Source organism: Mustela lutreola, chromosome 6, assembly GCF_030435805.1.
Source record: "Mustela lutreola isolate mMusLut2 chromosome 6, mMusLut2.pri, whole genome shotgun sequence".
Classification (NCBI taxonomy): domain Eukaryota; kingdom Metazoa; phylum Chordata; class Mammalia; order Carnivora; family Mustelidae; genus Mustela; species Mustela lutreola.
In genome coordinates, this window is record NC_081295.1 from 121,159,595 (window position 1) to 121,303,773 (window position 144,179).

Below are 144,179 nucleotides of genomic sequence, written 5' to 3' on the forward strand. Positions count from 1 at the left end.
ACCTCTGTCAGGGGAGAGTTTGGGGCGCACATCTTAGGCTTTGAAACAATGGCGTGGGTCAAAGAGCGCTGACTGGGCCTTTGTAACTCTCTCAGGGGAGCATGAGGGACATGCGTGAGTATCTCAGGCTTTGTAGTAGGGCTCGCGCGTTCTGGCTCCCATCCCCTCACAGGAGCCAGAGCCCATGCATTCTCGGGTGCACTGGCGGCTTAGGGACCAAGACCTGGTTTCTCTGCTGCACTTTCTCTGCCTCAGTGCTGGGGAGGCTGTCCTGGGACCGGGGACTTAAGCCCCTGTCCCTAGCCGCCCGGATTCCCACAATTTCCCCCCATGATCCTTTGCTCTTTTGGAGTGCTTTCAACCAGTCTCCAAGTTAATGCTGGTCCCCAGATGCAGGGCACTCTCGCTCATATTGGGGTATTACTTTCCAACCAGTCACCTCTGGTGGCTCCCTCCCCCTTTTGTTTTATCTTCTGATATCAGTCTGCCTTCCCATTCCACTTTACCTGCCCACTGGCATCTTCTGTCCCTGTAGAGATCCAGACGAGTATAATTCTGATCTCAGGATGATTTCATGGGTGAATGGAGTTCTTTGGTAGGTAATCAGCTCACTTTGGGGTACCGGCTGAAAAGGCGCCTCCTCCTACTCCCCCGCTATCTTGTCCCCACTAGGTAGAAGATATTTTTAATTATTAGGTTTCCTGGTATCACGTTTCAGACATTTCTCCCAATACTCTTCGACATATTATCTTTGGTAGGGCTGACATTTGTTAACTTACTGTGGCAAAACTGATCACCCATCTGAATTTTTCTTATCTCTTTGAAATTTATATGAGACATGATATCACTGAAATAAAAACACTCTTTTAATGAAAGCTGCAAGAAAGGTGTAAATTGCTTAGGCCAACCAAGTGGAGTACCTCAGCATCTAAGGCAATTTTACAAGATTTAGGTGCATAAGCTCTTATTAATGAGGTATTCAAACTTATTAATTCCAGAAGGAACATATGTGTCCTAGTTATAAAGTTATGAGTTCAATATTTCATTTCATTAAATCACACCAGACATTCCTAACAAAGGAAACCATCCTACACAGGTACTTATTAAGAACTTTTACTATGTTAACTAGTAGCTTGGAGCCGCTGGTTGAATGAAATGATCTACTTCTCAAGAATGGCACATCGTGCGTGATTTGACAGAAAGTCGCCAAGATTCCCATTTCTTGTGCAATACCAAACAGCAGTACTAATGGCTTAAATTCTTGGGTGATTCATTATGTATAAACAAATATCCTTCAGGGCAAAACTACAATATTCTGAATTCCTAATTATTGAAAGAGCAGTAGCCATTTCATCACTTTATAGTACTTTAGACTGAATAAAACAATAAATTCTGAGACAATCAGTTGGTGAGACAGGCATAGATCAGGATCAGTACCAAGGAAGTTGGAGATGGAAGACCCTAAGGTGTGCAAGTGGCTCACAAAGAGGTTACTTGGAGGAAAGTGAGGCTCAAGGGAGCACAGCTACATTCAGAGGAGTAATACCAGGAAGCCAAAAAAAAAAAAAAAAAAAATCCTCAAAAGAGAAAGGTGAATCATTGAAGGATTTAACTTCTACATTTTCTACTATAGGTACTTAAAAATTCATTTATCCTGAATCTCCTAATTTAAAATAATTATAGCAAGGAAGGATTTTGTTTGTTTTTAATAAATAAACCAATTTTCTCTATTTTGTTGTACATTGATATATGTATTTAAAATTATAAATTTGAAAATGAGGTTTGTCTAATTCTTTTTTTTTTTTTTTTGGATCTCAAGAAAGGATTTATTATTTTTTTATTATGTTCAATTAGCCAAAATATAATACACCATTAGTTTTTGAGGGAGTGTTAAATAATTTATCAGTTGTACATAACACCCAGTGCTAATCACCGCACATATCCTCCTTAATACCCATCACCTGGTTACCCAAACCTCCACCCCCCTCCACTCTGGAATGTTAATGTGGTTCCTAGAGTCAATAATCTCTCATGGTTCATTTCACTCTCTGATTTCTCCCCCTTCAGTTTTCCCTCCCTTCCCCTTTGGTCTTCTGTGCTATTTCTTATGTTCCATATGAGTGAAACCATTTAATAATTATCTTTCTCTAGTTATTTCACTTAACATAATCCCTTCCAGTTCCATTCATGCTGATGCAAATCGTGGTTATTCATCCTTTCTAAAAGCTGAATAATATTCTGTTGTATATATGGACCACATCTTCTTTAGCCATTCATGTGTTGAAGGACATCTCACCTCCATCCACAGTCTGGCTATTGTGAACATTGCTGCTATGAACATTGAGGTGCATGTGGCCTTTATTTTCACTACGTTTATATCTTTGTGGTAAATACCCAATAGTGCAATTACTAGGTTATAGGGTAGCTCTATTTTTAACATCTTGAGGAATGTCCATACTGTTTTCCAGAGGGACTGTACCAGCTGCATTCTCACCAACAGTGTAAGAGGGTTCCCTTTCTCCACATCCTCACCAACATTTGTTGTTTCCTGCCTTGTTAATCTTTGCAATTCTAACTGGTGAAAGGTAGTATCTCATTGTGGTTTTGATTTGTACTTACTTGATCGATAGTGATGTTGAACATTTTTTCATGTATCTGTTAGCCATTTGTACGTATTTTTGGAGAAGTGTCTCTTTATGTCTTCTGTCCATTTCTTGACTGGATTTTCCTTCTTTCTTTATTTTTTGACAGAGAAAGACATAGAGACAAAGCAAGAGAGGGAACACAAACAGGGACAGTGGGAGAGGGAGAAGCAGGCTTCCCCTAGAGCAGGGAGCCTGATGTGGGGCTTGATCCAGGATCCTGGGATCATGACCTGAGCCAAAGGCAGATGCTTAATGACTGAGCTATCCAGGTGCCCCAAGAATATTTGTTTTTTGAGTGGTGAGTTTGAGAAGTTCTTTATAGATCTTGATACCAGCCCTTTATTTATAATGTCATTTGCAAATATATTCTCCCATTGTAAGTTGCTATTTAGTTTTGTTGACTGTTTCTTTTGCTTTGGAAAAGATTTTATCTTGATCAAGTCCCAAAAGTTCATTTTTTGCTTTTGTTTCCCTTGATTTTGGAGACGTATCTTGAAAGAAGTTGCTGTGGCTGATGTCGAAGAGGTTACTGCTGATGTACTCCTCTAGGATTTTAAGGGATTTCTGTTCATCCATTTTGAGTTTATATTTGTGTATGCTGTGAGAATGATCTAGTATCATTCTTCTGCCTGTGGCTGTCCAATTTTCCCAGCACCAATTATTTGAGAGACTGTCTTTTCTCCATTGGATATTTTTTCCTTCTTTGTCATAGATTAGTTGACCATAGAGTTGAGCACCCATTTCTCATCTATCTATCTGGTTCCATTGGTCTATGTGTTTGTTTTTGTGCCAACACCATGCTCTCTCGAGCACAACTTTGTACTACAGCATTTAGTCAAGCATTGTGATGCCCTCAGCTTTTTTTTTTTTTTTTTTTATTCTTTTTTTTTTTTTAATTTTTTATTTTTTATAAACATATATTTTTATCCCCAGGGGTACAGGTCTGTGAATCACCAGGTTTACACACTTCACAGCACTCACCAAATCACATACCCTCCCCAATGTCCATAATCCCACCCCCTTCTCCCAAACCCACTCCCCCCGGCAACCCTCAGTTTGTTTTGTGAGATTAAGAGTCACTTATGGTTTGTCTCCCTCCCAATCCCATCTTGTTTCATTTATTCTTCTTCTACCCACTTAAGTCCCCATGTTGCATCTCCACTTCCTCATATCAGGGAGATCATATGATAGTTGTCTTTCTCTGCTTGACTTATTTCGCTAAGCATGATACGCTCTAGTTCCATCCACGTTGTTGCAAATGGCAAGATTTCATTTCTTTTGATGGCTGCATAGTATTCCATTGTGTATATATACCACATCTTCTTGATCCATTCATCTGTTGATGGACATCTAGGTTCTTTCCATAGTTTGGCTATTGTGGACATTGCTGCTATAAACATTCGGGTGCATGTGTCCCTTTGGATCACTACATTTGTATCTTTAGGGTAAATACCCAATAGTGCAATTGCTGGGTCATAGGGCAGTTTTATTTTCAACATTTTGAGGAACCTCCATGCTGTTTTCCAGAGTGGCTGCACCAGCTTGCATTCCCACCAACAGTGTAGGAGGGTTCCCCTTTCTCCGCATCCTCGCCAGCATGTGTCATTTCCTGACTTGTTGATTTTAGCCATTCTGACTGGTGTGAGGTGATATCTCATTGTGGTTTTGATTTGTATTTCCCTGATGCCGAGTGATATGGAGCACTTTTTCATGTGTCTGTTGGCCATCTGGATGTCTTCTTTGCAGAAATGTCTGTTCATGTCTTCTGCCCATTTCTTGATTGGATTATTTGTTCTTTGGGTGTTGAGTTTGCTAAGTTCTTTATAGATTCTGGACACTAGTCCTTTATCTGATATGTCGTTTGCAAATATCTTCTCCCATTCTGTCAGTTGTCTTTTGATTTTGTTAACTGTTTCCTTTGCTGTGCAAAAGCTTTTGATCTTGATGAAATCCCAGTAGTTCATTTTTTCCCTTGCTTCCCTTGCCTTTTGCATTGTTCCTAGGAAGATGTTGCTGCGGCAGAGGTCGAAGAGGTTGCTGCCCGTGTTCTCCTCAAGGATTTTTATGGATTCCTTTCGTACATTGAGGTCCTTCATCCATTTTGAGTCTATTTTTGTGTGTGGTGTAAGGAAATGGTCCAATTTCATTTTTCTGCATGTGGCTGTCCAATTTTCCCAGCACCATTTATTGAAAAGGCTGTCTTTTTTCCATTGGACATTCTTTCCTGCTTTGTCGAAGATTAGTTGACCATAGATTTGAGGGTCCATTTCTGGGCTCTCTATTCTGTTCCATTGATCTATGTGTCTGTTTTTGTGCCAGTACCATGCTGTCTTGATGATGACAGCTTTGTAATAGAGCTTGAAGTCCGGAATTGTGATGCCACCAACGTTGGCTTTCTTTTTCAATATCCCTTTGGCTATTCGAGGTCTTTTCTGGTTCCATATAAATTTTAGAATTATTTGTTCCATTTCTTTGAAAAAGATGGATGGTACTTTGATAGGAATTGCATTAAATGTGTAGATTGCTTTAGGTAGCATAGACATTTTCACAATATTTATTCTTCCAATCCAGGAGCATGGAACATTTTTCCATTTCTTTGTGTCTTCCTCAATTTCTTTCATGAGTACTTTATAGTTTTCTGAGTATAGATTCTGTGTCTCTTTGGTTAGGTTTATTCCTAGGTATCTTATGGTTTTGGATGCAATTGTAAATGGGATTGACTCCTTAATATCTCTTTCTTCTGTCTTGCTGTTGGTGTAGAGAAATGCAACTGATTTCTGTGCATTGATTTTATATCCTGACACTTTACTGAATTCCTGTATAAGTTCTAGCACTTTTGGAGTGGAGTCTTTTGGGTTTTCCACATATAGTATCATATCATCTGCGAAGAGTGATAATTTGACTTCTTCTTTGCCGATTTGGATGCCTTTAATTTCCTTTTGTTGTCTGATTGCTGAGGCTAGGACCTCTAGTACGATGTTGAATAGCAGTGGTGATAATGGACATCCCTGCCGTGTTCCTGACCTTAGCGGAAAAGCTTTCAGTTTTTCTCCATTGAGAATGATATTTGCGGTGGGTTTTTCATAGATGGCTTTGATGATATTGAGGTATGTGCCCTCTATCCCTACACTTTGAAGAGTTTTGATCAGGAAGGGATGTTGTACTTTGTCAAATGCTTTTTCAGCATCTATTGAGAGTATCATATGGTTCTTGTTCTTTCTTTTATTGATGTGTTGTATCACATTGACTGATTTGCGGATGTTGAACCAACCTTGCAGCCCTGGAATAAATCCCACTTGGTCGTGGTGAATAATCTTTTTAATGTACTGTTGAATCCTATTGGCTAGTATTTTGTTGAGTATTTTCGCATCTGTGTTCATCAAGGATATCGGTCTATAGCTCTCTTTTTTGGTGGGATCCTTGTCTGGTTTTGGGATCAAGGTGATGCTGGCCTCATAAAATGAGTTTGGAAGTTTTCCTTCCATTTCTATTTTTTGGAACAGTTTCAGGAGAATAGGAATTAGTTCTTCTTTAAATGTTTGGTAGAATTCCCCCGGGAAGCCGTCTGGCCCTGGGCTTTTGTTTGTTTGGAGATTTTTAATGACTGTTTCAATCTCCTTACTGGTTATGGGTCTGTTCAGGCTTTCTATTTCTTCCTGGTTCAGTTGTGGTAGTTTATATGTTTCTAGGAATGCATCCATTTCTTCCAGATTGTCAAATTTATTGCCGTAGAGTTGCTCATAGTATGTTCTTATAATAGTTTGTATTTCTTTGGTGTTAGTTGTGATCTCTCCTCTTTCATTCATGATTTTATTTATTTGGGTCCTTTCTCTTTTCTTTTTGATAAGTCGGGCCAGGGGTTTATCAATTTTATTAATTCTTTCAAAGAACCAGCTCCTAGTTTCGTTGATTTGTTCTATTGTTTTTTTGGTTTCTATTTCATTGATTTCTGCTCTGATCTTTATGATTTCTCTTCTCCTGCTGGGCTTAGGGTTTCTTTCTTGTTCTTTCTCCAGCTCCTTTAGGTGTAGGGTTAGGTTGTGTACCTGAGACCTTTCTTGTTTCTTGAGAAAGGCTTGTACCGCTATATATTTTCCTCTCAGGACTGCCTTTGTTGTGTCCCACAGATTTTGAACCGTTGTATTTTCATTATCATTTGTTTCCATGATTTTTTTCAATTCTTCTTTAATTTCCCGGTTGACCCATTCATTCTTTAGAAGGATACTGTTTAGTCTCCATGTGTTTTGGTTCTTTTCAAACTTCCTTTTGTGGTTGAGTTCTAGCTTTAGAGCATTGTGGTCTGAAAATATGCAGGGTATGATCCCAATCTTTTGATACCGGTTGAGTCCTGATTTAGGACCCAGGATGTGATCTATTCTGGAGAATGTTCCATGTGCACTAGAGAAGAATGTGTATTCTGTTGCTTTGGGATGAAATATTCTGAATATATCTGTGATGTCCATCTGGTCCAGTGTGTCATTTAAGGCCTTTATGTCCTTGCTGATCTTTTGCTTGGATGACCTGTCCATTTCAGTGAGGGGAGTGTTAAAATCCCCTACTATTATTGTATTATTGTTGATGTGTTTCTTTGATTTTGTTATTAATTGGTTTATATAGTTGGCTGCTCCCACATTGGGGGCATAGATATTTAAAATTGTTAAATCTTCTTGTTGGACAGACCCTTTGAGTATGATATAGTGTCCTTCCTCATCTCTTATTATAGTCTTTGGCTTAAAATCTAATTGATCTGATATAAGGATTGACACTCCTGCTTTCTTCTGATGTCCATTAGCATGGTAAATTCTTTTCCACCCCCTCACTTTAAATCTGGAGGTGTCTTCGGGCTTAAAATGTGTTTCTTGGAGGCAACATATAGATGGGTTTTGTTTTTTTATCCATTCTGATACCCTGTGTCTTTTGACAGGGGCATTTAGCCCATTCACATTCAGGGTAACTATTGAGAGATATGAATTTAGTGCCATTGTATTGCCTGTAAGGTGACTGTTACTGTATATGGTCTCTGTTCCTTTCTGATCTACCACTTGTAGGCTCTCTCTTTGCTTAGAGGACCCCTTTCAAGATTTCCTGTAGAGCTGGTTTGGTATTTGCAAATTCTTTCAGTTGTTGTTTGTCCTGGAAGCTTTTAATCTCTCCTTCTATTTTCAATGATAGCCTAGCTGGATATAGTATTCTTGGCTGCATGTTTTTCTCGTTTAGTGCTCTGAAAATATCATGCCAGCTCTTTCTGGCCTGCCAGGTCTCTGTGGATAAGTCAGCTGCCAATCTAATATTTTTACCATTGTATGTTACAGACTTCTTTTCCCGGGCTGCTTTCAGGATTTTCTCTTTGTCATTGAGACTTGTAAATTTTACTATTAGGTGACGGGGTGTGGGCCTATTCTTATTGATTTTGAGGGGCATTCTCTGAACCTCCTGAATTTTGATGCTCGTTCCCTTTGCCATATTGGGGAAATTCTCCCCAATAATTCTCTCCAGTATACCTTCTGCTCCCCTCTCACTTTCTTCTTCTTCTGGAATCCCAATTATTCTAATGTTGTTTCGTCTTATGGTGTCACTTATCTCTCGAATTCTCCCCTCGTGGTCCAGTAGCTGTTTGTCCCTCTTTTGCTCAGCTTCTTTATTCTCTGTCATTTGGTCTTCTATATCACTAATTCTTTCTTCTGCCTCATTTATCCTAGCAGTTAGAGCCTCCATTTTTGATTGCACCTCATTAATAGCTTTTTTGATTTCACCTTGGTTAAATTTTAGTTCTTTTATTTCTCCAGAAAGGGCTTTTATATCTCTCGAGAGGGTTTCTCTAATATCTTCCATGCCTTTTTCGAGCCCGGCTAGAACCTTGAGAATTGTCATTCTGAACTCTAGATCTGACATATTACCGATGTCTGTATTGATTAGGTCCCTAGCCTTCGGTACTGCCTCTTGTTCTTTTTTTTGTGTTGAATTTTTACGTCTTGTCATTTTGTCCAGATAAGAGTAAATGAAGGGGCAAGTAAAATACTAAAAGGGTGGCAACAACCCCAGGAAAATATGCTTTAACCTAATTAGAAGAGATCCAAAATCGTGAGTGGGGAGAAAGGGGATAAAAAGAGGTTCAAAAAGGAAAAAAGAAAAAAAAAAAAACAAAAAGAAAAGAAAAAAAAAAAAGAAAAGAAAAGAAAAGAATTTTTAAAAAAAGAAAACACCTAAGAAAAATGTAAAAAATAATATATATATATATTAGATAAACTAGTAAAAAATCGTTAAAAAAGAAAAAGGTAACAGTTAAAAAAAAAATTTTACCCGAAGGCGAGAAAAAAAAAAAATGAAAAAGAAAAAATTAAATTAACTGCAAGACTAAAAAAAATCACAGGTAAAAAGCCATGAGTTCCGTGCTTGGCTTTCTCCTCCTCTGGAATTCTGCTGCTCTCCTTGGTATTGAAACCGCACTCCTTGGTAGGTGAACTTGGTCTCAGCTGGATTTCTTGTTGATCTTCTGGGGGAGGGGCCTGTTGTAGTGATTCTCAAGTGTCTTTGCCCCAGGCGGAATTACACCGCCCTTACCCGGGGCTGGGGTGAGTAATCCGCTCGGGTTTGCTTTCAGGAGCTTTTGTTCCCTGAGCGCTTTCCGTAGAGTTCCAGAGGACGGGAATACAAATGGCGGCCTCCTGGTCTCCGGCCCGGAGGAGCCGAGAGCCCAGGGCCCCACTCCTCAGTGCGCCCTCAGAGAACAGCGCCCAGTCACTCCCGTCTGCCTGACCTCCGGCCGCGCTCCGAGCTCACCGAGCCTGCGACCAGTTCAAGGTCACCCCGAGCTGCGAGCTTACTGTCGGCTCTGTCTCTGTAGCCGGCTTTCCCGTCCCAATACCCGCAAGCTCTGCGACACTCAGACACCCCCGATCCTTCTGTGACCCTGCGGGACCTGAGGCCACGCTGACCCCGCGTGGGCTTCGCCCCGGTTTAGCCTCTGGAGCGATGTCCCTCAGCGGAACAGACTTTTAAAAGTCCTGATTTTGTGCGCGGTTGCTCCGCCGCTTGCCGGGAGCCGGCCCCTCCCCCCGGGGTCTATCTTCCCGTCGCTTTGGATTCACTTCTCCGCCGGTCCTACCTTTCAGAAAGTGGTTGTTTTTCTGTTTCCAGAATTGCTGTTCTTCTTCTCTTCGATCTGCCGATGGATTTTCAGGTGTTTGCAATCTTTAGATAAGCTATCTAGCTGATCTCCGGCTAGCTGAAGCAGTCTCAGCTTGCTACTTCTCCACCATCTTGACTCCTCCGGGCTGCCCTCAGCTTTTTTAACAATCCCCTGGGTATTCTGAATCTTTTCTGGTTCCTATACAGTTTCTATACAAACTTTAGGATTGTTTGTTCCAGCTTTGTGAAAAATGTCAACCGTATTTTGATAGGGATTGTATTGAATTTGTAGATTGCTTGGGGCAGCATAGATATTTTCACAGGGTTTATTCTTCCAATCCATGAGCATAGAATATTTTTCCATCTCTTTGTGTCTTCCTCAATTTTTTCATAAGTGTTCTGTAATTTCTAGACTAGAGATCCTTTACCTCTTTGGTTAGGTTTATTCCTAGGCACCTTGTGCTTTTAGGTGCTATTGTAAATGGAATCAGTCCTTAATTTCTCTTTCTTCAGTGAGAGTATAAAAGTGTATAAAAGTGTAGCTGATTTCTGTGCATTGATTTTGCATTTGCCACATTGTTGAATTGCCATATGAGTGCTTGTAATTTGAAGGTGCAGTCTTTTGGGTTTTCCACATACAGTATTATGTCATTTGCAAAAAGAAGAGAGTTTTACTTCTTCTTTGCCAATTTGAATGTCTTTTATTTCTTTTTGGTGTCTAATTGCTGAGGCTAGGACTTCCAGTATGTTGAACAAGAGTTGTGAGGGTGGGCATCCATGTTGTTTTCCCGACCTTTAGGGAAAAGTTCTCAGTTTTTTATATTGAGAAAGATATTCACCATTACTCTTTTCATACATGGTTTTTATGATACTGAGGTATGTTCCTTCTATCCCTGCCCTTTGACGTGTTTTAATCAAGAAAGTATACTGTACATTGTCAAATGTTTTCTCTACATCAATCGAGAAGATCATATGGTTCTTGTCTCTTCTGTTTGTAATATGATCTATCACTTTGATTGATTTCTGAATGTTGAACCACACTTGCATCTCAGGAATAAATCCCATCTTGTCAGGGTGAATAATTCTTTTAATGTACAGTTGGAGCCTATTGGGTAGGATCTTCTTGAGTATTTTGTCATCCATGTTCATCAGGGACATTGGTCTGTATTTCTCCTATTTGATGGGGTCTTTGCCTGGTTTTTAGATCAGGGTAATACTGGCCTCATAGAATGAGTTTGGAAGTTTTCCTTTCATTTCTATTTTTTTGGAACAGCTTCAGTAGACTAGGTATTAATTCTCTAAATGTTTGGTAGAATTCCCCTTGGAAGTCATTCAGCCCTGGACTCTTGTTTTTTTGGGAGTTTTTTGATTATTGTTTCGATTTTTTTTCTTTCTAAATTGTTTTTATTGCTTTTTTAAAAATTTCTTTTCAGTGTTACAGTATTCATTGTTTTTGCACCACACCCAGTGCTCCATGTACTCTGTGCCCTCTCTAATATTGGTTCCCACCTGGTTCCCCTAACCTCCCAATCACTGCCCCTTCAAAACCCACAGGTTGTTTTTCAGAGTCCATAGTCTCTCATGGTTCACCTCCTCTTCCAATTTCCCTCAACTCCCTTCTCCTCTCCATCTCCCCTTGTCCTCCATGCTATTTGTTATGCTCCACAAATAAGTGAAACCATATGATAGTTCACTCTCTCTGCTTGACTTATTTCACTCAGCATAATCTCTTCCAGTCCCATCCATGTTGCTACAAAAGTTGGGTATTCATCCTTTCTGATGGAGGCATAATACTCCATAGTGTATATGGACCACATCTTCCTTATCCATTCGTCCTTTGAAGGGCATCTTGGTTCTTCCCACAGTTTGGCGACCATGGCCATTGATGCTATAAACATTGGGGTGCAGATGGTCCTTCTTTTCACTACATATGTATCTTTGGGGAAAACACCCAGTAGTGCAATTGCAGGGTCATTGGGAATCTCTATTTTTAATTTCTTGAAGAATCTCCACACTGTTCTCCAAAGAGGCTGCACCAACTTGCATTCCCACCAACAGTGTAAGAGGGTTCCCCTTTCTCCACATCCTCTCCAACACACATTGTTTCCTGTCTTGCTAATTTTGGCCATTCTAACTGGTGCAAGGTGGTATCTCAATGTGGTTTTAATTTGAATCTCTCTGATGGCTAATGATGATGAACATTTTTTTTATGTGTCTGATAGTTATTTGTATGCCTTCATTGGAGAAGTGTCTGTTCATATCTTATGCCCATTTTTTTAACATGATTGTTTGTTTTTTGTGTGTTGAATTTGAGGAGTTCTTGATAGATCCTGGATATCAACCTTTTGTCTGTACTGTCATTTGCAAATATCTTCTCCCATTCCGTGGGTTGCCTCTTTGTTTTGTCTACTGTTTCCTTTACTGTGCAGAAACTTTTTATCTTGATGAAGCCACAGCAACTTCTTTCAAGATATGTCTCCAAAGGCAAAGGAAACAAAAGTGAAGATGAACTATTGTTTCAATTTCCTTCCTTGTTATTTGTCTATTCTGATTGTCTATTTCTTCCTGTTTCAGTCTTGGTAGGTTATAAGTATCTAGTAATACATTCATTTTTTCCAGATTGCCTAATGTTTTTGGCAGATTGTTGCTGGCAAAAAGTTATAATAGTTGTCTCTATTTTCATGGTTTTGGTAGTGATTTCCCCACTTTCATTCATGATTTTATTAATGTGGGTTTATTCTCTTTTCTTTTGGAGAAGTCAAGCCAGAGGTTCATTGATCTTATTAATTCTTTCAAAGAACCAGCTTCTATTTTTGTTAATATGTTCTACTATATTCTTCTACTTTCAATTTCATTGGTTTCTGGTCTAATCTTTATTATTTCTCTTCTGCTGTTGGGTTTAAGCTTTCTTTGCTTCTTTTTATCCAGGTCCTTTAGATGTGCATTTGGGATTTTTCTAAATTTTTTGAGAGAGGCTTGGATGGCTATGTATTTTCCTCTTAGGAATACCTTTGCAATATCCCATAGGTTTTGATTCAATGTGTTTTCATTTTCATTGGTTTGAATGAATTGTTTAATTTCCTCTTGAATTTCCTGGTTGACTCATTCATTTCTTAGCAGGATGCTTTTTGACTTCCGAGGGTTTGTGTTCCTTCCAAGTTTTCCCGTAGTTGAGTTCTAGTTTCAAAGCATTCTGGTCTGAAAAATAGACAGGGAATCATCTCAATCTTTTGGTTGAGACCTTGAATTGTGACCCAGTATGTGATCTATTCTGGAGAAAATTCCATGTGCACTTGATAAGAATGAGTAGTCTGTTGTGTTAAGAGAATGAGTAGTCTGTTGTGTTAAGATGGAATGTTTTGAATATATGTACAAAGACCATCTGGTACAATATGTCCTTCAAAGCTCTTGTTTCTTTTTTGATGTTGTACTTAGATGATCTGCATATTGCTGTTGAGTGGAATGTTGAAGTCTAGTATTAAATGTATTATCATTGATATCATCTTGTTCACGATGAGAGTAACTATTAAAAGGTATGAATTTAGTGTCATTGTATTACTTGTAAAGTCCCTGTTTCTATAGACTGTCTCTGTTAATTTCTGGTCTATATCACTCCTGGGGTTTTTCTCCTTTTATAGAAGGCCCCTTAATATTTCTTGCAGGACTGGTTGGTGATCACGTATTCCTTCATTTTCTGACAGTCCTGGAAGCTCTTTATCCCTCCATCTGGTCCGAATGAAAGCCTTGCTGGATAAAGTATTCTTGGCTGCAAGTTCTTCTCATTTACTATTCTGATTATGTTTTGCCAACCCTTTCTGGTTTGCCAGGTCTCTGTGGATATGTCTGAGGGTATTCTGATGTACCTCCCTCCATGCCTATGAAATCTCTTCCACCTACCTGCTCTCAGGTTGATTCCCTTGGCTCTAAGATTTGCAAGCTTCACTATTATATCTCAAGATGTTGATCTGTTTTTATTGATTTAGGGAAGGGTCTTCCCTGCCTCAGATAGGAATGCTCATTTCCTTTCCAAATTGAGGAATTTCTCAGCTATTATTTGCTCAAATATACCTTTTAGTCCTCCCTCTCCTTCCACTTCCTCAGGGTTTCCAATAATTCTGACATTAGAATATTTCATGGTGTCATTGATCTAAGTCTATTTTCATGTGCTACCGGCTGCCTCTCCCTATCCTCCTCAACTTCCTTCTTTTCTATCAGCTTATCTTCTAGATAACTAATTTGTTCTGCTTCGTTTGTCCTGGCTGTTAGAGTATCCAGATTAGACAGCACCTCTTTCATAGCATTTTTAAGTTTGGCCTGATTCGATTTCATTTCTGTGCTTAGAGGTTCTATATTGTCACTAATGTTTTTTTCAAGCCTAGCTATTGACTTCATAATTGCTATACTGAAATCTATATCTGACATCTTGCTTATATCCATATCCATTAATTGTGTGGCAAAGGACATTATCTCTGGTTCTTTCCATGGTGGGATTTCCTCCTCCTGGTTAAACAATTGGACAAAGTCCAAAATATCAACTACTATCCAAGCAAAATGCACCTTAGAAAAAATCCAAAGTGGTCAAAATCTACCACAAATATGCCACCAAAAGCCAAGATAGTCCAAAACAATCAAATAGAAAGGAAAAAGAGGGAGGGGAGTGTTGGTGAGAGAGATTGTAATCTCTCAGGGTGGACAAAACAGGGTGATCTGCCTGCTCCCGATTGATTTTTAGTCTGCGTGTTAGGAGACACTATAACCCAAAATTGTAAGAAAGTCAGAATATATATGTATATATACATATACATATATATGTGTGTGTGTATTTATACATATACATACATGTATATGTGTATATATATATCAAAGTAAAAGTGGATAGAGTGACAAACTTACTAGTATGGGACATAAATCTATAAAACATATATATGAAGAAAATAAAACTTGAAAAAATGACTTAAAAATATAGGTTGGGGAAAGGGAAGGGAGGGAGACAAGATGGCAGAGAAGTAAGAGGAGGCACCTTTTCAACCTATCCCTTAAAGTGAGCTGATTACCTACCAAAGAACACTGATCACCAATGAAATCATCACGAGATTAGAATTATACACTTCTGGATCTCTATAGGGGCAGAAGACGGAAGAGGGCAGGTAAAGCAGAGTGGGAACATCAGACTGATATCAGAAGATAAACAAAAGGGCAAGGGAGCCACCAGAAGTGACCCATTGGAAAGTAATACCCCAACACATGAGTGCCCTGTGATTGGGGACCAGCATTAACTTGGAGTCTGGTAGAAAGCACTCAAAAAGAGCAAAGGATTGTAGGGGGAAATTAGGGGAATCAGGTAGTTAAGGACAGGGGCTTAAGCCTGCCAACCCAGGACAGCCACAGCTGGTGCTGAGCCAGAGAGAGTGCAGGAAAGAAGCCAAGTCTTGGTCCCTGAGCCGCTGGTGCACCTGAAAGCATCTGGGTGGCAGTGCCCATGAGGGTGAGGGAGCCTCGCCAGCTGGCAGAACCACAGCCTTTTGCACTCTCCACATGCACTGCGTGACCAGAGTCTAAGTCGTGCCCACACCCTCCTCTGAGAGGTGCATGCAGGTACCATCCAGTGTTCTCTTGGACCTGGAGAATCTGAGCACTCCCAGCCCAGTCCAGCTCGAAAATCCCAATGCACTATCACTGCTTGGAACCTCTCTGGTGGTCTGGACCTGCCCAGAAAGCCATGACTAGTATTTCTCATTGTTTTGGGTACAAGTGGGAGTTCCTGTAACCCGGGAGACAAGACTGGGAACATACTCTGTCAGTGGCAGAGAGGGAATTTATGTGCTCTGGAGCACCCTGAGGGGAAGAAACTCAGGCTTCTCTCTGAAAGGGAGGTCTGGGTGCAGTTTGCTTTTCTCTAAACCTCCAAAACCATCAAAAGTCACCAAGGGGAGAAAAAACAAATGAACAAACAAACATAAAACCCTCCAGATGGGGCAGGAGGACTTAACTCTAGGGACATTGCCTGAAAACCCATGCAGGAGGCCCCTCCCCCAGAAAGCCAACCAAAAAAAAAAAAAAAAAAAAAAGACAAGAGGACAACCACCACTACTTCATAGATACAACTTTTTTTTTTTTTAAAGATTTTATTTATTTATTTGACAGAGAGAGATCACAAGTAGATGGAGAGGCAGACAGAGAGAGAGAGATAGAGGGAAGCAGGCTCCCTGCTGAGCAGAGAGCCTGATGCGGGACTCGATCCCAGGACCCTGGGATCATGACCTGAGCCGAAGGCTGTGGCTTAACCCACTGAGCCACCCAGGCGCCCCGTAGATACAACTTTTATTCTTAATCCATTCCCACTATTCTGCTTCTTCTTATTTTTTTTTAATATATAACTTTTTAACCTATTTACCATCACAGTGAGATGTTCATTACATCAAATTCCATAATAACCTTTTAACCTGAACTTTTGGAAACATATACACTGTTTTTCTTTTCCTTTTCTATTTTAAAATTTATTTTATTTTATTTTTTTAAATTTTCATATAGAGGTAAGCTTCAAGGTAATCCTGTTTTTCCAATCAATGCTATGTCTATAGATAAACCAGTTTTAATCTTCCTTTATCTTAGGAAAGTTCAGTTCTTTAACAAAGATATCAAGATACATCCAGGAAGAATGAAAATAACCTTCCTCGCCCACACAGAGAATTTATAACCATTCTCGCATCTTTTCTTCTGTCAGTGTTTCTGTGTATTTGTTTTTGTCCCGGCAGTATATAAATCTTATACTTGGGGTTCTTTTTGATTTTTTTTTTTTTTTCCTCTCTTGTCATCTACTTTTGTCAATCTTTTTGTTTGTCTGTTTCAGTTTGTATACTTCATAAATCTGACCTTGGGGCCCATTTGGGCTGGGTCTTCTACTTTACCTTTTGTTTTTTCTTTATTTAATTTCTTTTCAGTGTTTAATTTCTTTTCAGAATTCATTGTTTATGCACCACACCCACTGCTCCATGCAATACATGCCCTCCATAATACCCACCACCAGGCTCCCCAAACCTCCCACCCCCCACCCCTCCAAAACTCTCAGATTATTTTTCAGAGTCCATAGTCTCTCATGTTTCATCTCCCCTTCCAGTTTCCCTCAACTCCCTTCTCCTCTCCATCTTCCCATGTCCTCCTTGTTATTTGTTATGCTCCACAAGTAAGTGAAACCATATGATAATTGCCTCTCTCTGATTGACTTATTTCATTCAGCATAATCTCTTGCAATCCCGTCCATGTTGATACAAAAGTTGGGCATTCATCCTTTCTGATGGAGGCATTCTGATGGAGGTACTCCAAAGTGTATATGGACCACATCTTCCTTATCCATTCATCCGTTGAAGGGCATCTTGTTTCTTTCCACAGTTTGGTGACTGTGGACATTGCTGCTATAAACATTGGGGTACACCTGTATTTTGGGGGTAAATACCCAGTAGTGCAATTGCAGGGTCATAGGGGAGTTTTATTTTTAATTTCTTGAGGAACCTCCACACTGTTCTCCAAAGTGGCTGCACCAACTTGCATTCCCACCAACAGTGTAAGAGGGTTCCCCTTTCTCCACATCCTCTCCAATACTCGTTGTTTCCTGTCTTGCTAATTTTGGCCATTCTAACTGGTGTAAGGTGGTATCTCAATGTGGTTTTAATATGAATCTTCCTGATGGCTAGTGATGATGAATGTTTTTTCATATGTCTGGTAGCCATTTGTATGTCTTCATTGGAGAAGTGTCTTCATATCTTCTGCCCATTTTTTTAACATGATTATCTGTTTTTTGTGTGTTGAGTTTGAGTAGTTCTTTATAGATCCTGGATATCAGCCTTTTGTCTGTGCTGTCACTTGCAAATATCTTCTCCCATTCCATGGGTTGCCTCTTTGTTTTGTTGACTGTTTCTTTTGCTGTGCAGAAGCTTTTGATTTTGATGAAGTCCCAAAAGTTTATTTTCGCTTTTGTTTCCTTTGCCTTTGGAGACATATTTTGAAAGAAGTTGCTGTGGACTTTGTATCCTGCCACATTACTGAATTGCTGTATGAGTTCTAGTAGTTTGGGGTGGATTCTTTTGGGTTTTCCATAAAAAGTATCATGTCATCTGCGAAGAGAGAGTTTGACTTCTTCATTGCCAATTTGGATACCTTTTATTTCTCTTTGTTGTCTGATTGTTGTTGCTAGGACTTCTTTTTTTTTAATTTTTTATTTTTTATAAACATATATTTTTATCCCCAGGGGTACAGGTCTGTGAATCACCAGGTTTACACACTTCACAGCACTCACCAAAGCACATACCCTCCCCAATGTCCATAATCCCACCCCCTTCTCCCAAACCCCCTCCCCCCAGCAACCCTCAGTTTGTTTTGTGAGATTAAGAGTCACTTATGGTTTGTCTCCCTCCCAATCCCATCTTGTTTCATTGATTCTTCTCCTACCCACTTAAGCCCCCATGTTGCATCACCACTTCCTCATATCAGGGAGATCATATGATAGTTGTCTTTCTCTGCTTGACTTATTTCACTAAGCATGATGCGCTCTAGTTCCATCCATGTTGTCACAAATGGCAAGATTTCATTTCTTTTGATGGCTGCATAGTATTCCATTGTGTATATATACCACATCTTCTTGATCCATTCATCTGTGGATGGACATCTAGGTTCTTTCCATAGTTTGGCTATTGTGGACATTGCTGTTATAAACATTCGGGTGCATGTGCCCCTTTGGATCATTAAACAAGAGTGGTGAGAGTGGGCGTCCTTGTCGTGTTCCTGATCTTTCTTTCTTTCTTTCTTTCTTCTTTCTTTCTTCCTTTCTTTTCTGTCTCTCTCTTTTTCTTTTTTCTTTCTTCTTGGTGGGGACTCTCAATTGTTCAGAAGCATCCCTGGATGCACCTTGCCTGCACCATGGTTGATACATTCAGCTACACATCCATTCAGCCATCTCTCACCAAAATGACTAGGAGGAGGAATGCCCAACAGAAGAAAAATTCAGAGACTGGGCCTTCTGCATTAGAGATATTGGATATGCACATAGACAGTATGTCAGAAAGGGAATTCAGGCTAACATTATCCAGGCAGTAGCTAGGTTGGAGAAAGCCTAGGATGACAAAATGTAATTGATTAGGGCAGAAGTGAAAGCCACCAGGGATGATATTCATAATATTCTCAATGAGTTCCAATCTAATCTAAATTCTCTAAAAGCTAGGGTAACTGAGGCAGAAGATAGAATTAGTGATCTGGAGGACAAACAGATAGAGAAAAAGGATCAGGATGAAGCCTGGAACAAACAGCTTAGAAGCCACAAAAACAGAATTAGGGAAATAAATGACACCATGAAACATTCCAATGTCAGAATTATTGGAATCTGTAGGGGAGGAGAAAGAAAGAAGACTAGAAGATATAGTTGAAAAAATTCTCCATGAAAAATTTCCCAGTCTTATGAAAGGAACCAGCGTTCGAGTACTAGAGGCAGAAAGGCATCCCCCCAATATCATAGAATCTAGAAAGACCTCGAGACACCATGAAAATGATGAATCATAATTGTCTACAGGAGCTCTTGAAAGCAGCTATGCAAAGAAGTTTTTTACGTACAGAGGAAAGCCCATCAGAATAACATCAGATCTGTCCACAGAAACCTGGAAAGCCAGAAAGGGCCGGCAAGATGGATTCAGGGCAGTAAATGAGAAGAATATGCAGCCAAGAATACTTTTTCTAGCAAGACTGATGTTCAGAATGCAGGGATAGATAAAGAGCTTCCAAGACCGGAAAGGTTTAAAAGATTATGGGACCACCAAGCTGACTCTTCAGGAAATATTAAGGGAGGTTCTGTAAAAGAGGAAAAATCCTTATAATATAATTGAACAGAAATATATGGAGACAATCTATAGAAGCAAAGACTTCATAGGTAACACAATGTCAATAAAAACGTATCTCTCAATAATCACTCTTAACGTGAATGGCCTAAATTCACTGATAAAATGACAGGACCCATCCATATGTTGTCTACAAGAGACCCATTTTGAACCTAAGGATACATCCAGACTGAGATTGAAGGGATGGAGAAGCATCTTTCATGCCAATGGGCCTCAAAAGAAAGCTGGAGTAATGATTCTCATATCAGATAAATTAGATTTTAAACTAAAGACTGTAGTCAGAGATGGAGAAGGACACTACATCATTCTTAAAGGGACTATCCACCAAGAAGATCTAACAATTATAAATATGTATGCTCCCAATATGGGAGGAGCCAATTATGTAGGAAAACTGTTAATCAAGATAAAATGTCATATTGATATGAATTCAGTAATAGTAGGAAATCTTAACACACCACTCTCAGTAACAGACAGATCATCCAAGCAGAAAATCTATAAAGAAACAAGAACATTGAATGGCACATTGGGCCAGATGGACCTCATAGATATATATAGAACATTTCACCCTAAAACAACAGAATTCTCTTTCTTCTCAAGTGCACATGGAACATTCTCCAGAATAGACCACATACTGGGGTCACAAATCAGGGCTCAATTGATACCAAAAGATTGAGATTATTCCCTGCATATTCTCAGATCACAATGTTTGAAACTGGTGCTCAACCACAAGGAAAAGTTTGGAAGGAATTCAACAGCTGGAAGGTAAAGACCACCTTGCTTAAGAATGCTTGGATCAACCAGGAAATCAAAGAAGAACTTGAACAATTCATGGAAACCAATGAAAATGAAGACACTTCTGTCCAAAACCTATGGGATACAGCAAAGGCAGTCCTAAGGGGGAAACATCTAGCCCCCTAAGCCTCCCTCAAAAAAAAATTGAGAAATCCAGAATACACTAGTTGTCTCTACACCTTAAAGAACTGGAGAATCAACAACAAAATAAGCCAATGCCACACACAAGAAGGGAAATAATCAAGATTAGAGCAGAGATCAATGAGATAGAAACTAGAGATACAGTAGAATGTATCGATGAAACTAAAAGCTGGTTTTTTAAAAGAATAAATGAGATTGATAAACCATTGGCCAAACTAATCCAAAAGAAAAGAGAAAAGGCGCAAATTAATAAAAATATGAATGAAAAGGGAAAGATCACAACTAGCACCAAGGAAATAGAAACAATAATCAGAAGTTACTATCAACAGTTTTATGCCAATAAGTTAAGAAAAATAAACTTATCATTCACCTGTTCTTCCAGTCTGTTGTCTGAGGAAGACCTGTTTCTCTGCTTCTCAGGTGCCTGTGCCTGGGTGGAGTTCCACCACACTTTGTCAGGGGGATGAGCTTAATGTGAGCATGTTGGCTGTGTGGCTTTTTGTTCCCTGGCATCTTTCTGCTTTTCTTTGGAGGCTCAGTGCAAACATGGCCCTGCAGGAATCCACCGCCCAGAGCCACAACCTCGTGGTCTCCTCCCTCAACAAATCCTCCAGGTCAAACCATCTCCAACTCTGTGAGCATTAAAGTATACAAACTCAAGCATATCATGCACGCTATATCTCTTCCAGGGGAAATCAAGGAGACACATAAGCATATCTGTGCTTTGTGACTTTGCAACTGCTAGCAGCTGTGGGCTTATGCATGCACCCTCTTCCACAGCTCTTAATTAATGTTGGGTACTGCCCCAATGTCCTTTCAGGGGTCACACCACCCTGAGAGCTATACCTGTCATGAGCACAAGCTATTTTATAGCTCCCCTAGGATTTTAAACATCCTGCACCTTCTAAGTCCTTTTCAGGGTCGTCAGGCAGAGGGCAGTCTCCCTATCTGCTCAGCTAATAGTTTATGGTGACCAGAGCTGAGAATCCCTTCTGGGCTTGCTGAACATAACCTCCCCACCCCTGCTTCCCACTTGGGCACTCTATCATTTCAGAATCCCCCATTCTTTCTGAGTCTCCTGGAATCCTGAGACCACAGTGTTCCACCTAGAATTTTTCCCCATTCATATCGTGTGCTATTTTCAGAAGGGGGTCCCCTCATTAGATGAGATTTCCAAGAGTCCTGATTTTCTGCTCCATTGAATCACTTTCCAATGGCCAGCTTATGGAGGTTCTGTTCCCCCTTCATTTATCTTTGGATATTTCCCCCAAAGATTCAAGGTTCCACACCTCCTACCTTGCAAAAGTAGTCTTTTTTTTCTGCTTGTGGAAATCCAGATAAATCTTTTAACATCTCAGGTTGAATTTGTGTGTGTTCAGAATGTTTTGATAGATGTCCAGCTAAATTCAAGGGACTAGATGAAATGAGGTTCCCTACTCTGCTGCTATCTTGCCCCCACACTCTCTAATTCTTTTTATTTAAAATGTTATATGGAAAGGATAAACATGATAGGTGGAATTTGGCTTCTATCATATAAAATTTAATCAAGTTAAATAGGGAAAATTCACATTAAAGTTCATTCCCCTTAAACATGTAATTAACTGGGGTACTTGGGTGGCTCTGTTGGTTATGTAACCATCTCTTGATTTTAGCTCAGCTCATGATCTCAGGTGGTGAGATCAAGCCTCATGTCAAGCTCCCTGCTGCTCCTGCAGCCTGCTTAAGATTTTCTCTCTCCTTCTTCCTCTATTCCCCCCACACCCTTGTGGTCTTTCTCTCTCTCTCAAAAAAATAATTAATTGATGGCTTGCATTTATGGGTAAAATGTGGGGATAACAGCAGGATAACACTCTCTACCAACAACTTGAAAAATTGGCAAATTGAATGAGAATCTTATATTGAAAAATTTAAAAAGCTGCGGAGTTAATATTGACTTGCTGTACTAGATTAGTGATTCAATGACCCTTTTATTTCCAGGGACATTTGCTGATTCTGGCAAGAGGCTTGGCCCAAGCAGAGGGACTCTGCTTCTGACAGCACATTGGACAATGAGGTGGATTTGGAGAAATGAATGAGAAAGTAGAGACTCTTAAAATGAGGGTTATCATTTCCATGGGATAATTACTAGGTGCTGGAGCAGTACAGGAGGTCAGCAGAGGCAAGAGGAGAGAAGAGGGGGGCAGTGTACAATTTCCTATAATTTTGAGGTGCAAGCAGCATAAACTAGCAAAATGAGAACAAGCTGGTTATGAAAGAAATTGTTCTCTGACCATTACAAGGGACAAATTATTGTCCCCTAATTTGATATATAATTTAGTTCCATTGTTGGAAATAAATTTTGAGAGAATGCTATGTACCTGTAGAACTGCATACCATGGCATTTCCTGATCTGCCTCAGTGGAAGGTGTGATGCCTCAACTGGAGACCTGGTGCCAACAAGATAATCATGGAGTGCACATTTAAGGTAACACAAGCACAAAATCTAAAGTGTGGAAAGAAAAAAATAACACATAACTAATAGGAGTGCTAAAAACTAAAATGCAAATATAGTTATACAGAAAAGTGGTATATCTGTTTCAGGCAGTGTCTTAAATTTAAAAAGCAGAAGTACTTATGCTAAGTGAAATAAGTCAATCAGAGAAATGCAATCATCATATGGTTTCACTTCTATGTGGAGCATAAGGAATAGTGCAGAGACCAATAGGGGAAGGGATGGAAAACTGAATGGGAAGAAATCAGAGAGGGATACAAACCATATGAGACTCTGGACTCTGGGAAAGAGAGTTGCAGAAAGGGAAGTGGGTGGGGGGATTGGAATAACTAGGTGATAGGTTTCAAAAAGGGCACGTGATATGATGAGCACTGGGTGTTATATTCAGCTAATGAATCATTGAATATTATATCAAAAACTAATAATGTACTGTACCTTGGCTAATTAAATTTTAATTAAAAAATTACTTTAATACCACTGAATTGTTGAACACTACATCAAAAACAAATGATGTAATACATGCTAACTACATAATAATAATTTAAAAATACACAATTAAAGAGTAGTTGTTTTTACCAAGTAAGGTCAAGATTTAAAGTGAAAGAGCTCCAATAATGTCCTTGTTGATTTTTTCCTGGCCTTCATAAAGATTAATGATAGAGAAACCAACTCCTATGCTCCAGTCAACAGTGGCCAAAGTCTCTTACTTGAGGAGCTCAGAATTATAGTAGGTTTACTTGGTGGGAATTCCTGATAATTTTAATGGATTTTTTTGTGGTAGAAGTTGGGTATTACTTGTTGGCTTAGATTTTTCCTGTTTAACATTTTGTTTTTTACACTGACCATGGAGCTAACAATCCAACCATTAGTAAGAGAGTTATTAACAATTATTAAGTTCACAGGCTGAGACATGTGAGAAACAGTACGTTGATATCCTGATATCTGTGCAGTTGCAAGGCAATAAATTCCTTCAAATCTCTGAAATTCTCCAAAGCAAAGAAAATTTTTTTTGTGCAGTTTGCTCTTCTGATGGTTTCTTGTTCATGCAAGACCATTTATCTAAAAAAGCAGCCTCCAAACAGTACATTTTTGCATTTCTCCCCTACAAGTATTTTGTACCCACATTTTTTCAACTCTAAATGACAGGAGAAGGTAGGATGGGAATTTATCTCACTAAGTCATGCAATTTCTCATCTGAAAGGGAGGACTATGCAGAGGTTTTTCACACATGGAACAAACTACCTCAAGGCCAAAAATATCCATGATGCTGATAGTGGTGTGAGGAGATCAGAGTCAACAGGGCCAGTTGGGGGTCTTCAATCCTGGGAATAAATCCAAGAAATCAAGAGATATCTGGTAAATTCAGTTTATGATCCCTAGGATTTAGTGTGTCCTAAGGGGCGAAACAGTGCAGGTAATCCAAAAACATGGAAGGTGGATAGTTCTTGAGTTCTTACCTAGAACAACTATTATAATATAATTATAATTATAATATATAATTCTGTAGACTGACATTTATTGAATGCATGGAGCATCTTGGAGAAATCAAATGTGATGATTGTAAATATCGGCAGTAGCTTTTTGCATAGACAGGTTATATATAGTTTTGGGGCATGGGATGTAAAAGTAAAAATAAGCTACTCTCAACATCCTGGGGAGATTTTCCATAAACTGGGAGATTAATTATGCTAGACTATAAAAAATTATAGAAGTAGCAGATATACCCAATCCTTACTCTATACAAGGTATATATGTTGGTCCAGGAAGTTGGTGTTGAGAATGTTTCACTTAAATTTCTATTATATGCTGTTATTTTGAAAATAATAATATACACAATAAAAGCAGGAAAAAAAGCCATTCTTCAGAAGGTGTGTGTGTGTGTGTGTGTGTGTGTGTGTGCCTTCATTCACACTCAAAACAGCATATAAATATTTGGATTAAATATTGTCTTTATGGTCATGCGAGGTCTTTATTACCATCATATAAAAGGAGAAGGGCGAAGTACTGGTCAGAGTACACTCCCTCATATTCCACGTCCTTATGTCACTCTCACATTCCTGTTTTTTGCACCACAGAGAGGAAGACAACTGAATGTGGAGTGAAGCTTCCAAGTAATGGGTTTCAGTATTTCAGAGGGGGTTGAAGAGGGGAAGTTAGCTGTCCAGTGTTTCCCGAGAAACTAATATTTTGGGGTTGGTGATTAAGTAAGGTGAGTGAAAAGAAATTTTTACGGTGGGGGAAAAAAGTCAGAGTTGGTGTGTCTGTGTGTATTTGTGTGTGTGTGTGTGTGTGTTTATGAAGAAGCTGAGAAATGTCAATAGGGACAGGAGAAAGTGTCTCCATTTAATGTCTTTCACCCTCATGATTAGTCTATATTTGTTCTAACTAGATCCTTTCTCTAGTTAGAAAATATTAAGGATTGTTCTAAAATAAAAAGCTGTACTCCTCTCCAACCTTAGATACTAGGTGTTCATCTTATTCTCTCTGGTTCTTAGAAATTATGTAGCTTTATCCTGTTTATGATAGATCATTCCATGGTCCTTATATTTTTCCTTAGATCCCTTATTTCCCTTATCACTGCCTTTCCAGAAGAAAATTTGTTTTGTGTCAGATTAGAACATTCTGAATCTCTTTCTTCCCTGGGCCCTCTCCCCAATGTAAATCTCTCACTCAAAACCCACTCATGAATTCATTCAGGCAAATCAAGATCTTCTCTATATCTTCTAGCTTTTCACACCTCCTTCAGGAAAATGGGGGTGACAGAAGTCTTGTAATCAGGCAGGACTTCCTGAAGTCCCCTAAATTGGGGCTGATGAATGATATTCCCTTTCTCAAAGTACACATCTGATCCAGAACAAAAGCTCCTTCCAACCCCAACCTTGTCCTCGATTTACCACCATAGGCTAACCCCAGAGAGCACTTTTGCCCTGTATCCCTAGGAAATGGTAGAGGTCAGATTCCTGAGGAAAACTATCTGGGTAATGGTTTTTCTGTTTGTTTGCAGGAAAGAAGTAAAGAAAAACACTTTTAAGCATACAGGAGTCATCTTTGGTCTCTGGGATTTCATATTTCACATCTTATAATGACTAAATTGTCCAAGATGATGTTAGCTGCCCTTCTAATCATGGTGCTATTTTTTTTAAATCAAGTCATCATTGAGAAAGTCACCAGAGAAAATGGTAAGTTTATAAATGATTGATGCTATCGATCTGGATATTTTGGGGATCATGACCTGAACTGAAAGCAGATGCTTAACCTACTGAGTCACCCAGGCACCAGATGGACTATCATGTTTTTATTTTCATCTGCTTCCATGTAGTTTTTAATTTCTTCTTTGAATTTCTGGTTAACCCATCCATTCTTTCATAGGATGTCCTTTAACCTCCATGTATCTGTCCTCTTTCCAAATTTTTTCTTGTGGTTGACTTCAAGTTTCATAGCCCTGTGGCCTAAAAGCATGCATAGTATCATCTCGGTCCTTTTGTAACTTGTTGATGACTGATTTGTGACCACAAATAGAATAGAAATAGAAATAGAATGTGATCTATTCTAGAGAATGCTCTATATGTACTTAAAAAAAAAATTTATTCTGCTGCTTTAGGACAAATTATTCTGAATATCTATATCTATCTATATCTATTTCTATAGATATTATATATTTCTATAGATATTTCTATAAATATTTCCATAGACATAGAAATAGGTATAGATAGATATAGATCCATCTGGTCCAGTGTATAGTTCAATGTCATTGTTTCCTTGTTGATTTTCTGCTTAGATGATCTGTCCATTGATGTAAGTGGGGTGTTAAAGTCCCCTACTATTATTGTTTTATTAGAAATGAGTTTATGTTTGCTATTCATTGATTTATATACTTGGGTTCTTCCATATTGGGGGCATAAATACTTACAATCGTTAGATCTTCTTGATGGAAAGACCCCTTAATTATGTTATAGTGCCATTCATCATCTCTTTTACAGTGTTTGGTTTAAAATCTAGTTTGATATAAGAATGGTTACTACAGCTTTTTGTCACCCATTATCATGAGAGAAGGTTCTCCATTCCCTCACTTTCAATTTGAAGGTGAATTTAGGCCTAAAATAAGTGTCTTGGGGTGTCTGAGTGTCTCAGTCAGTTAAGATTCCAATGCTTGATTTCAGCTCAGATCATGATCTCAGGGTGCTGGGATGGAGTCATGCAATGACTTCATGTTCAGTGGTGAGTTTGCTGGAGGATTTCTCTCCCTCAACCTCTGCCCCTTCTTTCTCTCTCTCTTAAATAAATAAATTTTTTAAGATTTTATTTATTTATCAGAGAGAGACAGGGGGAGAGAGTGAGCACAGGCAGACAGAATGGCAGGCAGAAGTAGAGGGAGAAGCAGGCTCCCCGCCGAGCAAGGAGCCTGATGTGGGACTCGATCTCAGGACGCTGGGATCATGACCTGAGCCGAAGGCAGCTGCTTAACCAACTGAGCCACCCAGGCGTCCCTTAAATAAATAAATTTTTAAAAGATTAAAATAAAATAAAATAGTCTCTTGTAGGCAGCATATAGATTTTTTTATCTATTCTGATATTTTGATTGGAGCATTTATTCCATTTACATTGAGTGATTATTGATAGATATGAATTTAGTTACATTATATTACCTGTAAAGTTGGTGTTCCTTGTGATGTTTTCTCTTCTTTTCTAGTCTTCATTGCTTTTGGTCTTTCTTTCCCACTCAAAGGATCCCTTTTAATATTTCTTGCAGGGCTGTTTAGGGGTCATGAAGTCCTTTTGTTTTTGTTTGTCTTGGAAACTCTATCTTTCCTTTTAAATGAAAGCTTTGTTAGATAAAGTATTCTTGGGTGTGAATTTTTCCCATTCAGCACATTGGGCCACTCTCTTTTGGCCTACATGGATAGATCTTTTACATACGTGGTTTGTCCCTCCTTGAAGGCTGAGGACTTTTTTTCTCTGTGCTCATTTCAGGTTTCCTTCCTTTTCTGTGTATTTTGTGACTTTGACCATGATAAGTCTTGGTGTGCACTGGCTTTTGTTGAATTTTATGGAAGTTCTCTGTGCCTCTTGGATTTTGATATCTATTTCCCTCCCCACAATTAGGGAACTTTTCAGCAATCATTTGCTCAAATAAACTTTCTGCCCCTTCTTCCCTCTCTTATTCTTCTGGAACTTATATGACATTCATGTTATTACACTTTGAAGATTTGCTGAGTTCCTTAAGTCTATCTTCATCATCTAATACTTTTCTTTCCCTCTCCTTTTCAGCCTCATTATTTTCAATACTTGTATCATCTATATCCCTGATTCATTCCTGTGCTTCAACTGTCCTTGCTGTCATTGTATTCAGTCAATTTTGCATCTCAGTTACAGCATTTTTAATCTTGGCTTAACTACTTTTTCATTCTTTAATTTTTGCAGTAAGAGATTCTCTGGTATCTTATAAGCTAACCCAGCTAGCACCCTTATTATTGATGTTTTAAATATTGTTTCAGGCAATTACTTATATCAATTTTGATTAAATCCTTGGTCATTACTCCTTTATGTTTTTTTTTCTTTTTGGGTGAATTCCCCCATCTTGTCTTTTTTGTCTAGGTCACTGTGCGTGTGTGTGTGTGTGTGTGTGTGTGTGTGTGTGTTAGGAAAGCTTGTTATATTTCTGCTCCTGAGAGTAATGGCTATATTGAGACTAGGTCCTATACTTTCTTGGGCTTCAGGAGGTGTTTCAGAGTGTGCAATCTGGTGTTGTGTTTTGACTGTTTTTTCTCTCAGGCCAGTCTTCTGCAGAGTTTCTCCTTTCCTGTTGTGGAGACTTTTAGACCTTGCCCACTGTGTAGCACGTTTGAACTGGATGTGGTTGGGTCTCCTATTAAAGGAAGCTAGATCCTAAGGTGCCAGGGTGGCTCAGTCAGTTAAGCATCTGTCTTTGTCTCAGGTCATGATACCAGGGTCCTGGAATTGAGCCTCACATAGGGATTCCTGATCAATGTAGAACCTGTTTGTCCCTTTCCTTCTGCTCCCTACTCCTTTGCTTGCTTGCTTTCCTGCCTTCTCTCTCTCAAGAAAATACATAAAATCTTAAAAAGAAAATGTAAGCTAGATCCTATTCCCTCTGGAGGTGAAGCGTTGCAGCGGTGTATGGTCAGTTTGCACCTGCCACTCGTCAGGAGGCCTTCTCAGAAGAGCAAACAATCTCCCCTCTTGTACTGCCAGCTTCTGTCAGATCCCCACCTTCACCCTGTCAGGGTCCAAACTGTCTGCCTGCCAGGTGGCACAACACTCTAGTGTTTTATCTCAGACATTAGGTTGGGTTTCAAAACTCCAAATTTTAGGTACCAGCATAACAATGACCTTCACTGATCGTCTGGAGTTCGGTGTTACTGCACTCTGGCTGTTGCGGGTTTGTCCCAGAAAAGCAGTTGCAGGCCTGCTCTGTGGTTGAAAGTTTATGGTATAGTACTGCAAAATGCAAGCACAAAGTTTTGTTGCCCTCATCATGTATCTTTGTTTCTATAGTAGTGACCAAAGTAAAATGTTGGTGCCCACCAGATCCTAAATCCCTGAAGCAGCTGTGCCATGACTTCCAAAGTCACTCCAATAATTGGAACTGTTTCTTATCGCATGAACACTGGGATCATCAGACCACACTGTGTCCTCCCAGGACTCTGCTCTGCTTCCCCACAATAACACCACTAAGAATGTCAGGAATGACCCTGTTTATGGTGTGAACTTCTATAACTTCATATTTTGAGCCCTCCTGCTTATAAAAATAGTTGTGGACAGCCCTTCTCCTTTTCGTAGTCAATGGTTTTGGGAAATAATTTTTCATCTGCATTCTCCTGCAAGTTTCTTTAACTATCTCTTTTTCTTTTTCTGTCTCCTTCCTTTCTCCATGATCAGGGCTACCTCTCATCCACAGCACCTACAGTTCTTTTATCACCCTAATCAACTCTCTGTAGCTTCTACCTTCATTGATGTTGCCATTTTTCTTCTTCTAGATGTGAAATTTGTTCTCTAAGTTCTCAGATTGATTTCTTGGGTGTTCATAATGGCTTGATATTTATCTAATTGTATTCATAATGGGCATTTTAATTGACATTTATAGTTGTAAGATAATTTTCTAGATATATAATATAATATGAAAGGTGTGGGGAAGTGCTTCATGTGATTCATAGGCTTACATGTGACTCATAAGCCTTCTTCAATTCTGGAATTTATATTTCATGTTTTCTCTGGAGTTTTTCTTCATTTGGTGATGTCACATCTGATAAGTATGAAGATATATTGACAGTTTCTAAAAAATTATTATCAAGAGTTTGATCAAAGGATCAAATTAAATTATGAAGATTGAGAGGCCGAAACTATAAGAATATAAAAATTGAATTATGGCAGATTTAAATCATTGAAACCAAAATGAGAAAGAGTTGTAACAAATGAAATTTCTCAAACATGATATCAAATGCAGAGATATCCAAAAAAGTAAAATACAGAAATAAAGTTTGATAGAGCAAATAGAAAAAAAATTTCATTTTATGAATTTAAAGTGATAAGTATGATTTAATTAGAGCACAAATTATATGGGAAAAATGAATGCTAATTAATGATAATCTTAAAGATGTTTATTTTTAGGAAGAAAGGTAAGAATATAAAAAAAGATTTTAAAGGTCATTTGTTGAATGAAAGATATGCAGTCATGAGAGGGAAAGAGAGAGAGGGAGAGGAGTATGTATAAGAAGAATTAAAAAAAATCATAAATCAGTATCTCACTGGATATTGGAGAGATAACAAATGGAACATGTATAGGTAGTTATTCACATCATAACTATAAGAGGGAGTTTAGTAAGATTAGTATAATACTCTAAGGAATTAAAACATATTTATTTTTCTATGAAAAGAAAGGCTTATATTTTGAAAATGAAGTAGGGGATTGAATAAGGAAATGAGGAAATTGAGGATTTACTTATATAACTATACATATTTATAAAATTTCCTATCTGAATTTATTTTTAAAATTAAGGTTATTGAGGTATAATTTACATGTGATAAATGTGCCTGTTTTATATGTTCTTTTTAATGACTTTTGACAAAATATATATACTTATGTTACTGCTCACAATCACGAAAGAATATTTCCATTATATATATATTTTTAAAGATTTTATTTATTTGACAGAGAGAAATCACAAGTAGTCGGAGAGGCAGGCAGAGAGAGAGAGAGGGAAGCAGGCTCCCTGCTGAGCAGAGAGCCCGATGCGGGACTCGATCCCAGGACCCTGAGACCATGACCTGACCTGAAGGCAGCGGCTTAACCCACTGAGCCACCCAGGCGCCCATATTTCCATTATATTAAATGTTTCTTAAGGGTTCTGTTTTAAGAAGGTGATGTAAGGGAACCCTAATCTCACTTCCTCCAGGCACAAACTGAATCTAAGCTACGTATGGAAAAATTTCCTCTGAAAAAACCTAAAACAAGTTCAGTGACTACTATGCATCCAAACAAAGAAGATCCTCAACAAACAAATAGAAGAGAAACAATGGGAAACAATGTCACCCTAAACCCCACCATCAACATGGCAACCCACAGTTGAAAGGGAACTCAAAACCTAGACCTTCTTCCTAAGGGGTAAATGTTGGAACACCACATCAGGCACCATATACTTTTAAGATCTGCATCTGAAAGATGAGTCTGAAAATACTTATTTTTGGAAACTAGCAGGGCTCACAACCATGGTACTCATAAGGCTATAGTGAGCTGAGAAGTAAATCTTAATGTTTCACTCACTCTGTCTCACCCACCTCAGAGAACAGCATGGAAGGAACCAATCTAGGGGTTCCCATAATTTGTAAGGGGGAGGTTCATTTACTTCTTTTGGAACATTGGCCCAAAAGGCAGGCATCTGATTAGACAATTGGGTGACTGCTGTGATGCCGTCTAAGGATAAAGACTGGCCCAGGCAACATCTTTGTGCTTTCCCTATGTCTTCCTCAACTAGTGGGCAGCATTAGGTTTTTTTCTATTTCTTTTTTCAAGTTCCTTTCCCAATGAACACATGTCTACTCTTTCTCTCTGTCTTACTCTAGCAAATAGGCACCATGTCTTACCCTTCCTCTATTCCTCACTCCAGCTAGTGGGCATCATCTTCACAATCTTTCTTTCCCACACTCCAGATCACAAGTCTCTCCTGGAAAGGAGAGTCCCTCCCCCCAATATTTATTTATTTATTGTTAGAAAGAGAAAGAACATGCACAAGCAGGAGAGGTAGAGGGAGAGGAAGAATTCCAAGCAGGCTCTGCACCGAGTATGGAACCTGATGTAGGGCCCAATCTCACGAACCTGAAGTCATGACCTGAGCTGAAACCAAGAATCAGACACACCTAGCCAACTGCATCACCCAGGCACCCCAAGGAGATTTCACATATGTCTGTTGACACAGGTTTTATTTCTGGTGCCACAGTTTTTACAGCTACAATCCAGGTTCTTCCCTTGAGTGTCTAGTTCTGGTGGTCAGGAGTTCCTCGGTCTCACAGGACTGTAACATTGGAGAAACAGTTCTTAGAAGGCTTTCATATCCAGGGCATTACACAAACAGCAGATTGATACAGACTTCCACTCTTTCTATGAAAGAGGCCGATTTGCTTCTCCTGGAGATATAGCCTGAAGGGCAGCTTCAGATAGTAGATGCATTTAAAACTCTGCTGTGCTTTAGGGAATGTAGACCAGTGTACATTATTTCTCACTGTCCCTTTGCCTTCCTCACCAATATCTCCAAGACAGGATTTATACCCTCATCTGGAGTCTTGATTTTTGAGACTGCCACCTAACAGACACCTCTAGATTACTGGCACTAATTTTTGGTGGGCTATATGTTTGTGTCCACAGGACTGTATGTATATTCATACTTTAAAAGTTGAAGAAAAACAGCTGCTGAGTTTCTACATGCCAATCAGACTAAATCTAGGTGTTAACTATAACCCTTCCTTTTGAAACACTGAAAGGTGTTGGGACCCCCTTTACTACTGAGAGCCACTAAAATAAAATTAACTTTTTAGACAATCACAAAGGTTTGAGAAACAAGATCTAAGGCAGAGTCAAACAACAACTTTTATCATCTATATGAGAACATTCCTTCAAGAATGGGAGAGGTTAATGTTCCATATAATAACAGAAACCAGCATGGAAAGTCAAACATAATGAGGAATCAGAGAGTAAGTTACAAATGAACAAGATAAAACTCAGAAAAAAAAATCCTTAATGAAACAAAGATAGGTAATTTAACTGGTAAAGAGTTCAAAGTATGATTATCAAAATTCTCACCAACTTGAAGAAAGAATGGATTAACACAGTGAAAACATCCACAAAGATAAAAAACATAAGAAAGTCACAAATGGAAATATTGGAGCCAAAGAATACAATAACTAAATGGAAAAATACACTAGAAGGAATGAACAACAGGCTAAATGAAGAGGAAGAAAGGATCAGTGCATTCCAAAACAAGGCAGTAAGACTCGCTCAAAGAAAGCAGCAGAAAGTAAGAATAATGAAATAAGTGATATGGTTTAAAGGACTTATGGCACAAGAAGCAGATGAAAACATTCACATTATAGGGATTCTAGAGGAGAGGAAATAAAGGGCAGAAAACTTAATGGCTGAAAATTTCCCTAACCCAGAAAAGAAATAGACACCCAGATCAGGAAGCCCAGAATTCCAAATACAATGAAATCAAAGAGGGGAACCTAGGTTAAGTGGTCAACTCTTGATTTTTGGTTCAGGGAATGATCTCAGGGTCCTGGGATCTAGCCCTGCATTGGGTGTCATACTCAGTGAGGAGTCTGTTAGAGGATTCCTTCTCTTCCTCTCCCTCTGCCCCTCCCTCCACTCATGCTCTTCTTCTTTAAAATAAATAAATAAATCTAAAAAAGAAAAAAAATGAATGCAAGGAGAATGACACAAAGACACAGTATAATTAAAGTATCAAAAACTAAAGACAGAGAAAAATATTAAAAGCAGCAAGAAGAAATCCCAACTTGCCATATATAGACAAACCACAGATCAAAAACTAGTAAGAGATGGGAAAAGAAAGAAAGAAAGACAGAAAGAAAGAAAGAAAGAAAGAACAAAAGAAAGAAATCCAAGTATATCACAAAGAAAGCTAACTTAAGATGAGAGGAGTGCAAAGGAAGAAAGGAGCAGAACATTCACAAAAATGAACACAAAACAAATAACAAATTGGTAATAAACACATGCCTATCAATAATTAATTTGAATGTAATTGGACTAAATGCTCTAATCAAAAGGCATAGGTGATGGAATGGATAAAAAACAAGACTCATATATATTGTCTGCCAGAGACTCACTTCAAACCTAAAGACATGCTTAGATTGAAAGTGAGGATATGGAGAAAAATTATCATTTAAATGAATATGAAAAAGGAAAGAGGGTAGTAACACTTTTATCATAAAAAATTGACTTTAAAACAAACACTAAAACAAGAGAAAAATGATATTATATAAGCATTAAGAGGACAATTGAAAAAGAAGACATAACAAAGGAAAATATTTATGCACTTAAAAAGGGAGCACCCAAATACACAGAACACTTAATAACAAATATGAAATAACTAATCACTAGTAATAAAATTGTACTGGGGAACTTTAATACTCCACTTACATCAATGGATAGATCATGTAAACAAAAAATAAACAAGGAAATCATGACTCTGAATGACACATTGGACCAGATGGATTTACCAGATATATTCAGAACATTCCATCCTAAATAGCAGAATATTTCAAGTGCACATGGAATATTCTCCAAAATAGATCAAATTTTAGGCCACAAAAGAAACCTTAAAATTTCAAAAATATCAGTTACACAATGCATCTTTTTTACTACAACACTATGAAACTAGAAATCAAGAAGAAAAAATCTGGAAAGAGCACAGATACATGAAGTTAAATAGCATGTTACTAAACAATGAATGGTTAACAATGAATGGAAATAAAAAAGATACAAGGAGACAAAAATGAAAATAGAAGAATCCAAAATCTTTGATATGCAGTGAAAGTGGTTGTAAGAGGGAAGTTTATAGCAATATAGGTTTTCCTCAAGAAGCAAGAAAATGTTTAAATAAACAATCTACCTATACACCTAAAGGAGTTAGAAAAGGACAAACTAAACCCAAAACCAACAAAAGGAAGAAAATAACACAGATGAGAGCAAAAATAAATGATGCAGAAATAATTGATATAGAAAATTTAAAAATAGAACTAATCAATGAAATCCAAAGCTGGTTCTTTGAAAAGATCAATAAAACTGATAAAGGTTTAGTCAGTTATCACAGAGAGAGAGTCATCTTAAATAAACAAAATCAGAAATTAAAGAGAAGTAATATCAACTTATATCACAGGAATACAAAGATTGTAATAGGCTATTATAAAAAAGAATTATGTGTCACCAAACTGGACAACCTAGAAAAGGTGGGTTAATTCCTAGTAACACACAACCTATCAAAATTGAAAGAGAAGGAAATAATAAAATTTGAATGAACCAATTACTAGCAATAAAATTGAATAGGTAATTAAAAAAAAAAAACCTCATAACAAAAGTCCAGGAACAGCTGGCTTCACAGGTGAATTCTACCACACATTTTATGAAGAGTAAATACCTATTCTCAAAAATTTCAAAAATAGAAAAGGAAGGAAAACTTCCAAGTTCATTCTATGAGGCCCACATTACATTGATACCAAAAGCACTGAAGCACACAACAACAACAACAAAACACAACTACAGGCTAATAACTATAATGAACATGGATGCAAAAATTCCCAACAAAATATCAGCAAATCAAATCCAACAATACATTAAAAAAATCATGTGATCAAGTGAGATTTATTTCTGGGATGCAAAAGTGGTTTGATATTTGCATATCAGTGTGATATATCACATCATTATGAAAAGATATAAAAACATTTGATCATCTCAGTAGATGCAGAAAAAGTATTTGACATAGTACAACATTTATTAATAATAAAAACCCTCAACAATATAGGTTTAGAGGGAACATACCTCAACATATGAAGCCTATCTAAGCAAACATCATACTCAATGAGAAAAAAACCAGAATTTTCCCCCCAAGGTCAGGAACAAGACAAGGATATCCACTCTCACCATCTTTATTCAACATAGTACAGGAAGTCTTAGCTCCAGGAATCAGAAAACAAATGGAAAAAAAAATGCAACCAAGTTAATAAGGAGGAAGTAAAACTTTCACTATTTGCAGATGACAGATACTATATATATAAAACCCTAAAGACTCCACTGAAAAACTACTAGAACTGATAAATGAACTCAGTAAAGTTGCAGAAAACAAAATCAATGTACAGAAATCCATTGTATTTCTATACAGTAATAATAAAGAAGCAAAAAGAGAAAGTTACAGAACAATCTGATTTACAATTGTACCAGAAATTATAAGATACCTACGAATAAACCTAACCAAAAAGGAGAAAGACTTGAAAACTATAAAACATTGATGAAAAAAATGAAGATGACACAAACAAATGAAAAGAAACTCCATGCTCATGGAATGGAAGAACAAATATTGTTAAAATGTCCATATTACCCAAAGTAATCTATAAACATAATGCAATTTCTATCAAAATACCAACACTATTTTTGACAGAACTAGAACAATCTTAAAATTTGTATGGAACCACAAAAGATCTGAATATCCCAAATATTTTTTTTAATTTTTTATTTTTTATAAACATATATTTTTATCCCCAGGGGTACAGGTCTGTGAATCACCAGGTTTACACACTTCACAGCACTCACCAAAGCACATACCCTCCCCAATGTCCATAATCCCACCCCCTTCTCCCAAACCCCCTCCCCCCAGCAACCTTCAGTTTGTTTTGTGAGATTAAGAGTCACTTATGGTTTGTCTCCCTCCCAATCCCATCTTGTTTCACTGATTCTTCTCCTACCCACTTAAGCCCCCATGTTGCATCACCACTTCCTCATATCAGGGAGATCATATGATAGTTGTCTTTCTCTGCTTGACTTATTTCGCTAAGCATGATACGCTCTAGTTCCATCCATGTTGTCACAAATGGCAAGATTTCATTTCTTTTGATGGCTGCATAGTATTCCATTGTGTATATATACCACATCTTCTTGATCCATTCATCTGTGGATGGACATCTAGGTTCTTTCCATAGTTTGGCTATTGTGGACATTGCTGCTATAAACGTTCGGGTGCACATGCCCCTTTAGATCACTACGTTTGTATCTTTAGGGTAAATACCCAATAGTGCAATTGCTGGGTCATAGGGCAGTTCTATTTTCAACATTTTGAGGAACTTCCATGCTGTTTTCCAGAGTGGCTGCACCAGCTTGCATTCCCACCAACAGTGTAGGAGGGTTCCCCTTTCTCCGCATCCTCGCCAGCATCTGTCATTTCCTGACTTGTTGATTTTAACCATTCTGACTGGTGTGAGGTGATATCTCATTGTGGTTTTGATTTGTATTTCCCTGATGCCGAGTGATATGGAGCACTTTTTCATGTGTCTGTTGGCCATCTGGATGTCTTCTTTGCAGAAATGTCTGTTCATGTCCTCTGCCCATTTCTTGATTGGATTATTTATTCTTTGGGTGTTGAGTTTGCTAAGTTCTTTATAGATACTGGACACTAGTCCTTTATCTGGTATGTCGTTTGCAAATATCTTCTCCCATTCTGTCAGTTGTCTTTTGATTTTGTTAACTGTTTCCTTTGCTGTGCAAAAGCTTTTGATCTTGATGAAATCCCAATAGTTCATTTTTGACCTTGCTTCCCTTGCCTTTGGCGTTGTTCCTAGGAAGACGTTGCTGTGTCTGGGTCGAAGAGGTTGCTGCCTGTGTTCTCCTCAAGGATTTTGATGGATTCCTTTCTCACATTGAGGTCCTTCATCCATTTTGAGTCTATTTTTGTGTGTGGTGTAAGGAAATGGTCCAATTTCATTTTTCTGCATGTGGCTGTCCAATTTTCCCAGCACCATTTATTGAAGAGGCTCTTTTTTCCATTGGACATTCTTTCCTGCTTTGTCGAAGATTAGTTGACCATAGAGATTAGGGTCTATTTCTGAGCTCTCTATTCTGTTCCATTGATCTATGTGTCTGTTTTTGTGCCAGTACCATGCTGTCTTGATGATGACAGCTTTGTAATAGAGCTTGAAGTCCGGAATTGTGATGCCTCCAACGTTGGCTTTCTTTTTCAATATCCCTTTGGATATTGGAGGTCTTTTCTGGTTCCATATAAATTTTAGAATTATTTGTTCCATTTCTTTGAAAAAGATGGATGGTACTTTGATAGGAATTGCATTAAATGTGTAGATTGCTTTAGGTAGCATAGACATTTTCACAATATTTATTCTTCCAATCCAGGAGCATGGAACATTTTTCCATTTCTTTGTGTCTTCCTCAATTTCTTTCATGAGTACTTTATAGTTTTCTGAGTATAGATTCTGTGTCTCTTTGGTTAGGTATTTCTAGGTATCTTATGGTTTTGGGTGCAATTGTAAATGGGATTGACTCCTTCATTTCTCTTTCTTCTGTCTTGCTGTTGGTGTAGAGAAATGCAACTGATTTCTCTGCATTGATTTTATATCCTGACACTTTACTGAATTCCTGTATAAGTTCTAGCAGTTGTGGAGTGGAGTCTTTTGGGTTTTCCACAAATAGTATCATATCATCTGCGAAGAGTGATAATTTGACTTCTTCTTTGCCGATTTGGATGCCTTTGATTTCCTTTTGTTGTCTGATTGCTGAGTCTAGGACCTCTAGTACTATGTTGAATAGCAGTGGTGATAATGGACATCCCTGCCATGTTCCTGACCTTAGCAGAAAAGCTTTCAGTTTTTCTCCATTGAGAATGATATTTGCAGTGGGTTTTTCATAGATGGCTTTGATGATATTGAGGTATGTGCCCTCCATCCCTACACTTTGAAGAGTTGTGATCAGGAAGGGATGCTGTACTTTGTCAAATGCTTTTTCAGCATCTATTGAGAGTATCATATGGTTCTTGTTCTTTCTTTTATTGATGTGTTGTATCACATTGACTGATTTGCGGATGTTGAACCAACCTTGCAGCCCTGGAATAAATCCCACTTGGTCGTGGTGAATAATCTTTTTAATGTACTGTTGAATCCTATTGGCTAGTATTTTGTTGAGTATTTTCGCATCTGTGTTCATCAAGGATATTGGTCTATAGCTCTCTTTTTTGGTGGGATCCTTGTCTGGTTTTGGGATCAAGGTGATGCTGGCCTCATAAAATGAGTTTGGAAGTTTTCCTTCCATTTCTATTTTTTTGGAACAGTTTCAGGAGAATAGGAATTAGTTCTTCTTTAAATGTTTGGTAGAATTCCCCCGGGAAGCCGTCTGGCCCTGGGCTTTTGTTTGTTTGGAGATTTTTAATGACTGTTTCAATCTCCTTACTGGTTATGGGTCTTTTCAGGCTTTCTATTTCTTCCTGGTTCAGTTGTGGTAGTTTATATGTTTCTAGGAATGCATCCATTTCCTCCAGATTGTCAAATTTATTGCCGTAGTGTTGCTCATAGTATGTCCTTATAATAGTTTGTATGTCTTTGGTGTTAGTTGTGATCTGTCCTGTTTCATTCATGATTTTATTTATTTGGGTCCTTTCTCTTTTCTTTTTGATAAGTCTGGCCAGGGGTTTATCAATTTTGTTAATTCTTTCAAAGAAGCTGGTAATGATTTCTAATTTGTTTCTATTTCCTTGGTGTTAGTCGTGATCTCTACCCTTTCATTTACGATTTTATGAATTTGGATCCTTTCTCTTTTCTTTTGGATAAGTCTGGCCAGATGTTTGTCAATCTTGTTAAAATTCTTTCAAAGAACCAGATTCTAGTTCCATTGATCTATTCTACTATATTTCTGGTTTCTTATTCATTGATCTCTGCTCTAATCTTTACTATTTCTCTTCTCCTGCTTTAGGTTTTACCTGTTGTTCCTTCTCCATCTCTTTTAGGTGTAACTTTAGCTTGTACTTTTGGGATTTTTCTACCTTTCCAAGAGAGGTTTGGATGGCTATGTATTTCCCCCTAAGGACTGCCTTTGTAGTATCCCATAAGTTTAAGACTGCACTGTAGGGGATTATGCTAAATGAAACAAGTCAAGCAGAGAAGGACAATTATCATATGGTTTCACTCATATGTGGAACATAAGAAATAGCACGGAGGACCATAAGGGAGGGGAGAGAAAACTGAAGGGGGAGAAATCAGAGAGGGAGAGAAACCATGAAAGACTATGGACTTTGGGAAACAAACAGGGTTTCAGAGGGGTGAGGGATGGAGGTAGGGTGATGGGTATTAATGAGGGCATGTGTTGTGATGAGCAATGGATGTTATATGCAACTAATGAGTCATTGAACACTACATCAAATACTAATGAAGTATATAAAATGGCTAAATGAACATAATAATTTTTAAAAAGTAGAGAATATGATTTTCATTAAAAAATTGATCCTGGAAAATCTCCATTACCAGAATTTCTCCATGTATTTTTCCTTTAGTTTCATTGTTTAGCTTTTATGTTGTGTTTCCCTATGAATGAATTATTGTACATGGTATGAGGTAAGTACATGGTTAATCTTTAAAATACATATTCAATTATTTAGGTGTCAAAATACTAATTACCTTGACACCTTTGTAAACTATGAATTGACAACACCTAATGCTGGTGGTAATGTGGAGTAGCAGGAATGCACATGCATGTGTGGTAGGGATGCAAAATGATATAACTATTTTGGAAGACAGTTTTGTTGTTTCTTGCAAAGCTACACATAGCTTTACATACATTCCAGCAATTGAATTCTTAGGTATTTACCCACATGAGTTGAAAATGGCTGTCTAAACAAAACCTGAACATAAATGCTGGTAACATCTTAAAACATAATTGCCAAACACTGGAAGCAACCAAATGCTTCAATGGGTGAATGAATAAATGGACTATGGTACATTCATACAATGAAACATTATAAAGCAATACAAATAAATTAGTCATTTGTATTAATGCTCATCCAAATTATAGACCTGAAATTTTCTTCTCTTATTGTGTCATTGTCTGGCTTTGGTATCATGATTATGCTGACTCTATAAAATTAATTTGGAAGAGTTCTCACTCCTTTTTTTTTGGAAGAATTTAAGAATAATTGGTATTAGTTAGGTAGAATTCACCTGTGAATCCACCTGGTGCTAAATCTTCTTGGGACTTTTATTTTCAATTTCTTATTTTTTTATTAACATATAATGTATTATTACATGTTATGTTATATGTTATATATGTTATATGTGAACCTCCAGGTTTACACACTTCACAACACTCATCGTAGCACATACCTTCCCTAGTGTCCATAACCCAACCACCCTCTTCCTACCTGCCTCCCCCTGGCAACCCTCAGTTTTGTGAGATTAAGAATCCCTTAGAGTTTGTCTCCCTTCCAATCACCATCTTGTTCCATTTTTCCTTCCCTACCCCCCAAGACCTCCACATTGCCTCTCAAATTCCTCATATCAGGGAGATCATATAATAATTGTCTTTCTCTAATTGACTTATTTTGCTAAGCATAATACCCTCTAGTTTCATCCACGCCATCTCAAATAGTAAGATTTCATTTCTTTTGATGGCTGCATAGTATTCCATTGTATACATCTACCACTTCTTCTTTATCCATTCATCCATTGATGGACATCTAGGTTCTTTCCATAATTTGGCTATTGTGGATACTGCTTCTATAAACATTTGGGTGCATGTGCCCCTTCAGATCACAACATTTGTATCTTTAGTGTAAATACCCAGTAGTGCGATTGCTGGGTCAAAGGGTAGCTCTATATTCAACTTTTTGAGGAACCGCCATGCTGTTTTCCAGAGTGGCTGCACCAGCTTGCATTTACACCACCAATGTAGGAGGGTTACTCTTTCTCTGCATTCTTGCCAACATCTGTCATATCCTGACTTATTAATTTTAGCCATTCTGACTTGTTTGAGGTAGTTTCTCATTGTGGTTTTGATTTGTATTTCCCTGATGCTGAGTGATGTGCAGCACTTTTTAATGTGTTTGTTGGCCATCTGGATGTCTTCTTTGCAGAACTGTCTGTTCATGTCCTCTGCCCATTTCTTGACTGGATTATTGGTTCTTTGGGTGTTGAGTTTGATAAGTTCTTTATAGATTTTGGATACTAGCCCTTTATCTGATACGTTGTTTGCAAATATCTTCTCCCATTCTGTCAGTTGTCTTTGGTTTTGTTAACTCTTTCCTTTGTTGTGCAAAAGCTTTTGATCTTAGTGAGGTCCCAATAGTTAATTTTTGCCCTTGTTTCCCTTGCCTTTGGTGATGTTTCTAGGAAGAAGTTGCTATGGCTGAGGTCGAAGAGGTTGCTGCCTGTGTTCTCCTCAAGGATTTTGATGGATTCCTTTCTCATATTGAGGTCCTTCATGCATTTTGAGTCTATTTTCATGTGTGGTATAAGGAAGTGGTCCAGTTTCATTTTTCTTCATGTGGCTGTCCAATTTTCTGAACACATTTGTTGAAGAGACTGTCATTTTTCCATTGGAAATTCTTTCCTCCTTTGTTGAAGATTCATTGACCATAGAGTTGAGGATCTATTTCTGAGCTTTCTATTCTGTTCCATTGATTTATGTGTCTGTTTTTGTGCCAGTACCATACCGTCTTGATGATGACAGCTTTGTCATAGAGCTTGAAGTCTGGAATTGTGATGCCACCAACTTTGTTTTTCTTTTCCAACATTCCTCTGGCTATTTGAGGTATTTTCTAGCTCCATATAAATTTTAGAATTATTTGTTCCATTTCTTTGGGGAAAAAAAAGGATGGTATTTTGATAAGGATTACCTTAAACATGTAGATTGCTTTAGGTAACATAGACATTTTCATATTTGTTCTTCCAGTATATGAGCATGGAACATTTTTCCATTTTTTTGTTTCTCCCTCAATTTATTTCATGAATACTTTATAGTTTTCTGAGTACAGATTCTTTGCCTCTTCAATTAGGTTTATTCCTAGGTATCTTATGGCCTTGGGTGCAATCGTAAATGGGATTGAATCCTTAATTTCTCTTTCTTCTGTCTTATTGGTGTATAGAAATGCAACTGACTTCAGTGAATTTTTTGTATATCCTGACACGTTAATGAATTCCTGTACAAGTTCTAACAGATTTGGAGTGGAGTCTTTTGGGTTTTCCACATAAAGTATCATATCATCTGCAAAGAGTGATAGTTTGACTCTTCTTTGCCAATTTGGATGCCTTTAATTTCTTTTTGTTGTCTGATTGTTGAGGCTAGGACTTCTAATACTATGTTAAATAGCAGTGGTGATAGTAGACATCCCTGCCATGTTCCTGACCTTAGCGGGAAACCTCTTAGTTTTTCTCCATTGAGAATGATATTTGCTGTGGGTTTTTCAGAGATGGCTTTGATGATGTTGAGGCATGTATCCTCTATTCCTACACTTTGAAGAGTTTTGATCAAGAAAGGATGCCATACTTTGTCCAATGCTTTTTCCGCATCTATTGAGAGTATCATGTGTTTCTTATTCTTTCTTTTATTAATGTATTGCATCACATTAATTGATTTGCGGATGTTGAAGCAACTTTGCAGCAATGGAATAAATTGCACTTGGTCGGGGTGAATAATCCTTTTAATATATACTGTTGGGTCCTATTGACTAGTATTTTGGTGAGAATTTTCACATCTGTGTTCTTTTAGGATATTGGTCTGTAATTCTCTTTTTTGATGGGATCTTTGTCTGGTTTTGGGATCAAGGTAATGCTGGCCTCATAAAATGATTTTGGAAGTTTTTCTTCCATTTCTATTTTTTGAAACAGTTTCAGGAGAATAGGAGTTAATTCTTCTTTAAGTGTTTGGTGGAATTCCCATAGGAAGCCTTCTGGCCCTCGGATCTTGTTTGTTGGGAGATTTTGATGACTGCTTCAATCTCCTTATTGGTTATGTATCTGTTCAGGTTTTCCATTTCTTTCTGGTACAGTTGTGGTAGTTTATATGTCTGTAGGAATCATCCATTTCTTCCAGCTTGTCAAATTTGCTGGCATATAATTGCTCATAATATGTTCTTATAATCGTTTGTATTTCTTTGGTGTTGGCTTTGATCTCTCCTCTTTCATTCATAATTTTATTTACTTGGGTCCTTTCTCTTTTCTTTTTGATAAGTCTGACCAGGGTCTTATCAGTCTTATTAATTCTTTCAAAGAACCAGCTTCTAACTTTGTTATTTGTTCTACTGTTTTTGTTTGTTTGGTTTCTATTTCATTGATTTCTGCTCTGATTTTTATTATTTCTCTTCTCCTTCTGCGTTTAGGCTTTCTTTGTTGTTCTTTCTTCAGCTGTGTTAGTTGTAGGGTAAGGTTGTGCACTTGATACCGTTCTTGTTTCTTGAGAAAGGCGTGTATCACTTTATATTTTCCTCTCAGGGCTGCCTTTGCTGTGTCCCACAGGTTTTGAGCTGTTGTGTTTTCATTATCATTTGTTTCCATGATTTTTTTTCAATTCTTCATTAATTTCATGGTTGACCCATTCATTCTTCAGTAGAATGCTCTTTAGGCTCCATGTATTTGGATTTTTTCCCAAGTTTCCTCTTATGGTTGAGTTCTAGCTTCAGATCACTGTGGTCTGAAAATATGCAGGGAATGATCCCAGTCTTTGGTACCATTTGAGACCGGATTTGTGACCCAGGATGTGATCTATTCTGGAGAATGTTCCATGTGCACTAGAGAAGAATATGTATTCTGTTGCTTTGGGATGGAATGTTCTGAATATATCTGTGGTGTCCATCTGGCCCAGTGTGTCATTTAAGGCCTTTATTTCCTTGTTAATCTTTTGCTTGGATGATCTGTCCATTTCAGTGAGGGGGGGTGTTAAAGTCCCCTAATATTATTTTATTATTGTCTATGTGTTTCTTTGATTTTGTTATTTATTGGTTTATATAGTTGGCTGCTCCCATGTTAGGGCAGAAATATTGAAAATTGTTAGATCTTCCTGTTAGACAGACCCTTTGAGTATGATATAGTTTCCTTTCTCATCTCTTATTATAGTCTCTGGCTTAAAGTCTAATTGATCTGATATAAGGATTGGCACACCAGCTTTCTTTTGATGTCCATTAGCATGGTAAATTGTTTTCCACTTCCTCACTTTAAATCTGGAGGTGTCTTTGGGTCTAAAATGAGTTTCTTTTTTTTTTTTTTTCCCATTCTGATATCCTGTGTCTCTTGATTGGGGCATTTAGCCCATTTACATTCAGGGTAACTATTGAAAGATATGAATTTAGTGTCTAATATTGCCTCTAAGGTGACTATTACTGTATATTGTCTCTGTTCCTTTCTGGTCTACTACTTTTAGGCTCTCTCTTTGCTTAAAGGACTCCTTTCAAAATTTCCTATAGGGCTGGTTTGTTTACAAATTCTTTTAGTTTTTGTTTGTGCCAGAAGCTTTTTATCTCTCCTTCTATTTTCAATTATGGCCTACCTGGATATGGTATTCTTAGCTGCATGTTCTTCTTCTTGTTTAGTGCCCTGAGTATATCGTGCCAGTTCTTTCTGGCCTGCTAGGTCTCCGCCGATAAGCCTGCTGCCCATGTAATATTTTTACCATTGTATGTTACAGACTTCTTGTCCCAGGCTGCTTACAGAATTCTCTCTTTGTTACTAAGACCTGTATATTTTACTATTAAATGATGGAGTGTGGACCTATTCTTACTGATTTTGAAGGGGGTTCTCTGTGCCTCCTGGATTTTCATGCTTGTTCCCTTTTCCATATTAGGAAAATTCTCTATAATAATTCCATCCAATATACCTTCTGCTCCCCTCTCTCTCTCTTCTTCTTCTGGAATCCCAATTATTCTTATGTTATTTCATCTTATGGTATTGTTTATCTCTTGAATTTTCCCCTCATGTTCCAGTTGTTGTTTGTCTCTCTTTTTCTCAGTTTCTTTATTCTCTGTCATTTGGTTCTATATCACTAATTCTCTCTTCTGTCTCTTTTATCCTAGTAGTAAGAGCCTCCGTTTTTGTTTACACCTCATTAATAGCTTTATTTCAGCTTGGTTAGACTTTAGTGCTTTTATTTCTCCAGAAAGTGCTTTTATTTCTCCAAACAGGGCTTCTCTAATATCTTCCATGCCCTTTTTGAGCCCAGCTAGCACCTTGAGAACCATCATTCTGTACTCTGCATCTGACATATTTCTAATGTCTGTACTGATTAGGTCCCTAGCCTTCAGTACTGCCTGTTTTTTTGTTTGTTTGTTTGTTTGTTTTTGTGGTGAGTTTTTTCCACCTTGTTTTATCCAGATAAGAATATATGAAGGAGAGAATAAAAATACTAAAAGGGTAGCAAAGACCCCAGAAAAATGTGTGTTAATCAAAGCAGAAGGGATCCCAAATCATGGTGGGTGGGGAGAAAGGGGATAGAAAGAAGTTAAAAATTTTTTTTAAAAAAAGAAAATATAGATTTTTGACTGGTGATTAGTACAGGGTCACCCACTTAATTTTGGGAGTACTTTGGTCTCTTAGAAGAAACTGTGAAGAGTTTTCATTAAGAAAGAATGCTGTACTTTATCAAATACTTTTCTGACATCTATTGAAAGGAACATATGATTCTTGTTCTTTCATTAATATACTGTATCACATTGATTGATTTGCGGATGTTAAACCAAACTTGCAGCCCAGGAATAAATCCCACTTGGTCATGGTGAGTAATCCTTTTAATGTACTTTTGGATCCTATTGGCTAAGATGCTGGTGAGAACTTTTGCAGCCATTTTCATCAGGGAAATTGGTTTCTAGTTCACCTTTTGATGCGGTCTTTGGTTTAGGGATCAAGGTAATGCTGGCCTCATAAAATGAATTTGGACGTTTTCCTTCCATTTCTATTTTTTTGGAACATTTTCAGAAGAATACATATTAAATCCTCCTTAAATGTTTCATAGAATTCCCCTGGGAAGTCATCTGGTCCTGGGCTCTTTTGTTTTTTGGGAGATTTTTTATGATTGCTTTAATTTCTTTACTGGTTATATGTCTGTTCACATTTTCTAGTTCTTCCTGGTTCAGTTTTGGTAGTTTATACCTCTCTATGAATTCATCCATTTCTTTAAGATTGTCTAATTTGCTAGCCTATAACTGCTCATAATAGGTTCTTATAATTGTTTGTATTTCTTTTCTGTTGGTTGTGATCTCCCCTCTTTTCCTCATGATTTTATTAATTTGGGTCCATTTTCTTCTCTTTTTGATAAGTCTGGCCAGGGGTTTATCAATCTTATTAATTCTTTCAAAGAATCATCTTCTAGATTCATTAATCTGTTCTTTGGATCTTTATTTCATTGATTTCTGCTCTGATCTTTATGACTTCTCTTCTCCTGCTGGATTTAGGCTTTATTTGTTGTTATTTCTCCAGCTCCTTAGGTGTATTGTGAGGTTGTATATTTGAGACCTTTCTTGTTTCTTGAAAAAGGCTTGTAGTGTTATATACTTTCCTCTTAGGATCACCTTTGTGGCATCCTAAAGGTTTTGAATAGTTCTGTCTTCATTTTCACTTGTTTCCGTGATTTTTAAAAATTCTTCTTTCATTTTCTGATTGACCAATTCATTCTTTAGTAGGATACCCCTTAGCCTCCATGTTTTTGGGTTCACTCCTCCTTTCCTCTTGTGGTTGAGTTCTAGTTTCAAAGCAGTGTGATCTGAAAATATGCAGGGCATGATTCCAATCTTTTGGTACTATTAGAGACCTGATTTATGACCCAGGATGTGATCTATTCTGGAGACTGTTCCTTGTGCACTAAAGAAGAATGTGTATTCTGTTGTTTGGGGATAGAATGCTCTGAATGTATCTGTGAAAGCAATCTTGTCCAGTGTGTCATTTGAAGCCTTTATTTCCTTGTTGATCTTTTGCCTCCATGATCTTTCCATTTCAGTGAGGAAGGTGTCAAAATTCCCTACTGTTATTGTATTATTGTTGATGTATATCATTGATTCTGTTATGAATTAGTTGACATAATTGGCTGCTCCCATGTTAGGGGCACAGATATTTAAAATTGTTAGATCCTCTTGTTGGATGGACACTTTAAGCATAATATGGTGTCCTTCCTCATCTCTTATTATAGTTTTTGGTTTAAAATCTAATTGGTCTGTCATAGGGTTTGCCACCCCAGTTTTCTTTTCATGTCCACTAGCATGGTAAATTGTTTTTTACCCCCTCACTTTAAATCTGGAGGTGTCTTTGGTCTAATGTGAGACTCTTGCAGACAGCATATCTAGGGATTTTTTTTTAATCTATTCTGATACACTGTGTCTTTTGATTGGGTCATTAGCCCATTCACATTCAGCGTAACTACTGAAAGATATGAAGATATCATTGTATTGCCTGTAATGTGACTGTTACTTTATATTGTCTTTGTTTCTTTCTGCTCTATGCTACTTTTAGGCTGTCTCTTTTCTTAAAGTACCCCTTTCAATATTTCCTGAAGGCTGGTTAAGTGTTGGCAAATTCTTTTAGTTTTTGTTGGGCTTGGAAGCTCTTTATTTCCTTCTATTTTCAATGGCAGCCTAGCTGGATAAAGTATTCTTGTCTGCATATTTTCTCATTTAATGCTCTGAATGCATCATGCCAGTCCTTTGTGGCCTGTCCGTTGTCTGTGGGTATGTCTGCCATTCTAATATTTCTACCATTGTATGTTACCGACCTCTTGTCCTGAGCTGCTTTCAGGATTTTTTCTTTGTCTCTGAGACTACTATGTTTTGCTATTGAGTGACAGGGTGTTGGCCTATATTTCTTGATTTTGGGGGGGATTCTGTGTCCTTCTGCATTCTGATGCCTGTTTCTTTCCCCAAATTAAGGAAGTTGTCTACTATAATTTGCTCTAATATAGCTTCTTCCCCCCTCTCTCTCTTTCTTCTGGAATTCAAATTATTCTAATATTGTTTCACTTTATGTTATCACTTATGTATCAAATTCTCCCCTCATTATCCAGTAGTTGTTTTTCTGTCTTTTTCTCATTTTTTTTTTTATTCTCCATTGTTTGGTCTTTTATATCACTAATTCTCTCTTCAGCCTCATTTATCCTAGCAGTAAGAGCTTCTATTTTTTATTGTACCTCATTAATGCCTTTTTAAAAATTTCAACTCAGTTAGATTTTAGTTCTTTTATTTCTCCAGAAAGGGATTCTCTAGTATCCCCTATGCTTTTTTTCAAGCCCAGCTAGTATATTTATAATTGCCATTCTGAACTCTAGTTCTGACATCTTACTAATGGCTGTATTGATATGATCCCTAACAGTTAGGACTGATTCTTGTTTTTTTTTTTTTTTTTTTTTTGAGGTGAGATTTTCCATTTTGTCATTTTGTCCAGACAATAGATTAATGAGAGAATAAAATGCTAAAAGTGTAACAACGACCCCAGGAAAATATATTGTAAACAAATAGGAAGAGACCTTCAACCAGAAAAATCAAGGGGGAAAAAAAAAAAAGGATCAAGCGTGTTTTGGGACTGTTAGAAGAAACTGCATCCCAAAATTTTGAGTAAAGAAAAACTTATATATATACAAAAGAAGGGTAAGTATGATGAAGGGATGGAATATGATGAAGGATTGGAATAGTCCATATAAATATAGAAGATGAAAATTAAAAAAAAAAATTTAAAAACGAATTGATAAGAAGTTGAAATAAAAAGGGAAAAATTAAAAAGGGAGAAGAATATGATAAGGTGGCAGACTAGAATAAAGCCATACACTATATTTAGGGTATATTTTGGTCTGTTAGAAGAAACTTCTCCCCCAAATTTATTCATTTATTTTTAAAATATTTTATTTATTTATTTGATAGAGATCAGAAGTAGGCAGAGAAGCAGGCAGAGAGAGGGGAAGCAGGATCTCTGCTCAGCAGAGAGCCTGATATGGGGCTTGATCCCAGGACCCTGAGATCATGACCTGATCCAAAGGCAGAGGCTTAACCCACTGAGCCACCCAGGTGCCCTGTATCCCAAAATTTAAAAAAAAAAAAAGGATATATATGTACATGTATGTGTGTGTGTATATATATATGTTAAATAAAATGAAGGGATAGAATATGTCTAAAAATGAAAATTAAATAAGTTTTTAAAGAAGGTGTTGATAAGATGGTTAAAATAGAAAGAGGAAAAATTTTAAAAATAGATAAAGAAAAAATAAAGAAAATTAAAAATATGTAACTTTGAAAGATTGAAGAATCATTGGGGCCATGAATTCTATGTGCTGTATTCCTCTAGGGCTGGAACTTTGTACTTCTCATTGATCAATAAACTTGGTCGTGTCCAGATATTCTTACTGATCTTCTGAGGCAGGGGCCTGTTGTAGCTATTCTCAAATGCTTTTGCCTGAGGCAGAATTGCATGGCCCTTGCCAGGGTCCAGGCTAAGTAATCTATTCAGGTTTGATCTTGGTAGCTTATGTTCCTTGAAAACTTTCCATACAGCTTTGGAGATAGAGACCTGGTCCTATCTCCCTGGTCTCTGAGTGTACTCTGTGCCTACCCGGCCTATTACTAAGCATTTCTATCTCTGGCACATAGCTCCATTTGGAGTCTCCAAGCCCATTGGATTCCTGCAGCACACTCCTCTCCACTCCTCCCATTGAAGGAAAGGTGGGGTCTCTCTGGATCTGTCACTTGTGGGGTCTCTGCTCAAAAATTAGTGACCCAACTCTTCTTTTGGATAACAGTTTATGGCAACCCTGAGCTGAGAGCCCACTCCTCAGCTCCATCTTTTCACCCGGTTTCCCTACTCCAATACCTGGGAGCTCTGTCACACTCAGGCACCACCAGTCCTTCTGTGACCCCGAGTTTCCTGAGACCACACTGTTCCAGTGAGGAGTACACTCCCTGCTTAGGCACTGGAGTGACATCCCTTTGCAGAGCAAACTTCTAAAAATTTTGATTTTGTGTTCTGGTGTTCTATCACTTGCTGGTAGCCAGCTGACGGAGGCTTCCTCCCCCACTTTCTATCTTCCTATATATGGCCTTGGATTCACTTCTCCATACATCCTACCTTCCAGAATTGGTCAGTTCTCTGTTCCCAGAATTGCTGCTATTCTTTTCTTTCATCTCCTGTTGAGTTTGTAGGTATTCAGAATGGTTTGATAACGATCTAGCTGAATTTCTGGGACCAGATGAATTTAGGTCTACTCTTCTGCCATCTTGCTTCTCCATCTCCATTCATTGTTTAGTAGCATGTTGTTTATCCTCCATGTGTTTGAAGTCCTTCCAGTTTTGTTTATTTGTTTGATTTTAGGTTTCTTGTTTAGTTTGATTATTATTAATTATTTTTATTTTTATCTTGTGGTTGATTTCAAGTTTCATATGCTTGTTGTCAGAAAATATTCACAGTATGGCCTCAAACTTTTTATACCTGCTGAGGAATGATTTGTGACCTAGACTGTGTTCTATTTTGGGGAGTGTCTCAGGTGCACTTGAAAAGAATGTGTATTTTGCTGCTTTAGGATGAAATGTTCTGACTATATCTTTTAAGTCCCTCTGGTCTAGTGTGCCATTCAAAGCCATTGTTTCTTTGTTGATTTTCTGCCTGGATGACCTATCCATTGAGATAAGTGGGGTGTTAATATCCCCTACTATTTTTGTATTATTGTCAATGAGTTCCTTTGTGTTTGTTTTATATATTTGGATGCTCCTTTGTTGGAGTCATAAATACTTGCAATTTTAAGTCTTCTTTTTGGATAGTCTTCCTTGTATGCTATAGTGCCTTCCTTCATCTCTTGTTACAGTCTTTGGTTTGAAATCTACTTTGTCTGGTAGAAGTATTTCTACTCTGGCTTTCTTTTTATATCCATTTGGAAGACACATGTTTCTTCATCACCTCACTTTCAATCTGTAGCTGTTTTTAGTTCTAAAATAAGTCTCATGTGAGCAACATATATGTGGGTTTTGAATCCATTTTGATAGTCTATGTCTTTTGATTCGAGCAACTGGTCCATTTACATTCATAGTAATTATTGATAGATATGTATTTAGTGCCATTTTATTACTTGCTTTGTCATTATTTTTGGAGATTTTTCTCTGATTTTCTCTTACTTGTCACTTTCCACTCAAAGATTTTCCTATAATATTTCTTGGAGGATTGGTTTAGTGGTCACAAACTCCTTTAGTTTTTGTCTGGAAAACTCTTTATCTTTCATTCTATTCTGAATGATGGTATTGCTGGACAGTGTATTCTTTGTTGCATATTTTCTCCATGAAGCATGTTGAATATATTATGCCACTCTCTTCTGGCTTACCACTTTCCTCTAGAGAGATCTACACCTAGGCTTATGGGTATTCCCTTATAAGTTAGGGGCACTTCGTTTTACTTGCTGTTTTTAAGATGTTTTCTTTATCACTATAATTTGCAAATTCACTTTAATATGTTTTGGTGTTGGCCTGCTTTTGTTGATTTTGATGGGAGTTCTCTGGGCTCCTCTGGATTTGGGTATCTTTTTCCTTTCCCAGATTAGGGAAGTTTTCTGCTATGATTTTCTTAAATACATTTTCTGTCGCCTTTTCTCTTTCTTGTTTTTGTATGACTCCTATAATGACAATGTTATTATGCTTGATGGAGTGACTGAATTCCCTAAGTCTTTTACCGTGTTGCATAATTCTTCTTTCTTTCTTTTGTACAGCTTCATTATTTAGCATTATTTTTATCTTTTGTATCACTTATTAGTCCTTAGAGTCTTCCAAATTTGTGGCCATCTTATTATGTGTGCTTTGAATTTTAGTCATTGAATTTTTTCTTTCTGATTATTTCTTCTCTCTTTTCTATCTCCAGTAAGGGCCTCTGTGAAGTCTTCCATTCTTTCTTAAGCCCAGCAATTATTCTTATGACTGTTGCTTTAAGTTGTCCAACAGGCAGATTATTTATATCTGTTTCACTTAGATCACTGGCCATGGCTTTATCTTGTTTCATTTTGGATGAATTCTTCACCTTTACATTTTGTCAAAGTCTCTGTATTCTTCTGTGTATTGGAAAAGCCTGTTATGTTTCCTGTTCCTGAGATTAATGGCTTTATGAAGATGAGATCATATAGTGTCCAAGTTTGACAATTCAGTGAATGTATCTGGTGTGTACTATATGCACTCTCTTCCTGTGTTTTGGCTGCTCTATCCTTTAGGGTGGTAATCTGCAGAGACTCTTCTTGCCTGTAGCAGGCAGTTAATCCATGGCCAGGGTATGGTGGTTTTAACTGGGGATGCTCTGTTCTGCTTGTTAAATGAGACCTAAAGCTACCTCCACTAGAAATGAAGCATTGCAGAAATTTCTCACTGGGAGACATGGTGTGGATGGTATTTCTGTTGGTTTTCTTGGAAAGGGAGCTGTTGCACTGGGACTGATGCCAAATGGTTCAAGAAGGGCAATGCTGGCAAAGTGCAGGGGTGTGGGAGCTGGTGTAAGCAAATTAGGCAGCCAGTGTCTGTACTGCACTGTTTATGGAAGGTGTTTCAGTGTTTATGCTGAGGGGTGAGAGAGAGAAATGGTGATATCCAGCTCCTTTCTCCCTGGAATGGGGTCTCCATGTTTGTTGTTCTCAGGGAAGCTATCTGAGAAAAGTGAATAATCTCACTCCTGTGTTTCTCAGGCATTTTTCAGATTGCTGTTTTCATGATTTCTCCCTCCAGACTTTTTTGCCTGCCTCCTCTCCAGGAGCAGAGCAGAGTCCTCCAGACTCTTCCCCAGCCAAGTCTGATGACTTTTGCAACTCAAGGCTTTAGGGAAGAGGTATGGGCAAGGGCCTGTGCTAGTCTCCTGGGGGAGGTTGTTGCTGCATCAAGACTGAGGCAAGTTTGAGCATGAGAGGCTTTGTGCCAGAGTGCAGTGGCATAACACTTGGAGCAAGCAGGCTAGGTAGCCAGTGTCAGGGACCAGCTGCCCTCAACAGATGGTTCTGTATTTATGCTGAAAGTGGGGGAGGGAATTGGCACCCACTGGCTCCTTTTTCCTTAAAGAAGCATCTGTGTGAATTCTACCTCTCCTAGACAAGTTCCCAAAATAGTAAATAATCTCCCGAATGTGTGACTTGGGTGACCCTCTAATCATACCCTTTGCCCCTGGGGGTTATTTGCCTGCCTTCTCTTCAGTAGTAGGGCAGGGGAGGAAAATGGTACCAACCAGCTCCTTTGTTACTAGAGAGGGGTAGCATACTGCTCTCAGGTGCACTCTCTGAAGAAGAGGGAATAATTTCCACCCTGTGCATTCCAGGCATTTATTAGACCTCTTTTTTCATGGTCTATTCTTACACTGCTTGCCTTTCTTCTCTCCTGGAGCAGTTCAGTACACTGTGGATTCTATCTCAGCCAAGCCAGCTGACTTTTGTACCTCCAAATTTTAGGATGCAGTGTGGGTGGGAGCCTATTCTTTTCTTCAGAGGAGGATCTTTCTGAGCTTAGGACCAGTGGGAGGTTTGATCAAGAAAGGCATTTGTGCCAGAGTACAGGGGCATGTGAGTTGGAGCAAGCATGTGGCAGGCAGCTCTGCACCTATGCTGTGTGTAGGAGAGTGGAAATGGTCCCTAGGCTCTGTTGTCCCTGAAGGGGGTCTCTGTGAATGCACTCCAAGAAGAAGGAGAAATCTCCTTATTGTGTGCCTTTGGTATTCCTCAAAAGCACACTCTGATCCTGGGTTGTTTGCCTGGCATCTCTCCAGGATTAAGGTAGTGTGCTTAGGGCTCTATCCCAGCCAAGTTTGCTGACCTTCAAAACTTCAGGCTTCAAGTCCTGCTGGTGTCAAAAATAAAACAAACAAACAAACAAACAAACAAAAATCTAGCCGTTTTCATTTTTCCTGCTGATGGCTAGTAGTAGTATTCCCCTTGCCTATTCCTTTGTGTGTTCCCTTCTATGTTGTCTTTCTTGCAACAAGGGCATGCTCCTCTCTATATTGCCCATGATCCTTTCCTCCCCAAAACAACATCTCCAAATTTTCTACCTTTCTTGATGTGGCCTCTTCTCTCCCTCTAGTTGTGCAGTTTGTTCTGTCAGTCCTCAGGCTGATTTCTTAGGGATTCAGAAAGATTTCAGAGTTATCTAGTTGTGTTTAAGATATGAGATAAGCCTAGATTCTTCTTACTACACCTCCATTTAAACTCCCATCATCACATTTTTATACACTAGTGATGAAGCAGTATAGAGATATTAAGAAAACACTCTTATTTAGAACTGTACCAAAAATAATAAGATGCTTGGGAAGAAACTTAACAAAAAAAAGTGGAAGACTTGTACTCTGCAAAGTATAGAACTTTGATGAAAGAAATTGAAAACAACACAAACAAATGGAAAGATACTCCGTGTTCATAGACTAGCACAACAACCATTATTAAAATGTCCATACAACAAAATGAGCCTACACATTTAATGCCATCCCTATCAAAACACCTGTAACATTTTTCAAAAAATTAGAAAAAACAATTCTATGGAACTATCCTGAATAGCCAAATCAATCTTGAAAAAGGCAAACAAAGCAGGAGGTATCACTATTCCAGTATTCATTTTAAACTACAAAGCTGTAGTAATCAAAACGTTATGGTACTGGAATAAAAATAGATTCATAGATCTGTGCAACAGGATAGATAATGCAGAACCAACCCACATTATATGGTAAATTAATCTTTGACAAAGGAGGAAGAAATATCCAATTGGAAAAAGACAGTCTCTTCAACAAATAATGTTGGGAAAATTGGGAATGGAACATGACCATTCTCTTGCACCATACACAAGAATAAACTCAAAATGGATTAAAGACCTAATCATAAGACCTGAAACCACAAAAAATCCAAGACAGCACAGGCAGTAATGTCTCTGACATTAGCCATAGCAACATTTTCTTAAATATGTCTTTTTAGGCCAGGGAAATAAAACAAAAAATAAGTTATTGGAACTATATCTAAAGAAAAATCTTTTGCCCAGCAAAGGAAAAAAAAAAACAACAAAACTAACAAAAAATCTACTGATGGGAGAAGACATTTGAAATGACATATCCAATACTGAGTTAGTATCCAAGATATATGAAAAACGTATGCAACTCTATGCCAAAAATCCAAACAATCTGATGTAATGGTTATGTCCAAAAGAATGGACAGAAGACATGAACAGACATTTCTCCGAAGACATTTAACCAGATGACCAAAAGATACATCAACATCATTCATCATTAGTGAAATTCTAATCAAATCCCTAGTAAGATAACACTTTACACCTGTCAGAATAGATAAAATAAAAAACAGAAGAAATAACCGGCAGTGTGGGTGGGAGCCCACACTGGAGAATGGAGGATGTGGAGAAAGAGAAACCCTTGTGCATTACTGGTGGAAATGCAACTGTGGAAAACAGTTTGGAGATTACTCAAAAATGAAAGATAGAACTACCCTATGATCAGTGACCACATTACCTGGATTTACTAAAATAATTTGGAACATTAATTCAAAAAGCTATATGAATCCCTATGCTTATAGCAACATTATTTACAATAGCCAAAATATGGAAACAGTACAAGTGTATACCAATAGATGAATAAATAAAGAGGAAGGGGAGATATATACAATGGAATATTATTCAGCTATAAAAAGAATGAATTCTCCATTTGCACCAACAATGATGGCTCTAGAGAGTATAAGGCTAACTGAAATAAGTCAGAGAAAGGCAATAACATAAGATTCTTTTACATGTGGAATTTAAGAAACACAATAAAAGAGCAAAGAAAAAAGCATAGAGGAAAAAAATAGACTATTGACTATAGAGTACAAACAGTGGGGTACCAGGCGAGGTGGATTGTGGGAATGGAGGAAATAGGTAAATGGTGTTAATAGTGCACTCATTTTGATAAATACTGAGGAATACGTTGTTGAATCCCTGTATTCTACACCTTAAACTAATATAACACTGTATGTTAACTATGCTGGAATTAAAAGAAAAGGCGCCTGGGTGTCTCAGTGGGTTAAGCCGCTGCCTTCGGCTTGGGTCATGATCTCAGGGTCCTGGGAATCGAGGCCCGCATCGGGTTCTCTGCTCAGAGGGAAGCCTGCTTCCCTCTCTCTCTGCCTGCCTCGCTGTCTACTTGTGATCTCTCTCTGTCAAATAAATAAATAAAATCTTTAAAAAAAAATAAATAAAATAAAATAAAATAAAGTAAAATTCATAATGCTTTTTTTGAAGTTTATCTTACAGAAAAAAGGGGAAAATAAGCTTTTTAAAGGTAACATAATATAACAATGCATATGGGATGCCTAGGTGGTTCAATTGTTTGAGTATCGAACTCTTCATTTTGGCTCAGGTCTTGGTTTATTCCAGGTCTTGGGGTCCTGGGATAGAGTCCTGGAGCATGGGCTCCATGTTCATGGTGAGAATATTTGAGGATTCTCTCTCTCCTTCTAACCCCTCCCCCATATATATAATAATATATGCTAATTATACTTTTAATTAATTAATTAATGACACAAAACCCAGAAAATTGGTAAAGGAAAACATTAAAAATCATCTCTGAATATAAGTAGAAAATAAGATGAATATAGATAGAAAAAATCAGCCTAACCCGTATAGGTTTTGCTTAAAAAGTTAAATAAAAAATTGGAGGAAGTACAGTTAACTCTTGAACAAAATGGATTGACCTGCACTAATCCACTTGTACTGAATTGTTTGTGTTAAGTTGATAACAAAAGCCCTAGGCATTTATTTACAATTGCCCACCCTAGTCTCCCCAGGACCAAATCAAAGGCAACTGGTGCTAAAATTGTGCCTACTGGCTTCACAATACCTAGGGAGGCCCACTGAGGTTTTCAGTAGCCCCTAGGGGTCCCAAGACCTGGCAGTGTTTCAGGTCATTGTTGTGCCCACAGGATGGTCTGTAGAGCACACAAACGTGGCATACAAGAGGACAGGCTGAAGCAAAGAAATGTGCCCAGAGTATAGGTATGGCCCTGTATTGGGAGCCTCATGTCCTTGATGCCCTGTGGCAGCCCCAGTTCTTTACACACCATGGACTATGGAGGTCTGGGCCAGGGAGGTTGTTGGTTTCCAGTTTTTCCTGGACAGGTGCAGACATCTTCCCACAAAGGTCCCCCAGATACAGGAGACTCTCCTGGGGAACCAGTGCACTCAGTTGCTGCTCAACTCAACTGCTGATGCCAATAGTTACAGGCCAGTAATACAGCTATAAGTCAGATTGAGTGCATGTACTGTGCCTCTAGGTCACTGTCATTGCCACCTACAAAGCTGCCTCACAGCTTTACACTGCTAAGCCTAGGCAATCAAGCTATAAAACATCACCATCCAGGGCCACACCTACCATCACCACTTCCCTTTCCCAGCTTGGCCTAGCCTAACCTAACCTATAGGTTCACCTACCTATATTTGGATTTTTTTTTTATAAGTATGTCTACACTACTGTGAATATATTTTCTCCTCCTTCTGATTTTTAAAAATAATATTTTCTTTTCTCTAGCTTGCTTTATTATAAGAAGACAGGCTATAATGCATGTGACATACAAAATGTGTTAATAGGCTGTTATGTTATTGGGAAGGATTTCTAATCAGTAGTAGACTATCTACAGTGGTAATTTAGCTTTTTTTTTTTTTTTTGAAAGATTTATTTATTTGACAGACCACAAGTAGGCAGAGAGACAGACAGAGAGAGGAAGGGAAGCAGGCTCCCCGCCAAGCAGAGAGCCAGACGTGGGGCTTGATCCCAAGACTCTGGGATCACTACCTGAGCCGAAAGTAGAGGCTTTAAGCCACTGAGCCACCCAGGCACCCCAGTGGTAATTTAGCTTTGGGAGAGTCGAAAGTTACACTTGAATTTTGATTGCACAGGGGTTCACTGTTCCAACCCCTCCATTGCTCGAGGGCTAAATGTATTTTTATTCAACACTGAGATTATACTCTGATATAAATTATTTTTCCACTAAATATTTTGAATTCTTGTCCTTTTTTGCATTTCTTTTATTATGAGATATTGAGCTTCTTCTCACATGTTCATTTGTATTGTGAACTGTATTCATACTCTTTGCTTATTTTTCATTGGATTGTTGGTTCTTTCATTAATTAGCAAAATATATTTGTGTCATGGAAATAATGCTTTTGTCTAACTATAATGTGTAAATAATCAAAATACCTTGGAATTTTCCATTTATTTCCATCTGTAGCCACTACAGTAGTCCTAGTCAGTATTTATTTTTCTTTCTTGAGTGATTGCAACAACCTGCTAACCAGACTTTTTATTTTTAATCAGAAGAGATGACTAAGCAGTTGCGCTGGTTTAAGTTTGGGGATTAATTTAAACAGAAATCAGTAAAGAAACTTTTAGTAATAAATTTGAAATATTGTTGACTATCTATTAAGTGCTTTAAAAAGGGTACATCTTGATAAGAAAAGAAACAAAACCAAGAAAGAAATGGTGAATTGGGAAATTGGGGCAGTACCAATGGCCAGGAAGTCTAAGGGCTGTATTGCTTGTTTCTTATTAATAGTTGTATTGGTATATAATTGGCACATTATAAAGTGTACTTATTAAAAATGTACCATTGGATATGTTGTGAAATATGTATGCATTCTTGAAACCATAACCATAATCCAAAAAATACACATGTTCATTATCTTAAAACTTCCCTCATGAGACTTTATAATATTTCTCTCTGTCCCTATCTTCCCCTCCTTATTTCTTGCCCTCCTTGCCCTCCTTATTTCTACGCAGTCATTGTGTTCCACACATTCTGACATTGCAGATTAGTTTTCACTTTCTATAATTTTCTAAATGGAATTGAACACTATGTATAACTTTGTACTCTCTTCTATCATTCAGCATAACTATTTTAAGATTCTCCCATGGTGTTGCATGAATCAATAGTTCATTACTTTTTATTGATATATATTATTCCATTTTATGTACATGTAATAACATTTTCTATTCACTCTCCTACTGATAAATATTTAGGTTCTCTTTAGTCTTTACACCTTATAAGGAAAGTCATCATGGATACTCATATAGAAATATCTTTATGGACATACATTTTTATTTTTATTTTGCACAGGAGAATGGCTGAATCATATGGTAGATTTATAACTTATATTTTCAAGAAACTATCAAATTTTCTTCCAAAGTAGTAGTATCATTTCATATTCCTAAGAGCAATGTGTATGAGTTTCAATTCCTCTACAACCTTGCCAACACTTGATATGGTCAAGCTTTTTAATTTTAGACATCCTAATAGATGGGTAGTGATATTTCATTTTGGTTTATATTTGTAATCCTTCATGACTAATGACACCAAATATCTTTTCATGTACCTATTTTCCATCATATATCCTATTCAATGAAGTATCTGCTCAAATCTCTTGCCTATTTTGTATTATATTTATATTAGCATTTTGAGAGTCCTTATATATTCTGGATAGAAAGCTTTAATAAGATTTTCGGGTTACAATTACTTTCTTCCAAACCATGGATTATCTTTTCATTATCTTAAAAGTGTCTTGCAAAAAAAAAAAAAAAAAAAAGAAGTTGCTGACTTTAATGAGATTTAATGTATCACTGTTTCCTTTTTTATGTAGCATTTTTGGTGTCATATCTAAGAAAATATGTTTAACCCAAGGTCACAAAGATTGTCCCCTGAGTTTTCTTGGAGACCTTTCATAGGTTTAGGTTTTATATTTACATCAATGATTCATTTATATATTCACTTATATAGTCAAGGTTTGAATTAAAGCTTTTATTTTCATATGGATAGCCATATGTATCTATTGTCTTTTCACCTTTGTTGGCAATCAGTTGTTCAGCTATGTGTGGATCTGTTTCTGGACTTAAGTTGATCTGTTTGGTTTTTCCTTACACCAACATCAAATCGTCTTCATTAAAGTAAATTTATAATAAATTTTGGAGTTAGATAGTAGGACTCTGCCATTCTTGGTCTTTGTATTTTTGTTTGGTTTGGGCTATTCAAATGCTTTTGAATTTCTATGAGAAGTTTATAATTATCATGTCATTTTTAACAAAAAGAATATACTGATTTTTAAAAAATAATTTAATTATTTCACAGAGAGAGAGAAAGCACATGAGAGAACACAAGCAGGGAGAGGAGCAGAGAGAGTGGGAGAAACAGGTTCCCTGCTGAGTAGGGATCCTAATGCAGGGCTCCATCCCAGGATCCCAGGATCACAACCTGAGCTGAAGGCAGACACTCAACCTACTGAGTCATCCATGTGCTTCAAGGGTATGCTGAATTTTAATCTAACATATTAAGTCTTCTAATTTATAAACATGGTATGATCATACATTTATTTAGGTCTTGTTAAGTTACTTTCAGATGGTTTACATCCTTATATAGTTTCTTCACATGCTGGTGATGTCCAATTCGTGCTGGAGGAATTAGAGTGGACCCTCTGCAGATCTCTTGAGTTCTATCTTTGGGCAGCTTTATTCTCTTCTATACTCTGTCTTAGTCCCTCCACTCAGGGATTCTTCCAGGCTCAGCCTGTTTTCTCTTTTTCTTTGATGCAATGTAGAAACCTTCTTAAGAGAATAAGCTGTGGAAAATTTAGGACTTTCCTCATTTTTTTTCCTATCCCTTTGAGATCACTCTCCTCTATTGTCTGATTCCTGATATCTTGGATTCTGTTGTTCCAGGCATTTTGTTCAATTTTTTTATGATATTTCAGGCTGGAGAGTAAATGCATCTTGACTAAAATCAGAAATCTTGAACAGATTATAAAGTAATCTTAACCAAACAATATTTAAAAAAAATTAAAAACATGTTTTATGGAACTGTAGCACATTTAACCAAGAAACAGAATTTTTGTTTAAAAATAAAGGATTCCTAACTGATTTTTTTAAATTTTTTGAGCTACCCAGGCACCACCCTAACTGATTTTTTAAAAGGAATATTGAAATTGTGAAAAAAATATGTCATGATTTTATGAAAAGTTTGCTTAAACACATTGGAAATATCAACTATGGATGTAAAAGAGTACAAGTAAGAGTAACGGACAGTTTTGAAGTGTACCATCAATGAATTCTCTCAAGTTGTTCAGGTTTCAACCTAAATGTTAAAGAGAAGAAAAAATTTGAAATAAATCTGGGAAAATGATCAGAAGGTCAATATATATTCAAACTAAACATGAGAGTTGAATTGCTTACCAGACAGGACTAAAATAAATAAATAAAAGAAGTGGATTTGTTATTAAGCCTCTGCATATAATATCCTGAAAGCAGCCTCAACGTCTGTAGGAAGATAATTTCACTTCTATGATCAGAGAAATAGAGATTTGGGTTAAATAATTAACCAATCCTTAACAGGAAATGAATAAGTAGTGTTTATCCTAGGAAATTCCAGTATCACTATGTGTTAATGAAGAACCCTCGAAAAACTAATTGATAGTATATGCTAATTTGTGGTTATTGAATGGACATGAAAAATGAAGAGAGGGAGAAAAGATATTGTCAGAAATACTGTAATTCAGAATAGAACATCTAAATTAAATGGAAATAAGAATATAATAGAGAAATGGAAAATTTTCATCTTGGGCTGCAATTATGCATTGCATAGATAAGAGATATAGGAAATTAAGAGGTAGAAAATGTAGTAAGTTAAAAAGTAGAATGAGAAGTATGAGTGGAACAAGTCTTTCTCAGAATTCCAGTTCAAATATTGATGTAGAATGACAGATTTTTCCATCTCACAGATAGTTACATAGCCTTGATTCTGTCCCATAAAATCATCCCATAAAATGTTTTTTCAAAGTGCATTTTCTAGTTCAGTCCTCCAAAGTTAACTGAGATTAATCAAGCATCATTGTTATGGGATTTTGAAGAGAAGAATTCCTAGAAAGCCAGCTGTATAACTCAAGTGAAACTTTCTTAGCACTGGAAGGGTAATTTCTCTTTTGATGTATTTCTCCCAGCAACTAGTATAATGTCATTAAAGTAGCTGATGTTCAAAAACATGTTTCTGTTGTTTAAACAAAGACAACTCTCAGACCTCCCACAGTGGGAGCAGAAAAAATACAAGTGGGCTTTTCTTGGGTGAAAGATGACTAAGAATGAAAATTGAATCTAATTGCACATCTTTTTTTTTTCTTTGTTTTTCAGAAAACATCATAAAATATATAATTATAGTTATATTTGGAATCATCATTTTAATACTTCTAGGATTATTTATTTATAAATATAATTTCAAGAAAAATGACAATAAAAACGGTAAGATATAAAAAATGGGAAATAAGTCAAGAGGAGAAAGACAACTATCATATGATCTCCCTGATATGAGGAAGTGTTGATGCAACATGGGGGGTTAAGGGGGTAGGAGAATAAATGAAACAAGATGGGATTGGGAAGGAGACAAACCATAAGTGACTCTTAATCTCACAAAACAAACTGAGGGTTGCTGGGGGGAGGGGGTTGGGAGAATGGGGGTGGGGTTATGGACATTGGGGAGGGTATGTGCTATGGTGAGTGCTGTGAAGTGTGTAAACCTGGCGATTCACAGACCTGTACCCCAGGAAATAAAAATGTATTATATGTTTATAAAAAATAAAAAATAAAAATTTGAAAAAAACAGGATACAGTAAATTATGAAAAATCCAATAGAATGAGTGGGACAGGTGAAAATAGGGAAAGAATATCATCATTTTTTTTTCCTTTGAGATATTAAGCTGTTTAGGAAAACAAAGATCAAAATAATAAGTTTTTCTTCCATAACATATCAATAGTTGCTTATAATCAGTCTACTAATGGTCATATTTTGAAGTAAAACGAATGGGTATTTCAGGTATATTTTTGTTGTTGACATTGTTAGTGTTGAGAAAACAGCATTTGAGGCAAATTTCATTCTAAACTCAAATTTTCATTTCAGTCCCAAAGTTCTCTGTTTCTTAGTACCCATGGCCTATGTACTCCTTCCCTCTTGAATAACCCTATTCTTATCTGAAGTTTGAAGTGATATTAGTTTCCCCATTAAGTATAAAATATTCTGATATCTGTCTTGTTAGCTGACTCTTTCCCTTATTAACAAAAAGTAAGTTACTATGTTGAGGAAAACCGTTTGGTAAGGATCTGATGGCAGCCTTAGTTCAACAGCCAGCTAGAAACTGTTGGAATTATGTCTGCAGCCATATAAATGAGAGAGCGCTGAATCCTAACCACTAAACCACCAGGGAGGGTCAAGCAGTCATATAAATGAGCTTGTGAGCAAATCCTTCCCTAGCCAAGAAACCAGTGGTGCCCAATATCATGACTGCAGTTTCATGAAAAACCCTAAGGTGGAGAATCAGGTGAAGCTGTATTATGTGATGATAAATGAAACTGTGAGATAATAAATGTATGTTGTTTTAATCCACTAAATTTGTGGTTATCTGCTATTTAGTAATAGATAATAATACAATACAATACAGGCATAATCTTGGAATATCTCAAGCAAAATGAAAGTTTTAGTCATCTTAATGGGCAGTGAAGCTAGTGATGTTTTTTAAAGAAAACCTTTGTTTATTAAGTGGACAACCTTGTTTAGTTCACTTATTATTTTTAAAATATAATTTTATTGATCTTCTTGAGTTTTTGAAGTACTATAGTTATATCATTTCAAGATGACAATTTCCCTCTATCTACAGTAAAGTTGTATATAGATGATAGGAGACAAATCATTTTTTTTAAATTTTAATATGGCATTTCCTAGAATATCTGAATTATATTGAATGTCCTTGCTTTTTTCATATTTATAATAGATTTTAAAAAATTATGTATTTGATAAAAAGAGAACAAGCAAAGCTTATGTTTTAGTTTTTGCTATTTAGAAAAAATGTTTGCTATCAGTTTCTGATGGATACTCTTTATTGAGTTAATCATGTTTTCTTCTATGCCTAATTTTCTAAATATTTTCTTTCTCTCTTTTTAATTTTTTTTATGTTCCCTTAGCCAGCATATAATACATCATAAGATTTTGATGTGGTGTTCAACAATTCATTAGTTGTATATAAATCAAGAATGAATCTATGATGATCACTTAATTTTTTGCACATATCAAAATGATTATTCTTATTTCATTTATATTTTGGAAATATACATTAACAAAATTTCCACCTTTTAAATCATTCTTGTAATTTTATAAAAACTTACATGTTCATATGCATAATTTCTTAGTATACTGCTCTAGGTTAACTAAATCTTGGTTGAGTTTATAAATCTCATTTGTTCATTTATCATCAAATTTCATTTCTTCAAGACTTGACTAGGATAATCCCATGATTTTTTTTTCTCTTCTTAGTTTCATAGTATCTCTCATTTAAAATTTGGTCAGGACCCTTATTTTGAGCCTTACATAATATAACCACTGATGAATGTATTTCTGAGTCATTAGGAGGATGGAACAGTGGGATTTTAAAACTTTGAATACATGATAATGATTGAAAATATAACTTCTTTAGCAAGTTAGCAAAAAGTTTTATAATCATATAAAGGAAAACTTTAATGTTTGACATGCTGTTATAGCATAAATAATTAATTTAATAATATGTCTCTGTCCTTTATTCCTCATAAATATGAGTCTTAATAAAAGATTCCTTTCCCTTTCAGGTTTACTCAGTGGAAATTCAGGTAAAAGGGGAACATCAAATTTTTCAAAAAAACAAAAAAAGAGGAAATAACCAATTAAAACAAGCATAAGAAGAAAATATGATTTTCACTAAATTAGAACATATTTATAAAAATTTGTGTGTTCATTTGCTAGAGCTGCTGTAACAGAGAGCCAAACACTAGGTAGCCTAAATAAAATAAATATATTGTCTCATAATTCTGGAGGAAGTAAGTCTGAGATCAAGATGTCACCAGAGTCCGTTCCTTTGAGTGTGGTGAAAAATGCTGTATTCCATGTCTCTTCCTTAACTTCTTAGGTTTGTTGGCAATCTTTGGCATTTTTTGAATTTTATTGTTGTAATTTTTTTTATTATGTTAGTCAACATACAATACAACACTAGTTTTTGATGTAGGGATCCATGATACACTGTTTGTGTATAATACCCAGTGCTCCATGCAATACATGTCCACCTTAATACCCATCAGCAGGCTAACACATCCACCTATCCCCCTCCCCTCTAAAACCCTCATTTGTTTGCCAGGGTGCATAGTCTCTTATGATTTCCCTCACCCCTCTTAAATTCCCCCCTTCATTAGTCATTTTCCTCTCCTAATATCTGCCATGCTATTCCTCATATTCCACAAATAAGTGAAACCATATAATTTTCTTTTTCTGCTTGACTTATTTCACTCAGCATAATCTCCTTCAGTTCCAGATATGCTGATACAAAGCTGGGTATTCATCCTTTCTGATGGTTGAGTAATATTCCATTGTATATATGGACCACATCTTCTTTATCCATTCATCTGTTGAAGGCTATCTCAGTTATTTCCACATTTTGGTTATTGTGGACATTGCTGCTATGAACATTGGGTTACATATGGACCTTCTTTTCACTACATCTGTATCTTTGGGGTAAATACCCAGTACTGTAATTGCTGGGTCAGCGAGTAGCTCTATTTTTAATTTTTTGAGGAAACTCCACACTGTTTTCTAAAGTGGCTGCAGCAATTTTCATTCCCACCAACAGTGTAAGAGGGTTCCCCTTTATCTACAATTTCTCTAACATTTATTGTTTCTTGCCTTGTCAATTTTTACCATCCTAACTGGTGTAAGGTGGTTTTGATTTGAATATCCCTAATGGCTAGTGATAATGAACATTTTTTCATGTGTCTGATAGCCATTTGTATGTCTTCATTGGAGAAGTGTCTGTTCATATCTTCTGCCCATTTTTTGATATGATTAGCTGTGTTGTGTGTGTTGAGTTTCAGAAGTTCTTTATAGACCCTGGATATCAATCTTTTGTCTGTACTGTCATTTGCAAATATCTCCTCCAATTCGGTGGGTTGCCTCTTTGTTTTGTTGACTGTTCCTTTTGCTGTGCAGAAGCTTTTGATCTTGATGAAGTCCCAAAGTTCATTTTTGCTCTTGTTTCCTTTGCCTTTGGAGACATATCTTGAAAGAAGTTGCTGTGGCTGATATCAAAGAGGTTACTGCCTATGTTCTCTAGGATTCTGATGGATTCCTGTCTCACGTTGAGATCTATTAAATTTAATTGCATTAAAAGTATAGATTGCTCTAGGCTGTATAGACATTTTAACAATGTTTATTCTTCCAATCCAAGAGCACGGAATGGTCTCCCATCTTTTTGTCTCTTCTTCAGTTTCCTTCATGAGTGTTCTGTAGTTCGTCGAGTACAGTTGCTTTACTCCTTTGGTTAGGTTTATTCCCAGGTATCTTATGGTTCTTGGTGCTATAGTAAATGGAATCGATTCTCTCATTTCCATTTCTGTATTTTCATTGTTAGTATATAAGAAAGTCACTGATTTCTGTACATTGATTTTGTATCCTGCCACATTACTGAATTGCTGTATGAGTTCTAGTAGTTGGGGGTGGAGTCTTTTGGGTTTTCCATATAAAGAATCATGTCATCTGAGAGGAGAGAGAATTTGACTTCTTCATTGCCAATTTGGATACCTTTTATTTCTCTTTGTTGCCTGATTGCTGTTGCTAGGACTTCTAATACTATGTTGAACAAGAGTGGTGAGAGTGGGCATCCTTGTCTTGTTCCTGATCTCAATGGGAAGACTACAAGCTTTTTCCCATTGAGGATGATATTTGCTGTGGATCTTTCATAGAAAGATTTTATGAAGTTCAGGAATGTTCCCTCTATCCCTATACTTTGAAGCATTTTAATCAGGAACAGATGCTAGATTTTGTCAAATGTTTTTTCTGCACCAACTGAAAGGACCATATGGTTCTTTTCTCTTATTAATTTGTTCTATCACATTGATTGATTTGTGAATGTTGAACCATCCTTGTAGCCCAGGAATGAACCCACCTGGTCATGGTGGATAATCTTTTTAATGTGCTGTTGGACCCTGTTTGCTAGGATCTTGTTGAGAATCTTAGCATCCATATTCATCAGTGATATTGGTCTGAAATTCTCCTTTTTGGTGTGGTCTTTGCCTGGGTTGGGGATAAGGGTAATGCTGGCTTCATAGAAAGAGTCTAGAAGTTTTCCTTCTGCTTCAATTTTATGGAACAGCTTCAGGAGAATAGGTGTTACTTCTTCTTTGAAACTTTAGTAGAATTCCCCAGGGAATCCATCAGGTCCTGGGCTCTTGTTTTTTGGGAGGTTTTTGATCACTGCTTCAATCTCGTTACTAGATATCAATCTATTCAGGTTGCCAATTTCTTCCTGGTTCAATTTTGGGAGTTTATAGTTTTCCAGGAATGCATCCATTTCATCTAGGTTGCTTAACTTATTGGCATATAACTATTGATAATAACTTCTGATGATTGTTTCTACTTCCTTGGTGTTCGTTGTGATCTCTCCCTTTTCATTCATAATTTTATTAATTTGAGCTTTCTCTCTTTTCTTTTGGATTAGTGTGGCCAATGGTTTAAGTCAAGCAGAGAGTCAATTTTCATATGGTTTCACTTATTTGTGGAGCATATCAAGTAACACAGAGGACATGGAGAGATCGAGAGGAGAGGGGAGTTGGGGGAAATTGGAGGGGGAGATGAACCATGGGAGACTGTGGACTCTGAAAAGCAACCTGAGGGTTTTGAAGGGGGGGGTTGTTGGTTGGGATCCAGATGGTGGGTATTATGGAGGGCACGTGTTGCATGGAGCACTGTTTGTGGTGCAAAAACAATGAATTCTGTTACGTGGAAAAGAAATAAATAAAATAAAAAGAATTTTTTAAAAAATTGAGATAAGCCCAATCATCTAAGCATATTTGGCTTAAGAAGTCCAGAAGGGGAAATCGTTCTTTGTTCATTTCTGACATTATGACATTCTGAAATATAATTTTTATTAATGATGGAAAAAAAAGAAAGAAATCACAAGCTATTATTTGTAAAGATAAAATTGACAAATCTTTAGCTAGACTAAGAAAATAGAGAGACAACAGTCTTCTATAAATTCTTGATAATGCTGCCTAGTCTCTCTACCACATCTTAATTTGGGGATTTTTATTGTTTAGAAATTTTAAAATCTCACCCAACTAAGTTCATTCTATTTTGTGTTAAAAAAAAAAAAGATTGTTATAAAAATGCAAAATACACAAAAAGGAAATAATGTGCCACAATAGTAACTATACATATTCACATATAAACCGGCACATTTCTGGTGTACTTTTATTTACATGTTTTGTATATATATTATATGTAAATGAACATGCTTTGTATATGTATGTAATGTGTAAAATTACACATTTAGATTGTTACCAAATTATAATTTAAAATACTGTAGTGAGGAAGAACTTTGTGCAAAAAACTTATCCATAAAACTATATAATTTTAAGGGTACAATCATGCATATGGAATTTCTAGGTTAAAGTCTATACATGTTTATATTATGTTTGCTGGATATTTTTTCTTAAAAATTTCCATCAGTTGTGGCTATGTTTTCTTGAACCTTCCCTGAACTTACCAGTATTTTCCTTTTTGAAAATCTGGCAGGATATATTTTCTTTGACTCTAGTCATTTTACCAAATTGAAAGGTTTTATGGACCTTTGCTCTCAAAGTCTCTTTTAGTCCCATTTGTTAATACTTGAGATTCAGGAGAATTTGGTTTTTTTCAGTCCTTTAAAGCTCTGAATTTCTGGTCTTCCTCTATTTACTTTAATACCTGCTTGTTGCACACTGGATGAATAATTCCCAAGACTCTTTATTTCTTGACACACTTTGATAACTGGAGTCAATGCAACTATATATATGGTATAATTATAGATATGAGCATAAATATAGACATAGAGATGATATTCCATAGTGCAATCTGCTTTTGTGTTTTCATAAAGATAAGCAGTTTATGTGTCCATGTTTGTGTGTGATTTTGACCCTTTTATATTTCTTAACTTGTTATCTATCTGAGTTAGTGTACCTAAATGATAGATAATAGACTTTATTTCTGAGTCGATCTAGGTAATTATGAATTAAATGAAAGTCACATAAGTCCTATGAATTATAGTTTTCTATAAAGCGGGGATAAACAACACCTATATCCCAGGGCTGCTGTGAAGATAAAGTATAATTATGAGAAAAAAGCACAATGATCAGAATTTAGAATATAGTATATATTCAGTAAATGGTAGATTTATTTTTGCTGAAGTTGTATTCAGATATCTGATTCAGTGACTGATTTTTAGATAATCTGATTATTTATTTTTTAGATGATCCAATTTTTAAGTATAAACAAATATTAACTATCCATTCTTATCATTTGCTTTCTCACTTTCTTTATGATGGCTTTTGAATTGGAAAATATTCCTGTTTGGTCAAGTATGTTAATTTTGGGTATAATGTTTATTGGATATTATTTTTAGAAAGCTTGACTGTTAGAAATATATTCATCTGTATTTGCTATTTTTTAATGATTTCACTGTTTCATATTTATTCATATGATTTATTTGGTGTATGGAGAGAAGTGTGGCTCTTCATTCTTTTTTTCTTCTCCAACTGTTGACTGTTTTAAAATCTATCAAACTAAGTGATACCTCCTTTTTCAGTCATTAATTCTTTTCAGAGTTATTAGGTTGAGATGCACACTTCATGATAACCAAATTATGGTCAAATGATTTTACCCTCCCTTCCCTAGCAAATTCAAAGCCGGATATAAATAAATGTTCCCCATTCTTTAGTCTTTTGACATTGGTGTGATTCTTTAATTATCTGATAGCTTTTGGCCCTAAGAATGATGTTGTTCATTTGAATATACAGCTGCTTACAAAGGAGTTTCCCTTCATTCCACGGGGAAGGAAAACCTGCAAGAAACACTATTATTTAAGGATGCCCTTTCAAGTAAAATCACTTTTCCTGGGACAGAAACTCTTGGCCTACGGTATTATTTATCTAATCACTACTCTTTTATGTTATTTGGAATTACAAGTAATGTCTATATCAATTTCTTCTGAAATTTTAAAGGAGACTCAAGATTTCCATGCAAAAGAGTTTTCTGTAGGAGATTTAAATTTGTTACATATTAATTGTGGAGTGCACATCTAATTCTAGAACATTTTTAGCATCACAAAATAAACTATAATCATTAGTAGTCACTTCCCATTTTGCCCTCCTTCCAGTTTTTGGAAACCATTAATCTACCTTCTGTCTCTATGGATTTGCCTATTCTGGATATTTCATATAAATGGAATGATTTAACATGTAATTGTGATGGGTTTCTTTCACTTTCAAGGTTCATCCAGGTTGTTGCATGTATCTGTACTTCATTTACTTTTACTGACAAATTTTATTCCTTGTACGGATATAACACATCAGTTTATGAACATTTCAGTTGTTTTCACTTTTTGAATATTCTGACAATATTAGTATGAATATTCATACAGAAGGTTTTGTGTGGATTTATGTTTTCATTTATTTGGGGCTTATAGTTAGGAACAGAATTCCAGGGTCATATGGTAGTTCTCTGTTTACTATATTACCAAATGTCCATAGTGTCAGCACTTCTTCTTCTTCTTCTTTTTTTTTTAAGATTTTATTTATTTATTTGACAGAGAGAGATGACAGGCAGAGAGGCAGGCAGAGAGAGAGGAGGAAGCAGGCTCCCCGCTGAGCAGAGAGCCTGATGGGGGGCTCGACCCCAGGACACTGAGATCATGACCTGAGCCAAAGGCAGCAGCTTAACCCACTGAGCCACCCAGGCACCCCAATAGTGGCAGCACTTCTTTCATGAGATCTTGATTCCTTGTTTTTCTGGCTATTATTGACCATATTGGTTATTTTAGTTTAAAAAAAAACACAAAATGAACAAACAAAAACCAAAAAACTTGCATAAGTAATTTGATGACTGTAACATCATTATTACCCCAGAGAGCATTCATCTAATTTTGATACTTTTCTTTGATCTACAAAAGATTTTAATTTTGATAAAGTCACATTTATTTATTTTTTTCTTTTGTTGTCTCTGTTTTTGATGTAATGTCCAAGAATTCATTACCAAAACAATGTTGTGAAGATTTTCTCTATGTTTTCTTCCAAAAGTTATATGGTATTAGCCCTTATTATTATGTCTTATTCTATCTTGGGTTAATTTTTGTGTATGGAAAGAGAAAGGTCCAATTTTATTATTTTGCATGTGGATATCCAATTTTCTTAGCATTTTGGTTGAGAAATCTGTTCTTTCCCCAGTGAATGGTCATGGAACCTTATCGACAATCAATTGACCATATATATAAAAATTTATTTCTGGGCTTCTTTTCTTATTTCATTGGTCCATATATCTGTCCTTATGGCAGTATCACAGTGTTTTGATTACTGTAGCTTTGTAATAAATTTTGAAACCAGGAAGTGTAAGTCCTTCCATTTTGTTCTTTTCCAAGATTGTTCTGGTCATTCAGAGTCTTTTGGAGTGCCATATGAATTTTATGATGTTTTGTCTGTTTTGCACACACAAAAAACCCTAAGTGTTATTATGGATTACATTGAGTTTGTAGAATATAGGGGGTATCACTATAATCTTAATAAGTAGTAAGCCTTCCATTTGGTGAAGTTAGGATGCCTTTCCATTTATTTATGTCTTCAATTTTTCTCAACAATATTTTGTAGTTTACAGCGTATCAGTCTTCTGTCCATTAAATTCGATTTTATCTAAAGAATTTTATTCTTTTTTGATGCTACTGTAAATGAGATTGTTTTCTTAATTTCCTTTTAAATTCCTCATTGTTAATGAACAAAAGTGAAAGTAATTCTGCATGTTAGCTTTGTATCCTGCAACTTTGCTGAATTTGTTTTTTAGCTCTAAAATTTTTTTTTTTCTTTAACCTTGCAAATGCAGTTTTGGTGTTTATTAGCTGTGAGATCCTATCATTTGTGAAGATAAAAATTTACTTTTCCTTCCAATTTGGATGCCTTTGATTCCCTTTTCTTGTAATTCTCTAGCTAGAAATTTCAATATATTTAATTTAAGTGGCAAAACTAGCCATCCTTGTCTTGTTCATGAATTTAGAAAAAAAAAAACTTTCAGTCTTTCACAACTAAGAATATATAATGTTAGTTGCAGGTTTTTTTTTACAAATGTCTTTGCTTGTGTTAAGGAAGTTACTTTCTATTCCTAGATTATTGGGTGTTTTATTTTTTGTCATGAAAATGTGTTGGATTTTTTTCCCAAATTACTTTTTCTGCACCAACTGAGGTGATCATGGATTTATTCTCTTCCTTTCCATCCTATTAATGTTGTGTATAACACTGACTTTTGTACATTGAACCATCCTTATATTCCAGGAATAAATCCAAGTGTATCTTCAAGACTAATCCTCTAAGTATGTTGCTATTTTGGTTTGCTTTAGTATTTTGTTGAGGCATTTGCTCCAGTATGCATGATGGATACTGGTTATGTGGTTTTATTTTCTTGGAATGCCTTGTCTGTCTTTTGTATCCTAATTAGGAGAGCAGAGGAATTTATAATAGGATGATTGGCTAACAAAAATCACTTATATACTAAATCTCTTTTTTTCTACCCTCCAAAGCCAGGGAGTTTACCTCCTTTTAGTCCATAAGATTTGTCTTCTCTACAGAAATGGCACAGGGATCATCAGGCATAAGGTGATTGACTTCTTACCATGGTAAATACTGGCATATTAGTTGAACAATTACAAACTAACTGATGAAAATTTCTTTTTTTAATTTAAATTTTTAAACTTCTTAAATTATTTTTAATTTAAAATCAATCAATTAACATACAGTGTACTAGCAGTATCAGAGATAAAGTAGTGATTTAAAACTTACATTGAACACTCAGTGCTCATTATACCACATGTCCTCCTTAATGCTCATCAACCAGTTACACAATCCTCCTGCCTCCCATCCAGCCACCGCCAGTTTGTTGGCTATAGTTATGAGTCTTTTTGGTTTGTCTTCTCTGATTTTGTCTTATTGTATTTTTCCCTCCTTTTCTTATGTTCATCTGTTTTTTTTTCCTTAACTTCTACATATGAGTGAAATCATATGATAATTGTCTTTCTCTGACTGACTTATTTCACTTAGCATAATACCCTCTAGTTCCATCCACGTCATTACAAATGGTAAGATTTCATTTTTTTTTTTTGGTATTTTATTTTATTTTTTTAATTTTATTTTTTATAAACATATAATGTATTTTTATCCCCAGGGGTCCAGGTCTGTGAATGGCCAGGTTTACACACTTCACAGCACTCACCATAGTACACACACTACCCAATGTCCATAACCCCACACCCCTCTCCCAAACCCCCTCCCCCCAGCAACCCTCAGTTTGTATTGTGAGACAAAGACTCACTTATGGTTTGTCCCCCTCCCCATCCCATCTTGCTTCATTCATTCTTCTCCAACCCCCTTATTCCTCCATGTTGCAACTCCACTTCCTATATCAGGGAGATCATATGATAGTTGTCTTTCTCTGATTGACTTATTTCGCTAAGCATGATACCTTCTACTTCCATCCACGTTGTCGCAAATGGCAAGATTTCATTTCTTTTGATGGCTGCATAGTATTCCATTGTGTATATATACCACATCTTCTTTATCCATTCATCTGTTGATGGACATCTAGGTTCTTTCCATAGTTTGGCTAGGGTAGACATTGCTGCTATAAACATTCGGGTGCACGTGCCCCTTCAGATCACTACGTTTGTATCTTTAGGGTAAATACCCAGTAGTGCAATTGCTGGGTCATAGGGTAGTTCTATTTTCAACATTTTGAGGAACCTACAAGCTGTTTTCCAGAGTGGTTGCCCCAGCTTGCATTCCGATCAACAGTGTAGGAGAGTTCCCCTTTTTCCATATACTCGCCAGCCTCTATCATTTTCTGACTTGTTAATTTTAGCCATTCTGAATGGTGTGAGGTGATATCTCATTGTGGTTTTGATTTGTATTTCCCTGATGCCGAGTGATGTGGAGCATGTTTTCATGTGTCTGTTGGCCATCTGGATGTCTTCCTTGCAGAAATGTCTGTTCGTGTCCTCTGCCCATTTCTTGATTGGATTATTTGTTCTTTGGGTGTTGAGTTTGCTAAGTTCTTTATAGATTTTGGACACTAGCCCTTTATCTGATATGTCGTTTACAAATATCTTCTCTCATTCTGTCAGTTGTCTTTTGGTTTTGTTAACTGTTTCCTTTGCTGTGCAAAAGCTTTTGATCTTGGTAAAATACCAATAGTTCATTTTTGCCGTTGCTTCCCTTGCCTTTGGCGATATTCCTAGGAAGATGTTGCTGCGGCTGAGGTCAAAGAGGTTGCTGCCTGTGTTCTCCTCAAGGGTTTGGATGGATTCCTTTCTCACACTGAGGTCCTTCATCCATTTTGAGTATATTTTCATGTGTGGTGTAAGGAAATGGTCCAGTTTCTTTTTTCTGCATGTGGCTGTCCAGTTTTCCCAACACCATTTATTGAAGAGGTGTCTATTTTCCATTGGACATTCTTTCCTGTTTGATCGAATATTACTTGACCATAGAGTTGAGGGTCTATTTCTGGGCTCTCTATTCTGTTTCATTGATCTATGGTTCTGTTTTTGTGCCAGTACCATGCTGCCTTGATGATGACAGCTTTGTAATAGAGCTTGAAGTCCGGAATTGTGATGCCACCAACTTTGGTTTTCTTTTTCAATATTCCTTTGGCTATTCGAGGTCTTTTATGGTTCCATATAAATGTTAGGGTTATTTGTACCATTTCTTTGAAAAAAAAAAAAAAAAGAGGATGGCATTTTGATAGGAATTGCATTAAATATGTAGATTGCTTTAGGTAGCATAGACATTTTCACAATATTTATTCTTCCAATCCATGAGCATGGAATATTATTCCATTTCATTGTGTCTTCCTCAATTTCTTTCATGAGTACGTTACAGTTTTCTGAGTATAGATTCTGTGCCTCTTTGGTTAGGTTTATTCCTAGGTATCTTATAGTTTTGGGTGCAATTGTAATTGGGATTGACTCCTTCATTTCTCTTTCTTCTCTCTTGTTGTTGGTGTAGAGAAATGCAACTAATTTCTGTGCATTGATTTTATATCCTGACACTTTATTGAATTCCTGTATAAATTCTAGAAGTTTTGGAGTTGAGTCTTTTGGTTATTCCACATATAGTATCATATTATCCACAAAAAGTGATAGTTTGACTTCTTCTTTGCCAATTTGGACACCTTTAATTTCTTTTTGTTGTCTGATTGCTGAGGTTAGAACTTCTAGTACTATGTTCAATAGCAGTGGTGATAATGGACATCCCTGCCGTCTTCCTGAACTTAGCGGAAAAGTTTTTAATTTTTCTCCATTGAAAATATTATGCGCGGTGGGTTTTTAATAGATGGCTTTGATGATGTTGAGGTATGTGCCCTCTATCCCTACACTTTGAAGAGTTTTGATCAGGAAGGGATGATATACTTTGTCAAATGCTTTTCAGCATCTATTGAGAGTATCATATGGTTCTTGTTCTTTCTTTTATTAATGTGTTGTATCACATTGATTGATTTGTGGATGTTGAACCAACCGTGCAGCCCTGGAATAAATCCCACTTGGTCGTGGTGAATAATCCTTTTAATGTACTGTTGAATCCTATTGGCTAGTATTTTGGTGAGAATTTTCGCATCTGTGTTCATCAAGGATATTGGTCTATAGCTCTCTTTTTTTATGGGATCCTTGTCTGGTTTTGGGATCAAGGTGATGCTGGCCTCATAAAATGAGTTTGGAAGTTTTCCTTCCATTTCTATTTTTTGGAACAGTTTCAGGAGAATAGGAATTAGTTCTTCTTTAAATATTTGGTAGAATTCCCCTGGGAAGCCGTCTGGCCATGGGCTTTGGTTTGTTTGGAGATTTTTAATGACTGTTTCAATCTCCTTACTGGTTATGGGTCTGTTCAGGCTTTTTATTTCTTCCTGGTTTGGTTGTGGTAGTTTATATGTTTCTAGGAATGCATCCTTTTCTTCCAGATTGTCAAATTTGTTGGCGTAGAGTTGCTCATAGTATTTTCTTATAATAGTTTGTATTTCTTTGGTGTTAGTTGTGATCTGTCCTGTTTCATTCATGATTTTATTTATTTGGGTCCTTTCTCTTTTCTTTTTGATAAGTCGGGCCAGGGGTTTATCAATTTTATTTTATTTTTTTATTTTTTTTTTTTTAATTTTTTATTTTTATAAACATATATTTTTATCCCCAGGGGTACAGGTCTGTGAATCACCAGGTTTACACACTTCACAGCACTCACCAAATCACATACCCTCCCCAATGTCCATAATCCCACCCCCTTCTCCCAATCCCCCTCCCCCCGGCAACCCTCAGTTTGTTTTGTGAGATTAAGAGTCACTTATGGTTTGTCTCCCTCCCAATCCCATCTTCTTTCATTTATTCTTCTACCCACTTAAGCCTCCATGTTGCATCACCACTTCCTCATATCAGGGAGATCATATGATAGTTGTCTTTCTCTGCTTGACTTATTTCGCTAAGCATGATACGCTCTAGTTCCATCCATGTTGTTGCAAATGGCAAGATTTCATTTCTTTTGATGGCTGCATAGTATTCCATTGTGTATATATACCACATCTTCTTGATCCATTCATCTGTTGATGGACATCTAGGTTCTTTCCATAGTTTGGCTATTGTGGACATTGCTGCTATAAACATTCGGGTGCACGTGTCCCTTTGGATCACTACATTTGTATCTTTAGGGTAAATACCCAATAGTGCAATTGCTGGGTCATAGGGCAGTTCTACTTTCAACATTTTGAGGAACCTCCATGCTGTTTTCCAGAGTGGCTGCACCAGCTTGCATTCCCACCAACAGTGTAGGAGGGTTCCCCTTTCTCCGCATCCTCGCCAGCATCTATCATTTCCTGACTTGTTGACTTTAGCCATTCTGACTGGTGTGAGGTGATATCTCATTGTGGTTTTGATTTGTATTTCCCTGATGCCGAGTGATATGGAGCACTTTTTCATGTGTCTGTTGGCCATCTGGATGTCTTCTTTGCAGAAATGTCTGTTCATGTCTTCTGCCCATTTCTTGATAGGATTATTTGTTCTTTGGGTGTTGAGTTTGCTAAGTTCTTTATAGATTCTGGACACTAGTCCTTTATCTGATATGTCGTTTGCAAATATCTTCTCCCATTCTGTCAGTTGTCTTTTGATTTTGTTAACTGTTTCCTTTGCTGTGCAAAAGCTTTTGATCTTGATGAAATCCCAGTAGTTCATTTTTTCCCTTGCTTCCCTTGCCTTTTGCGTTGTACCTAGGAAGATGTTGCTGCGGCAGAGGTCGAAGAGGTTGCTGCCCGTGTTCTCAAGGATTTTGATGGATTCCTTTCGTACATTGAGGTCCTTCATCCATTTTGAGTCTATTTTTGTGTGTGGTGTAAGGAAATGGTCCAATTTCATTTTTCTGCATGTGGCTGTCCAATTTTCCCAGCACCATTTATTGAAAAGGCTGTCTTTTTTCCATTGGACATTCTTTCCTGCTTTGTCGAAGATTAGTTGACCATAGATTTGAGGGTCTATTTCTGGGCTCTCTATTCTGTTCCATTGATCTATGGGTCTGTTTTTGTGCCAGTACCATGCTGTCTTGATGATGACAGCTTTGTAATAGAGCTTGAAGTCCGGAATTGTGATGCCACCAACGTTGGCTTTCTTTTTCAATATCCCTTTGGCTATTCGAGGTCTTTTCTGGTTCCATATAAATTTTAGAATTATTTGTTCCATTTCTTTGAAAAAGATGGATGGTACTTTGATAGGAATTGCATTAAATGTGTAGATTGCTTTAGGTAGCATAGACATTTTCACAATATTTATTCTTCCAATCCAGGAGCATGGAACATTTTTCCATTTCTTTGTGTCTTCCTCAATTTCTTTCATGAGTACTTTATAGTTTTCTGAGTATAGATTCTGTGTCTCTTTGGTTAGGTTTATTCCTAGGTATCTTATGGTTTTGGATGCAATTGTAAATGGGATTGACTCCTTAATATCTCTTTCTTCTGTCTTGCTGTTGGTGTAGAGAAATGCAACTGATTTCTGTGCATTGATTTTATATCCTGACACTTTACTGAATTCCTGTATAAGTTCTAGCAGTTTTGGAGTGCATTCTTTTGGGTTTTCCACATATAGTATCATATCATCTGCGAAGAGTGATAATTTGACTTCTTCTTTGCCGATTTGGATGCCTTTAATTTCCTTTTGTTGTCTGATTGCTGAGTCTAGGACCTCTAGTACGATGTTGAATAGCAGTGGTGATAATGGACATCCCTGCCGTGTTCCTGACCTTAGCGGAAAAGCTTTCAGTTTTTCTCCATTGAGAATGATATTTGCGGTGGGTTTTTCATAGATGGCTTTGATGATATTGAGGTATGTGCCCTCTATCCCTACACTTTGAAGAGTTTTGATCAGGAAGGGATGTTGTACTTTGTCAAATGCTTTTTCAGCATCTATTGAGAGTATCATATGGTTCTTGTTCTTACTTTTATTGATGTGTTGTATCACATTGACTGATTTGTGGATGTTGAACCAACCTTGCAGCCCTGGAATAAATCCCACTTGGTCGTGGTGAATAATCTTTTTAATGTACTGTTGAATCCTATTGGCTAGTATTTTGTTGAGTATTTTCGCATCTGTGTTCATCAAGGATATCGGTCTATAGCTCTCTTTTTTGGTGGGATCCTTGTCTGGTTTTGGGATCAAGGTGATGCTGGCCTCATAAAATGAGTTTGGAAGTTTTCCTTCCATTTCTATTTTTTGGAACAGTTTCAGGAGAATAGGAATTAGTTCTTCTTTAAATGTTTGGTAGAATTCCCCCGGGAAGCCATCTGGCCCTGGGCTTTTGTTTGTTTGGAGATTTTTAATGACTGTTTCAATCTCCTTACTGGTTATGGGTCTGTTCAGGCTTTCTATTTCTTCCTGGCTCAGTTGTGGTAGTTTATATGTTTCTAGGAATGCATCCATTTCTTCCAGATTGTCAAATTTATTGCCGTAGAGTTGCTCATAGTATGTTCTTATAATAGTTTGTATTTCTTTGGTGTTAGTTGTGATCTCTCCTCTTTCATTCATGATTTTATTTATTTGGGTCCTTTCTCTTTTCTTTTTGATAAGTCGGGCCAGGGGTTTATCAATTTTATTAATTCTTTCAAAGAACCAGCTCCTAGTTTCGTTGATTTGTTCTATTGTTTTTTTGGTTTCTATTTCATTGATTTCTGCTCTGATCTTTATGATTTCTCTTCTCCTGCTGGGCTTAGGGTTTCTTTCTTGTTCTTTCTCCAGCTCCTTTAGGTGTAGGGTTAGGTTGTGTACCTGAGACCTTTCTTGTTTCTTGAGAAAGGCTTGGACCGCTATATATTTTCCTCTCAGGACTGCCTTTGTTGTGTCCCACAGATTTTGAACCGTTGTGTTTTCATTATCATTTGTTTCCATGATTTTTTTCAATTCTTCTTTAATTTCCCGGTTGACCCATTCATTCTTTAGAAGGATACTGTTTAGTCTCCATGTATTTGGGTTCTTTCCAAACTTCCTTTTGTGGTTGAGTTCTAGCTTTAGAGCATTGTGGTCTGAAAATATGCAGGGAATGATCCCAATCTTTTGATACCGGTTGAGTCCTGATTTAGGACCGAGGATGTGATCTATTCTGGAGAATGTTCCATGTGCACTAGAGAAGAATGTGTATTCTGTAGCTTTGGGATGAAATATTCTGAATATATCTGTGATGTCCATCTGGTCCAGTGTGTCATTTAAGGCCTTTATATCCTTGCTGATCTTTTGCTTGGATGACCTGTCCATTTCAGTGAGGGGAGTGTTAAAGTCCCCTACTATCATTGTATTATTGTGGATGTGTTTCTTTGATTTTGTTATTAATTGGTTTATATAGTTGGCTGCTCCCACATTGGGGGCATAGATATTTAAAATTGTTAAATCTTCTTGTTGGACAGACCCTTTGAGTATGATATAGTGTCCTTCCTCATCTCTTATTATAGTCTTTGGCTTAAAATCTAATTGATCTGATATAAGGATTGCCACTCCTGCTTTCTTCTGATGTCCATTAGCATGGTAAATTCTTTTCCACCCCCTCACTTTAAATCTGGAGGTGTCTTCGGGCTTAAAATGTGTTTCTTGGAGGCAACATATAGATGGGTTTTGTTTTTTTATCCATTCTGATACCCTGTGTCTTTTGACAGGGGCATTTAGCCCATTCACATTCAGGGTAACTATTGAGAGATATGAATTTAGTGCCATTGTATTGCCTGTAAGGTGACTGTTACTGTATATGGTCTCTGTTCCTTTCTGATCTACCACTTGTAGGCTCTCTCTTTGCTTAGAGGACCCCTTTCAATATTTCCTGTAGAGCTGGTTTGGTATTTGCAAATTCTTTCAGTTGTTGTTTGTCCTGGAAGCTTTTAATCTTCCTTCTATTTTCAATGATAGCCTAGCTGGATATAGTATTCTTGGCTGCATGTTTTTCTCGTTTAGTGCTCTGAAAATATCATGCCAGCTCTTTCTGGCCTGCCAGGTCTCTGTGGATAAGTCAGCTGCCAATCTAATATTTTTACCATTGTATGTTACAGACTTCTTTTCCCGGGCTGCTTTCAGGATTTTCTCTTTGTCATTGAGACTTGTAAATTTTACTATTAGGTGACGGGGTGTGGGCCTATTCTTATTGATTTTGAGGGGCATTCTCTGAACCTCCTGGATTTTGATGCTCGTTCCCTTTGCCATATTGGGGAAATTCTCCCCAATAATTCTCTCCAGTATACCTTCTGCTCCCCTCTCACTTTCTTCTTCTTCTGGAATCCCAATTATTCTAATGTTGTTTCGTCTTATGGTGTCACTTATCTCTCGAATTCTCCCCTCGTGGTCCAGTAGCTGTTTGTCCCTCTTTTGATCAGCTTCTTTATTCTCTGTCATTTGGTCTTCTATATCACTAATTCTTTCTTCTGCCTCATTTATCCTAGCAGTGAGAGCCTCCATTTTTGATTGCACCTCATTAATAGCTTTTTTGATTTCAACTTGGTTAGATTTTAGTTCTTTTATTTCTCCAGAAAGGGCTTTTATGTCTCTCGAGAGGGTTTCTCTAATATCTTCCATGCCTTTTTCGAGCCCGGCTAGAACCTTGAGAATTGTCATTCTGAACTCTAGATCTGACATATTACCGATGTCTGTATTGATTAGGTCCCTAGCCTTCGGTACTGCCTCTTGTTCTTTTTTTTGTGTTGAATTTTTACGTCTTGTCATTTTGTCCAGATAAGAGTAAATGAAGGGGCAAGTAAAATACTAAAAGGGTGGCAACAACCCCAGGAAAATATGCTTTAACCAAATTAGAAGAGATCCAAAATCGTGAGTGGGGAGAAAGGGGATAAAAAGAGGTTCAAAAAGGAAGAGAGAAAAAAGAAAAAAAAAAAAAAAGAAAAAAAAAAAAAGAAAAGAAAAGAAAATAATTTAAAAAAAAGAAACACCTAAGAAAAATGTAAAAAAAATATATATATATATTAGATAAACTAGTAAAAAATCGTTAAAAAAGAAAAAGGTAACAGTTAAAAAAAAAAAAATTTTACCCGAAGGCGAGAAAAAAAAAAAATGAAAAAGAAAAAATTAAATTAACTGCAAGACTAAAAAAAATCACAGGAAAAAAGCCATGAGTTCCGTGCTTGGCTTTCTCCTCCTCTGGAATTCTGCTGCTCTCCTTGGTATTGAAACCGCACTCCTTGGTAGGTGAACTTGGTCTCGGCTGGATTTCTTGTTGATCTTCTGGGGGAGGGGCCTGTTGTAGTGATTCTCAAGTGTCTTTGCCCCAGGCGGAATTACACCGCCCTTACCCGGGGCCGGGGTGAGTAATCCGCTCGGGTTTGCTTTCAGGAGCTTTTGTTCCCTGAGCGCTTTCCGTAGAATTCCAGAGGACGGGAATACAAATGGCGGCCTCCTGGTCTCCGGCCCGGAGGAGCCGAGAGCCCAGGGCCCCACTCCTCAGTGCGCCCTCAGAGAACAGCGCCCAGTTACTCCCGTCTGCCTGACCTCCGGCCGCGCTCCGAGCTCACCGAGCCTGCGACCGGTTCAAGGTAACACGGAGCTGCGAGATTACTGTCGGCTCTGTCTCTGTAGCCGGCTTTCCCGTTCCAATACCCACAAGCTCTGCGACACTCAGACACCCCCGATCCTTCTGTGACCCTGCGGGACCTGAGGCCACGCTGACCCCGCGTGGGCTTCGCCCCGGTTTAGCCTCTGGAGCGATGTCCCTCAGCGGAACAGACTTTTAAAAGTCCTGATTTTGTGCGCGGTTGCTCCGCGCTTGCCGGGAGCCGGCCCCTCCCCCCGGGGTCTATCTTTCTGTCGCTTTGGATTCACTTCTCCGCCGGTCCTACCTTTCAGAAAGTGGCTGATTTTCTGTTTCCAGAATTGCTGTTCTTCTTCTCTTCGATCTGCCGATGGATTTTCAGGTGTTTGCAATCTTTAGATAAGCTATCTAGCTGATCTCCGGCTAGCTGAAGCAGTCTCAGCTTGCTACTTCTCCGCCATCTTGACTCCTCCTCCTCAATTTTATTAATTCTCTCAAAAAACCAGCTCCTAGTTTTGTTGATTTGTTCTATTGTTTTTTTTTTTTTTTTTTTTGGTTTCTATTTCATTGATTTCTGCTGTGATCTGTATGATTTCTCTTTTTCTGCTGGGTTTAGGGTTTCTTTCTTTTTCTTTTTCCAGCTCCTTTCGGTGTATGGTTAGGTTGTGTACTTGAGACCTTTCTTGTTTCTTGAGAAATGCTAGTACCACTATATATTTTCCTCTCAGGACTGCCTTTGTTGCGTCCCACAGATTTTGAACTTTTGTGTTTTCATTAGCATTTGTTTCCCTGATTTTTTTCAATTCTTCTTTAATTTCCTGGTTGACCCATTCATTCTTTAGAAGGATGCTGTTTAGTCTACATGTATTTGGGTTCTTTCCAAACTTCCTCTTGTGGTTGAGTTCTAGCTTCAGAGCATTGTGGTCTGAAAATATGCAGGGAATTAACCCAATATTTTGATACCGATTGAGACCTGATTTAGGACTGAAGATGTGATCTCTTCTGGAGAATGTTCCATGTGCACTAGAGAAGAATGTGTACTTTGTGGCTTTGCGATGAAATATTCTGACAATATCTGTGATGTCCATCTGGTCCAGTGTGTCATTTAAGGCCTTTATTTCCTTGTTGATCTTTTGCTTGGATGATCTGTCCATTTCAGTGAGGGGAGTGTTAAAGTCCCCTACTATTATTGTATTATTGTTGATGTGTTTCTTTGATTTTGTTATTAATGGGTTTATATAGTTGGCTGCTCCCACGTTGGGGACATAGATATTTAAAATTGTTAGATCTTCTTGTTGGACAGAATCTTTGAGTATGGCATAGTGTCCTTCCTCATCTCTTATTATTGTCTTTGGCTTATAATCCAATTGATATGATATAAGAATTGCCATTTCTGCTTTCTTCTGATGTCCATTAGCATGGTAAGTTTTTTTCCACCCCCTCACTTTAAATCTGGAGGTGTCTTCGGGTTTAAACCAAGTTTCTTGTAGGCAACATATAGATGGGTTTTGTTTTTTTATCCATTCTGATACCCTGTGTCTTTTGATTGGGGCATTTAGCCAATTAACTTTCAGGGTAATTATTGAGAGATATGAATTTAGTGCCATTGTATTGCCTGTAAGGTGACTGTTACTGTATATTGTCTCTGATCTACCACTTGTAGGCTCTCTCTTTGCTTAGAGGACCCCTTTCAATATTTCCTGTAGAGCTGGTTTGATGTTTGCCAATTCTTTCAGTTTTTGTTTGTCCTGGAAGCTTTTTATCTCTCCTTCTATTTTCAATGATAGCCTAGCTGGATATAGTATTTTTGGCTGCATGTTTTTCTCATTTAGTGCTCTGAATATATCATGCCAGCTCTTTCTGGCCTGCCAGGTCTCTGTGGATAAGTCTGCTGCCAATCTAATATTTTTACCATTGTATGTTACAGACTTCTTATCCCGGGCTGCTTTCAGGATTTTCTCTTTGTCACGAAGACTTGTAAATTTTACTATTAGGTGATGGGGTGTGGACCTATTCTTTTGATTTTGAGTGGGGTTCTTGCACCTCCTGGATTTTGATGCTTGTTCCTTTTACCATATTGGGGAAATTCTCTCCAATAATTCTCTCCAGTATACCTTCTGCTCCCCTCTCTCTTCTTCTTCTGCAATCCCAATTATTCTAATATTGTTTTGTCTTATGGTATCACTTATCTCTTGAATTCTCCCCTCGTGGTCCAGTAGCTGTTTGTCCCTCTTTTGCTCAGCTTCTTTATTCTCTGTCATTTGGCCTTCTCTATCACTAATTCTTTCTTCTGTCTCATTTATCCTAGCAGTGAGAGCCTCCATTTTTGATTGCACCTCATTAATAGCTTTTTTGATTTCAACTTGGTTAGATTTTAGTTCTTTTTTTTTCCAGAAAGGGCTCTTATATCTCCCGAGAGGGTTTCTCTAATATCTTCCATGCCTTTTTCGACCCCAGCCAAAACCTTGAAAATTATCATTCTGAACTCTAGATTTACATAATACCAATGTCTGTATTGATTAGGTCCCTAGCCTTCGGTACTGTCTCTTGTTCGTTTTTTTTGTGGTGAATTTTTTGGCCTCCTCATTTTGTCCAGATAAGAGTATATGAAGGAGCAAGTAAAATACTAAAAGGGTGGCAACAACCCCAGGAAAATATGCTTTAACCAAATCAGAAGAGATCCCAAATCATGAGAGGCGAGGAAGGGGATAAAAAGAGGTTCAGAAAGAAAAAAGAAAAGAAAAGAAACAATTAAGAAAACTAATAAAGAAAAAGTATAAAAAAGAATATATATATATATATATATATATATATATATATTAGATAAACTAGTTAAAAAACATTAAAAAAGAATAGGGTAAAAGTTAAAAAAAATAGCAGAAGAAGAGAAAAAAAATTGAAAAAGAAATAAAATTAAATTAACTGCAAGACTAAAGAATCAAGAGGAGAAAGCCATGAGTTTCATGGTTAGCTTTCTCCTCCTCTGGAATACTGCTGCTCTCCTTGATATTGAAACTGCCTTCTTTGGTAGGTGAACTTGGTCCTGGCTGGATTTATTGTTGATCTTCTGTGGGAGGGGCCTGTTGTAGTGATTCTCAAGTGTCTTTGCCCCAGGCAAAATTTCACCACCCTTACCAGGGGCCATGCTGAGTAATCAGCTGGGGTTTGCTTTCAGGAGCTTTTGTTTCCTGAGAGCTTTCTGTAGAGTTCTGGAGGACGGGAATGAAAATGGCAGCCTACTGGTCTCTGGCCCGGAGGAGCCAAGAGCCTGGGGACCCACTCCTCAGTGAGCCCTCAGAGAACAGCGCCCAAGAACTCCCGTCTGCCTGACCTCAGGCCGCGCTCCAAGCTTACCAAGCCTGCGACCGGTTCAAGGTAACCCTACGCTGTGAGCTCACTGTCAGTTCTGTCTCTGTAGCCAGTTTCCCAGTTCTTATATCTGTAAGTTCTGTGACACTCAGACACCCCCGATCCTTCTGTGACCCTGTGGGACCTGAGACCACGCTGACCCCATGTGGGCTTCACCCCAGTTTAGCCTCTGGAGTGATGTCCCTCAGTAGAACAGATTTTTAAAAGTCCTGATTTTGTGCTCCATTGTACCACCAGCTTGCTGGGAGCTGGCCCCTCCCCCCAGGGTCTATCTTCCTATCGCTTTGGATTCACTTCTCCGCCAGTCCTACCTTTCAGAAAGTGGTTGATTTTCTGTTTCTAGAATTGCTGTTCTTCTTCTCTTGGATCTCCCATTGGATTTGTAGGTGTTTGCAATCTTTATATAAGCCACCTAGCTGAAGTAGTCTCAGCCTGCTACTTCTCCGCCATCTTGACTCCTCCCCCTATAGCACATTTCTTAAACTCAAAGATTAAGAAACCATCAGACTTACAGAAAAATCTGTGTCCATATGTCATATCCATTCATTTTCTCAATGATATTAACATCTACAAAAAAGACTTTCCCAAGATTTACAAATTGGTTATTACTTATACAAGTTGTGTATTCACTTAAAGACAACTTGCTTAATCGTGTACTTGTAAAAAAAAAAAATTGGCAAAATTTAGAAAATAATTTTTGAAAACCACTACCAGAAAAATATTTTGTAAAATTATTTTATCAAATATGTGTTTTGTTCCAAACCTTGAGTTCTTTAAATACCTAAAGCCGTCTATAAGGAAATATGTGTGGGATGATATTCTAGGTAGTCTTTCTGACATTTCTTCAATATTTGCTTATCATATACTCATTTGAGAAAATTAACTCATTTTTATCCCTTTCTGAGGACAAGCATGTGCTCTTTTGCCAATTTTTCGGTATTTGTGTGTTTTCTGCTTACTTTTATCTCATCATATTCATCCTACCAATTTACATTGCATTGGAATTTTTTTAAATTTTATTTATTTATTTGACAGAGAGATATCACAAGTAGGCAGAGAGTCAGGCAGAGAGAGGGTGGGGGAAGCAGGCCCCCTGCTGAGCAGAGAGCCCGATGTGGTGCTTGATCCCAGGACCCTGAGATCATGACCTAAGCTGAAGAGCTGAAGGTAGAGGCTTAACCTACTGAGCCACCCAGGCGCCCCTGCATAGGAAATTTTCCATTCATCTTACTTTTACATATTTAATAAAAGTTTGTGCAGCCACTTTGGAAAACAGTGTGGGGATTCCTTAAGAAATTAAAAAAATAGAGCTACCCTGCAATTGCACTACTGGGTATTTTTCTTTAAATTTACAAAGTGTTCTCCATTTCTTTTTCAGAAGACCATCTGGAAGAAAATGGTAATTTTTTTTTTCCAGACTCACATTCCTTTGGTGATGCACTGCATAGAAATGATTTTGTTCTTGTCATTTCCTGATTCTTTAAGTCACTACCCACCCCTATCTTTGTCCTTTGTTTTCTTGAATGTCTAATTATTCTATCCACTTTGTTTTGTTCCCTGAGATTCTCCCATTGTCCCTTCTCATTCAGTCTCCTCTAGGTTTTCATTTCCTTGCTTTTATTTGCCATATATTCTTCAACATTCTATCTTCCAGATGCTTATCATAATTTCATTTTAAGATTGGTGAGATGCAGAGGATTAGGCAGGAAGAATGTGCTTGTTTCCATGCAAGATATGTTCCAGAAAATATCCTCTCACTTGGGTTTTCCAACATGTTCTTTGACTAGGAGTGTCCTTTACTGTGAACAGAAAAATATCTTAAATATGAAGGTAAGGAATCAGATTCCAAAGTTTCTGAATTAAGTTTTTTCTTCTATTGGCCTCTTAAACACTCTGAACATACTGTAGTCAAGTGTAACCTTGAGACTTGCTGTTCAACTTCCCTTGACCATTTTCTCAAGTGATCAAACCTATATAAATATTCTTTGCATGATTTTGACTGGTTATTTTCTCCTTCCAACCACACTTATTACTCTTCTTTCATTTGAAGTTTTATCTATTCAATTAGTAATTCAACAAATTGTTGAATAAATATTTTAACTATTTTATTTATTTATTAATTATTTCTCAATTGTGTTATGTTAGTCACCATACAATAAATCATTAGTTTTTGTTGCAGTGTTCCAAGATTCATTGTTTACATATAATACCCAGTGTTCCATGTAATACAGCCTCTCCTTAATAACAATCACCAGGCTAACCCATCAGCTACACTCCTCCCCTCTAAAACACTGTTTCTTGGAGTCCACAATCTCTCATGGTTTGTCTCTCCTCCAATATTTTTTAAAATATTTGTTTATTCATCAGAGAGAGAGAGGAGCAAGGGGCAGAAGGAGAGGGTGAGAGTGTCCTAACAGATCCCCCAATGATCATGGAGCCTGTTGTGGGGCTCAATTCCAGGATCCTGACATTGTGACTTCCAAAATCAAGAACTGCACTTCACTGATGAACCACCCATATGTACCATACATACATTTTTCATTCAATTATGAATGAAATCATTCAATTTCATTCATTGATACTTTATCTCTGGAGTCTAAGGGTATGTTCTAAGTTTTTTCTACACCGACTTTATTACCTCACCAAAAGAATTATTTAAATCTTCACATCCCTACATATCCCATGGTATTCAATGAGATATCAATGGAATGGATCTCAGAGATGTAATTCCTTAATTATGGAATGGACATGACTTGGTCAGTTATCAAAAAACAATCAGTAGCAGGTGTAGGACTTTGGTTGTACCTTCTTTCTAATGTTTAGAAAATCTGTCTCAGAGGTACTGTATGGTGACTAACATAACATAATAAAATAAAATAAAAAGTAAAAAAAGAAAAGCTCTCTCATATACACATTTCTATATATTTTCTCTCAGATAGGAGGAAGGCACAGTATAACTCTGGTAAGAAACAGAATCTTTCTCCAAGAACACTATTCATTTCCCTGTCCTGGATTTCACACTCTGTTCATTTAAGATGATTTTCATGCACGCATGAGTTAACATAGAATTCAAATAAAATAAGGTTATGAATTAATCAGTGAAGAAAAATATGAATAGAAGCAACCTGAAACCTAATCTTTCATTATTTAAGTGAGCAATATTTCAGTATTCCCTTGTACAGTATTTATGGCAAATTTATACAACGTAGCTACTGCAATACTGCAACTTGACAAATGAATTTAAAGTAGCCATAGCCCCGCTGAGCAAGGAATCCTATGCAGGTCACTATCCCAGGACTTTGAGATCATGACCTGAGCTGAAGGCAGGTGCTTAACTGACTGAGCCCCCCCAGGTGTCCCTCAAATACTGCTCTCTACAAAATGTTAACTTAATAAATGAGCTAACCTTTTGAAATCTCCATGAATGTTTTCTAAGAAACTTTAATAAAGCACAGAGCCACATTTTAGGGAAAAGATAAGAGTGTTTAAAGCACCACTCTTCTAATAATTTAATTTACAATCATAGCAGTTGTTTTCCTCCATAACTCATTTTAAAAGTTATATTTCCTGGTTGGGAGAGGTTGGTGGGGTTATGGACATTGGGGAAGGTATATGCTATAGTGAGTGCTGTGAAGTGTGTAAACCTGGCAATTCACAGACCTGTACCCCTGGGGCTATTAATACATTATATGTTTGTAAAAAATTATAATAAAAATTATATTTCCCCCAAATACATGAGTCAGTAATCAATATCAATTTTCTTGACGTTGACTGGCATTTACATGAGTTTTTTCCTTTTTACTTTTCAGGATTTCAACAGGAAATTGGTAACTTTTTCTAGCATTCTTTTTACTGATGTATTTCCTAGGAATATTTTTTGTCATTCCTTTTCATTCCTTTGATTTATTTGCAGGGTTCTATCTTCTAGATGATTGCCATAATATCATTATAAGCTTGGTGAGCTGAGGGGATTAAGCTAAGGAGAAGTGGTCTTCTCCATTTAATAGAAAGCTGTCCTTTAAATTGAGTTCTCCAACACATCTTCTGAGACAAAGTGCCCATCGTTTTGTATATAATATTACCCCAGTTCTTAATGGATGGGCTCAGACTCCAAAACTGCCAAGTGACAGAAGTTCCTCTTTTTGATTGCCTTCCACACATTTCTCATACTGATGTCAAGTGTAACCTTGACATATGACAGTTTTCTTTTGACAAATTTCCAGTGATCCACGGTATATAAGTATTTTTGCATGCTTTGCCTGCTTACTGTCTCTTTCCAGCCATAGTTATTACTCTTCTTTCATTTTTACTTAAATCTATTTACTTATTAATTCAATAGGTTGCTCTTCTTTTATGGTCTTTTATACATTCTTTTTTTTTCACTCAAACTTTATTGCTTATTAGCTTCATAGCTTATTATCTCTAAAGTCCAAGGTTATCTTCTAAGATATCTTTATGCTATTTTTAGTATTACATAAGAAGAATTATTTAAATCTTCATATTAAATCTATAGTGTATTGTATAGAGACTGTATTCTGCAAATTGCAGTAAAATTTCTACATGAAATGGACTTTAGAGATTCCTTTTATTACTTTTGAAATGGGATTTACTTGACCAATAAACATACATAAATGTTACCAAATGTATGCTTAATTATATCTTCCTTATGATGTTAAGATCTGTCTCATACATCTGTTTTCTCTCAGCTAGGAGGAAAGCTCAATACAAGGCTGGTGAGTAATGTTTGTCTCTCAGAAAGCTCTATTCTACCATCTCTCAGGTCTTGTCCTAAAGTTGTAAGACAGTATGTAGAAATACAAAAAAAAAAAAAAAAAAAAAAAAAGTCTATGGTTGGCAAAGAAGTATCTGTATCATTAGCTTTCTAAATTTAAAGAGGTTTAGTAAAATCTCTCAGAAGAGCAAACCTTAAGTGATTTGGCAATTTTTCCCTCCTCCCCTCCAAACTTATCTTGATTTTATGTTATCTTTCCTGTTCCTCCATCTCTCCTACTTTGTCTTCCTTCTATATTCGTACCTACCCTACTCGTGATCTTTTTAAAATGATATTTGAAAAAAAGAGAGTATGAGAATAATACAGTATTAAACAGGAAATCCAAGAATTTCAGAAGGAATTGGACAAAGACAGGGAGAAATGGAAAAGACAATGAGAGAAAACAGGTAAGAGTTTTATTTATTTATTTTTTCTTTCTTCCAGCCTGGAGGAAGGCACAATTATATCCTGGTGAGTGCTATGAACTCTGATGAAGAAAGTCCTAGTATCAAAGATATTTTAAATCAATACCTACTGTGTATAAAACAATGTGCTAAAAATCAAAGCCACTCCAAAGCATATATTCCATAAACTTGGCAGATTACTCAATATTTGAATTGATAATAATGTGTTGGAAATACTAAATTTTAGCAGTTTCTTTACTTTTGAGCATAAGTTGAACATAGGTAGAATGGTTATTTTCTGCTAAAAATCTGAAAAAACTAAAGCAAAAAATAAGTTATTTGATCAGATTCACCATATTTCCTGTTTCCTCTCAACATCCTAAATACTTAAATGAAATTTTTCCCGAGGGAACATTATATAAAGAGAGCATTACATGTGTCAAATCTTCAAGTTAAACACAATTTGGCAAAAGGTAAATAAATAGATATTTAAGGATATAAAAGAGTATTTCCTTTGGTTGCTATTATTCCTGAATTAATCCTAGGGAATTTATACTCATGGTATTCTGGTGAGAAAGGCAGCTATATTTTAGAGGGTAGGTTCTCATGTACACTTGTTTCTTGTAGACTGGAGGAAAGAAGAGTTCCAGGCTGGTAAGTCTATGATGATGCAGAGGGACACTGCTTCTTGTGGGGTAGTCTTGCAGAAAGATGGGTGGAGGTGAGTTAGATTTACCCAAGGCAAAAGAAACCTTCACCGAAAGGGGAATCCTCTGGTCCAAGCTTACTTGGTCCTTCCCAGAAAAATAATAATCTACTTGTCCACAGTAAATGTGACCCTGGATGAAGACACTGCCCATCCTTCCCTTCTTCTGTCTGAAAACAGGAGACGAGTGACCTGGCAAGAAAGTCATCAAAATCTGTCCAGCTCCACCCAGAGATTTGACTCCCTCCCCTGCGTGTTGGGTCAGCAGCACATCAACTCTGGGAGATCCTTCTGGGAGGTTAAGGTTAAGGATGCACCTTCTTGGGACCTGGGAATTTGTCTCAATAATGTAACAAGGAAGGGGAGGGTCACTGTGTCACCACAGAATGGTTTCTGGGCCATCAGATTCTATAATAGAGAGTGCTGGGCCCTCACCTCCCCAGAAACCTGTCTCACTGTAAGAGAAATACCCCATATTGTGGGGATATTCCTGGATTATGAAGATGGAGATGTATCTTTCTACAATATGACAGATGGATCCCACATTTTCTCCTTTACTAAGAACACATTTAGTGGTGCCCTACGACCACTTTTCAGGCTTTGGTCCTCTGAAGCAGGTTCCCTAAGCATCTGTCCAATGGAAGAAGAGAATGATGTTGTAATTAACATACCTGAATAGGAGAAATTTTTATTTGGGGCCTCAATGATTATTATAATTCTCCCCTAAGGAGATGCAAAGGATTTTTTCCTTCTTCTTATAAGTCATTCTTAAGATGATGCTCTGAGATAAAAACTGGTGATTGTTCCTCATATCAGTTCTCCCCTCTTCCTTAATTGTAATGTTTTCATACTATTACCCTGTTTTATGACAACCTCATATAAACATTAGATTTCTTAGCTTCCCCTGTTGCATGTGACTAGTTGATGACCAGTGTGTTATAACCTGAATTATTCTGTGTGATTCCTGGAATGTGTCCTAAAAGAGAAATTGTATCCTTCATTTTTTTTTTCTTTATCTTTTCTGCTGGCTGAATGTGTCATGGTGAATGAAACTGAAAGACCATCTCTGACTATGAAATACAATATGCATGGCAGAGAAATTACAGTAGACTTGGGTTTTTTTGGCAACTTTATGGAACTACTCTATTATGTAACTTTAGAATTCTTTTCTAAAGTGAGAAATAAACTTTTATCTTTAAGCCATTTGTTTATTGGATATTTGTCATTTGTGATTGAATCTATTCCTGACTTATGCACTCTCTCTTTAAACATGGCAACAGATGGCATCCACAACTGATTATTTAGATGGAACAGGAAGTATAAAGTCCGGTAGCTTATTACTTAGGTACTCACATTCCTCCAGTGTGTCAGTCTCATTTAGGTCCCTCAACTTTTCTGAGGAGTCAGTTTCTCCTGACTTCACTACTACTACTACTACTACTACTACTACTACTACTTCTCCTTTCTTCTTCTCCTTCTTCTTCTTCTCCTTCTCCTTCTCCTTCTCCTTCTCCTTCTTCTTCTTCTTCTTCTCCTTCTCCTTCTTCTCCTTCTCCTTCTCCTCCTTCTTCTCCTCCTCCTTCTTCTCCTTCTCCTTCTCCTCCTCCTTCTTCTCCTCCTTCTTCTTCTCCTCCTTCTCCTCCTCCTCCTCCTTCTTCTTCTTCTTTCTTCTTCTTCTTCTTCTTCTTCTTCTTCTTCTTCTTCTTCTTCTTCTTCTCTTCTTATTCTTTTTTGAAGATTTTATCTGTTCATTTGACAGAGAGAGATCACAAGTAGTCAGAGAGGCAAGCAGAGAGAGAGAGGAGGAAGCCGGCTCCCTGCTGAGCAGAGAGCCTGATGCGGGGCTCCATCCCAGGATGCCGAGACCATGACCTGAGCCGAAGTCATAGGCTTCAACCCACTGAACCACCCAGGTGCCCCCTGACTTCACTTATTAACCTTCCCTAATTTAGTTCCATGGTTAATAATTTCTAGCATTCTCTTACTGATAAATGAAAATCCCTGGCATCATTATCTTTCTGTTACGTTGTCTTGCCAAAACTCAAAATATGAACCAATCTAATTATCCATTTCTCATACTGGCAGCTTAATATGTTATAGCACTCCAGATATATGAGGAGATTGGTTCCCCTATACATGCATAATCACCTATGAGAACTTGAACACCAGCACTATCCAATAATCCTCCCATGTGTCTTCAGCCATTTGCATGTCCTTATTTTTCAGTCAGTTTCATTAGTAATTCCACCTACTTTGGGACACCTGTGTGGTTCAGTTAAGCATCTGATGCTTGATTTCAGTTCAGATCGTGATTTCAGGGTTGTGAGTTTGAACCCTGTGTAGGGGCTGCATGCAGGGCATGTTCCCAACTTAAAAAAAAAAAAATCTACCTTCTTTAAATTTCCAAGTCTACTGCCCCCTTAATCTCAGTGTATGACTATATTCTTACTTTGTTTTTTTTTAATTTTTCAAAATTTACATTTAATTAATTAAAATATAATATATTATTTGTTTCAGGGATACAGACCTATGATTCATCAGTCTTATATAATACCCAGTACTCATTACAACACATACCCAGTTATTCTATCCCTCAATCCCACTCCCCTCCAGTTACCCTCAGTTTGTTTTCTATGATTAGGAGACTCAGGTTTTGTCCCCCTCTGGTTTCATCTTGTTACATTTTTTTCCCTCTCTTCCTCTATGATCCTCTGCCTTGTTTCTTAAATTCCACATATCAGTAACATGATAATGGTAATTGTATTTCTCTTATTGACTTATTTTGCTTACCATAATAACCTCAAGTTTCATTCACATTGCTGAAATGGCAAGATTTCAGTTTTTGATGGCTGCATAGAATTCCATTGTGTATATATACCAATCTCTTTATCCATTCATCTATTGATGGACATTTAGGCTCTTTCCACAGTTTGGCTATTATGGACATTGCTGCTATAAACATTTTTGGTGCATGCACTCCTTTGGATCACTGCATTTGCATCTTTAGGGTAAATACCTAGTAGTGCAATTGCTGGGTCATAGGGTAGCTCTATTTTCAACTTTCTGAGGAACCTCCATACTCTTTTCCAGAGTGGCTGTACCAACTTACATTCCCACCAACAGTGTAGGAGGGTTTCCCTTTCTCTTCATCCTCACCAAAATCTGTCATTTCCTGACTTGTTAATTTTAGCTATTCCAACTGGTGTGAGGTAGTATCTCACTGTGGTTTTGATTTGTATTTCCCTGTGGACTGATGTTGAGTACTTTTCATGTGTCTGTTGGCCGTTTGGTTGTCTTATTTGGAGAAATGTCTGTTATTGTCTTCTGCCAATTTCTTGATTGGATTTGTTCTTTGGGTGTCAAGTTTGATAAGTTCTTTATAGATTTAGGATACTAGCCTTTTAACTGATATGTCATTTGCAAATATCTTCTCCCTTTCTGTCAGTTGTCTTTTGATTTTGTTGACTGTTTCTTCTGCTGTGCAAAAGCTTTTGATCTTGATGAAGTCCCAATAGCTCATTTTTGTCTTTGTTTCATTTTTCTTGGACACATGTCTAGCAAGAAGTTGCTGCGGACAAGATTGGAGAGGATGCTACCTGTGTTCTTTTCTAGGATTTTGATGGATTCCTGTCTCACATTAGGTCTTTGGTCTGTCTTGAGTCTATATTTGTGTATGGTTTAAGGAAATGTTCCAGTTTCATACTTCTGCATGGGGCTGTCAAATCTTTTCTACACCATTTGTTGAAGAAATAACACCATTTGTTGAAGAGTATCATGTCAGCTGCAAAGAGAGAGAGTTTGACTTCTTCTTTGCCATTTCAAATGCCTTTTATTTCTTTTTGTTGTCTGATTGCAGCCCAGGAATAAATCTCACTTGGTTATGGTTAATAATCCTCTTAATGATCTTAATGGATCCTATTGGCTCATATTTTGGTAAGAATTTTTGCATCCATGTTCATCAGGGATATTCAAAATTCTCCTTTTTGGTGGGGTCTTTGTATGGTTTGGGGATCAAGGTAATGCTGGCTTCATAAAAAGAGTTTGGAAGTTTTCCTTCCATTTTGATTTTTTGAGACATCTTAAAGAAAATGTACTAATTCTTTAAATGTTTGGTAGAATTTCCCTGGGAAGTCATCTGGCCCTGGGCTCTTATTTGTTGGGAGATTTTTGATTACTGCTTCAATTTTCTTGCTGCAAATGTATTTGTTCAAGTTTCTATCTTTCTAGTTCAGTTTCTATATAGTTTATACACATCTATAGGAATGCATCCATTTCTTCCACATATGCCAAATTTGTTGGCATATAGTTGCTCACATGTTTCTAGAATTGTTTGTGTTTCTTTAGTTTGTTGTTATCTCTCTGATTTCATTCATAATTTTATTTAATTCATGATAATTATTTATTTATTTATTTCTCTTTTCTTTTTGATAACTCTAGACAGGGGTTTATCAATCTTATTAATTCTTTCAAAGAACCAGCTCCTACTTTCATTGATCTTTTCTACTGTTCTTTTGGTTTCTATTTCATTGATTTCTGCCCTAATCTTTATTATTTCCCTTCTTCTGTTGGATTTAGGCTTTTTTGCTGTTTTCTCTAGCTCCTTTAGGTGTAGTGTTAAGTTGTGTATTTGAGACCTTTCTTGTTTCTTGAGAAAGGCTTGTATCACTATATACTTTTCTCTCAGGACTACTTAGAGGTGTTAGATCTTCTTGTTGGAAAGACTCTTCAAGTAGGATATAGTATCCTTCCTCATTTCTTATTTCAGTCCTTGGTTTAAAATCTAATTTTTCTGATATACGGGTTTGCTATCCCAGCTTCCTTTTGATGCTCATTAGCATGATAAATTGTTTTCCAGCCCCCCTCACTTTAAATCTGCAGGTGTATTTGGTTCTAAAATGTGGCTCTTGCTGACAGTATATTAATGGGTCTTGCTTTTTTATCCAATCTGATACCCTGTGTCTTTTGATTGGGCCATTTAGCCCATTTACATTCAGAATAACTATTGCAATATATGACTTTAGTACCATGGTATTGCCTGTACCGTGATTGTTACTGTGTATTGTCTCTGCTCCTTCCTGGTCTATGTTAATTTTTGACTCTCTTTGTATAGAGGACCCCTTTCAGTATTTCTGATAGGACTGGTTTGGTAATCATAAATTCTTTTTCTGTTTCTGTTTGTACTGGAACCTATTTTGAATGACATCTTAGCTGGATATTCTTGGCTGCATGTTTTTCTCATTTAGCACCCTGAATATATCTTGTCAGTCTTTTCTAGTCAGCCAGATCTCTGTGGACAGATCTGCTGCCAATCTAATGTTTCTACCCTTATAGGTTACTGCTCTCTTGTCCTGAGGTGCTTTCAGGATTTTCTCTTTGTCTCTGAGATTTTTAAGTTTCACTATTATATGTTAAGGTTTTGACCCATTTTTATTGATTTTGAGGGTGGTTCTCTGTGCCTCTTGCATCTTGATTCCCGTTTCCTTCCCAAGATCAGGGAAGTACTCTGCTATAATTTGCTCTTATATACTTTCTGCTCCTCTCTATATTTTTTCTTCTTTTGGGATACCAATTATTCTTTTTTTTTTTCCTTTAAACTCTCTTTTATTTTATATAGTTCCTCTCAACTGTTTTGGTAAAAACAGAAACAAACTCCAAAACCTCAAAACAAACAAACAAAAAACCCCAGAAGACAGCAGCAGACAATTTGAGATTATACTTTTTGGAAAGGGAACAGACTGGATTATAGTTTAATATTTTGAATTTTCCCCTTTCCTGGGATTTGGTATTGGATAATAAGTGATAATATCACTACATCTTTTAAAGACCACTTTTTAAAACATTTTTTATTTTTTATTAGGATACCAATTATTCTAATACTGTTTCACTTTATGGTGTCATTTATCTCTTGAATTCTCCCCTCATGATCCAGTAGTTGTTTTTCTTTTTCTCAGCTTCCTTATTCTCCACTTTTTGGTCTTCTATATCACTATTTCTTCATTTATCCTAGCAGTTAGAGCCTCCATTTTTTATTGCATCTCATTAATAGTCTTTTTGAGTTCCATTTGATTAGATTTTAGTTCTTTTTATTTTTTCTCCAGAAAGGTATTTTCTAGTGTTTTCTAATCATTTTTCAAGCCCAGCTAGTATCTTTATAATTGTTATTCTGAACCCTGGTTCCAATATCTTACTAATGTCCATATTGATTAGGCCCTGGCAGTCAGTACTGCCTCTTGTTCTCTTTTTATGAGGTGAGTTTTTCTGTCTTGTCAGTATGTCCAGAGAAGAGTAGATGAACAAGAGAACAAAATACTAAAAGTACAACAACCCCAGATAAATATACACTAAACAAATCAGAAGAGATCCAAAACCAGGGGGAAAAATATGTATAATCAGACAGGTGAGCAGAATAGAGCAATATGCTGGATTCTGTTTGTATATTGCTCTGTTTTTTAGAAAGATGGATTCCAAAATTGTAAAGAAGGAAAAACTTTTATATGTACAGAAATAAAGTTAAATACAATGAAAGGATAGAATGTGATTATAAAAATGGAAATGACAAAACAAGGTAGCACAAATAAAATGGAAAAAAATGACAAAATAAGAACAAAAAGGAAGAGATATAAACAGATAGGTGAATATAAATGAGCAATACTCTACCTCCTGAGTGTACCTTGGTCAGTTTGTTAGAAGAAACTACATCTTGAAATTGTAAGAAAAAAATAAAACCTTTTATAAAAAAGTAAAATTAAATACATTGAGAGGATAAAATGTAACTATAAAGAAGAAAGTTAAAAAGACTCTAACAAAAGAAAACAAAAAAGAAGAAGAAGAAAAACAAGCAAACAAAAAGATTATGATCTGGCAGGTGAATAGAACAGTCATACACTAGATTTTAGTTGTTTTCTGGTCTGTTAGAAGAAACTGGATCCCAAAGTTTGAAAGACAGACAGACAGAAAGCAAGAAACCTATATACATATATATGTGCACACACACACACACACACACACACATATATATATATATCTTTTTTCTTTCAGATAGCTTTATATCTATATTTATATCTTTATATATGTAAATTAAGATATATTAAGGCTAAGTACCATAAAGGGATAGAATGTGATTGTAAAAATAAAAATTAAAAAATATCTTTAAAAAGGAGGAAAAAATTTTAAGAAAAATAAAGAAAATTTAAAAATTAAAGGTGGAAGACTAATGAATCATGGAGAAAAATTTGTAAGTTCTATGTGCTATATTCCCCTAGCGCTGGAGTTTTGAAGTTCTCAGTCGTTAAACTTGGTCTTGGCTGGATGTTTTTGCTGATCCTCTGAGGGAGAGGTCTGTTGCATTGATTCTCAAATGTCCTTGCCAAAGTTGGAATTGCACCACCTTTGCCAGAGGTGTCAACTAAGTAATCTGCTCCCATTTGCTCCAAGTGGCTTTTGTTTCCTGAAGGCATTCTGCTCAGCTGTAGAGGTTGAGAAAGAAAATGGTGGCCTCCCATTTTTCGGGCCCTGAGCTCAGGTCCTGACCTCAGCGAGCCTTCAGAGAAAAGAAGTCAGTCACTCCTGTCTCCCTGGTCTCTGGCCATAGTCCGTGCTCACACAGCCTTGTGACCGAGCATTTCTATCTCAGACATTTCAAGTCTCAAAACCCTGCAGACTCCTGTGGCATGCTTCCCTTCTACTCATCCTGGGAGGGAAGGGGAATATCACCCAATGGCTGCTTGCTGGGCCCTTGCTCAGAAACAGTCATCTGACTGTGCCACAGTTCAAGGGTTATGGCAAACCTCAGCTGAGAGCCCACTCCTGGACTCAGTGATTGCAGCCAGTTTCCCTGCTCTGATACCTAGGAGCTCTGCCACACTCAGGTACTCTAATCTTTGTGTTGCATTGAGGATCCTAAGAGCACATTGTCCCAGCGAAGTTTCCACCTGCCCACCCTCCACTGGCATTTACTCACCTGACCAATGTCCTTCACTGGAACAGAATTCTAAAATTTCCAGGTTTGTGCTGCACTGCTCTATCACTTGCAAGTAGCTGGCTGATGGAGGATCCCTCCCCCATGGTCTGTCTTCCCATATATTGCCTCATACTACCTTCTCCACACCTCCTACCTTGCAGAAAGAGGTCACTTTTCTATTTGTAGAGTTGCAGTAATTCTTTTCTTAGATCTTTGGTTGAGATTGCAGGTGTTCAAAATGGTTTGATAGCTTATGTAGCTGAAGTCCTGGGACCAGATGAAATTAAGGTCTCTTACCCCTCTATCATCTTGGACTGCTTTATTGTTTCTATTACATTTCTAATTTTATTTATTTGGGTCATTTCTATTTTATTATTCATAAGTTTGGCTAAAGGTTTATCAATTTTGTGCATCTTTTGAAAGAACCAGCTCTTACTTTCATGGATTTTTTTTTTTTTAATTCAACAGAGAGAGATCACAAGTAGGCAGAGAGGCAGGCAGAGAGAGAGAGAGGAAGAAGCAGGGCTCCCTGCTGAGCAGAGAGCCCAATGCGGGGCTCGATCCCAGGACCCTGGGATCATGACCTGAGCCAAAGGCAGAGGCTTTAACTGACTGAACCACCCAGGTGCCCCTCATTGATCTTTTCTATATTTTCTTTTTTTCTTCTTCAATTTTTAGTCTTCAAGTCATTTATTTTTGCTCTGATTTTATTATTTCCTTCCTTCGGCTCACATTGGCTTTTTTTTTTTAATTAAATTTATTTATTTTCAGCACAACAGTATTCATTCTTTTTTCACCACACCCAGTGCTCCATGCAATCCGTGCCCTCTATAATACTCACCACCTAGTACCCCAACCTCCCACCCCCCCGCCACTTCAAACCCCTCAGATTGTTTTTCAGAGTCCATAGTCTTTCATGGTTCACCTCCCCTTCCAATTTCCCCCAACTCCCTTCTCCTCTCTAATTCCCCATGTCCTCCATGCTATTTGTTATGCTCCACAAATAAGTGAAACCATATGATAATTGACTCTCTCTGCTTGGCTTATTTCACTCAGCATAATCTCTTCCAGTCCCGTCCATGTTGCTACAAAAATTGGGTATTCATCCTTTCTGATGGAGGCATAATACTCCATAGTGTATATGGACCACATTTTCCTTATCCATTTGTCTGTTGAAGGGCATCTTGGTTCTTTCCATAGTTTGGCGACTGTGGCCATTGCTGCTATAAACATTGGGGTATTGTTTGTCTTGTTCCTTAAGGTATTAGGTTAGATTGATTGGGGTTTTTTCTTGTTTCCTGAATTAATTCTATAGTGCTATAAATATTCCCTCAGAACTGCTTTAGCAACACCCCAAAGATTTTGGACAATTGTATTTCCATTTTCATTTGTCTCCATGTATTTTTTTAAATTTCTTCTTTGATTTTGTTTTTGACCTTTTGGTTGTTTAATATCATGTTGGTTAACCTCCACATGTGTTTTTTCTAGTTTTTTTTTTCTTTTTTCTTGTGATTTATTTCATATTTCATACTATTGTGGTCAGAAATGTATGACATGGGGCGCCTGGGTGGCTCAGTGGGTTAAGCTGCTGCCTTCGGCTCAGGTCATGATCTCAGGGTCCTGGGATCGAGTCCCGCATCGGGCTCTCTGCTCAGCAGGGAGCCTGCTTCCTCCTCTCTCTCTGCCTGCCTCTCTGCCTACTTGTGATCTCTCTCTGTCAAATAAATAAATAAAATCTAAAAAAAAAAAAAGAAATATATGACATGATTTGAACCTTCTTAAATTCATTGAGACTTCTTTTGTCACCTAACATTTGAACTATCCAGAGAATGTTTCATGTTCACTTACAAAGAATATTATGTTGGTTTTGGATGTCTTTTCTACCTTTCCCTCTGTCTTCTCCTTCTGAGACTACTATAAAGTGAATGTTTGTTCACTTCATATCATCTAAGACATCCCTTAATCCACGCTTGGTTTTTAAAATTCTTTTTTTTCCTTTTACTGTCTAAGTTGGTTGCATTACCCTGTCTTCCAGATCACTGAAATTTTCTTCTGCATCTACTAATCTTCTAATGATTCCCTCCTGTGTGTTTTTTATATTAGTTATTGTAGTCTTCAACTCTTTTTCATTTTTTCTTTGTTGTTGTTGTTGAAGTTCTGAGTTCTTTTGTTCTTCTCTCCAGCCTGGTGAGCATGAGATTTACTATAAACTCTTTTGTCAGGCACATTGATAATATCCATTTCATTTAGTTCTTTTTCTGAGGTTTTGTCTTGTTCTTTCATTTGAAGCATATTCCTCTGTCTCTCTATTTTGCTTAACTTTCTGTTTGGTTCTATGAATTAAATAGAATAGTTATTTCTTCTAAACTTGAGGGAATAGTCTTATGTATAGTCATCTCCTGTGTGAACTATGTGTGCCTAGTCATTTTTGCTGACTGGCTGGAGTTGTGGCTGGCATGGACCGAGGGTCCATAATGGGGCTGCCTTGGTAGGATGGCTGAAGCTGAAGTGCACATGGTCTGGGGCATCCTGAGGCTCTATGTACAGATAGTGAACTTTCAGAAAAGTTGAAATGAAGTGTGTGCATGACAGGAGGTCCCAGAGCTCTCCACACAGTGATTGTCCTAGAATAGCTGAAGCTGAAGTGGATTAAGGTGGGGGAACTCAGATATTTTCATTCGGAAGGTGCCCTAGCAGGGTAGCTGAAGGTGAAGTGAGTACAAGCTGAGGGATTCCATGGCTCTATGCACTGAAGGCTTCTTGGCAGTATAGAGGAAATCAAGTGAGTATAAGCTATGGTGTTCCAGGGCTCTCCCCTCAGAGAATGCCCTGGTGGGACAGCTGGAATTGAAGCAGGTGTGTGGTGGGAGGTCTATGGTTCTCCACGCTGGGGCATCATGGCAGGACAGGATTTCAATGGTCTAATCTTGTACCAGGAATGAATCTGTGTTAATGGGTGAGTCCTAACTGAACTAAAATATGGGATGCTTATTAAAATGTTGGTAATTTAAACTGATACATGTAAAATTTTAAGTGCTCCTTCATCAGTCTAGACCATAAAAACAGACTAAATAAATCTCAGCCATCATAGTTGATTTTAAAAATCAAACACAATGGTCCAAAATCTTTGATCCAAATTTTTTGGCAGCAAAAGTGATTCCAAGAAGGACGTTTATAGCAATATAGCCCACCTCGAGTAGAAAGAAAAATCTCAAATATATAGCCTAAACTTACACTTAAAGGAGCTAGAAAAAGAAGAACAGATAAATTCCAAACCCAGTAAAAAGAAGGAAATTATAATGATTAGAGCAGAAATAAATTAAATGAAAACTGAAAAAAAAATGAACAGATCAAAGAAGGTAGGAACTGGCTCTTTGAAGAAAAAAATCAACAATATTGATAAATCTCTAATCAGACTCATAAAAAAGGGGGGGTGAGAGAGGACCTAAATAAATAAAATAGCTCATGAAAGAGGTGAAATAATACCACAGAAATACTAACAATTATAGCACAATATTATGAATACCTATATACCAACAAATTGACAACTTTGAAGTGGGTGAATTAGGGGCACCCGGGTGGCTCAGTGGGTTAAAGCCTCTGCCTTCAGCTCAGGTCATGATCCCAGGGTCCTGGATTCAAGCCCCACATCGGGCTCTCTGCTCCTTGGGGAGCCTGCTTTCTCCTCTTTCTCTATGCCTGCCTCTCTGCGTACTTGTGATCTCTGTCAAATAAATAAATAAAATCTTAAAAAAAAAAAAGAAGTGGCTAAATACATGGAAATATATAACCTACCAAAATTAAAACAGGGAAAAAAAAGTAGAAAATTTGAATAGGCCAATTATCAGAAATAAAATGGATTCAGTAATGGGAAAACAAGACCAGAGTGCTTCACAGGCAATTCTACCAAAAGTTTTAAAAAGTTAATTAAAAATAAAAGAATAATAATAAAATAAATAATAAATAAATAAATAATGAAGTTAAAATATAAATATATATAAATATATGTATAAATATACATATATAATAAATAAAATAAAAAAATAATAAAATATAAAAAGTTAAAAAGTTACTAGTTATTCTCAAACTATTTCAAAAAACAGAAAACAAAGAAAAACTTTATTCTATGAGGTCAGTATCACCTTGATATCAAAAACAGATAACAATACAACAAAAAAGAGTACTACAGGCCAATATCTCTGATAACTATAAATGCAAAAATTATCAGCAAAACATTCATCCACCAACATATTAAAAAAAAATCATACAACACAATCAACTGGGATTTATTCCCATTATATAAGGGTGGTTCAAAATTCACAAAGCCATCAATGTGATATGCCACAACAATAAATGAAAGGATAAAAACCATATGATCATTTCAATAGATGTGTGAAAAACATTTCTTTTTTTTAAATTAACATATAATGCATTATTAGCCCCAGGGGTACAGGTCTGTGAATAGTCAGGTGTACACACTTCACAACATTCACCATAGCACATACCCTCCCCAATGTCCATAACCCAATCACCCTCTCCCTACTCCCCACCCCCAGCAACCCTCAGTTTGTTTTGTGAGATTGAGAGTCCCTTATAGTTTGTCTCCCTCCTGATACCATCTTGTTTCATTTTTTCCTTCCCTACCCCCAAACTCCTCACTGTGCCTCTCAACTTCCTCATATCAGGGAGATCATATGATAATCGTCTTTCTCTGGTTGACTTATTTGGCTCACCATAATACCTTCTAGTTCCATCCACATCATTGTAAATGGCAAGATTTCATCTTTTGATTTCTCCATTGTATCCCACTATATACATATACACTACATCTTCTTTATCCATTTATTTGTGGATGGACATCTAGGTTCTTTTCATAGTTTGTCTGTTGTGGACATTGCTGCTATAAACATTTGGGTGCACCTGACCCTTCAGATCACTACGTTTGTATCTTCAGGGTAAATACCCAGTAGTGGCGATTGCTGGGTCATAGGGTAGCTCTGTTATCAATTTTTTGAGGAACCTCCATGCTGTTTTCCAGAGTGGTTGCACCCGCTTGCATTCTCACCAACAGTGTAGGTGGGTATCCCTTTCTCCACATCCATGCCAGCATCTGTCATTTCTTGACTTGTTCATTTTATCTATTCTGACTGGCGTGAGGTGGTATCTCATTGTGGTATTGATTTGTATTTCCCTGATGCCGAGTGATATGGAGCACTTTTTCATGTGTCTGTTGGCCATCTGGATGTCTCCTTTGCAAAAATGTCTGTCTGTTCCTGTCCTCTGCCCAATTCTTGATTGGATTATTTGTTCTTTGGGCGTTGAATTTGATAAGTTCTTTATAGATTTGGATACTAGTCCTTTATCTGGTATGTCATTCACAAAAATATTCCCCCATTATGTCAGTTGTCTTTTGGTTTTGTGGACTGTTTCTTTTGCTGTGCAAAAGCTTTTTTTGTTCATTTTTTTTAGTTCTTTTTTGCCCTTTCTTCCCTTGTCTTTGGTGATGTTTCTAGGAAGAAGTTGCTGAGGCTGAGGCCTGTGTTTTCCTCAAGGATTTTTGATGGATTCCTGTCTCACATTGAGGTCTTCTATCCATTTTGAGTCTATTTTTGTTTGTGGTATAAGGAAATGGTCTGTTTCATTTTTCTGCATGTGGCTGTCCAATTTTTCCCAACACCATTTGTTGAACAGACCATCTTTTTCCTTTGGACATTCTTTCCTGATTTGTCAAAGATTAGTTGACCATAAAGTTGAGGGTCTATTTCTGGGCTCTCTACTCTGTTCCATTGATCTGTATGTCTGTTTTTGTGTTGGTACCATACTGTCTTGATGATGACAGCTTTGTAATAGAGCTTAACGTCTGGAATTGTGATGCCACCAACTTTGGCTTTTTTTTCCCAACATTCCTCTGGTGATTGGAAGTCTTTTCTGTTTTCTTATAAATTTTAGGATTATTTATGTTCCATTTTTTGAAAAAAATAGATGAGATTGTGATAACGATTGCATTAAACGTGTAGATTGCTTTAGGTAGCATGGACATTTTCACAATATTTTTTCTACCAACCCATGAGCATGAAACATTTTTCCATTTCTTTATGTCTTCCTCAATTCCTTCATAAGTGTTCTATCGTTTTCTGAGTACAGATCCTTTGCCCCTTTGGTTAGTTTTATTCCTATGTATCTTATGGGTTTGGGTGCAATTGTAAATGGGATTGACTCCTTAATTTCTTGTTCTTCTGTCTTGTTGTTGGCATATAGAAATGCCACTAATTTCTATGCATTATTTTATATCTTGACACTACTTAATTCCAATACAAGTTCTAGCAGATTTGGAGTAGCGTCTTTTGGGTTTTCCACATAAAGTATCATATCATCTGCAACGAGTGATAATTTGACTTCTTCTTTGCCAATATGGATGCCTTTAATTTAATTTTGTTGTCTGATTGCTGAGACTAGGAGTTCTTCTCCTATGTTGAATAGCAGTGGTGATAATGAACATCCCTGCTGTGTTCCTAACCATAATGGAAAAGCTCTCAGGTTTTCTCCATTGAGAATGATATTCACAGTGGGTTTTTCATAGATGGCTTTGATGATATTGAGGTATGTACCCTCTATCCATACACATTGAAGAGTTTTATTAAGAAAGGATGCTAGGGGTACCTGGGTGGTTCCGTGTGTTAAGCCTCTGCCTTTGGCTCAGGTCATGGTCTCAGGATCCTGGAATCAAGCCCTGCATCTGGCTTTCTGCTCAGCCTCTTTGCCTCTTTCTGTGAACTTGTGATCTCTCTATTTCAAATAAATAAATAAAATCTTTTTTTAAAAAAAAGAATGCTGTACTTTGTCAAATGCTTTTTCAGCATATATTGAGAGTACTTTATGGTTCTTTTTCTTTCTTTTATTAATGTATTGTATCATATTGAATGATTTGTGGATGTTGAACCAACCTTGTGGTTCTGGAATAAATCCCACTTTGTCGTGGTAATAATCCTTTTCAGGTGCTGTTGAATCTTATTTGCTAGTATTTTTGTGAGAATTTTTGCTTCTGTGTTCATCAAGGATATTGGTCTGTAATTCTCTTTTTTGATGGGATCTTTGTCTGGTTTTGGGATCAAGATGATGCTGGCTTCATAAAATGAATTTGGAAGTTTCCCTTCTATTTCTTTCTTTCTTTTTCTTTTCTTTTTTTTTTTTTTTTTGGAATAGTGTCAGGAGAATAGGTATTAATTCTTCATTAGGTGTTTGGTAGAATTCCCCTGGGAAGCTGTCTGGCCTAGGCTCTTGTTTTTTGGGAGATCTTTGATGACTGCTTCAATCTCCTTACTGGTTAGGGGTCTGTTAAGGTTTTCTATTTCTTCCTAGTTCAGTTTTGGTAGTTTATACATCTCTCAGAATGCATCCATTTCTTCCAGATTGACAAATTTGCTTGTGTATAATTTCTCATAATATGTTCTTATAATTTTGTGTATTTCCTTGGTGTTGGTTGTGACCTCCCCTCCTTCACTCATGATTTTATTTATTTGGATCCTTTCTCTTTTCTTTTTGATAAATCTGGCCAGGTAATTATCTTATTAATTCCTTCAAAGAACCAGATCCTAGTTTTGTTTTTGTTGTTCTTGTTGTTGTTCTACTGTGTTTTTTGTTTGTTTGGTTGGTTGGTTTCTATTTCATTGATTTCTGCTCTGATCTTCATGACTTCTCTTCTCCTGCTGGATTTTGGCTTTCATTGCTGCTCTTTCTCCAGCTTCTTTAGGTGTAAGGCTAGGTTGTGTATTTAAGAGTTTTCTTGTTTCTTGAGAAAGTCTTGTATCACTATGTACTTTCCTCTCAGGACTTCCTTTGTGTGTACCACAGAGTTTGAACAGTTGTGTTTTCACTATCATTTGTTTCCATAATTTTTTTTTTCAATTCTACTTTAATTTCTTGGTTGACCTATTCTTTCTTTAGTAGGATGAGCTTTAGCCTCCATGTATTTGGGTGCTTTTCAACTTTTCTCATGTGATTGAGTTCTAGCTTAAAATCATTGTGGTCTGAAAATATGCAGGGAATGATCCCAATCTTTGGTACAGGTTGAGATCTGATTTGTGACCCAGTATATGATCTATTCTGGAGAATGTTCTATGTGCACTAGAGAAGAATGTGTATTCTGTTGCTTTGGGATGAAATGTTCTGAATATATTTGTGATGTCTATCTGGTCCAGTGTGTCACTTAAGGCCTTTATTTCCTTGTTGATCTTTTGCTTGGATGTTCTGTCCATTTCAGTAAGGGGGGTGTTAAAGTCCCCTACTATTATATCATTATTGTCATTGTGTTTCTTTGATTTTGTTATTAATTGGTTTATATATTTGGCTGCCCCCATGCTAGGGGCAGAGATATTTAAAATTGTTAGATCTTTTTGTTGGACAGACCCTTTGAGTATGATATAGTGTCCTTCCTCATCTCTTATTATAGTCTTTGGCTTAAAATATAACTGATCTGTAATAAGGATCACCACTCCAGCTTTCTTTTGATGTCCATTAGTATGGTAAACTGTTTTCCACCCCCTCACTTTAAGTCTGGAAGTATCTCTGGGTCTAAAGTGAGTTTCTTGTAGGTGGCATATTGATGGGTCTTGTTTTTTTACCCATTCTGATACCCTGTGTCTTATGATTGCAGAATTTTGCCCATTCACATTCACTGAAATATTGAAAGATATGAATGTAGTGCCGTTGTGTTGCCTGTAAGGTGACTGTTACTGTATATTGTCTTTGTTCCTTTCTGGTCTATGTTACTTTAAGGTTCTCTCTTTGCTTAGAGGACCCCTTTCAAAATTCCCTGGAGAGCTGCTTTAGTGTTTATAAATTTTTTTAGTTTTTGTTTGTCCTGGAAGCTTTTTATCTCTCCTTCTATTTTCAATGATAGCCTAGCTGGATATAGTATTCTTGGCTGCATGGTTTTCTCATTTAGAGCACTGAATATATCTTGCCAGTTCTTTCTGACCTGCCAGGTCTCTGTGGATGTCTCCTGACAGTCTAATATTTTTACCATGTAGGTCATAGACTTCTTTTCCTGGGCTCCTTTCAGGATTTTCTCTTTGTCACTAAGACTTGTAAATTTTACTATTACATGATGGGGTGTGGATCTATTTTTATTGATTTTTGAGGGGTGCTCTCTGTGCCTCCTTGATTTTGATGCTTGTTCCCTTTGCCATATTAGGGAAATTCTCTACAATAATTTGCTCCAATACACCTTCTGTTCCCCCTTACTTCTTCTTCTGGAAACCCAATTATTCTGGTACTTTTTTGTCTTATGGTATCACTTATATCTCGAATTCTCCCCTTGTGGTCCAGTAGTTGTTTTTCTATCTTTTGCTCAGCTTCTTTATTCTCCATCATTTGGTCTTCTATGTCACTAATTCTCCCTTCTGCTTCATTTATCTTAGCAGTAAGAGCCTCCATTTTTTATTGCACCTCATTAATAGCTTTTTTTATTTCAGTTTGGTTAGATTATAGTTCTTTTATTTCTCCAGAAAGAGTTTTTATTTCTCCAGACAGGGTTTCTCTAATATCTTCCATGCCTTTTTCAAGCCCAGCTAGCACCTTGAGAATTGTCATTTTGAACTCTAGATCTGATATATTACCAATGTTCATATCAATTAGGTCCCTAGCCTTTGGTAATGCCTCTTGTTCTTTTTTTTTTTTTTTTTTTTTTTTGTGGTGAGTTTTTCCAGCCTTGTAATTTTATCCAGATAAGAATATATGAACAAGAGAATAAAATACTAAAAGGGTAGCGATGTCCCCAGAAAAATGTATGCTAACCACATCAGCAGAAACCACAAGTTGGGGGGAGAAGAAAGGGGGGTAAAAAGGTTTTTAAAAATTTCCTTTATAAAATTAAAAAAAAACCCATACATATATATGTATGTTTTTATGTATATATATACACACTCACACACACACACACACACACACACACATATATATATATATATATATATATATATATATGTATTAGACTGATGAATGAACAGATCCACCCACTTGATTTTGTGTATATTTTGACTCTCTTAGAAGAAACAAACTCCCAAATTTTTTAAAGAAAGAAAAATTTATATATCTACAAAAATAAGAGTAAACATGATGAAGGGATGGAATATGACTGTAAAGATGAAAATTTTTAAAAAATTCTAGAAAAAGAATTAATAAGGTCAGTTGGTTTGGAAAAAGAAAGAAAAAGAAAGTGGAGTGAATTTGGCTAGAGACTAGAACAAGGCCCTGTGTTAGATTTAGGGTATATTTTGATCTTTTAGAAGAAATTGTATTCCAAAATTTTTTGGAATTAAAAACCCCTATATATATACAAAAATAAAGTTAGATACAATGAAAGATAAAATATGACTAAAATAATAAAAGTTTAAAAAGATTTTTTTTAGAATGGCATTGTTAAGATAAACTAGTTAAGAAACGTTAATAGAGGGAAAGGAAAAGCTACCAAAATTAGAATAAGGAAAAAGTAAAGTTAAAAAAATTAATTAACTTTGCAAGACTAAAGAATCGTTGATTTGTTCTATTGTTTTTTTGGTTTCTATTTCATTGATTTCTGCTCTGATCTTTATGATTTCTCTTCCCCTGCAGGGCTTAAGGTTTCTTTCTTGTTCTTTCTCCAGCTCCTTTAGGTGTAGGGTTAGGTTGTGTACCTGAGACCTTTCTTGTTTCTTGAGAAAGGCTTGTACCGCTATATATTTTCCTCTCAGGACTGCCTTTGTTGTGTCCCACAGTTTTTTAACCGTTGTATTTTCATTATCATTTGTTTCCATGATTTTTTTTAATTCTTCTTTCATTTCCCGGTTGACCCATTCATTCTTTAGAAGGATGCTGTTTAGTCTACATGTATTTGGGTTCTTTCCAAACTTCCTTTTGTGGTTGAGTTCTAGCTTCAGAGTATTGTGGTCTGAAAATATGCAGGGAATGATCCCAATCTTTTGATACTGGTTGAGTCCTGATTTAGGACTGAGGATGTGATCTATTCTGGAGAATGTTCCATGTGCACTAGAGAAGAATGTGTATTCTGTTGCTTTGGGATGAAATGTTCTGACTATATCTGTGATGTCCACCTGGTCCAGTGTGTCATTTAAGGCCTTTATTTCCTTGTTGATCTTTTGCTTGGATGATCTGTCCATTTCAGTGAGGGGAGTGTTAAAGTCCCCTACTATTATTGTATTATTGTTGATGTGTTTCTTTGAGTTTGTTATTAATTGGTTTATATAGTTGGCTGCTCCCACGTTGGGGACATAGATATTTAAAATTGTTAGATCTTCTTGTTGGACAGAATCTTTGAGTATGATATAGTGTCCTTCCTCATCTCTTATTATTGTCTTTGGCTTAAAATCTAATTGATATGATATAAGGATTGCCATTTCTGCTTTCTTCTGATGTCCATTAGCATGTTAAGTTTTTTTCCACCCCCTCACTTTAAATCTGGAGGCGTCTTTGGGTTTAAAATGAGTTTCTTGGAGCCAACATATAGATGGGTTTTGGTTTTTTTATCCATTCTGATACCCTGTGTCTTTTGATTGGGGCATTGAGCCCATTAACATTCAGGGTAACTATTGAGAGATATGAATTGAGTGCCATTGTATTGTCTGTAAGGTGACTTACTGTATATTGTCTCTGTTCCTTGCTGATCTACCACTTGTAGGCTCTCTCTTTGCTTAGAGGACCCCTTTCAATATTTCCTGTAAAGCTGGTTGGTGTTTGCAAATTCTTTCAGTTTTTGTTTGTCCTGAAAGCTTTTAGTCTCACCTTCTATTTTCAATGATAGCCTAGCTGGATATAGTATTCTTGGATGCATGTTTTTCTCGTTTAGTGCTCTGAATGTATCATGCCAGGTCTTTCTGGCCTGCCAGGTCTCTGTGGATAAGTCAGCTGCCAATCTAATATTTTTACCATTGTATGTTACAGACTTCTTTTCTTGGGCTGCTTTCAGGATTTTCTCTTCATCACTAAGGCTTGTAAATTTTACGATTATTTGATGGGGTGTGGACCTATTCTTATTGATTTTGAGGGGCATTCTCTGAACCTCCTGAATTTTGATGCTCGCTCCCTTTGCCATATTGGTGAAATTCTCCCCAATAATTCTCTCCAGTATACCTTCTGCTCCTCTCTCTCTTTCTTCTTCTTCTGGAATCCCAATTATCGTAATGTTTTATCATCTTATGGTGTCACTTATCTCTCGAATTCTCCCCTTGTCGTCCAGTAGCTGTTTGTCCCTCTTTTGCTCAGCTTCTTTATTCTCTGTCATTTGGTCTTCTATATCACTAATTCTTTCTTCTGCCTCATTTATCCTAGCAGTGAGAGCCTCCATTTTTGATTGCACCTCATTAATAGCTTTTTTGATTTCAACTTGGTTAGATTTTAGTTCTTTTTTTCTCCAGAAAGGGCTTTTATATCTCCCGAGAGGGTTTCTCTAATATCTTCCATGCCTTTTTTGAGCCCGGCTAGAACCTTGAGAATTGTCATTCTGAACTGACATATTACCAATGTCTGTATTGATTAGGTCCCTAGCCTTTGGTACTGCCTCTGTTCTTTTTCTTTGTGGTGAATTTTTCCGTCTTGTCATTTTGTCCAGATAAGAGTATATGAAGGAGCAAGTAAAATGCTAAAAGGGTGGCAACAACCCCAGGAAAATATGCTTTAACCAAATCAGAAGAGATTCCAAATTGTGAGGCGGGAGAAAGGGGATAAAAGAGGTTCAAAAAGAAAGAAAGAAAAAGAAGAAAAAAGAAAAAAATTAAAAAAAGAAACGAATAAAGAAAAGTATAAAAAAGAAAAAATATATATATTAGATAAACTAGTTTAAAAAACGTTAAAAAAGAAAAGGATAAAATTTAAAAAAATTAGCAGAAGAAGAGAAAAAAAATGAAAAAGAAAAAAATTAAATTAACTGCAAGACTAAAAACCACTGGGAGAAAGCCATGAGTTCCATGCTTTGCTTTCTCCTCCTTTGGAATTCGGCTGCTGTCCATGGTATTGAAACTGCACTCCTTGGTAGGTGAACTTGGTCTTGGCTGGATTTCTTGTTGATCTTCTGGGGGAGGGGCCTGTTGTAGTGATTCTCAAGTGTCATTGCCCCAGGCGGAATTGTACAGCCCTTACCAGGTGCCAGGCTATGTAATCCGCTTGGGTTTGCTTTCAGGAGCTTTTGTTCCCTGAGCGATTTCCGTAGAGTTCTGGAGGACGGGAATACAAATGGCGGCCTCCTGGTCTCCGGCCTGGAGGCCCTGGGGCCCCACTCCTCAGTGCGCCCTCAGAGAACAGCGCCCAGTAACTCCCGTCTGCCTGACCTCCGCCTGTGCTCTGAGCTCACCGAGCCTGTGGCCGGTTCAAGGTAACACTGAGCTGTGAGCTTACTGTCGGCTCTGTCTCTGAGCCGGCTTCCCCGTTCCAATACCCACAAGCTCTGTGACACTCAGACACCCCCAATCCTTCTGTGACCCTGTGGGGCCTGAGGCCACGCTGACCCCGCATGGGCTTCGCCCCAGTTTAGCCTCTGGAGCGATGTCCCTCAGCGGAACAGACTTTTAAAAGTCCTGATTTTGTGCTCCGTTGCTCTAGGGCTTGCTGGGAGCCGGCCCCTCCCCCCGGGGTCTATCTTCCTGTCGCTTTGCATTCACTTCTCCACCAGTCTTACCATTCAGAAAGTGGTTGTTTTTCTGTTTCTAGAATAGCTGTTCTTCTTCTCTTCAATCTGCCGATGGATTTGCAGGTGTTTGCAATCATTAGATAAGCTATGTAGCTGATCTCCTGCTAGCTGAAGTAGTCTCAGCCTGCTACTTCTCTGCCATCTTGACTCCTCCCCTTGTCTCCAGATTTTTTAGACAATGTTTTTGTGACATTACTAAGTTTTAGGTTGTAAGATGCACATCCAATCACAATGTGTGTGTGTGTGTGTGTGTGTGTGTGTTATCATTATACTTTGCCATCTCCATTAAATTTGCCACTCTTCATTAAATTTGAACTCTCAATTAGTTGAATAAATATTTTGCCATTTTTTCTCTTACTTTACCTTATTTTATAACTACTGTGCTCTTCTGTTTCTGTGTTTCTTTCCATGTATAATTATTATCTCTTCTCACTATGTATTTACCTTTGTTAATCTTTGCCTGGTTTTTCATGTCATTTGACTCATAAATTAAGTCATTAGAAGATTTTTGCCCCCAGTTTCTTGCCTACCTGGATATTTGAGGACGTTGATTGGGTAATCCTCTGTAATGATATTGAAACTATAGAAACAGAAAATTCAAACTTATTTTTCTTGGTTTTATTTTTGTTTTTAGAGGGATCCAAAGTAGATTACAGTAAGTATTCTTTTGTTTTTCAACAAAAATTAGCTTCCCTAGATTGTAAATGCTTTGAGAAAAGAGAAATGCCATCTCATATGAATACTAAGTAATAAGTGAAGTCTCCTAGTGCTGGTTTAAGATAGTTTGTCATTAACAAACTGTCAGTTTCCAAACTTGGTCTGCTGGTTTCAGAACTGACTGAGAGAAAAGAAAAAAAAAAAAAGATGAGTGACAGGAAAGGAAAGTGAAAGGAGTGGAAGAAGAAAGGAAAGGAATGGGGGAGGGGTTAGAACAGAGATGTAAGCCACAGAGTTTCATGGGAATAGCATCTGTCTACTAAAAGCTGAAACACTTTATAGAGATGGAAGGGATGGAGTTGGAAAGTGGCTTCTGGTACCCACAACCAGGTCAATAGGTCTCCCTGGGCCTGGACCTCTTCCTGAGAAGAGGTCACAGTAATTAATATGCAAGGTCAGTGATCCAAATTTTGACAATTCACCTCCTGTTTCTGTGTGTGTGTTTTAGCACCATCAGCCACCTCCTTAGGCAAGTTCCTTGTGGCTTTTCTACTATCATCTGGTTTGCACGTCCTGTGTAGTTTCTGTATTTTATTTCTATCTCTTAAAGAAGTTTTAATGTACAAAAATAATTGACCCTTGTAAATCCATAATCTAGATTTAACTGATATGTTGTCGTATTTCTCAAGTGACATAATACAGAAATCTCTTTTGTCCCCATCTGTACATACATTCCACTCCTCCCAACTCCCAAATTCTTATAAATGTACCATAAATCCTATAAGTTTATTTTCATCTATTTATATAGAAAATAGTGATCTTATGGATCACTGAACAATACACAGTATTTTTGTACATATTTATTTAAAAATTTTACTGAAATGACATCATTCTGAAAGTATCATTACAACTTGCTTCCCCCCCAAATATTATAACATTAAAAACATACAGAAATCCAGATTATACATTTTAATTGTTAAATAAATATCCCAATTTATGAACATATTTTTTCTATTCTTTCTCCTACTCTTCTGTTCTCAATGTGTTCGATTTCTGCTATAATAAATAATGCTGCAAAATCTCAAGTAATTAAAAAAATAATTAATCCAGGTACACACCCAGAAATGGCATTAGTAAATCAGTGTGCATGAATATTTATGTAATTTAAGCACTTCTTTACTTTACTAGCTGTTGTTTAATTGAATTCCACATAGGAGGCACACAGAAATCTATAAAAGTTTCCCATTTTCCTGCATCAGTAACAACCCCAATTTTGTCATATTTCCACCTTATTGCCACTTGGGTTAGCATAAAATTTTTTTCGCATTTTTCTGCTCAATCCTGAAACTGAGTATCTTACATGTTTACTACCTACTTAAGGCTTCACCTTATACAAACTGTTTATTTAGTTTACCCATTTATCCATGAGGTTATTGATTTGTAGAAATTTTTTATAATTATGAAAGCAATCTTTTATATTTTGTTAAATATCTGCATATATCTTCTCTGATTCTCTTACTTTAAAATTTTTTTATTATGTTCAATTAGCAAACATTAGTACATCATTAATTTTTGATGTAGTTCAGTGATTCATTAGTTGTGTATAACACCCAGTGCTCATCATAACACGTGCCCTCCTTAATACCCATCACCCAGGTACCCCATCCCCCAATCCCCTCCCTTCTGTAACCCTCAGTTTGTTCCCCCAGAGTCCAGAGTCTCTCACAGTTTGTCTCCCTCTCTGATTTCTTCCCATTCACTTTTCCCTCTTTTCTCCTATGATTCTCTGCACTATTCTTAAATTCTTATGGTGTCTTTTGACATTTAGAAGGCCCATTCTCCCTCCTTCCCACCCACACACAATTAGTTGTAATAATATTTGTCAATCTTTTGTTCTGTTTTATATATTTTTTTTTTCCTTTCTGGTCTGGATATCACAGAGATGTTATTCTACACCTTCTCTTAATAGCTATAAATTTTCTCTTTACACACACAGGATGTTAATCCAAATGGAGGTTTTTGCATTTGGGATTTTTGTTTGTTTATAAATAATATAGATGGGGTTTAATTTTCTTCTGTAAAACCAATGGTTCCAACTGAATTTATTGACTCATGCATTCTTTACCCACTGATTTGTAATATCTCTTTTACCTTACACTTAATTTTTCCATGGATTTTCTGTTTTAGTGAACTTTTGTCTTTTGCTCAACAGATACTAAATTGCTTCCATTTCTAAAGCTTTATGACATTTACTATGAGGAATAACATATTTTTTCCTCTTTGTTGTTGTTTCAGAAATGCTTTGCCTATTCTTGGACCTTAATTCTTACACAAAATTTAGTCCATTTCTCAAGTTTGTATGAGTCACAGTAGGATTTCATTGGAATTTCACTGAGTCTGTAGATTTATAAAATCAATTTTTCTGGTGCATTACTATGATAATGTATCATACTCAAATATTCTTATGTGCCCTTTAGTAATTTTCTCTAAAAGATCTGGAGCATCTTTTGTTAGATTAATTACTATGCATATATTTGTTTTTGTTTCTGTTGTGAATGATTTTTTTTCTATTGGATTTTAGAGACGATTACTGCTGCTATATAAGTTGTATGTTGTACTGTTGAGAGTAGATGTTGTACCTAGCCACCCTGCTGAATTTCTAAGACTTCTAATAATTCAGAGTCTTGGATTTTGTATGTAAAAAATCCCATCTACAAAAACTAACAATTTTTGAATCTTCCTTTTAGTTCTTAAACTTTCCTCTTATCTTACTGTTTTATCCAAAATATCCAGTACTGACACCAGCAATAATCACAGGCATTCATCTTGGTATCTGATTTTAGCAAGAATGCTTCTGTTTTCACCACTAAACATGATGCTTGCTTCCACTTGTCAGTTCCATTTTATAGGGTTAAGAAAACTCCTATTTCTAGTTTGCTAACAAAAATCTTATTAAGAATAAGTACTGAATACATTTTAATTATTTTTTAAAATTTAATGACATAAAAGTTTTTTAATGATTCTAAAAATTGTGCACTCTATATATGGATATGACCTATTTTTTTTAAAGGTTTTATTTATTTATTAGCCATAGAGAGAGAGAGAGAGTGAGAGAAGGAATGCAGCAAGGGAGTGGGAGAGGGAGAAGCAAGCTTCCTGCTGAGGAGGGAGCCCAATGCGGGGCTCTATCTCAGGACCCTGGGATAATGACCGGAACCAAAGGCAGACGCTTAACTGACTGAGCCATCTAGGCGCCCCAGGATATGACCTATTTTTTTAAAAAAGATTTTATTATTTATTTATTTATTTATCTGTGCACGCAGGCGCGCGCGCGAGAGAGAAAAAGATTGATTGTGAGAGAGAGAGAGCACAAGAGGAGGGAGAAGCAGACTCTCTTCTGAGTGGAAAGCCCAATGAGGGCTCCATTCCAGGACTCTAGGATCATGATCAGAGCTTAAGGCAGACCATTAACTGACTGAGCACCTCCTAGATATATGCTATTTTTTATTCCTAGTATAATTGGGTTTGTGCTTTCTTTCTTTGGTCATTCTTCCATGTCAAAGATGTTTTAATTACTCTATTTGAAAATCAATTTTGGTTTTGTTGAATATCTACTAATTATTTTTTCCTATTTTATTACTTTTTCTTTTAAACTTTAGTATTTCCTTCTATTTTATTTGTTTTTAAGATTTTATTTATTTATTTGACAGACAGAGATCACAAGTAGGCAGAGAGAGAGGAGGAAGCAGGCTCCTGGCTAAGCAGAAAGCCCCATGTGGGGCTTGATCCCGGGACCTGGGATCATGACCTGAGCCAAAGGCAGAGGCTTTAATCCACTGAACCACCCAGGCATCCCATTTCCTTATATTTTAGTTCCCTTTTCTCGTTTACTATGTGAAACCCTTCATTAATTTTCAGAATTTCTTATTTTTTTAATGTAAATATTTACGTTCATTCTAAGTTCATTTGTTATTTTTGTTGTTGATTATTAACTGTATTATGATTTACAAATCAGATGTGTGTGATTTATATTCTCTGAAATATGTTGCATCATAGCCTGGTGCAAACAGATCACTTCCTGGCAAACCCAGACAAACAGATATGAATTAATAGTGACCTTCTCACAAATAGTGTTTTTGTGAGCCTTAGATATATAGAATGTCTTGTCCCATGTTCTTCCACAGCATGAGGTCTGTGGCCTTAATTTTTGCCTCTGATCATGTATTGAAAAGTCAACCTCCCACTACGATATATGGGAGATGAACCTTCTCACTTGCTAACAAAATTATGGGCTCCTTCTTGATATATGACCCTTGGAGACTTTTCTTTCTAGTTTTCAAGTTCAGCTTTATGTTTTAAAACTTTAAAAATTATCATGCTCAACTTTTCCAAGTGGTTAGAGGAGAGGGTGAAATATCCATCTTGACAACAAGTCCCTTTTCCCTGCCTTGACTCTTTATCTTTTAGTATCTAGAGTCACCCTTATTTTGTTTTCTTGTTATTGAGCATCCCCACAGGACACAAATGATTTCTGAGAAGTATAAATCCTCTGTTGAAGCTGTCATGTAGTATTAGTTTGGTGCAAAGATCTTTCAAAGGGGGAAAAAGAGAAAGAAAATTGAGAGAGAAGAGGAGGAGGAGAAATATAGGTAGAGAAGGAAACAGAACAAAAGCAGCACGATCACAAAGAAGAAAGTCAAAGAGGGAGAAAAGTTTCTGGGGACCAGAAAGCTAGCAATCCTCACAAACATTATTATTCCCTTACTAAGAGAAATTAAAAGATAGGCTGCATACATGTTGTAATCTTGGCCTGCCATAAGAGTATTGCTAAGTAAATACACAAAAGCCCCCAAAATAATCTGTAGATGGATGTCCATCTGCCCAGCACACTGCATTGCACCTGGTAATAGAAAAGGAGATGTAACACATTGCTGCTCTCTTTCCCACAACCTTTTCCTCATATGTAATCTATGTTATCTTAGATTCTCCCTGAAATACACAAATCTCATTCTTTTTTGCTTTTTTTTTTTTTTTTTTTTTTTTTTTAGCACTGTCTGGCTCAAGTATTGGTAAGTTCCTTTACCTTTCTCCAACTCAATTCAAGGTATCCCCAGGTTTGAATGGCAACAATGGAGGAGATATATAATCTCATAACTCCCTGAGCCACAGCTGACACTCAGGGGTTGGTTAGCTCCCAGGGGTTCCCTGTTCTGATAGTCCCAAAATGAAAAGCAGCAATAAAAAAAAAAAGTGCCAGACAACCCCATAAACTTTTCTGTGTTTATTTTTAGGAGAACAAAGAGGTAAGTTCCTCTAATTCCCTTTGGTGTATCACAGACCTGGGGGTCATACCCTAACTGCCTAGCTTTGTCCCTCAACTTTTCTTCCTTCTCTATAATCAAGCACTTTACCTGAAGTTAATGAGAGCTTTGGAAAATGAAAAGTCTACTGATTCTGAATACAGAAAAGATTCAAATTGTTTTAGCTGGCTATGAGGGTTTCAGCAAAACAAAATACCTTCTTTTGCTCAGAAGCAGGAGGAAAGAAGTAGGTTGTGAAAAGGGCAGGGAATGAGAGTAAGGGGGACAGCTGTAATTACATAAGCCAGGTTTGTTGAATCCATATTCATGGTCTTATAAATAAGAAAATGAACTCAAGGATATTATCTAACTTACCCAAAGGCACATAGTTCATAGAAGGTAAAACTGAGGTTCTACACAAAGAGCTTTTTTTTTTTTTTTTTAAGATTTTATTTATTTATTTGACAGAGAGAGATCACAAGTAGGCAGAGGAGCAGGTAGAGAAAGAGAGGAGGAATCAGGATCCCTGCCAAGCACAGAGCCTGATGCGGGACTCGATCCCAGGACCCTGAGATCATGACCTGAGCCAAAGGCAGAGGCTTAACCCATTGAGCCACCCAGGCACCCTACACACTTAGCTTTTAATTAAGTCATGAGCTTCTCCAACTATCCCCAGGACACCATTAAAATTTACTTTTTAAAATTTAAAGTATCTTCTTGAAATTAAATTTAGAACATTATGCATATGTAAAAAATATTACTTCAATTTTTAATATGTAATCTAAAAATGCAAAAAATATGGATTAATCTAAATCTCAAAATCATTTTTCTAGTCCATTGACATAACTGCATGTGATGAATAAGGTTGCTTTATTACATAGACATATAATATGTATATGTAAGATATAGATATATCTCTATATATCTATAGATATTATGTAAGATATAAATATATCTTTTTCTGGGTATATATTGATATTGGGTAATACCGGGTGAGATATTGATATATCTATATCTTACATAATAACCTTAGAAAACCATCAAGCTCAATATTTCATTACTGTTATAATCAAATCAGGTTTTATTTAGTTTTGCTTTGTTTTCATCCAGTTAAGTCACAGAAATAACTTACCACAGGAACAAAGTCAATATCTTCAGTTTGACATGTATTAAATAATCAACTCAAGTCTTCAATTTCTCCTGCAATATTTCAAAGCCCTGTGGTATATGAGTATGGAATCAAAAATAACCATTGCTCAGAGGGCTACAAGAGGCATAGTACTTTACAGGACAATTGGGCTTTTTTTTTTAAAGATTTATTTATTTGACAGAGAGAGATCACAAGTAGGCAGAAAGGCAGGCAGAGAGAGAGAGGAAGGGAAGCAGGCTCCCTGCTGAGCAGAGAGCCCAATGCGGGACTCAATCCCAGGACCCTGAGATCATGACCTGAGCTGAAGGCAGCAGCTTAACCCACTGAGCCACCCAAGGGCCCGACAATTGGGCTTGTTAAAACAAAATGATGAACAGAACATTTGGAGAAATTAAAGATACAGGGGAATCTGCTGATGGTAATTTCAGACAGCATGGTGTATGGGATTTTAGAGTGTAAGAAAGAAAATCAGATTAGGAGTTATACTAATCATTATGATAATAAGCTCCTTAAAATGAGAATTATCTTCTGATGGCAAATAACGTAAATGGATATGTGACACATGTTGGGGTTAATCTCAGAGGAAGGTGAGTAATTAGTTATTATATATAATATTTAGCTGAAAGATGCTTGTGGCCATTCACCCCTGAATTTCAATACACTGTGTGGTCCTAGAGGATGAATGAGGCCCTTTTGAGAGGTCATTCTCAGAGACATCTCAGGGGACTATGATAACTTGGGGAAGGGTTCTCAAACCAGGAACACAAATGGTTTGATTCTATTATTTCTCTGAAAATCTCAAACCAGCACAGTGCCAGAGGCAGAGGAGGCTATGGTCCATCTGTCCCACGCAGGTTTATACAGGTATACATAGATAAGGACTGCAATTTGAAACTATTGTTATAATATAGATGAGTATATGTGTTATGCCTTCATAGCAATCCTACAAATTATATATTACTATAAATTTTGTACTTAAAATGAATACTCTAAGACACAAAAAATTAAATGACTTGTGCAAAGTCACACAGGTAGTAAATAGAGGAATTAGGATTGAAATCCAAGCATTCTAGCATCTGAACACCCACTGTATGTATCTCATGAACTAATCTGGACCCCCTCTTTAAAAAGAGTTCCATGAGAATCATAAGCTTTTCACACTGTTCATCCAAACTCTTGTGGATTTTTGCTATTATTCCTCAGTGTCAACTCCAGAATATTTAAGTCCCTTTCTATTTCTCAATTCAGGAAAGACACACATGAGTAAGCAAGAGGTGAAAAGAAAGGAGTACATAGGACAACTAAAGAAAGTTTAACCAAGACTTAACGTCTTCCATGTTCCCTACAGAGTTTCAGCCTTTACAAAGAAGACATAAATGACCTCCCTGTTCATCCCCAGTCCTTTGTCTGGCCTCTGGGCCTCTGTCACGGCACCAAAGCACAGGATCTTTCCACTCTCTGTGACCAAATCACAGGGGAAGGGAGTGGAGAGCTTCTTCCTGAAGCTTCTCGTCAAAGGGGTTTAACTCTGATGACTTTAAACAGCTGACCTCATGAATTTACCTGTGTGTCCATTTAGCACAGTTTACAAGGGAACTGAGCATGTTTCTGACTGTTTCTCTGCTATGAATCTTTGATATCTGGATATCTTTCTCCCTGTTTTCTCTTTCCAGGCAGGTCTTAAACTTAGAATGTCAGTCTTTTTCCTTCCCCTTATCCTAGATTTGATTAGCTAAGGCTAACAAGCCTAGGAACACAGGATTTCAGTTTGTGGATTTAGACTAAATGAGTCATTAAAAGTTGAACCTAACAGAGCGTTGTTAAATCTTGTCTTTTTAGAGATTGGTTAAATAAATTTCCAAAAAGATGACGGAAATGATCTAAGATCAAACTTCACATAGGAATTTAACCTCCACCATAAGGCAAATAAGACAAATGCTCAGTCTTCTGCCACTGAATAAAGTGGGGTTCATGCGATAGTAGTTTACATATTACTAGTACTGTCATGATTTAATACTGAATGTTCCAGAAACATTCCTATTATTTAATGTTTTTTTTTTCTTTATATAAGAGGAACACTCTGGAGGGTAATAAAAAGAAGACGAGAGAGAGAGAGAGAGAGACAGACAGACAGACAGAGAGTCAATTTGTAGGAAGAAGATAATTCAATTTTAAAGCAATATTCCAGAAAGAACAGAAAGAGAAAACTCTATGCAGTACAGAGGAAAGTGCATTGAACTTTGAATCAGAAAAATTGGAGGTAAAAACTACATATATTTTTTTCACATACTCAGGCACAGACTCTCTCCACCTCGGTATTTTTTTGTTATAAAATTGGAACCTTTGTAACATTGTCTTTCTTCAGTTCTTGAAGCTGTTACTTCATGGAGAGGAGATTCTCCAAACTAAGAAGAAGAAAGAAAGAAAGAGGGAGGAGTGGAAAACAGGGGAAAAGAAAGGTGCTGGATGAAATCAGAATATTGAAAATACAGCTAACCTGGAGACTTCCCTGAGAGTTTCACAGCTGGGTAGTGTCCAAGGGGGAGGAAGATTCAAGATCCGTGGGTGGTAATCCATGTGCCTACTGGGGAATGGAGAGTATAGTTTCTGTAAAGACCTCTGGGAAATGGATGGATTATTTAAAGCATTAACTCTAAACTCATTTGAATATTTGTTATTGTTCTTTAGTATTACTGCAAGGATCCATGAGTAAGTTTTTCTTCTTCTTTCAAAATCTGTTATTATAGGGCTCCCACACTAGGCAGAGGATAGATATCTTGTCTTATCTGGGGAGATATGCTATGTCAGAGTGAGAGCATTCGAGGTTCATCATTCTCCACCTTCTTATTCTTTAGTTATCTTACCTGCACCATGCTCACCTATCTCAACTTTCTCCCCAAGACAATGACACACCCCTTCTTGCTTTCAAGCAAATTCCTGCACTCATGTTATGTCATGGGACCTCTACTCCCAGCCCAACCTCTTCTTCAGCAGCCATAACTTCTCTTTTCTGTATCCTTGTACTTTGCCATTAACTCCCTCTCCCTCCTAGAGCAAATTTGATTTTCTTCCATCCCAACAGGCCTTCCCTGGATTCTGTGTCCCTTTCTAACTACATTACCACCCCCACAAAGAAGGAAATTATGCTATTTACTTTGGCTGTGGAGTTGGGAATAAGTTACTGCTTACCCCATTACTGAAAATGTGCATTATTTCTCCATGAATTGCGAGTGGCATAATAACTATTAAAAAGCACTTTAAAAATAAGTTTTGTTGTTAATTAATGTATTATAAATATACACGGAGACTGTTACAGATGATGGTTCTGGAGCCAGGCTGCCTAGAGTTGTATGCCAGCTCCCTATTTATTGGTTCTTTGAACATAGGCAAGTTATTTAATTTCTCATTAAACTGTTACAATTTCAACTACCAATTGAAAACTAACAGAAAAGAACAGAGAAGTGAGAGAATATAGAATACATGAATGGAGAAAGAAGATTATTGAGGTGATAAGTCTTAAATCAGTCTACTGGAACTGATTTCCATTTATTGCCAAAGCAAAATGAATACATTTTCTAAATAAAGGGAAGACAGAGAGAGGAATGAGGGGCAGAAAAGTAAGGAATTAGGGAAAGTTACACAAACATTTTTAAAAATTTAAAAAGATAATCTTGGTTGACAGATCTTTTTTTCTTCTGAGCTATATGCTTCTGATAAAATTTTTCATATTGAATATTATATTTTTGGTCACAATGAGTAAAATTACTTCTTGCTCTAAAATCATGATTTCATTATTTCATGATTTTTCTAAAAATATCACAACTTCCAGGTGCTTCACAACTGGAACAAGTTTGTGAATTACAGGTTTTAATTAAATGTGACCCAACTAACTCCTATGATTAAATTAGTGAAACAAAGGAATTTATTTGGTCTATTCTTGATCCAGGCCACAATCTGTGGTGATGTGAAGCTCACACTCTACTACTGTTGAAATATGTAGGGTACTCACCTGAACCCCTTCCTTTTCCAAAGTAGAGCTCCCAAATTGGCAACCCACTAGCCCAGTGCCACCTGTACATGTGTTCTGGTTGACCAGCATTGCGTTATTTTAAACTCTGAATGTGAATGCTTCTAGATAGAGTTTGTACTTTTCAAGTGCCCAATTTCCCCACTATCCCCTTAAACTGACAGATTCACAACTCATGAGACTTGCTGCGTCAATTGGGCATGTGACCCCCATAAAGACTATGAGGATTTCCATTTAGAGTGGAAAATTTGGCACTCTCTAAGATAACTAATTCTGATAGTCTCATTAGGCAGACTGTCCACAGAAGCTATGCCCTTAATCTAAACATACACAATACTTAAGTGTTTTGGCAGGATATTCAAGTCTTACAATTTAGATTTTTATCTGATTTTTCACTTTGAAATTAAGTGGAAACATTTCACTGTCATGCATAATTATTTGTCTTCAACTGGACAAGGCTACAAAACACTAAGTTCAAAAATTTCCAAGAACATATGATATATGTTCCTCTCTTTATACCTTTGCCTGTGGCAGGTACCAGTGGGTGATCATAGTTCTCTTTCCTGCTCAGCCCACATACAATCTAAAATTTTTCTCATGTCCTGGAATGCTACTAATCAATGCTACTAATTGATCAGAATTAGCCTATTAAATATATTCATCATGCCTAATATGGATCAACATTCTTAAATCCTAAGTATATGGGTGCTATCTTTTATAAATTATCTTTGTTTGGTAGTGGAAGTGGAAGTATGTTACCTTAGTCTATAGCACCTAGAAAAGGCAGAATCTCTTCCCAAGTGCCGAGATCTTAACATTTCTGTGAAAAGCTACTATTTCCCCCTAAACTCAACAAACTGGCAAACAAAAACGGAGTCATAAATATACAAGTAAAAACAATAATTTTAAGAGAAATAAGCTGCAAATTTTTAACTGCCTAAATGCTTTCTTACTAAATATAATTTTTTTAAAAAAATAATATATCAGCCCTTAAACAACATTCCTATAGAAATAAAACTACATAAGTAAAAAAGATTTGAATAGGTAAAAGAAGAAAGAGTGGAGAAGAAAACAATAAGGAGGAAGAATTTCAGCAAAAATTTCTAGAACAGGGGTGCCTGGTGGCTCAATGGGTTAAAGCCTCTGCCTTCAGCTCGGGTCATGGTCCCAGGGTCCTGGGATCGAACCCCACATCAGGTTCCCTGCTTGGCAGGGAGCCTGCTTCCTCCTCTCACTCTGCCTGCCTCTCTGCCTACTTGTGATCTTTGTCTTTCAAATAAATAAATAAAATCTTTAAAAAAAATACCAGAACAGGAAAATGGAAGTCCAAGGTCTAAAACTTCAAATCATAATTTTACACATAAACAAAGCCTTTGAAATTCCATGAGAAAATTAGTTCATCACATACATAAACTTGTTTCAGTAAAGAGGTCTTGACATCTTAAATTAAGACTCGTTCCTCTTAAGGAAGAAACAATGGTTCTCCACTGCTGCCAATCTCACTGGAACATCAATGGGTATAACTAAGGTACTGAGGTAACCAAGGAATAAAAGGGATTTTTTTTTTTTAAAGAGTGAAATCACACAGATCAGCAAACCAAAACAACACAATGAAGTGCTCATGAAAATGCCCTGTCACTGGCATTTAGAACTTTCCAAATGACAATAAAAGATGTAAGAGGGAAAAATAGAGGAAACAGAAAAAAGTAAGCTAAAGCTGAAGACTTTAAACACAATGAAAACTTCCTATTTTGCATAAGAGTTTCATTCCTTTGTAGTCACTGAATAGTTCTTTCCATAATAATTCTGAAAGAACTTATCAGCTTTACTATCCATTGTTATTCTTGATTTTTCACTGTAGCCATGCCTCTAAGAAAGGAGATATAATTCCCATTTTAAAGATAAGGAAAGTAATGTTTTGAAAGTTTAGTGACTTACATAGTCATAAAACTAAAGAGTAGTGAAGCTGGGACTCTCTGGTCTTGGATGTTTATTTATTTATTTAAGAAAGAGATTATTGTGCTGGAGAGAATGGGGAGGGGCAGAAGGAGAAGGTGAGAGAATCTTAAGCAGGCTCCACACTGACCCCATCACAGGGCTTGATCTCATGATCCTGAGAACATGACCTGAGCCAAATTAAGAGATGCTTAACCGTCTGAACCACCCAAATGCCCCTAGTCTTGGATCTTTAATCTCAAGACTATTTGTACCACACATGTGGGCAGGAAGGAGTAGGATTGCCTGCACTTCATGTTATCTGAAAGTCTAAATCGAGATGACATTATATTTGTCTTTTTTTTTTTTTTTTTTGCTTAAACAAACTTTATCTCTCATAGTTCTCATCATTTTTCATCACAGGTGATGCAAAAACCCTCAAAGTAACTCCAGAACCTTTATGCAAGTTTCTCTTATTTTTTTTTATTATTATTTTTTTGTTTCTATTATTTTTTAACTCCAGTTTTTTTTTTGTTTGTTTGTTCTTTTGTTTTTTGTTTTTGTTTTTGTTTGGTCTTCTATAAAGTGCCTACTATTGGGGGGGGTGCTGGAGCAGAGGTTAAGTAGGCACATAAAGGAAGAGGAAAGGAGACATCTCACTATTTTACTGTTCTCCTTTTCCTTTACCAGTGTGAGGAACTTGAGGATGATTTCAGGATCCCTCTAAGTGACTATTTTCTTATTTAGCAAAGTGGAAACTCTGCTAATAAAATTAATTCATGGGTGAAAGGAAAAATTCTGTGGTTGGATGAAGTTGTTTACCAAAAACAAACAGAACATTTTAGAAGGATTTGATAATAGGAAGATAGTAAAAATTGAGAACAAGAACAATAATTGTAGGAAATATGATTTTAAGAGTCTCTTTAAGGAAAAAAAGGGGAGGAGGGAAGCCAGACTTACTTTTCCTGCTTTCCACATAAATATAATAATGCAGTAAATGCTTGACCTGAAGTTCCCTGAAATGTACATCTTTCAGTCATGTTCTCTCCAGATTTACCTCTTCGCGTTCGTATTTTAGCAGGCTCAGCAGGACCCATAAGTAAGTTCCTTTCCTATGCTTTAATTCCCATGTGCTTTGCTTTACTACACTTTAGAATATGTAAGACTCTGCTATTCATGGATGTTTTTATTTCCTCCTACACAAATTGTCAATTCTTTTATCCTTCTTTATTCCCTATTCTTATTTTATTAAGCTGGGAGTCTTCTGAGGAAGTACTATTACTTTTAAATTTCTCAAAATCTTGAGACTCAATTGGCAAGGGAAAAGTGTTAAAAATAAAAGTGTTAGAAAAGTAGGATGGTCCCTTGCTAGAAATCCCAGTCACACTAAGAGGAAGAGAGCAGCAAGTCCCAGCTCACTGACTGAGGGTCCCCCACTGTTAACAAAGAATAAGTCTGAAAGATGTGTCCTGGTAGCATCTTAATGACATTACAACAAATATCTCTGGCAGAAGCACTTGGAATGAGGGATGGGTGAGAGACAGTTGACACAGAAAAGAAAAAAAAATCATAAATGTAAACAGTGTCCTATACATGTTCTGAGATTTTACCAGTCACTTAATGGCCTATTGCTTAAATTGGGCCCAGGGATCTGCATTAGCCTCACCTTGGAGTTTCTTGGCAGTGAAGAATCTCCACCTAAGACCTACTAAATCAGAATATGCATTTTTAAGAAAATCCCCAGGTGCCTTAGAACCATTACTAACAGAGTTTCAATCCCTTATAGCTAGAAAAGAAATAAAAATTTGAGTGCACTAGATCCAAGTTTAACCAGGTCTTCCATCCCTTCAGATTCTCCATAGCAAGAGTAACCTTAAAGTCAATGACAAGAAAAATAAAACTCACTAAGGGTTCATTCATTTATTAACGTATTTCTATCCATCACTTCTGAGGATGTTCGTAGGGCAGGGGAAACACTAAAGGAAGAAGAAGAACTTGAGGGTTTGAGCTCATGACAAATCACACGCTGTGATTTTTTTTCCTGGAGCATTTATACACATGAAACCTGATTAAAATAAAGCCAATCAAGAATAAACACTGGGGAAGTGTCACTAAAGCACATGTAGCCCTAGAGATACAGAGAGGTGTCTATATGTATAGTGTTTGTAAAGAAGGCTGTTATTGGTAATCATGTGGGTCTAGTGCCTCAAGCTCTTTACCAGCCTACTGCACCTATGAAAGTCTTGAGCCATCTGAGAGTTCCTATTCCTTTTATGCCTAGATATTGCAGGCCAAATTACTCTAATTAATAAGAGTAATTATTAATCTATTACTCTAAGAGTAATTATTAATCTTATTACTATAATTAATAAGGTCACCCACAGGAGACAGAAATTCCCATTGCCTCCTTCAGAAGATGAGGCCATAGGTTCTGGCTAAACAAGTTCAGATTAGCCCAGCTGGAAGGAAAGCAATGGCCTGTGGAATCTGAGTTTCAGTGATCCATCAAGAAAGGCACCCTGAGCACTGCATCCCTGACACTCCAGCTGTCAGATACCAGTGTTGCGGGGATCTTCCATGGTGGAGAATGAAGAAAAAAATATATTTATTCTTCTTCTGAAGTAGAAATTTTGTTCCCTCTGTCTGCATTTATGATGTTCTCCCAAAATTAATTTTAGTGCAAACTAAATTTTCTGTGCTGAAGAACAATTCTAATTAGTGTTTCTTGTTTTTCTCATATTTTAGCTGGAACCATTGGATCCATAAGTGAGTTCCTTTTCTGTTTCTTAATTCTAACACTCTTTAGTCTTCTGTGAGCTATGGGACTTCTCCTTACCCAAGCTCTTTCTATATACAGGCTTTCTTACTCATGCTAATTGACTGCATGATTACATTTGAATTACTGACCCCTCCTGATGCCCAAGACATCAGAAAAACAAAACAAAACAAAACAAAAAACAACTCAACTTTCCTAAGATAAAGGGGGATTAAAAATTGGTTTACTATAGGGGTAGCATTGATTGGGGAATGGGGATTACCTTGAAGTTTAACTCTATATAAATATTAGAAAATAAAGATAAAAAAGGAATAAACTAGACTAAACTAAACTAAAATTAAAAAAAAATAGAAATGCAGAAGAAAAACACAGGGGTATGTATCAAAAAGTTCAGGTTAGAAGGTTATTATGGAAATTGATGTACTGGATGTCTCGCTGTGATGGTAAATAGGTTAACAAATTATTTCTCTATCTCTCTATATATTAAAGAACCAGAATAGTGGGAATGAGCTAAAAATAAAAGTTTTCCTATGAAGTAGTGGTGGTAGTTCTCTTGTAGTCCTTTTTTTTTTTTTTTTTCTTTCTTTCTTTCCTGGTTGGTTTTCTCAGGGAGAGGCCTGCCACATGGGTTTTCAGTCAATGATGTTCCCTGAGTTAAGTCCTCCCACCCCCCTCAAGGATTTTTTTTTCAGGCTTTTGTTCTCTGAAGGTTTTTATGTTTGTTCAATTTTTTTTTCTCTTGCCTTGACTGCTTTTGATGGTTTTTGTAGGTTTAGGGGAAAGCAAACTGCACCCTGACCTCCCTCTCAGAGAGAAGCCTCAGTCTGGTCCCCTGTGGGTGCTCCAGGGCCCATATAAATTCCCCCTTGGCTGCTGGCAGAGCAGGTTCCAAGTCGTGGTCCCAGAGGTCACAGGATGTTCTGCTTGTACCCAAAACCACGGCAGTGGTGGCTGTCTGGGCAGCTCCAGCCCACCAGGGAGGTTCCAAGCAGCGATTGCATACTGAGATTTTCCTGCTGGCCCGGGCTAGGAGTGCCTGCTTTTTCTGGGTCTAAGAGCACCAGGTTTGCTCGCATCTCTCTCAGGGGAGGGTGTGGGTCACTTGTGTGTCTCAGGCTCTGGTAGCAGGGCACGGGTCTGAGAGCACCATGCTGGGCCTTCGAGCACTTCTTTCAGGGAAGGGTTTGGGGCACCCTCGGTCATCTCAGGGCTCTGGTAGAATGGCGTGGGTCTAAGAACGCCAGTCTGGGCCTTTGTGCACCTCTCTCAGGGGAGGGTGAGGGGTGCGCTCAACTCAGGCTCTGTTAGCAGGGCTCAGCATTCTGCCATCTGACGAGGCTCCCAGCCCTCACAGGAGTTGGACCCCACGCATTCTCGGGTATGCTGGCGGCCCAGGGACTAAGACCTGGTTTCTCCACCACACTCTCTCTGGCTCAGCACCAGGGGAGGCTGTCCTGGGTCCAGGGACTTAAGCCCCTGTCCCTACCTGCCCCGATTACCACAATCCATCCACCCCTCCCCGCCATGTTCCTTTGCTCTTTTTGAGTGCTTTCAACTAGTCTCCAAGTTAATGTTGATCCCCAGACGCAGGGAACTCTTGTATTAGGGGTATTAACTTTCCAATCAGTAACCTCTGGTGGCTCCCTCCCCCTTTTGTTTATCTTCTGATATCAGTACGACATTCCCACTCCACTTTACCTGCCCACTGGCATCTTCTGCCCCTATAGAGATCCAGATGTGTATAATTCTGATCTCAGGCTGATTTCATGGGTTATAGGAGTTCTTTGGGAGGTAATCAGCTCACTTTAGGGTACAGGTTGAAACAGAGCCTCCTCCTACTTCCCCGCCATCTTGTCTCCCTCCCAAACTGCTAATTCTTAACACAAAGTCAGCAAAGTTGCTAGATACAAAAACAAACAGAACTTAAAACATTCTTATGTCAGCAATAACATTTTAAAAAATATAATTTGAAAATAAAATTATACCATTCACTAAAGAAACAAAATTTACAAACCTCCTAAGAATAAACCTCCAAAAAATGTGTTGTCTTTTATAGAGAGAAATCAATGGACCACCTTATTTTTACCTAGCCAACTCAGCTATTCTTTTTGAGCACTTGATATTACAGGAGATGGAAAAACTTGTATCCTGAAATAAACTGAGAGAGAATAAAAGGAGATTAAATAGGTAGGGTAAGAGAAAGGAGAAGAAGTAAGGAGGAAGAAGGGATGGGTGGGAGGGAAGACAGGTTAACCATCTAACTGGTATTGTCTACTGTTAAATAGATCAATAGTTCAGTTTAGCACGAGGCCTTCAAGCCCATTTGCTTCTCTATATTATTGACTCCCTGTTGGAAATAATTTGTGTCGACTTTTACAATGTTGATGTAGACACGTGTGTAGTGATTATCGTCAATATATAATTATAATGCAGAATTCATCTATTTACTAATGATAATAATGAGAAAACTGATTATAACTTTGTAGATATTTCCCCTTATATTCCTGCTATGTCTTTTACTCTGTGAGCCAGTTCTGAATCATGACAACTTAGAGAGAGGGCATAAGAAAGAAAGAAAAATGATTCTTGGTATTCAGTTTGCCTCCAGTTTTTGAGAATACCTTTAAAAAACATAATATAAGACATGAATAAATACATAAACCATTTTCAGAGATAGGAAAATCCAACAACAATATAAATGTTAATTATCCCCCAACCAATTTACAATTCAATAAAATTCAAGTAAAAATCCCCAACAGGAATTTTTGTGGATTTTGACAAATCAGTTCTATATATATAAAAAAGAAGAAAACAATCCAAGAATAAATATTTGTAAACATCAAGTTCCCAAGAGGGAAGGCTCACCAAATTATCAAATCAATCATTTGATTATCAAGTCATTTTAAAAAGAATACTGATTGAATGCATGTGGTCAAAGCACAGGAATAAACTAATCACTGGAGGTCTGTTAACCAGTGGAGTAAAAGGGAGTGGCATCAGCAAAATGGCAGCAAAAAAATTTCTAGCACTTATCTGATCCATAAACACCAACTTGAACAACTACTCATGTATGATAATACCTTCACAAGAGCCAAGGATTCCAGATGAGGAACTACAGAACCTGTGTAAATCCCAGAAATAAGAAACTATCTACTGAGGAAGGTAGGAGAGATAGAGTCACAAAATTTCTATCACCCCTTTTCCAGGCACAAGTGGCTCAGCACAGAGGGAGACACCTTTGGGAGGAGAGACCTCAGCTCACACTGGCATGTATTGGCCAACTCCTATGCCATCAGGCTCCTAATGAATTCCCATGGATCAAACTCCCCAACATATCCCAGCACTGGTGGGCTCCTGTGACATAAGGCTCCAGGATAACCTTATCACCAGGCCATTTCTCCTCATTTCTAGCTGCCACACCCATTCCCAAGAAGCCAGGCTCAGGACCATCCCTATATTAGACCAACTTCCATGGGCTCAGATGCTAGGCACACCTCAGTGGTTAACAATGCCTGGTGGGCAGCTGTGGACACAGGATCTAAGTCTGCCTATGCTGATTCAGGGCTCAGTCCCTTCACCACACACTCAAGGACCAGGCTCAGCACAATGAATCCAGGCTTCAGGCTTGACTCACAGACCCATGTACCAGGCTGGTCTCCATATACCCCAAAATAAACCTACCTACTTGCTGATCTAGGAATCAGACCATCTTTCCCAAACACTCTAGAAGCAAGCCTGCGCACTGCACTGCAAGAGGGCCTATCCATAAATTCTTAATGGCCTGAATGGTAGAGTTTTGCCTGCCAAATCCAGTCTGTAAAGACTGGAAGTGGTGCCTACTTCCTCAAACACATAGATACCACCACAAGGCCACAGCCATCATGAATAATCAAGAAAAAAATAATTCCATCAAAGGAAACTAATAAAAAATCCAATGACTGACCCTAAAGAAATGAAGATTTATGGACTATTTGACAAAATATTCAAAATTCAAAATGACTCATCACTTTTTTTCTGTATAGTTGAGTCTTTCATGGAACCTCACTATTGAATTCTTCAGTTCAATGTTTTCTTCAGCTCTAAGATTCTTTTTTTTTTTTTAATGGTTTCTATTTCTTTGTTGAATTTCTCATTTTGTTTATGCATTCTTTCCCTAATTTCATTTAGTTGTCTATTTTACAGTTCTCTAAATAGTGAACTAGAAGACAAGTTATTTGAAATCATCTAGTCAGAAGAGCAAAAAAAAAGAAAAATAATGAAAAACAGTAAAGAAAGCCCACATGAATTATGGGACACAATTAAAAAACAATCTGCACATTCTTGGAGTCCCAGAAAAAGATGAGGAAAGGAATAGAAAGCTTATTTAAAGTAATAATGACAAGAAATTTCCCAATCTGGGAAGAAATTTGGAAATCCAAATTCTTGAAGCTAGTGAATCATTTCAAAATTTCCACCCAAAATGCTTTTGTCCAAGCACATTAATTACACTATCTAAAAGCGAAGACTAAGAATTTTAAAAGCAGCAAGAGGAAAAAGTGCTGTACATCACTCAGCATTAGGAAGATACAAAGCAAAACCACGATGAGATACCACCTCACACCAGTCAGAATGGCTAAAATTAACAAGTTAGGAAATGACAGATGTTGGCGAGCATGCAGAAAAGGGGAACCCTCCAACCTGTTGGTGGGAATGCAAGCTGGTGAAGCCACTCTGGAAAACAACATGGAAGTTCCTCAAAAAGTTGAAAATAGAGCTACCCTGTGACCCAGCAATCACACTATTACCCTAAAGATACAAATGTAGTGATCCAAAGGGGAAAATGCAACCGAATGTTTATAGTAGCAATGTCCACAATAGCCAAATTATGGAAAGAACCTAGATGTCCATCAACAGATCAATTGATAAAGAAGATGTGGTGTGTGTGTGTGTGTGTGTGTGTGTGTGTGTGTGTATCTATGTATATATACATAGGGTATATACTAAAGGGTATTATGGTAAGCAAAATAAGTCAATCAGAGAAAGATAATTATCATATGATCTCTTTGATATGAAGAATTTGAGAGGCAGGCAGGGGGTTGTGGGGGGTAGGGAAGGAAAAAGTAAAATAAGATGGGATGGGATCAGGAGGAAGACAAACCATAAGAGTCTCTTAATCTCACAAAACAAACTGAGGATTTCTGGGGAGTATGGGGGTAGGGAGGGGGGCTGGGTTACGGACATAGGGGAGGGTATGTGCTTTGGTGAGTGCTGTGAAGTGTGTAAACCTGGCGATTCACAGACCTGTACCCCTGGGGATAAAAATACATGTTTATTAAAAAAATAAATGAATAAACAAAAAACAAATCCAAAAAAAAAAAAAGAAATGAAACAAATGCCATTACAATTAAAATCTTTTTTTTTTTTTAAGATTTAATTAATTTATTTATTTTACAGAGAGATCAGGCAGAGAGAGAGGAGGAAGCAGGCTCCCCCCTGAGCAGAGAGCCCAATGTGGGGCTTGATCCCAGGACCCTGGGATCATGATCTGAGCTGAAGGCAGAGGCTTTGACCCTCTGAACCACCCAGGTGCCCCTTTTACAAGTGAAACCTATGGAAACACAGAAGATCATAAGACTACTATGAACACTTATATGCTAGCAGCTGGATAACCTAGAAGAGAAGGATAAATTACCAGGAACGTACAATTTACCAGGACTGAATCAGGAAATAATAAAATTTGAACTGACCAGTACTGTGTAAGGAAATTATAGTAATAATCAAAACCTCCCAACAACAAAATGCCCAACAGCAGACAGTTTTACCGGTGAATTACCTCAAACACATAGAAAGAAGTGACACTAGTCTCTGCCAAGCTCTTCACCCAAAAATGAAGTGGAGGAACACTTACAAATTTTATGAGGCCAACATTAACCTTGTGATAAAGACAAATAAAGACATTACAATAAAGAAAATTACAAACCAATAGTCCTGAGAAATAAAGATGCAAAAAAGTCTAAACAAAATACTAGTATAAATATCACATTTACATGATCATACACAATGATAAAGTGGGATTTATGCCTGGATGGCTCAATACATGCAAATCAAAAAAAGTGCTACATCGCATTAGTAGAACAGAAGATAAAAATCATATGATCATATCAATATATGCAAAAAAAAGCATCTGACAAAATTCACTATCTTTTCATGATAAAAATTCTCAACATATTAGATGTAGAAGAAATATACCTCAATATAATAAAGCCCATATATAAAGAACCCACAGCAAACATCACATTCTATAGCAAAAGTTGAAAGCTTTTCCTTAATATGAGACAAGGCAAGGATGCCCACTCTCACCATCCTAGTCAATATAGTATTGAAGTCCTGTCCAGAGAAGTTAGTTAAGGAGAAGAAATTAAAGGCATTCAGATTGGAAAGGAAGAAACAAAGCTTTCTCTGCACTCTCTGCATGCATGTGATATAATTTTATATACACAAATCTTTAAAGATTCTACCAAAATCTGTTAGAACTAACCAATTCAGTACTTGCTGGACACAAAATACACACAAAAAATCAATTGCATTTCTATACACTAGCAATGAAACATCTGAAAAAAATGAACAAATCCCATTAACAATAGCATCAAAAACAATGAAATACTTAGAAATAAATTTAACCAAGAATGTGAAAGATCTGAACACTGAAAAGTACAGGGAAGTCATGAAGAAACTTGAAGACAAAAATAGGGGTGCCTGGGTGGCTCAGTTGGTTAAGTGTCCACCTTTGGCTCAGGTCTTGATCTCAGGGTCCTGGGATCTAGCCCTGGGTCAGGTTCCCTGCTCAGCAAAGAGTCTGCTTCTCCCAGTCCCTCTACTATCCCCCCACTTGTGCTCTCTCCATCTTTCAAAAATAAATACAATCTTTAAAAAAAATGAAGAAGACACAAATAAATAGAAAGATATTCCATGGATTGGAAGAATTAATACTGTTTAAAGTCTGTACTACCCAACGCCGTCTGGAGAGTTGGAATTCCTATCAAATTCCCATTGTTCATAGAAACAGAAAACACAATTCTAAAATTTGTGTGGTACCAAAAAGACGCTGAATAACCAGTCATCCCAAGGAACAAGAACAAAGCTGGAGGCATCACATCACATCTAGGCTATTACAAAGCTATAGTAATCAAAATAGTATGTCAGTGGCATTAAACAGACACAGAGACCAATGGAATAGAACTGAGAGCCCAGAAATAAACCCATTCATAGACAGTCAAGTAACATTTGACAGCAGACCCAAGAATATTCTATGGGAAAAGGATAGTATCTTCTCTAAACGATGCTGGGGAAAAAATATTCACATGCAAAAGAATGAAATTAGACTCCTATCTTATTCCACTCACAAAAATAAACTCAAAATGGACAAGACTGAAAACTGTAAAATTCTTAAGAAAAGCTAAAGGGAATAACTCCTTAACATCGGACAAAATAGTAAGATGGAACTACACCAAACTAAAAGGCTACTGTATAGAAAAAAAAAAAAAAAAAAAGAACTGCAAAATGAAAAGGCAATTTATGGAATTAGAAAAAAAAAATAGCTGCAAAATGCCCTACTTGATAAGGAGTCGTTTTATACATATATCCCATATGTTATACATATGGAACTCATCAACTCAATAGCAAAATACCTGATTTAAAAATGAGTATCAGGGGCACCTGGGTGGCTCAGTGGGTTAAGCCTCTGCCTTTGGCTCAGGTCATGATCCCAGGGTCCTGGGATTGAGCTCTGCTCAGCAGGGAGCCTGCTACCTCCTCTCTCTCTGCCTACTGCTCTGCCTATTTGTGTTCTCTCTATCAAATAAATAAAATATTTTAGAAAAAATCAGTGTGATAAAATCAAGAACCCAGAGACAGACCCTTATATAGGAGAATAGATTTATGACTCAGATAAGGGGGCTTTCTTTTAAAATACTGAGAAAACATGGGATGCCTGGGTGGCTCAGTTGGTTAAGCCACTGCCTTCAGCTCAGGTCATGATCCCAGCATCCTGGGATCGAGTCCCATCGGGCTCCTTGCTCAGCAGAGAGCCTGCTTCTCTGTCTCTGCCTGCCATTCTGTCTGCCTGTGCTCGCTCTCGCACTCTTTCTCTCTCTCTGACAAATAAATAAATAAAATCTTAAAAGAAAAATTAAAAAAAAATAAAATACTGAGAAAACAGGTAACATAAATGTTGACTAATAAAATTCAAATTTTGTATTGACCAAATACACTACAAATAATGTTAAAAGATAAGAGGCAGTCAGATTGAGAGAAAATATTTGCAGTGTGCATAACTATCAATGTTATTAGCATTAAGAATATAAATAAAATTTCACAATTAGTAAGAAAAATAAATGATTTAAGGATAAGAATAAACAGTTCACAAAATAGGGAAACTGAATGTCTAATAAACATAAGTTTTCAAACCTCATTAATAATAAAAAATACAACATAAAAATGAAATACTTATTTTCTCCACATATATCGGTAAAAATTTTAAAGCTTGACAAGATCAAATATTTATTAAGACATGTGGTAAAACGGCACCTGGGTGGTACAGTTGGTTGAGCATCAGACTCTGGTTTTCCACTCAGGTCATCATCTCAGGTTTTGAGATCGAGCCCCAAGTCAGGTTCTGTGCTCAGTGTGGAGTCTGTTCAAGACTCTCTCTCCTTCTGTCCACCCCATCCCCCCAACACCACACTCCCTCCCTCTCAAATAAATAAAATCTTGAATTTACTTCTGGGTATAAACACAAGAGTAAAGTCTTACATTTGTACATAAAATGTCATGTACAAATATGTTTATTGTGACATTCAAAAATCAGAAATAAATTAACATATGTAAACTCATAAAATAGAATAATATACAGTAGTTTAAAATGAACTAACTCTATGTGTCTGTATATTGTAATTGAAAAAAGATCTCCAGTTCTAGTGTTGAATGGAAACAAGTCAGATGAAAGATGGTATTTCCTGATACAAACTAATAATAAAAGATGACACATAATAATAGAGAATAAGTATTTCAGAGAATTGAATAACAATTTATGTATCAATATTTTTAAAAAGACACACACAAGTTAAAGCAAAAAATATAGAAACCCACTCTATTGCTTAAGAATCCACATATGTATGAAAGTACTTTTTAAAATTGCTGGATACACATTTAATGCTAAATTAAGGGAAGAAAATGAACCTGGGATTGGTGATTCAAAGGGTAATCTTGGACATCCCTATACTATCCTTTTTCTTAGGAGAAAAATTGGGAACAACTATGACAAACATTACAAGTAGTATGATGTTTTGATTTCTGAAATATTATTTTTTACAGTATCTCAAAGTGAAAAGAAAGCAAATAAAACAATAATACTGTGAAACCCTAAGGAGGCAGGTCATCGTGACATTTGCTGTGGATCACCAGTGTGCCCACCCACAAAAGATTCAGCCTCTCTTGCAATGCATCCTGATCCTTCAAGCTCTGAGAATCTCTAAGGGGGTGATGACACATTTTCACCCACTAGTCTACCAGAATGAACCTCTGGTTCCTCTTATTTTATTCACTGTCCATGAGGCTATTTGAAGGAACCCCACTTACTTCCATGAGTGATGCCCTTGTTTGTCAAGGTACAGCTTCTAAAAAAAAAAAGGATCACCGATCTTCAAAATTATTTGGGGTGCTGGGTTCCATGAAAAATGAAATTTTTATACTCTGCACTGATACTTATAACCTGAGCCCCAAAATAGCACATCTGGAGTTCAGTATCGTAACAATACTTCAGTGAAATTGTTGCTTAGTCAACTGTGAACAAGAATACACATACGCACACACATTCTTCCACAGTCAAAGAACAGTTTTCACCATTAATGCAACCCAAATTCATACTTAGAAAACAATAATTTTCTTCTTTGTGTGTTATCTCATTCTTACATGTAGCTTGATTTCTCAGAGTCATAGTGTATCAGATACTTCCTTTTCAAATCTTACTTTGTCATCTCATCTCTGCTTTGCTTTGTCACACCTGGATCTTTCTAGTGATTCTCTAGAACCAAAAAAGCTGCCCCAAGTGTATCAAGCTGCCCCAAAAGTATATTAATTATTTCACTTCTTGTTAGATTATTAAAAAAAAAACACTCCTTATAACTTTGAACTCATTTTTCCTAGACTGATCAAGTTTTCAAAATCTTACAACTAAAAATTTTCCAGGACTTAGGCACAGAATGTTATATGTTCACCATTCTCCCTGCAATCTCTTTTGCTCACCCTCATGCATCTTGTAGCAGAGATCTCTTCATGCCTTCATATACCCCATACCTGTTTCACCTATAAGGCTCAAAATCTTCTTAATGGGTGCTTGAAGAAAACAGAGGGAAAGCATTCTGATGCTGGCTACATAAAGTAGGGTGATTTTTTTCCTTGATTCAGTAAACATTTGTTAAATGCCTGCTCTTGTAGAGGCCATGCTAAGTGTGGGATTCGATGACGAAAAAATAAAACCTCTCTTACTGAAGGGAGTGACAGGCTGGGCAAATTAAGTAAGGAATCTTGGTGAGGACCCCAAAGATTAAGATTATCTGTTCAGGGGTGCCTAGGTGGCTCAGTGGGTTAAAGCTTCTGCCTTCAGCTCAGGTCATGTTCCCAGGGTCCTGGGATCAAGTCCCATGTCGGGATCTCTGCTCATTTGGGAGCCTGTGTCGTCCTCTCGCTACCTGCCTGCCTCTCTGCCTGCTTGTGATCTCTGTCTGTCAAATAAATAAAATCTTTAAAGAAAAAAAAAAGATTATCGGTGCAGAATGGAAAAGTAAAATGACAATGGAGGAAAGTAGCTCAACTAAAATAGGTTGGGATATGACATATTTCCTGACTCCACAAAATCAGGGATCTAGAAAGGAAAAGGATAAGTGAGTTCCATCACTAGCTCTGGATTCTTCCAGAACATTCCCAAGGCAAAGTGATCCCTGCTTAATCATCCTTTTCATTATTGTTCAGTGTGTGATACTCATACTGGAATGACATCAGTGAAAATGTGTTTCTGTTTCATCAAACAACCACACTAATTTGTTTGTTTGTCTTTTCTATTAAAGCAAGACCTGAGAAATCTAAGAGTAAGTTCCATGTTTCTCTCAATTATATTGTTAACATTGGTTTTTTATGGAATCTAGAAGCCATTTTGGGCTCTGCTTTAGTATGAATGCACCAAGACTTAAGATTTATATTTCTGACTCTGTAGTTTATTAATATTTTCAGCATTTCTCACCTCCTAACTTCTTATTTCTCTATTCCTATTTCCAGTAGTTTGTTCCATTTTCAACTATCAAGGTCCATTTAGAGGCTATAATTGAAACTAACGTGTACTTAATGTGGTACTATAATAATAAATAATATTTATTCGGTTTTTATTTAATTTTAATTTTAATTTTTATATTTTAATTTTTATATTTATTAATATTAATTCAATGTACAAGGCACTGTACTCAGAACTTTATATATGCATATACATTGCATCAGATAGGGATTATTACTCCTATTACAAAGAGAATAAAAGAGTGATACTAGGTAACTTGCTCATGATGCCACAATATAAGCAGCAGAAATTGGGATTCAAATCCAGGCTCTAAAGTTCCATCAGTGCCTCCCTCCCAGTCAAATGGTGAGAAATACAGTCACCCAGCCCTGCAATATGTATGTTTATAGGGAAAAGAGAAAACTTTCTAAAATTAACATAAGGAAAAGCAATTAGCAAAACAAGAATCATGGCAATGCTCATGATAAACCAATACAATCATTCCAAAGAAGTGATGGGAAGAGAGAAATAGTAAGAAGAAAACAAAGTGTCAGTAACCTAAAAATCTCTCTAGTTGATGAAGAGTTTGAATTAGCAGGGAGAAACCAGAAATAGCATCTCCCATCTCTTAACCTTTCTTTCCAAAAAGGCATCCAAATTTAAAGGGACATTAGCAAAACAATGTGAAGATATTCATTCTCAAATCATGTTGAACTGATTCTAAGTGCAGCATCTGGTGGTCTCTCTTATTTCAAAACTTCTAGCATAAATTTTTAGAAATAACTCTGCTGTTCATCCAGAAATCTTTCACTCATTCACTCATTTGATTTCATTTTGCAGCAAGACAAGAAGAACCAAGTAAGTTCTATATCTAATCATCAATTCTCGGTTGGTTCCAACATTAGTTATATCCTTTTCTGAACATGAAAGACCTTAACATTCAAATTTTTCAAGCTTGGCTCTCTTGTTTTTATATTAAATAACTTCCTCTGTAGTAACTGAGGAATTATTTTAGAAAGTAAAAAACCCACGGAGGGCAAACCAAATACTGAGATGGCTAAATCTGACCTGGAATTAGAAATAATGCTTCTGAACATTTGTTGTAAATAGTCACCTATGGAAAAATATGCTAGTTGTAACTACTTTACTAGAGTTTATAAATAGTTTTGGTAGAAAATTTTAAATGTAGGAGATGTCAGAAGTAAAATTCAATTGGCAGAGTTAAATCAATTGAGATCTTAATTAATTAATTAATCATTTATTGAGGGCCTACTCTGTGTCAACCACTGGGGATATAGAAGGGACCAAAACTGAAGAAAATAACTGCTCTCTGGGAGTTTACTTATGAATTTAAACATTCCTGACACCCTTCTTCAGAGAAACTGGAGAGAATGCAAAGAAAAAGTAGTTCATTTCTCCCACTTCTAAAAATGGAGCTCTTGCGTCTGACATATATGCTTTATTAGTAACTGAGAATATATTTGTCTTCAGTCATTGAACAGTATCAATGGAAGTCATGTTCTCTGTATCCACTTTAAGACACTTGCAATTCTAAGAAACTCCCTTTTTGTTTCTGCTATGCACTCTTGTGGGTTTTTTTCCCCCTTAATGCAGCTATTTCCATTTCAAAAGAAAGATAAACATTATATTTCCCATACCCTCTACTCAGAATTCTACTAGAATATCTATGATTTTATATAAAACAGAGACCATAAAGATTGGTGGAAAAAATAAACATGATTGATTTTTTTTTTTCTCAGTAAGTTAAAATGTCCCACTTAAAACAAGACTTTATCTGCTTAAAAAGACTCATGATTTCTTGAGGAATCTCCACACTGTTCTCCAAAGAGGCCACCAATGTTTATAGCAGCAATGGCCACGGTCACCAAACTGTGGAAAGAACCAAGATGCCCTTCAATGGACGAATGGATAAGGAAGATGTGGTCCATATACACTATGGAGTATTATGCCTCCATCAGAAAGGAGGCATACTTTTGTAGCAACATGGATGGGACTGGAAGAGATTGTGCTGAGTGAAATAAGTCAAGCAGAGAGAGTCAATTATCATATGGTTTCACTTATTTGTGGAGCATAACAAATAGCATGGAGGACAAGGGGAGTTAGAGAGGAGAAGGGAGTTGGGGTAAATTGGAAGGGGAAGTGAACCATGAGAGACTATGGACTCTGAAAAACAATCTGAAGGGTTTGAAGTGGCGGGGGGGGGGTTGGTTGGGGGAACCAGGTGGTGGGTGTTAGAGAGGGCACAGATTGAATGGAGCACTGGGTGTGGTGCAAAAATAATGAATACTGTTATGTTGAAAAAAAAAAAAGACTCATGATAAGGACATAAAAGAGATCACATACTATATCCTGAGGAACGAAGCAGGAAAAATCAAGTTTATCCTCGTTTCTAATTGGGCTGGTGCCACTCCTATGCACTGATCTTTGCTTACACATCGACCAACTTCTTCCCTCTTGGATTACTGAATAATATCTGGAAAATGAAACTGAGAAACAGAAATATTAAGAGTGAGGTGAAAACTTCTTTGGATTGCCTCTACTGACTTTTCAACAAAATACTTTTTCAACTAAATATAAGGTAGAAATCACAGATAAAAGTAGGAAAACTCATAAAAGAGTAAGCAATGAGAGAAGGGAGTAGAATGAAAATGGAAGAAAAATTTATAGAAAATGAGGCTTTTCCAGCTCTGTGGTATTTCAGTTTCTGAAAGAACTGGATGATAAGAGAAAAATGACACTTCTTTGCCACTTTTTCAAAATGACTATGTTACTACTGGAAAGGAGAGATTAAAGTAACTCAGGTCAAAGTTCTGGAGTTTACTTTCCCTTTTCATTCTGGAAATTCCTGTCTGAGAACAGTATCAGTAATATTATTATCAATGTCAATTTCATTATCAGTGTCAA

The 144,179-nt window shown here is 37.0% G+C and overlaps 1 protein-coding gene across 19 annotated transcripts; it reads left to right on the forward strand.

Moving 5' to 3' along the window:
- Positions 1-25,134: 25,134 nt before the first annotated feature.
- LOC131834290 (butyrophilin subfamily 1 member A1-like) lies at positions 25,135-93,672 on the forward strand. 19 transcript variants are annotated; one of them, XM_059178755.1, is made up of 14 exons: positions 25,135-25,287; positions 26,083-26,257; positions 61,195-61,368; positions 63,243-63,350; positions 65,721-65,741; positions 70,950-71,070; positions 87,967-87,987; positions 88,243-88,418; positions 89,524-89,550; positions 90,398-90,415; positions 91,295-91,321; positions 91,804-91,830; positions 92,391-92,417; positions 92,650-92,847. In XM_059178755.1, exons 4-14 carry the CDS (start codon positions 63,336-63,338, stop codon positions 92,707-92,709), a joined length of 540 nt encoding a protein of 179 aa, XP_059034738.1. In that variant the 5' UTR covers positions 25,135-25,287; positions 26,083-26,257; positions 61,195-61,368; positions 63,243-63,335; the 3' UTR covers positions 92,710-92,847. The 19 variants fall into 19 exon arrangements, 17 of the variants coding, with proteins under 17 accessions (XP_059034738.1, XP_059034727.1, XP_059034725.1 ...); XM_059178744.1 differs by having other exon boundaries at positions 88,376-88,418; XM_059178742.1 differs by lacking the exons at positions 88,243-88,418; positions 89,524-89,550 and adding an exon at positions 73,712-73,787.
- Positions 93,673-144,179: the final 50,507 nt, after the last annotated feature.

Excerpts from the sequence above, each read along its gene's own strand:
- LOC131834290 (XM_059178738.1), top strand. The coding sequence starts at position 26,161 with ATGACTAAATTGTCCAAGATGATGTTAGCTGCCCTTCTAATCATGGTG. Across the intron at positions 26,258-61,194 it reads GAAAGTCACCAGAGAAAATG|AGAGAGAGAAAGCACATGAG; the intron begins GTAAGTTTATAA and ends ATTATTTCACAG. Across the intron at positions 61,369-63,242 it reads GTCATCCATGTGCTTCAAGG|AAAACATCATAAAATATATA; the intron begins GTATGCTGAATT and ends TTTGTTTTTCAG.